This window comes from Neopsephotus bourkii, unplaced genomic scaffold, assembly GCF_033783945.1.
Source record: "Neopsephotus bourkii isolate Nb327-2 ecotype Australia unplaced genomic scaffold, CSIRO-AGI_Nbou_v1 NB_114, whole genome shotgun sequence".
Lineage (NCBI taxonomy): Eukaryota > Metazoa > Chordata > Aves > Psittaciformes > Psittacidae > Neopsephotus > Neopsephotus bourkii.
Window position 1 is genome coordinate 593,552 of NW_026900631.1, and position 144,179 is coordinate 737,730.

Here is a 144,179-nt window from a genome sequence, read left to right on the forward strand (position 1 = left end):
ACAGCACTGGTGCCTCTACACCAAAGCAGAGCTGTTGCAGCTCTATTCACTCCTTCCCAAAACGCAACAACAGTTTGGACCAACCCAGGCATTAAAGCAGATGCTCTAGATTCTAGAGCAGTACTTGACCACAGGCATATGTCTGAAGGAGAGGTTTATCATGCTGAAGTCTTGGCATTGCATTCTTTTTAGTCAATAAATTAGGTTTGTGCCTTGAAAACTGAGCCACGTCTTCAGCAGTAAAAGAAAATAGAAGCTCTTCTTTGCAGGGATTTTACTTTAATCAAAGTTTCTTATAGAATCAATGTTGTTTGTCTCTGTGTGTGTCTGGGGTTTTCTGATGGTTTTACCTATGTAGGGCAATCTGTTTCATCTTTTGGTGTCAGTCTTTGCTAGTGCTCTTCTCCCTTTGACTTTTATAGTATATATATAACATGATAATTTATATCATGGTAAGAAAAGCTAAGGGAAGGGTGTGTCATAATATCTATAGCCTCTGTTTTGCAGTCTTTGGCAATCTACAAAAAGGAGGTTAATTTTTTAGTTGGTTGGTTGGTTTGATTTCTTTCAATCTTTCATATTCAGGTGATGAACAACACCCACCCAAAGCTGAAGTATAGCTCAAATATTGCTATGGTATACAAACACATACACTCAAACTATACCTCTTGCACTCAGCAGGACTTTGTAGACACAGTATACTTTCATTGCTGTTTCCTAGAACATATTAATAGACTTTTAGGCTGCAGTAAACCCTTGTGATTACTTACTCTGACCTATTTTATTACAAAAGCCATAGATTCCATCCAGTGATTCTGGCCTTTAGCCCAATAAATTGTTTTCAAGCTAGGGAATATCTCTTCAGTAATGTATTTGCTTTTTGGTTAGAGAGTCCAGCAAATGGAGAACTTACCACAGCCTGTAGTAATCTGTTCCAACTGACTTATTCACACTTTGTAAAGAATGAGCATCTTCTGTCACTGCTGCAGGCAGGCAAAACTGAAGCTGGACTGCAGAAATCCTCTCCAGGTTTCAAGAGTACCTCTGTTGCTCCTGTAAATCAGGGAGCAGCAGCATTAGGAAGGTGACCTCCTCTGATAAAGGAAGAGGCTGAGGGGGAAGGTGTCCCTGTAGCATCTTTATCATGCTTTGCTGGTGTGTAACCAAGGGTTAAATGCAGAGGAAGTCTCTGGAGTAGCTATACACTGACATTGGGTGTGTGGAGCAAGGAAAATAAAGTAGGACCTTTGTGCCTAGGAGTTGATTAAGAGACTGGTTTCACTTTGAAACATAGCAGTGATGAGGCACAGCATGGGGCAGGAGAGAATTAGACTGATGCAATGAGAAGGAGGAAATCCATTGTCTTGTGCATCCCAGAAAGCAGGTGCAGAGTGTGTATCCAGAGGGCAGGGTGGGAGACTGGGAAGAAAAGTCTTGGGGAAAGGGTGGTAGGTCTTGCGGAAAGGGAATACTAATAGGGAAGAAAAAAAAGCATAGGGAAAGAAAGGGAGGGAAAACCTACACGATTGCTGAGACCACCATGTGGTTCAGCAGATGGTGCTGCAGCCTTTGGAGGTCCTGCAGGGATGAATGCAGGTGAGGGGTGTTGGGGCTCAGCAGTGTGGTGTGTGCTGGTGGGTCTCTGCCCATCCTTAGCAGAATAGGGGTTTAAGCTCCCCCTGCTGTGCTTTCTTTTAATTGAAAGGCTACCTGCCACCATGTCCTGAATTAACAATGACATATTACTACAAAAATAGCCTTTCATAAGGGTTTTTCCCCTCCCAGTTAAGCTGCCACGTGTGTTTGATGCACTAGTAAGCAGGTCTTTCCCCAGAAGCAGGTGATTTTTGGAGAAAGGTGAAGTGATTTTGGTGTAGGACCTAGCCTTCCCTTTACAGTGCTTTGGTAATGTTGAGATAAAAGGCAGCGTGTATGAGTAAAATGAGTATGAAAGCTTGCTTTCTGCATAGGCTATCAGCTAGCTACAGTGTGCATAAAGCAAGCTCACAATTTCTCTTGCTGTCTCTCTCACTTTGACATTAAGCACAAATAGACTCTACTTTAGGACTTAGAGAGAGCTGTTAGGTGATCTGGCATTTTCAATTCATCCTGAGAGCCAAGAACCCTGTCCCAAGTTGCTTAAGATAACCAGATGTTGAAGCGACCTCAACACTTTTATAAGTAGTACTGCAGTCTGTTCAGAGCTGCGCGACGTTCTGGGTGTCCTTTATTCTGCTTTGGCTCATGTCCCTCGTGATTTCCCCCTAACTTCAAAAAAGAGATCTGGCCCATTGCTGCTGTGGAATTGTGGCTTTATTCCTTGCCCTAATAAATGCAAGGCTGATTGACCAATGTGATGGTAATTCATTTTCCAGGCAGCACTTCTAGCTCTTTTGTATGCAACTTGGCAGTGTGCTCTTCTTGATAAAGTGTTTTGGGCAAAGCTAAATAAGAAGGGGGATAAGAAGGAGGGAGGGAAGGCACTTGCAAAGTGCTGGAAGATTTGGAGGAATTCCTCTGCAGGGAAAAACAACAAAAGAAGGTACCAGGAAACCAAGTATTAATTTCCCGCAGCACCATTAGCCTGACACCTGTTAGCCCTGACCATTACCCAGAGCTGAGGGGGGAAAAGGCTAATCTCTACCACATTTATATCAACAAACTCGAACAAAAAAGCTGCCTAATTATCCCATTGAACCTGTGTCAGCTTTAAGGCCGGCTCGGTTTCCCAGGCTGGCTGCCTGCCAGGACCAGCAAGCTGGGGTTCATAAGCTACATGCTAATGACAACGTCCTTTCATTCCAGCAGCGGCATAATTGCCAAAAGCAGTTTACAGGCTCATTATTTTTATGGTCATATTTCAGATGATGAAGTCAAAGGTCAGCCCAGGGTTTAGTTGGCGATGCATTGGAAATAGTTTGTTTAGCAGAGATTGCATCTCGGTGATAACGGCAGGACACCTAAAATAGACACCAGTTTTTCCTGGGCTGGAAGGGAAAGATGACTGAAGAAGGAAGGAACACTGATGAAAATCAAGTGAATATGGCTAAATGTTTAGTGCCTGGTTTGCTTCTGATGCTGCTGGTGTTGTGCTGTTCAGTAGTCAGCCTGGCTTTGTGACCTGACACCCAAAGCCCCGGGATTTGTTTGCTGATTTTAAAGATTTGAAGTCCAGGTCTCACAGCTGATGTAAGATGCAAAGTTAAATTTACAGATTTTGGTCCAGCTACTGATTTCCCCCAAGCATTTCAGCTGAAAAGAGTGAGAGGAATGATTGTTGCAATGTTTCGCTTCCTTAATTACAGGAGCTTGGTATTTGGATTTGAATTTACCTCTGTCCAAAACTCTGAGATGTTTTGCATTCTTTGTTTCCATTTGGTCAATGGCAACACCTGGTTTCTGTGGCAGAGATCTGGTTTGGACTAGAGCTTTCCCACAGCGGCACTGACAATGGCTCAGGTCAATTGTCTTTGTTCAAACCAAAGTTAATCTCCTCTAGCCATCCTTCCACTCACAATAAATCACACTTACCATGTATACAATTTTTCCTTTTAAAATAAGCTCCCAGCAAAGGCAACCAGAAAAAAAAAGAGGAATTTGATGTCTTTGGGGTTTTGGCCAGTGAGAAAATTTGGCAGTGAGACCTTCAGAGAAATGTGGTGAGGAAAAGAGGCAAGTCAACCGTCAGCTTGTCTCCAAATGCCTTTGGAAGAGTGCACAAGGTCTGAATAAAGGGCATGCCTGGATTTCTGCCTGTTTGTACTAGAATTTCCTTGCTGTGTTCTGTGTGAGCAAGAAACTCAAGCAGGCCATCTCTCGTGCTATGAAGGGCATGGACTAGGCCAGCTGTGACTAAGGGTATGTTGTGCCCATAGTGCTCCTGAACCACAAGCAGCCACTGTGAATTGCTGCTGGAGAGCAGGGAGATCCAGCACATTTGCACAATACTAAAGCCTGCAACTTTGGTACACGTGTGCATGTGTACAATAAAAGTGAATCCTTTAAATGCTTATGTTAATACACCGGCCTGAATGAGTGTCCCACGCCTGGGTTTTGCCATAATATCCCTTGGCTGCAGGGGCTGACTACTGAAATGTAAACATGTAAAGCAGTAAGAATACAATTAACAATGACACATGGAGAAAATCACTGTCATTTACCGTTAGTCTGATGAATAATGTGGATTTACTATTTTTTGGTAACTTGCTTTCTCCCTATCCATGCTGGAGCTGTGTCATCCCAACCTCTCGGGGAAGAAAAGCAAGATCTACATACTTTTCTGCTTCTGTGGTTTCTATGGCTCTCAGTCTGGCACCAGCACACAGTTCCCAGAGAACATCACACTGCCACTCTCTGGGTGGGTATGTAAAGGGAAAGGAAGTGATTGAAGAGGGAAAAAGCTAATCTGAGAGTATAAATGTAATACCATAAGGAAAACTAGGCATCCTTTTCCTTACAGCCCATTCTTCTGTACTTCAGCACGGTGATTTCCACATAGACCAAATGACCACTACCCAGCAAGATCTCATATAGAAACTTCAGAATGAATATTGTGCAGAATATTCATATTTCAAATGCAGAAATCTCCATGTCTGCCTGAAATTGGAATCCAAACGTTGCCAGTTGTCTCTGTCTCAAATCCTTGTGCTGCAAAAATCACTGAAGACGGTTTCTGATTCTAAGGAAACCATAAGCAAAATGAATACAGAGATCACACATTCAGACACAGGTGTGTGATGCAAAAGGAAGGGCACCGAAGAAGTGTTACTAAAACACTTCTTTCAGCTTCACTGTGTGTATTATAAAAGCAAAGGAAAGCAGCAACTCTCTTTAAGCTACGGTTGAATTGTATTTATTATAATAAAACTAAAGCAGCTTGGTGCATTATATAATAATAAAGAATGCCAGTTTATAAAGTCAAATAGTAAAACTATAGTCAGTCTCTGCTCTAACACAGGAACATGGCAAACCATGCTGACTGCAGGTTTATAGTTCCTTTAGCATCTGCACTTAGTTACAGCAGTTTTACTATCTACATTTCAATATACTCTTCTGATTAAAACTCCTTATAGTATTTTTTATTAGATTTTCTGTCTACATGTTTGATTTACCAAGACATTGTGAAATAGAGAAAGTTGCTTTGAAAGTTTCCTTGATGTCTTAAGCCGTTGGTGAAATAAAGATATAGGAACAGGACAACAGGAGGAAGTGAAAATCCTCTTGAAACTCCACTGTACCATATCAAATTGTAGGGGCAACTTATGCACAGCAGATACTATATCTGTGATAGAAACCAGTTTTCCTGGGTCAATGACTGAGGTGAAGGAGCCAGAGTAGCCTTGTCTGGGGCCAGTTGGCTAGTTCTCCTACTTTGGTGTTGCAACTCACATAGTCCTGCAAGTGTTGTAAGAAGTTATGGAGCAATTCAGTTGGGATTAATAGCTAGAAACCTCTACTGACTTTTCTGTAGGGACAGTTGACTTATGTTTGAGCTGAGCATGGTATTCTGGCTCAAAAACTGGAGGCACGGGTTAGTCAGGGAAGTAAGGAGCCAAAAATGTCTAGATATTTTCGATCCCCTGGCTATAGAATTGGAGACTCCAGTGAGGATCACTCATCTCTTCCAGAGTCAATATATGGACATCAGTGCTGTATTGTCTATATTTTAGGTAAGGCCTTGAAAAGAAGGAGCCAGTGGATATTAGGAACCTATTACAGTGCTTTTTCTTAAGTTATTATTTTCCTGCATTACATCAAAATTTCCCTTCTCTTGGTTGCTGGCTAGCTGTCCTCATCCATCAACATATTTAGTGTTCTTGTTAAAGTGTCCCACACCAAAGTATCTCTTCTCTGCTTCAAAAAGAAAGCCTTGGCTTCAGAGAAGCAAGTGGAAAATATCCTATTGATGTCAGCGGGCAGGGAAAGAAATAGGACAAATACCAGCTTGTAAAGATGCTGCCTGTGAAATGGCCCTGGTAGTCAGTGAAGCTGCCTGGATTTGCGGAGGTTGGCATGGTTGGAGCATGCAGAAGGGACTGCTAAACCACGTCTCGCATGGATTCATATCTTGGGTTATCATGAAGAGATAGCCCCCCACTTCTAATGATTCCACTTCTCATGGAACAGCACAACCCCCCAGAAGCAGAAGTCAGTCGTCTTTCTCCTTTACTTCCCAAGACACTTCTTGACTGTGTGTAGCTTAGGGCAGATGCAGGTATGCCAAGTTTACAGCCCTCTGCTCGATCCTTATGGGGTGCACACGTTCCTCGCTGCTTAGCAGAGAACAGTAATTATGGGGCCTTCCTCTTTCATATTTCCCTCTTTTTCACCAACACTCCCCCAGAGTGGCAGGAATGAGTGGTGAGACTCCAGTGCTTGTCAGCCCTCCACTGATGGAAAACACAAGTGATGCAGAGAGCTGTTTTGAGGAGCAGGGTATGGACAGTGTATTTCAAAGGACACGAGAACCTGAAGGCCATCTGCCTGAAGGAAAATATAAGAGCTAAACTGAAAACTTATAAGATGCTCTGGCTCTAAGAGGCTATCCGTCCAGCATTAGCAGTTGTACAGTTTAGATACTCACTTGTTTCAAATCATAGAGAGCTATTCCAGGAACCTCTCTGCCTTTCTTTGATACCTTTACCCTGGGGACCTTCTGGTTTTGGCAAAAATAACAAACAAGGGGTTTTATGGGTCATGCTATAGCTTTATAAAAGTCAAGATATGTTTTCTAGCACCAATGTCATGTGATAATTGTGAGGGATCAAAGAAAGTTTCCCTGGTTCTGTGTCAGAAGAACTTAGATGAAGTAAAATATCTCATTTGTATCCTTTCTTTCTGCCTTGCTGCAAAGCTTCTGAAGCCCAGCCAGTCTTCCCATCTGCATTGCTGCTTCAGACTGAAAAACCCAGTATGTGGTGCTTTTGGTCTAGTCCTAACAACGAGGCACAGAGTGCCAGTGGAGGTCCTGTCACGTTTTCTGCAGATAAACAGAAAGGGATGCTACAACAATGTAGGATGCTTCCCTTTACCCGCAGTACAAGCTTTGATAAGTTTTGAGTTTTTTAATCATTTTTCCTATATTTTAGGAGAAATTTGGGTTTTTTTGAAAGTGATTATATTTTAAGCAGCTGTATTTTCATTCTCTTCTGAAAGAACATTTATCATGCAGCTGTATTCAGGTCAAATATTTTCTAGGTTTGGACCCATTTTGTGTTATTGCAGTACAGGTTTTAGTTGGCCTATATGTCAGACCTTAATACAAATAATGAAAATAAAGGGAATTCTAAGTTTAAGAAACCAACTCCATCCTAAGCCTACTTAGAGCGAAAGCTAAGTTTGGTCACAGACATAGGCGCAAACCCCAGTCTGGTTGCTCTCAGACAGCAAGCGACTTTTTTGGGGGGGAGTGATGTTTTCTGCTCCTTGAGTCATCTCATTGACAGGCAAACTGCTACTGGTGATTTTCTATGGATCATCTATGAAAATTTCATTAAACCAGGCTCTTGTGAGATTTCTTACAGGCTGGCCATGTCCCAACTCCTCTTCTGGTTACGGTGGTGGTTTTTGACAATTGCAGTAAACACCCTAAACTAAATTTTCTAGGGATAGATAAGCTGATTTACTATATAGGGGGTTTAAACAGGCAAAGGTGTGAACTAAAACTCATCTTGGTGCTCCAGGTAATGACGATAATGTAAGAAAACCTTGCTGCCAGGTTTTATTTGAAGTGAATGTGCTACATGTCCCTCTTCCTCTCCATCTTTGAGTCATGTTTACAACTGTTTTATGAAAAGCCCAAATCCCAAAGCTTATCTGCAACTGAATCTTTTGTTTGCAACTGCTTTAAAATGGAGGGGGAGTCCTGTGCATTGACACCAGTAAAACCATTAGATAAACAAACCTTTATTTCCTACATTTCCTTAAGACTTCAGATCCTGTCTTATTTTTTTCTTCCTCCTAATGCTCTGCTCATTAACAGGTTCATTTGATTCTTTCCTTGGGAATTCACCAGAGTTTGCCCTCCATCTCAGGGCAAATAGTTTATAAGTGACCTGCCGGATGGTGTTCGTTAACTGCTTCAGTCCCAACGGGACACTGATATACCCTTAATTAGGATGTGAAGGAAAAAACCTCCAAGTGCTCCAAGATGACCTGAGAGAGTTAGATGAGAAAGCCTAGCTGTTCGTCTTCCAAGGTTCAAGGCAAAAGTGGAAAGGGAACAGGAGAAAAAAATCCCACATCAGGATTGAAAAGGAAAAGCAGAAACATTAGAACAACAGATACATGCTCTGATATGTCTTTTCTGTTGGTCATTTATTTTCCTAGTGCACTATAATATGAATTAAGAGTTGAACTCTCCTGAGAATTATATTAAGGCACAGCATGAAAGCACTTTCATGCCTTTTCCATTCCCCTTCAGGTACAGATACCTGATACAGGTGCTGAGCATAGCAGCAACGCTCCTTGCCTCGTGGAGAGTATTTATTCAGACTGGTCCTCTTGAAAGACAAAAGCCACAAAGTGCTTTACGCTGCCAATAGGGCACCAGTCTGCTGAACCAGCTGCAGTTCAGCGATGCACAAGGTTTCAAGCCTTAATACCCCTTTCCTGTGAAAGGCTGGAGAACTGGAGTTGGAGAACTTTACTTTGGAGCTGTAGCTGAAGAAAATGAGCCCATTCAGCAGAGCTGCTGGGAATTTGCTTGCCTTTAAGGACCTTAAGAAGTCCTGCACCTCATAGAAGCACTTTACTGAACCGTGTTTGCTGTTCCAGCCATCGGTGATATTACATGTCTCTCTTGTGCTTGTTACATTTGGTTGAGATTTAACACACTAGCATATATTAATAAGCTTGTAATGTAATAACATCAAGGTTATTCCCCATAACACAGAACAGATGGTAGCACCCTGGAAAATGATGCTTTTTCAAGCAGTTCTGTGAGGGGTTGGTTTTTCTTCTTGCCCTTTCTTCCTAAGAAATTTTCTTCACCTCCCAGTCCTTTTTGAAGAGGGTGATTTGATTTCAAGGGTCTCTCTGCAAGACTGCTCAGTGGTTATGATGGTGGGGTCTCCCAGCCAGTGCTACGTGAACAGCTGAGGAAGCAGGGTGGTCTTGTGGGCACGGGGCTCTGCGGGGTCCATTTCTTACTGGCTTTCTCACTATTCTGCAGATAACATTGCTTTACACCTGAAGTATCTCAGATGCCCACACAGCATGGCTTTAGCACACCTTTAAGCAACACCATTCTGTCCAAGCCCCCTTAAGTGGCCCTGAAATCCTTTTGCAGATCTGAACCACGTAGAGATCAACCACGAAGGTCTCCTAAGCGGGGAGGATGGTTATATTTTAGCTTCATCTGCTCAATTCGCATCAGCATTAAGCTTTGCAGGTGTCATCCTAAATATTAACACTGGGCTGTGGAGAATCATCTTCTATTTAGGGATCTTCATGTGTTTCTTAAAGATTAATTTACCTTCCTATCTACCCTTGTACCCAGCACATTTCCAAAGGCTTGTCCCAATTGCTTGTGTCCTTTACAAGCATGCTAAGACCTGACTGCATGCTATGCATTAGTTTTGAGGATAACTTAACATATATTTGATCTGCTTGTTCTCTATTTTCACTCTTCCAAGTTTCCCAGAGAGGGAGAAGTAGCCCACCCTATAACCTTTGCACCTTCAACCTCTCTTCAGCTATTACTAATGGTCCTCATTCTCCTCCTTCCTCTACTTGAGCCTGGTCTTCCTGGATGGGAATGACCTCCCCTCCACCCCCACCTCTTTTATTATATCCAAGACACACTATGCATGAAACTGCAAACACCTGGCAGACATTCCAGGCAGAGATCTGTAGTGCCTCTCCTGCACTGCACAGGCATCTGAGCTGAGCCTCATTTTAGGGATCCCAGAGGTCCTCTCAATCAATAATCCATGTATTTTTATGAGAGCTAGATTACGGGGATTTGCGAAGGGGGTGATTAAGTAATGCTTCAAAGAGCAGTTACTACTCACACCTGCAGCATTAATAGGGATCTATTAATAGAAGCTGAACGATTTAGTAATAATCCCTTAATCACAGAAATGTCCCTTGATTTATGCGCTTCAAAATAGACAATACTTTCCATATATCCAACCGGATTTAGATAGATGTGACTTCAACATCTGGCTGAGTGATGACATTTCAGCTATGCAGACGTCATGCAGGGGGCCCAGAACAGTTAGCTAGAAAAGGGATAACAATCATGCTCCTTCCACTGCTCACCACCTGCACCTTCACGCCGTGTGGAAACAGTTTCCTGTGCTGATCTATCTCAGGTGGTTATCTGCAGGTGCCCCAGTGAGGCAGTCTGAGCACTGTCAATCACTGCCCGGGCCCTGGGGAAAACAGTATTAACTCTTGCTGATATGATGAGGTTAGACACAGATTCAGTGTCTAAGATGCAGCTTATCCTACCACAGTCCCAGAAATGTAGAGCTAACAGTTTTCTCTGAAAAAAGCCTTTAAACTTCATATAGGATGCACATAAACATCACACAAGCAAGCGCAAGCTGTCTGAAAGGCAGATCTCTCAAACCAATAACACCTTGTACTTAACCTCTGCTTAGCTCTGTGTTGCCATCTGAAGCATGAAGAGCCATCAGAGGGCTGAATTCATCCATTGCTCTTGGGCTATACTGAGGCTTGTCTTTGATGTTTACCTTCCTCATACTGGTTGAATTGGAGGCTGTGTAAAGCTCTTCCTCCCAATAAACTACGTCTTTGTTAAGGTGGCTCTGCTCTGATGCATTGCTCTGTGCTGCACAAGTAATACGGGATGCAAAACCAGACTTGTATAGATGGCTTTCAACTTTTCTGAAGGCAAAATATTAGTACTGAGAACAAATAAATTCAGCCCAGATGAGTCCAAAATGCCCATAACTCTCCATGAGCAAGGTGGTCTGGGTTCCAATGGATTTTGACATAGGGAGTCTTCTCCTAGCTCAAGAAATAGTCTCTCCCATTCCCCTTTGGACCTGCACTTTTCACTTCAGTGGGCTTGCTCTGGATTGATGCCATCGTCCCTGAGAGCAGACCGGTTACTCAGCAGCCCCAGACAGCTTAATTAAGGGCTGGAACTCAGCATAAATCCATGCAAAACTCTTTATTGTTTGCTTTTGTTTTGCTTTCAAGGCAGGGATCATGACGACAGGTCCTCCTGGATATGCTATAAATTATCTGGGGGGAGAAAGTCATTTTTCAGTGACATGTAGCTGTTACACCAAACCAAACTCTGATATACTTCTGGGTAAAGCCTGTGGGGAATGTCCAGGCATTTCTAAACCCTTTTTTCTTATCTGTTTGAGTGGACTCAAACTAATTCTTCTGTCACTAACTAAGCCCCAGTTATATTCAGCTCATGTGGGCAGCCAGCATGAGTAGTCCCTTTCGCCAGAGATCCTGTCCATGTGCAAAGGCAGAGCTTTGCTGGGGGCTTATGGACCTGATGGTCAGATCTCAACCATCACAAGAAAGAAATTACGGTGGTGTGAAAATGATACATAATTTGGGAGCTAAAATGAAATGAAGCTGTCCTGTTCCCAAGGTTGGGAGGTTATTTAATCAAAAAGTGACTTTCTAATGCAGTCAAGTTTAAACAGAAGTTAAATGGGCTTGCTTGTTTTCCGCCACTTACTTTGGCCACAAAGTGAGGAATCTTATCCACTTCTTCCTCCCCCATGCCTCACAGCAATGCATACTTAGACATCTAATGCTATCAGTGGGAGGCTACTCTATCCTTTATTCCACCCATGATTAGTCATTTTGAATGACAGACACCAAAAATGTACTGTTTATTAGCAAGGACTTTCTGACAAACACTGTGGTACATAAAATAATATTGTCAGAGACTTTTGGAAAACATCTAGTCTTCCTCCTGTGCCCAGAAAGATCAAGCATACCTGGACTACTTTTGTCATTTAACCCATTGCTTCTTAGGTAGGACAATCTCAGGCTGTGTAGAAGGGCCATAATGTGCAAGGGAACCTAGAATGGATTAAGCTAGCCTGAAATATACGTAAACATGAGATCAAGATCCTATGCAAGGAAGTAACACTGAAGAAAGGTACTCCTTCTCTTCAATACACATCCTACTTTACTTTCCAAAAAGGAGGGAAGAATTAGAGAGCAAAGAAAAGCTATCCTTACTCTCTGGAATGCAGAACATAGGCTAATAATCTGTATCTTCATCAAACAAAATTGCTGAGATGACTTTTTTTTTTTGGTAAGGTTTCTTAAATATGGGTTGTCTTTCTGTTCCTGCTAGACTGTGCTCTTAGCAAGTCACTTGTCAGTACTCTATGAACATCTGTTATGGGGCTGCAGAGCTGCAGAAATCCAGTTTTTACAAATCAGGCAATTCTGTTGGTCTGGGGTTTTTTGAAATCCTTTAAATGGTTCTACTTGTTTTTTATTTTTCTTATTTAAATGACTTCTGTCCAGACTTTTCATTCCATGTCGGTCATGAGACATGCGCTGTGCTTAGCAGTGATGACTGCTGGAAGAGTTTCCGTCTGCTGCTTGTCATTATAAGTGATGTGCTGCTAGGCAGAAAGCTGCAATTTGGCTGGTTGGCGTTTGTCACTGCCTCCGAGAGGAAACCTCTTATCTAGAAGCTAGGGGGAGAGCTTTCCAAATTCACTGTTTTATGCAAGCCAACTAGAGCTTATCGCTCCCCATGTGTCTTGCTCTGTCTATGGAGCCCATCCATTTCAGGCTGTGAGCTATTTTCATGGAAAACATTAAAAATTCTCTTTTGATAAAGGAAGGAGGGTCCTTTTGCACTCTGTTTTTTAGTAGACCTCTCAGTTTGCAAAAGGCTGAGCAATTACTACTAGGAAAACCCTAGTATAAACAAGATGGTAATTTCCCCTGCAATCTCCTACCCTTCCTTTAGGTGGGACAGAAACACAGCTACACTGAGTTAGAATGCCCAAGAGAGATGAGTCTTGGGTGCAGAGCTTTTAACAAGTCTATTTTTAAACAAGACCCCTCTGGAAGGTGGCAGCGGGTTCCCCTGGGATACAGATGGCATCATACAGGCAGGAGGAAGATCTGCAGCCACACAAACATCCCTTGGACAGCCATGCCCCGAGGGTGATAGGTGGGAGAACAGCAAAGGCAGCAGTCTCAGCCCCTGCATAAGGGAAAGCTGCTTTGTCCTGCACTCCAGTAATCGATTCTCCTTACCTGAGCTTAACCCTCCCCCCAAGAAACACACATAAATGGAGAGGAAACAGGATCCAGCCCTCCCAAGGGGCAGCAAGTATCCTTGTAAAACAGGGCTTTTATGAGATGAAGGGAAAGAAAGTTGTAGGGGCTCCATCTGTGCAATAAAATATTTAAATATGCTCTGAGACCAAATCAATAATTCTTCATTTAAGCCAAGCTTGCTGTTGGTTTTCCTTTTTATTAAAATTACCCCGTATTAAAGAGACAAAAGTTAGTAATCCAGCCAACTTGTCTGGCTTTCAACGCAAGTCAGCCACTGACCACCAAGGCAATTCCAAACCTCCTGCCCCACCAGTTCATGCCTCAGTTTACCTACCCATCATCAGGACAGAAACCTCATCTCACTGAGAAGCAGTGATTGTGCAAAAGGACTTTAGATAGTTGGATATTGTGCATTGGAAGCACACTGGAAAAGGACTTTAAATGCTGAGTCTGTAGAGGTATGGTGGTTAAGGCAAACTGAAGATCTGCCTGTTTTGATTGTTACATCACATCCATTTAGACTGGATTTTCACCTCATCTTTACTGTTATTAATAGACCAGAGCCTTCTCTGCTGTGAAGCAGCACAATTCTGTTGGCTTTTTCTTGTACCAATTGAAGATCCTGACACAGTAAATAAGAAAAAGGCTCCAGCCTCTTGCACTGTAAGGTGAAGGCAAGAGGTACATTACAACTTATAGGATTGTTCTAAGGGAGATGTGTCCATTTCAGAAGTCTCCTGTAATCTTGGAAGCCACCATTGGTAGCTAGAGGCTTATTTCCAGGAGAATATCTCTGATTATATCAGTTTATGCCTTGAAGGCTCCTGAATGTACTTGATTTTGTTCACTTTCTCAAAGCACAAGTGCAGCCTTTCCACTTGTATTTTCTTCTTGTACCTGGTTTGTTTCTTTTTAAAGCCTGTCTTTTCTGGGTGACAAAACAGAAGATCAAATAACGTGGTGTTTCCTATAATACGAAGTTTAAAAGGGAGTTGAAATATTCTGTGGCAGTTACTACAGGAGGACCAGTGCTCACGGCTCAAGTCACATGCATTTAACAAGAGACACCACCAAAGAAGTGCCGTGCTCACTGCTCAGCTCCTTTTTGGATGATTGTGACCTCTCTAAAGGTCCTCCTCAATTAAGGTTTAATCCACTTATTGACTCTAAGAGCCAGCTGACTAAGGTTACAGGGACAACAGTCAAAGTGAGGTTCCTTTTTATGATCCAAGACATTGCTGCATTGCTTAGGACAACATTCGAGTTCGAATTTCAAATATCCTGAAGCTTGAGGGGGGTTCATTTCTGGGGTTTTAGTCATCTCCTTCTCTCTACAGAGCTGCTAACAGATTTTAGGCTCTCTTTTTCTGGTGCATTTGGCTTTTCCTGAAATGAGGACTCCAAGGAATGAGGACTGATGTTATCCTGCACACAGGGTTTCCAAGAACATCATAACATTAGGAGGCCTTTCTGTTAGGGAGCACAGGTTGCCTGAACGAAAGGTACTCTGCCAGCTGTTACTGTTGTGTAGTCTGCCTGACACAAAGGGGGATTCTCATTGCTGAGCCAAGGTACACACTGCTGCCAGCAGCTCCTCTTCCTCCTCACTCTATCCCCTTGATTTAAGTCAAGGTTTCCAAGTCTCATGCTTTCTTATGTATGCATACGTATACTTCTACTTGCAGTTGTGTCTGGAATATGTCAGTCCTGGAATTGTTAAGCCAGATATGGGTGAGATAAATATAGCCATTGTAAAGTTATACCATACTTCTGCCAGCTCCCACAGTGCAGGTGAGGATGTGAATGGTTCAGTTGGACCCTGAAGTTAAAGTAAGAATAAGTTCATTGGTTTCATTCTCACTTTTTATCTGAAGAAGCATTTTCTAAATTAAAATAGTTATATTGCTAAGCTCTTCAGAGTATAAAATAGACTTGGACAATAGAACCCAGTAATACTACATGTTTACATGTTTACTTAACTGTGTACTTATCCTTGTCCCTCCTAAAATAAAAGTGTTACACAGTTGCTTACTAAACCCTAATGCATTTTAATATTAAGCAACCCAACCTATTGCTTTGGCTGCTGCTGTGTAAAATGAGATCACTGTTGGCTGCAGATGCACACAAGAGTAGGACTGTTGAAGAGTGTCTGCTGATAATAAGGATATCTATTCACAGCTGATAATACTAGTTAGCACTTCTGCAGTGCTTTTGTGCACACTCTCAACTCACTTCACATGCAAGTAATACTTTTCAATCCCCTTACCACACCAGGGAATGCTGAAAGAAATCTTATTTGGGTCACCCCTATAATAGGCCACGTAGAAGCCAAGGAGAAAATTCCCTGACGTTGACTGGACAATACTGTCGATTTTAAGCTTTTATTACAATTCATCCAAATCATCTCCAACATTTTCGTGGCATTTCGTTTTAGAACATTTTGCACAGATCTGCCTGCTAGAATAGAAAACACTTAAGAGATTCAGTATGTTGCAAAGTTATGTTCCACCTACAGCACATCAATCAGTGTGTTTGTTTAAGCCTAAATGCTTGAAATGTGCTTGCCTTATCAGAAGTGTGCTGACTACACTAACAAATGCCTTCTTCTGGAAATATAACTCCACAAGGCCCATATGACCTGCCAGCACTGTCCATTCTTTGTACTAATTAGGGGCTCCTCCCTAGAGGTTGGAAGTTGCTTTTGGTTTGCTTCAGGATCCAACCTTTCAGATCCTAAACCAAACCACCTGTGCCTGCAAAACAGATAGAGATCTCAGGCAAACTGGTCATCTTTCATGATCTTTCCATTCCTTCCTCTTTGGCCAGAAATACAAAGCCATTAGTCTCTCCTAGACTGTCCTGGTGCCTCTAGCCCGGAAAGAACAGAGGTATTCAAGCCTTGAAGGATGTACTGAGGGAAAAATGCAACTGAAAACCTGTTTTCTTTTTAACTGGTTTCAGAAATAATTTGAGCTCTGACAAAACTGTGTGGAGTTGTTTAACTTGCTTGCCTGAGCCTGTGGCATATGGGCAAGGGCTGCTACCTTTGCAGCTGATGAAAATAACCTGATGTTGTGTTAATTGCAACATTTCTGTGCCTATGCTGTCAGAAAAGTAGATCTAATCGAGGTCTTGGGGGTTGGTTCAGGGTTTTTTAAATGGTGAATTGCCTAAAGAATTACTTTGCAGAAATACACTTATCGTGATAGAGGTGTACTTGGAAAGGTTTCTTAGGGACATCTTTATCGGAAGTCACTCGCAGATTTATGGAATCTATATCCGTAGTCACTCACAGAACAGGAGACATCTTTATTTCCCATATGCTCAGAGTGAACTCTGACATGTCACCCTCTCTCACCCCTATGCAATGCCTTGCTAGCAGATATTCTACTCCTTGGCTTCTGCTTTGTATGCAAATGTTTGAATGTTTTTGTTCCCTGTTCCACAGCAGGATTAAAACTCCTAGATGGGGAAAAGCACTTGTTACCCAATGCTGCTTCAGTGGGCTGTACAAGACCTTGTAGCCAGTCAGAGAGCTCAAATCCCAGCTCTTTTAGGGCATACCCAATATGCCCAAGGGGTTCAGAAGGCTTGACTTACAGCACCACCATGGCTGCTTCAACACCACAGCATTTGTGTGTGTGCTTTCAGCACCATAGAGCCTTTTCTTTGCACTCCCAGCACATTGTGGCAGCGAAGAATGGGGATTCTGGCCCATAACCAATGTTTTTCTCATGAAAAGTTCTAAGAGATCATTAGGGTCCACCCAGACCAGACAAAACTCTCGTTTTTAAAACTTCTGAAACACCCACCCACTGTGAAGTGAATGGGACTGAATTTATCTTGAGGAAGATAAAGGCTGAGTCAGCCCAGCTGGGACATGGACCTGTGGTTAGAGAAAAGTTAGGCACACCACATTTTAAGGTTAAACCACTAAGACATCCCCATGAGCTAAGGTAAACATACCATCATTTACCCTTCCTATCTTTTGCTTGCCAAGCTATGTATTATGTGCATAGCAAAATATGCATATAACTCAACTGCTGGAACAAACATGGGAGACTTGCAAAAAGCCTAAAAGGACACACTACATGTACAGCAGAAACCCACCCTTATTCTTGTAAAAGGCAAAGCAATGCAGCCTCAGTTTCCTAGAAGGATCTTCTGTCTTTCTATCTCCATGACAGACTGAGTTTGGGCTCCTGCCCCTAACCCACTTTTTCGGTAGAGCTGACTACTTTCACCTCAGCAATGCTGAGCATAACGCAAGCTGTTTCTTTGTCTGAACCACCTGATGGGGGAGAAATATAAGGGCTGGGAAGATTGTTCTGAAGGGAATACAAGTCAGCTACATTTAAGCCTGCAGAAGAGAAGCTGTTCAGGCTTAGTGCCTAATATAACAGGAGAAGAAACCAGGTCGGGAGCCATTGCCCTCCAGAAGCTCAATCCTCCTACTTAAGAAGGAAATAATCACTGACTGCAGTGGGACAGTAACGAAGCCTTGGAGAGAGAAAAGGAGAAGTACCTTTTTCAGGGCTGGCGTAGAAAAGCCTTCTGCTTTCTCCATGTTGTGTCTCCAAGCAGCTCTCTCTGCCAGCAGCTGTGTTTGCTCTGTCGAGACTCACCCATCCAGAGTAATTCACCTCCATCCCGTCACTGAGGAACTGATGGGAAAAAGAGGTCAGGCGGTGAGAGCCATGAAAAGAAACAGTTATCCACAGATGGAACTGCATTCCTGTATTTTCCATCTGCCCTCCAATACCTGGGTCTTTCAGCTTTCATTCAGGAGCCAGTGTTGGTGGTGTTCTTTGAGTGCTCACCTTTACCCCCTGTTTTCTCCTCCCTTCCATCCACTGCACCATGTTGCCTTACCTAAATTAATGTCTGTGCCTCAGATTCTAAACACTTCTGCTCCGGAGTATCAAACATGTGCTGAATAAGTTAATTCTGGTTTACCACTACAAACAAAATGGTCCTTATTTTTAGGCAAATTATCAAGTTCCAGGCTTTGTTTTGTTTTTACAAGACATTAATATACATTAAAACTGAGTACGTTTTCCAAGTGCATGGTTTCCTCTCTGAAAATGATTTCTTCTTTGTATGTTTAAGAAAAGTCTGTAGCTCCAGCTCTGCTCACAGGATCCTTTCTCTTTAAATGTACATGAATATGTTTGCATTGGCTGTAGAGACCAGGCAGTATACAAGACATACTCCATAACCTGTGCTTTGCCAGGTGAACTTGAGCAAGGTCATCCCTTACCCTAGGTTTCACTTTTCTGAAAGTGAAATGGGATAATATGGAAAACAGCAACAGAGCCACCTGAAGGCATTGGGTTAGGGTGTCACAGTGTACATTATTCCCAGTCTTCTACCATGTCAGGAGCTGCAATGTAACACATGAGAGCTTGCCTGTTTTTTCAAGGTATACATATTTGCTTCATGAATCATAGAACAGTTTGGGTTGGAAATGACCTTACAGATCATCTAGTTCCAGCCCTCTACCATGGGCAGGGATGCCTTCCCTGCCACAGGTTCTGTCCAACCTGGTCTTGAACACTGCCATCTTCCCTGGGCAACCCATTCCAGTGCCTCACCACCCTCACAGTAAAGAACTTCCTTATATCCAAGCTAAACTTCCCCTGTTAAAGTTTTAACCCATTACCCCTTGTCCTATCACTACAGTCTGTAATGAAGAGTCCCTCCCCAGCATCCCTGTAGGTCCCCTTCAGATACTGGAAGGCTGCTATGAGGTCTCCACGCAGCCTTCTCTTCTCCAGGCTGAACAGCCCCAACTTTCTCAGCCTGTCTTCATGCAGGAGGTGCTCCAGTCCCCTGATCATCCTCATGGCCTCCTCTGGACTTGCTCCAACAGCTCCATGTCATGTTCATGTGCAGCAAACCTCAGAGGGCTATCAGTGGGAGCAGGTCATCCTGGACAGCCTCTGTGGAGCAAATGTGCTGCCCAGCTGTAGGTTTGGTTTCAAAATCACCTGCTCTGGTTGAAAATACAGGCCAAATATAGTGGCCTTTCAGTCACTGCCCTGTAATTACTCCAGGTCAGCTGCACCTTCCCTGCTGCATTCTAATTGGGGTTTAACAGATTTTATCCTTGGTGTTTGAAAAATAGGCTTCTCTCAGTTAAGAATCAAGCCGATTAGTGTAAAATCTGTGTCAATTAATAATCACAAATGCTTTACCCACTGTTGAGAAGCCTGGCTATGCAGGTTAAATAGCTATGCTCACATGTTCATACACACCTCTGCAGGAGCCTGACACCACCTTGTTCCAGCAGCAGAAGGCTGCAAAGGGCAGCTCTGAGCTTGGTCACCAAACATAGCTGTGAGATATGCTGGCATTCCTTGTGCAGTTCTAAGGTTCAGCCCCCAGTGCTTCCACCCCTCAACAAACCCAAACTGAGCAAAAAGAGCATTGAAGGTTGTCTTGGGCAGATTGCAGATCAGGCTTTAGGCTTTCTCTATTTCTCTTAAAACCCCCACAATTTAGGGCACTTGTACAGTCAGTGGAAAACGGGAGAGGGGTATTCTCCTCCTTGCCTGCTACTAATAAGAAAAAGATTTCCTAAGCATGAAAAGCATTAGTCTCAGCATAATGTTTCTTTTATGCAAGCATCCGTGATTGCAAGGGAACTATGGTGTAATGCTAATGCAGAAGCAATGACCAGAACAAACCTTTAGAGTAATGGTTCCAAAGACTTTTCATGGCTTGCTGTAAAGTATGTATTAATTTGGTTAAGGAGACAGCCTTGTGCCATATCCTGAATATGGATATGTCTAAGAATTTCCCTGGATACTCCCTGGAAAGATTTACCATTTCCATTTCATGGTAACAGGACAACCCACAGATCTAAAGATGGGCATTTTCAAGGGAGAAAATGCTGTGGGAGACTGCTGTCTTCCCTGCTTTAGTCATGGCCACATACAGGAGAATTAACCCTGGCCTTCAAGTTGCATTTGGGACTTTGTTTTTTCTGGAGTCATTTGCAATCTTGAAAAGACATCTAATTTACTAAGCAGAGGCTGTTTGTAACTGTGGGAAGCAAAACTCATTTCTCCATTGAGGCCGATTCTTCTGTGCCTTTGCTCTAACCACTTCTTGGTTTGCTGCTATTTTTAACTGCAATGTAGCTAAAATAAATAAAACGTTTGCCTACAACAGAAAAAAAGGGACATCTTCAGCCTCCAAATCAGAGGTGGCTATTGTCATTGCGATTGTCTGTGGGAAGCTGAGATCACAGTTCTGGCACAGCCCAAATCGCCTTGACTTCTTCTGACCAGAAGATTCCCCCTTTATGCCCACCCATGCCTGCTGATAACTGGACATCTTAAATGCAAGCACACCAGAAAGAGCTGCCTTAAATGCAGTAATTCTGTGAACAAATTTACAGCATCAGACCACTTGGATAACTTAGACCAGGCCCATCAGTTATGAACTATCATCCTCCCAAAAGAGACTGCACAGAAAACATTAAGTATTCAGCAATACATCAGCAAAGCTAAAACTGTTTCAGTCTAATAACATGAATCACTGTTTGGCTGTACGCTCTAGTGTCTGATACTTTCTTAAGAAGCCTGTTGGAATATCATGGTATTTGCAGCACTGGGAGATATAACTGGGTTTGTATTGTGGCTATTACGTGATAAATGGCTAACTATAACGTTGTAGAGCTATGCACTGCAGCAATACTACACATTGACTTCTATGTTGGCAGTTTTTCCAAACAATTACCAAAGGCCCAGTAAAATCCTGCAATAGTAGGCACCAGCAGAGCCTGAATGACAGTAAGCCATTGGAGTTTCTGTACAGAAACACATATCCCTCTCCTAAATCCAGATTTCTACATGCTGGTTTGCTCTAAATCAAAGCTCTGACCACAAAGGGCTGGCAAGCAGTACTGGTGTTTTTCCATACTCCCACTATTCATTGAATCTTTATTTGCTATCTGTTTTGTTTATGGTTTGTTGCCCTAAGAACTAGCCTCTAATACTTGTCTTAGAAGGTGGGAGCATCTCACTTTTATGCATCTGAAGTCAGTAAATGGGGACCTTGGCTGCTTTTTTATTAGTGTTGGTTTTGTCATTACTGATAGCACCACTGAAAAACAAGGCAGAGTTAAATGACCACTGAGAAATGAGTTCTTTTTCTTAATATAACACCATTCCATAGGGACTTGGAAAAGGATTTAGATGAGTCGTGTAAAGTAACACTGAGCACCTTCCAAGTGCAGTGCTTTAGTGAAAGTTGTTCATTACTTGTTTAATAAAGATCATGTGCCCTGTTATAAGCATCAGAACTGCAGTCCATTAATCTTGGGAGAAATTTTCCCTCCAGTTCAGATCCTGACTTGAGGTGGAGGGAAGGGGGGGGCAGGGAATGGCCATTGAGGGTTTTTTTCCACTTTCAGGAGAATGGCATGTTCCTCAGGGAGACAGTAAATTGAAATTAAGGCTGTTTCAGTTGGCCTACAGGATATGCCTGCAAATGTAGACATATCGGAATGGTGAAAAAGTCTGTCTGTGCCCATTCATATAAAGTGAATAGGTTGTAATGTTCTCCAGCCCTTGGGAACGGTGGCTAGATTGAGGAAAGAAGGCAGGAAGAATGAGATGGATTTGACATAAGTATATTTAAGTGCACTGAAGGCTTTCTCTCCTCCCTGTGGTTTAATGGTATATTCCACTGGGGTCTACAAGGAAGAAAGAGAGTGAATCCCTACAGCTTTCCTTTTTAAGGATAACAAATCTTAAAACAGGTGTGAGCACAGAAAGATCCTCTTACTTGTTGTTTTTAAGCCCTTCTCAGCCAGCCGGCACTCCGTGTGTATTATTATCATTCCACAGAGTGAGCGCTGGGGAGAGGGGACCAGGAGGGGAAGAGGAGCTGGAAAAAATAAATGACTGCAAATGAATAATATGAACTAAGTATGCCGGTCATGCTCTATGAAATTTATTATACTGTGGTTACCAAGAAGACATATTAGCCAGAGTAAAAAGAACAGAAAATAAAAGGTTGCAGTGTAGGGAAATACCTTCTTGCCTCTTGGCAACGTGTGAAACACGGGAATGAGCATGACGGGAAGCTCAGGCTGCTGAACAGCTTCCCTAGCTGAGGGGGCAGGCTTAGGCTGTCTGAGCACAGAAAAGCCTTCTCTGAAGTTGCTTTCAGTAAAGTATCAAGTGTGTGTGAATGGGCAGGGGGGGACCGCTTTGATGTTTTGTCTGTGCCAGTGAAGCAGTGGCTTTCCTCATGGGCAGTGGTGCTGGCACTGCCACCTCCAGGTTGGGCACAAGCAGAGGCAGCAGCACTATCTCAACTTGCGTTTTCACAAGGAAGACCCAAAACGGGATGCTCATTGCCAAGGGCCTGCTTTCCAGGATTCCCACTTGCTCTGCACCCTGCTGGGGATTTCAGAGCAGACCCCTGAATGAGGATTCCTGCTTAGAAAGAGGAGCTGAGCACCGGCTGGCATCTCCGATGTCTGCCCACCTCCTCCAAGGAAGAGTTAGGCAGACAGAGCAAGCTCCAGTTGTTGCTTTGAGAGCCCTAGCAAGGTTTATGAGTCTTTCTCACCTGTGGGAGGGTGTCATCTGAAGTTAGGGCACAAACATTAAGGGGTATTAAAAGCATAGTAGGTCTCACCGAGTCTGTGGGTGTTTGGAAATGTTTACTGGGAGACTTTGCCAGGGGTCTCATAATCCAGGTGAGGACTAAACAGTGATTTTAAGGAGAGCAATCAGCCGAGCTGCAGGGTTTCACAATATGTAACTCTTAATAAACAGGAAATAAAACTTTCTTATTCCCATTCTGAAATGTTTACTGAAAAGAGGAGAAAATAAACCCCAAACTCCAGAGCAGGCTGCCCCAAGTGGTTGGACCTTTGAAACTTGGAAGGGAACTTTACAACCTTTGCCCATATGTTTCTTCCCCCCCCTTCATAAGTCTGGCAACTTTGCAGAGGTTTCCCCTTATAGCTGTGAATTTCACATGGAAATGTAATGGTTTCTTCAGGAGTTTTGCATTTCAGCTGTAATAAAAGAAGAGATAGGAATCAAAGACAGTTGTTCCAAGGGAGTGGAGTCTGTAGTGTATAATTACGAGTCCCTCGGCCAAGGGCAAATGCTTGAACTATTTCAATTCTTTTATTACTCTCTAGAACACAGCCAGTGAAATGTTGCTAACGTACAAGGCTGCAATTGCCTCTCTTGTGTTCCCTTCTCCTTTTCCCTTTTGTTCGTCTCTTGGACAGGCAGGGAGAAAGCAATGCTCTTTCCCTGGATATAGCCCAGCAACACTATTTTTCAGTGAAAGGACTTTTCACCTCTAGAAAGTTAACACCATTTTAATCCCAGGTAAGATTTCATGGGTTTACCATGAGCTACCTGAGAAGATTTTTGGCCATGAGCATGGAGGACCACCATGATTACCTTGCCTGCAAACCTGAGGAAATGTGTCACAGAAGCTAAAAACATCAGTTTTGTTGGATGCAACCCTATTTTATTACACATCATCTTTGCTAATTAATTGGTCTTTGTGCTACCGTTGACACAAATATAAAACAGCCCACCCGTTTAAATTTCATTGTTGTTGACACAAGTGGGAAGACTATTCTGAGGCCGGGTTTCTAATGAGGATTTGTCTTAGGCCAGCTAAAGCGGACCTGGATTTCATTGCTCTGGTTTGTTTCAACAGTTGTCTCCATTACATGCTGTAATTCCTGCATGTAGCTTTTTCAACCTGGCATAAGGACAATAGGTAATTCAAATATCTATGTTGTCCCTGCACCCTATAATGGTATTACAATGACAATTTTATTACTCTCATAAAATTTTTGCAACTTCCCCACAGCACATTGTAATTTCACCGATGGTTATAAAAGGTCTTAAATTATATTTGTACAAAATTGAGATGAATGGGGTTTAGTATTAATGCATTTCTCATTGTGCAGTAAGAATTTTTGTCCCTTTCCTTTTGCCAAGTGAGGAGAAAAAGCAACTCAGTTCAAGTATTTGTCAACTCCCATTAGAAATATTTAATACTAATAAAATTTATGGATTTAGTTTCCAAAGGATACTGCCAGCGAAGTTCATGATTACTAAATCAGTACTTAAATACAATCATTGTTCACCTTATAAATTTATATATGTTTTTTGACATATATAAAGTGCAGCTCTGGAGGCTGAGTCAGCAGTGGAGGAGCTTTTTTCTTAATTCAAGGTTATAAAATAAAAGAGCCTTATTATGAACAAAGCAGCAATGACATGTAAAATGTTCCATAAATGTTTTCTAGGAACGGTGGGCAAAATACATTCAAATTAAAGAGCAGGTGGAGCTTGCTCTGTTCCTCCAAACAAGGCATTGTAAATTAAGCCACACGTAATGAGAATGATTGTGTTTTTATAAAGTTTGCTGTGCTGATTTTAGAGAAATCAGCCTTATTAATGATAAAGAAGTGAAGTGTGAAGTGCTGGTGTTACCAGTTTGAAGTTTCAGTCTGCCTGATCAGTTACCTACGTTAAGAAGTCTTGTTGAATTGAAAGTGCAGCAAAGTCCTAAGCAGTGAAGTGCGAAGGTACAGTTTGAGTTGGCTGGAGTCCATGCAGCTGTGATGAAACAGGAGGGGAAAAAAAAGATGGCATCAAGGGAAGGGTAAACTCTGCTCTTGACATCTTCAGCACTGAAAAAATATTGCAGAGGAGGAGAGGAAGAAAGATGAACATCTTGATTTTTATTACGCATAAATGCAGCACCATTTCAGAGGCAAGAGTATGAAAACAAGTTTCTGTTCATGATCTATTTTTGCTTGTCATTTTAGTCCTTTCTGGAGGCTCTGAATTCAGGCAAATCCACCTGCAAGGCACTACTGAATTTATCATTCGATACATAGTCAAAGAAAATTGACTCCGGCAGACAGGCTTTAACAGAAAAAGAATTGGCTCAGGCAGGACAGAAGATTACTTAAAAATACAGAGAGCAGAGCCCATCTTATTTGCAAGAGAATCTTTTGCAGACTTTTAGTGTTTTCAATTTTGACTACATTTGTTCAGCTGGCTGCAGCTTTTGATTTCTGGATGTTTTGATATTCTTTTATTATTATTTTGGGTAATAACTCCAGCTTCTCTGGCTGGGATGCTCCTTTAACTTTTTGTTCCACATATGAGGAGAAAAATAATTGGTGCTGTAACTCCCTGAGGCTCGCTGAGCGCCTGGGAGAAAACCGGCAACAGCATTTCATCTGCAGAAACGTTGCTTGAATGAAAAACAAAAAGCTGAAGCCACATGTTTGCAGCAAATGTGCTTTAACTAATGGATCCCAGCGTATTATTAACTCACAGTAACTCATAAATATGACAAGTGTTTTTTTCACTTTACACCAGCGTCCAATTAGAGCCAAATGACGAACAGTCATTCGCGGCTGAGCCGGTATCCCCGGGCGGTACTTATGTCCTGAAGGATTGTCTGCAGGCATGAGGGAGGTGAGCAGGGAAGAGGGTGGCAGGAGCAAGCTGCGAACACGAGGAGACATTACAGCAGAGCTCTTGTGCACGAGGTGAAGAGCAGAGTGTCGTCCATCATGGTTCCTGGAGCTGGGACCTGCAGCCATAAAGCTGACAAGGAGGGGGAGAAACTAAGGCTTTTGGGGCTGTGTTGGGAGCTGGAGGGAAGGGCTGAAGAAGGAATTATAGAAGGAAAATTTCCTGACAAATTAGCTTGTATTTTCTGGTTTCATTTCTGACACGCGGAAGGAAATGCTCTGTGTTTTCTTAAGGAAGTGCAAATTTCTCCACTTCATCCATTTTAAATCCTCGCCCTTAGGCCTTTTGTACCGAAGCATAAAGTTTGGAGGCCTTAAATGGTCATAACGTTTCCCTGTAGAATTTGGCCTGAGAAACCTACTAACAATTCTGAAAGGCTAAAAAGGAAAATCGTTTTACAGCAATTTGGCAACACCCATTTATAGGGGGGTTCATATGGAGCATCAATTTATTCTCATGGTTTCTTTACCATATTTGATGAAATATAAGATGCAATTGGAACAAGCGGCTAAAGAAAAAAGGCCATAAACTTTGAAATGGTGTTGTAAAACACACAGTGTGTTAACGTGAAATAAGTTACAGACTTAAAAGAATTTACAATGGCTTGCTCATATAATGGTAATACAATGGGCTTGCAAGTTGCAGATGTTTTCTGGTAAATCTGGTATTTTAATACACGTTCTCCTTCAGTGAAACTGAGATTTGGATCTGGATAATAATAACTCAGTGACACTGGAAAGCAGAGTTAAAGGAAAACTAGTAAAAGGGGGAGGGGGAGAAATCAAACTAAAACAGAAAGCTTAGCAATTGTCCACCTAAGTGATACTCCAACTTATTTCTCTGCGAAAAAAGTGTTCAGTTCACAGGTCAGTCAAAAAGTCAAGTTTCTTCTGCTCTCCTCATCTCACTCAGTGGCCCTTGTCCTGTGAGCAGGATGTGTGTTTCCCTGGACTCTCCACCCCTAGGATGGGGTGGGAAGTTTGGTATGAATACAGTGGGAAAGAGAGAGTAGCTGGTAGAGGAGATGGACACTCAGCCCCTGTGCTAACATATATTCCTCCCCTGCACAGGTCCCATTGCCGCTCTGGAATTCCACAGCAACCAAACCCTGTTGCCAGGGGCCACCTCTGTTTCCAGAGGGGCAAGTTCTGAGGCCACAGAATTCTTTTTGCTGCGGTTTTTATTCATATTCAGGGTCTTGGATGAAAGCATGGCCACGACCTTATAGCAATATGTAGTAACAATGACTTAAATATGCAGAGCTGTGGTGTGGAGAAAAAATAGCTGCACCTCATCTGCATCTGTCTGTATACTTCTCTGGAATGAGAACCAGTTACCCTTAAAAAGGTACAGGGTATTTCCTTAGAGATTTAGCAAAAGATAGAAGATCTATACTTGTGTTGCCTTCCTAGAGAAATCTATTTGGGAATGAGCCATTGCTACTTGTTGTAGGGGAGAAGTATTAGTGCCTTGTGACTTGCATAAACGGGTCTTTACAAATTGCACAGAGAGGTTGTAGCTGCAGATATTCACAGTCAAGTTTGATGGGGCTCTGAGCAATCTGATCTAGTTGAAGGTGGCCCTGCTTATTGCAGAGGTTTTGGACTAGGTGATCTTTAAAGGTCCCTTCCAACCCAAATCATTCTGTGATTCTATGATTATATCCTACAAGGATCAAAGTGCTTGAGCTTGTTTGCATCCTGACAGTGGACGCATGAATTTGCAATTGGCAGGGACTGCAAGATGGCTTACATGTGCTGTGTTTACACATCATCATTTCCCAACAGTGCTGGTTTAGAGCAGAAAGGTAAGATTTATCTGTTTCATTCCTTAGAAACCTGGGCTCAGCCCAGTGTTTGTGTACTATAAGTTGGCAGAGAGAATGATGTGGAGCAAAGCCACTGGCCCTCGGTAACCACCGGATTCTCTCTGAAGGCTGTATCTGCAGGGCACATGGTGGAAACTTTGTTCTCCTGGGTGGATCTCTTCCACATGGGAGCAGATACCATTCCCCCGTGCTGCCAGTATGCAGGTAGCCAAAGGCCATGACTACAGCACCGTGTCTATGGTAAAGGTCGGCAGCAGAAGCCATGTGCAGCTTTCAGCCCAAGTACAATCAGTCTTCTTTATGTAGGCTCCAGGCTCATGCAAAGATTTTCAGTTTCAGTGCTCTCCCTTCTGCCTTTATCAGTGTAGGTCCTGCACGCTGGAGCTTCAGTTCCTTGAAATGGGGAGTATTCCATTTCTGGGCATATTTGCAATTTTCGCTAGCAAAATGGGGATGTTCTGCTATAAGAAAAATATAATTTGTGCTTAGTTCTTTGCTGACACTTCAGAATTTGTCATTGGTTCTTCTCTCTAGCTTAGTCTGGGTATAGTACAGATGTAACACACATTGTGCAATGTGGATGCATCAAAGCAGGAGAGAAGGGTCATATTCTTCAGAGAGGGAGCAGACAGGCTCCTTCCACACTAACTCTAGTGGTTGCAGATCACCTTGCCCATATTTCCTCTGCCCTCAGTGGAGGCACTTTGAGAATATGATTTCCCTCACTCCATCTTCCTTTGGCAACACCATGAGGTTTCCAATGTGACTGGGACAGCTCTTAGCCAGCAATATGATATCTGCCCCAAGAACTTTCCTGTTACATAAAGACCAGGAGAAGCAGCTATAAGGAAACCCAGGGCAGATCCCTGTCTTCTACCTTGAGGACAAAGCAACCTTTTGATGGAGAAAAGGAAAATCTGTGCAGTTGATTCAGGCCACTATAGGGTACATGACTGAATGTTGTCAGGCTTCTGTTAATGACTGCAGTCTGGGCTTTCAGGTAGCTGTGGATGGCATCTTTTCTCTGGTCCATATTAGGTGAATAATTCCTGCAAAGAAGACAGTGCAAGAAGGCTTAGTGCACTCTTTTACATAATAGCTCTATTGAGTCTGTTTTATTATGAAAGGAAACCCTTACATTCTGGAGCAAAACTACTTTTTGAAGTTGAAAGAAAATACCGGAAGCTGCTGAAATTAAACTGAGGAGAAAAACATCCCACATTATTTTCTTTGACCACATTGTTTTGCTTTTTAATAGATGTTTGGAAATGTTCTGTTTCTAGACTTAACATTCATATGAATCTGCTACTGGAAACAAATGTCACAGAAAATCTACCACAGCATTAGGGAAGTCAGGAAAAGGGAAATCAGTCAAGTCAATATTGATAGGGACAAATCTCTGTTTAGTTTAGTTTTATGTCCCACAAAGAAGGGGAAGGGAGGAGGGAGTGTCAGGGAGGCACTGCAGCCTTTCTGCATGTAGTGTTTGCCCTTATGGGAAAGGATTTCCAGGATTAGCATTCCCGTCCTGGTTCCTGAAAGGGGGATAAGGAAAAAAAGAAATGTGATCCATAAGCGCCTTCTCACAAACACTCTGAAAGGCAACCACATACTGGAGTCATGTGCTGTGTGTATATGGACATGTTAAGTAATCTCAGCCATCTAATTTTTTCCCAAATGCTCTTTTGCATAGCTTAGGGAGAGGGGTACGGAGAGGAAACTCATACACCAGAGCAAAGTGAGCCTTAATGCCACAAGACTGCTCCTTGTTTACACCCGTGGGATGAGATGAAAACTAGGCATTGCATTTCATTGTAAATGGGTATTATATGAATCATGTGTATGCTCTGCTTTTCACACCCTCTCTACAATCTGATTCAAGCACATGTGCGCTCTATTCAACAGAGACCTATTTTTTACCCTTGTACAGTTCACGCCTGAGGTCACCTACGAGACAATATGAGACAATGCCAGTACAATATTTTTTTGCATCAGATTTGCCAAAACACCACAACTCTCCTCTGTGTTTAAAAAAGAAAAAAATAAATAAAGAAACCACAAGGAATTTTTATTTTGTATAACCCCAATCAGAAGGCAGAAGAGGCTGCCAAATTATATGATAGAAACTCCTACGCACAGAACCCAGTAGAGCTGTAAACTAAACTTCTGTAGTTTTCAATTGTAAATCCAGATGCTTTTATCCGCAATTCTTCTCAATGACCTTTCACTTGAAAGTCAATTTGTCAGTCTACTCGCAGCGTCTGAAGAAACCATCAGAGCCACAACACCAAGTTGTTCTGAGGATGTTCCCTGCGCAATGGCAAAGATGCTACACTTGTTTCCTGAGCCCACATCTTGCTCCTGCTGCAGAACTTGAATGGATTCCTCGGTCCAGACAGCAGCAGCACAGAGCCTTGCCCTTTGCAATCTACATGGAAGAAGAAGGGAAGGAAAATTACTAGGAAGCACAAAATCAAAGGTATTTCTAGTTTTTATGCCTGATCTTCATCAAAGTTGTCTCCTTAGGTAAATCTGTCCCGTTGTGCAGTTGAACGACATTGGTTACTCTGAAGGTAAACACCACTTGAATGCAATGGAAATAGCTGAATAACTTCCATACTGCTATAACACAGATGAATTTAGGCTCTGGTTTCAGTACAGTGCTGGGCTTGGTTCCCGAAGCTGAGCACTGACTCTGAAATCCCCACCCAGGCAAGGGATACTCATGTCAGCATGCAGACCCAGTCACTGCAGCACCCGCTGACAGAGAATGCACAGAATCATCCATTTGGAAAAAGAATCCAAGACCTCAGTCAGATGTTTCCTATGCCTCTTGGGCCTGAAAAACAGGCCCAAGTATTTCCAAAGTTCAGGCTCAATTGTATTTCTGGTGCTTTTTAAGTTTGCATGAGCCAGGAATATGGGAAAGCAATATTTGGTGAGGGTTGGATGCTCTTGTTTGTTTTTGTGGCCAACACAGGACCTGCCAAACTGTGAGGATACAGAAAAGAGCAAGGAAAGTTGTGCGCTGTGGGAGGGAGTTTCAATGTGTGTTTTCTAACATGGAGGAAATTTACATATAAGTTTTAAGAATAGGCTTCTGGCTGATTCTAATTATCACCTACCAGCTGATTCCATCAATCCTAAGGCTGGTTTCGCTCCCAAGTGTCGGTTATTTTTACTGCTACTAATTCCTATTTGAGTGCTGACAATGTAATCAGCCCAATGAAGAAAACAGAACTGAAACTCCTACACTGCTGAGGTCATGGGCTACAAGACAGGAATCAGCAGATGATCTGAGTGGGCTTGAAGAAAGTGCTGATATTTTCAGAAGATATTTCCCTCTTCCCCTTTTTAGATAGCCCTTGAGAGGGAAAACACATATAATGGGTGGGAGGTGCTGTTCATGTGTCATGAGAAGAGAGGACTCAGGGGCACAGAGAAAGGAGCAGAAGGCACAAAGTGCCTCCAAATGAAGAAAATTGGAGAGATAGAATCAGAAGTGTCAGCTACTGCAGAGCTGCCCAGGGTGAGGGCATTTCTGGTAAGGAGGAGAGCAACAGTTAATGTTTGGAAAGCACGATCGTCAGACTGACTAATTCTTCAGTTATTGATGAAAATATTTAACATTGGATGGGGAAAAGGTCAGCAAATATGACAGTTACCCCCGGAGATGCAAAAATCAGTCAGGATAGAGCCAAACCTGCCCTCAGCTGTCATCCAAATCTTATATGGAACAGAATGAAAAACTTTTCAGGTTTGGAAAAGGAAAAAAAAACTGGGTGAGTCTGGATGCAGAAGTACGGGAGTATCGTGAGGAAATCTGTTGCTGGCTCAGTCAAAAACAAGCAGTACTGGAAAGCTCATGAGAGAGTCTGTGTTTGTATGATTCTAGTCTGACTCCTACAAGGAAAAGGGGTCAAAAGTTTATCCAAAGTTTAGCCAGTACCTGAACTTTCCAATGCTGAGCTGAACTGAACCTCTAACCCAAATCACTCCTCCAAATGCGATACTATTTAGATCACTTTTTCAGTTAACCCACTTCATGCTCAGCTATTAGACTGCCTTCATCCTGTCTGCGCTTGCTTACTAACATGCCTCTTTGGAGTTAAGATTCCTACTGTGGGGATGCAGAAATTGAGGCCAGGGGCACTGTGAAAGACATTAAACCTTGCCCTCCTCCTGCTTGCTTTCATTGTACTCTTTCTATGTAGTGCCTTGGCATGCACATTAAACCATTTTATATATCCTTTACACTCAGGTACGTGACTCAGCAGGGGAGATATGAGCTGGACGGCTGCTATCACCCAGGCTGCTGCTTTCCCTGCCAGACCATTGATCTCACTGCTACATGGTGCTCTCCTGGATTGCCAATGAGTCTTACCCAGTGCCTTTGTCTTTAAACTGTCCAGCCTTGGTGATGGGGCAAGGGGGTCTCTGTGTGTGCCTCCGCTGCAAGAAGAGTCCAGCATGAGAAAGCTATGGTGTCACTGCGGTATTAGCGCACAGTCACGGTGCCTAGTAAATAAGCCATGGTCTAAATATGGGAGGAAGTGTGGGGTCCCAAGGGAAGACTGGGATGGGGACATTGCTACTTTTACCTCAGAGTGGCTCCACTGGCACTCACAGGCCCCGGCTAGGGATTTTAACCATTAGCTGTACACCACCAGTGTAAGGAGAGCAATAAATTCCACCTCTTGCATGTCTCAGTGCAGATACAGGTTGAAATAGCAGAACTGTGTTGCAAACCAGCCAGGCCAGCCTAAGAGGAAAAATAAGTTCTTGTAAAGCAATCCCCATACAGCTTTGTCAGCTGTAGGGACTTTAGGGAGCAGTTATATGTGCTGAGGTGATGCTTCTTTATGGAAGCTACATACTCCACAGCAAAAAACTGGTGGGGTTCCACATAGCCATGAGATTTAAATAAAATCCTCAAAATTATTTAAGCTGTGAGGGATTAAAACCCAAAAAGTGAACTCTGAGGCTGTGTAAATTCAGGATCCCAAAGTCACCTCAGAATTTAATCCTTAGGCTTAATCTGTAGATTGACACTTGTTATATTGAAAGCAGAGAGGCTCTGAGATTTATTCCAGCAGATACTGGAAAGCTATCTATTTGTAAGAGAAACTTCTCGGGTTCCCCCAGGCATTTGTATTTTCCCAGCTGACTTTTCTGTTTCAATAGCAAGAAGAGATGCAACCTATAGAGAGAGATGCCACTACTCTTCTGTCAAATACTGCACATTCCAGAGTGCTTGCTCATGCTACATCCTTCCCTACGGAGCTGCTGCCTAACTTTCCCAAAGTCGATATTAATATCACAGACCATTATAATACAGTTATTTTCATGGAAGCCTGGGAGGAAGTCACATGGCATTAATTGGTCCCTGGTGCCCATGAGGGCTCCATTTAGTTTGTTGGTTTTGCTCGCACAAGCAACGATGAAGTGAAAAGCTGAGGAAGTAACAGTGATTGTCCTAAATGAGTATTTTTTTAGTACCTGTTTTGTTAATGAATCATTGTTCCACTTAATTGGGTGAACATATTTATTAGGCAGTACGAGGACACATGCACACACATTCTCCGCCAGCCAAACTGAGTTTTCATACCTCCTCTGTGCCTGCAAGGGCTGGACTGCCCTAGGTACTGGTGGCAGTGTATTCTGTCTAATACCCTTGAACCAGACATCATCCCAGGAATGATGCCTGGAATTCTGTGTCAGGAAGGAGCACATTGTGATGGCTATAGAGTCATCTTCCTCTGTCTATGTGCTTTGTTGGGAAGCTCAAAACAGTAGCAACACACATACACACAGGACCACTAGAAGGGTCTTTCTTGACAGCTACTTCTGCTCCTGTTACCTTTCAGTTCAAAGCAAATAGAGCTCTTCCACTGGTGCTGCCTCATATGAACTGTATGTGCCTGATTTTGAGACAGTTAGAGCCAAGAATGTAAAACTGTTCTGGTTATACAGCTGTTATATACAGCGCAGGTGCAAGTGTGTACACTGGAAAGCAGGGCTCTCTGTCCCTGACTATGTGCAGCAGAAAGGAGAGCATGATCCTGCAGGCAAAGGACAACTCTGAGAGCCCAAGAGCTGTAGTCCCATTGGTGACCCGTAACTTCTACAAGAGTTAGTTAACTCCCTTACTTCTGATGTCTTGTGGTGCTGTTAAGATGTGTTTATAGCTATTTTGCTAGAGATGGTTAAAAAAGCTGATTCCTGTCAAACATTTATTTCAATAGAAGTTATGTATGCTAACAGTTTTTTTTGTCACAATGTGTGCTTTTTGTCAGATATTTTTACCTTTCATCGAAGAGTTGAAAACCCTCTAAACCAAAACATTAAATTCAATTTAGAAATGCTGTTGTAGTACCTCACAGGAATAGTAATTTGGCTGCCCCATTCTTCTTCAGGATTTAGAATCCACAGCTAAATACCACCTCCAGTATGCATCTCAGGGAGGACAGTCACTGTGAACCATTCGCACATATGGATACCTGAGGCAACTAATCCCCAAAATGTGTCACAGCAGCATTTCCTAATTGAAAGTTTCCTCTTTTCCCCTCCCTCCCCTCAGAAGTTTTCACCTTTGAAGGTATTTTGGATGAAAATCCAGGTTTTCAAGTATCTATGAGAAAGAAAATATTTTTCCACCATTTTTAATGGAAAAAACATAATTTTTGGTATTTACATATTTTTGTGCCCATATTTCTTAGCCAACAATCAGTGTGAAAGAAAACCTCTGGCAGAGAGAGTAAAAGACTGCATCCCTCTAATCCACTGAATTTAGAAACTATCCTGATGTTTTCGACCAATGACATTCTGAGGCATACAATGGTGGATGTTTTAGGAATAGCACACAGCTTTTGCCATGCTCACTTCATGTGCTTGCAAAGCTCTCCTGTTGCCAAAATCTTCAGCTTCCCTTTTCCCATCAGAAAAAGGCTCCAGTCTCATCCTTGACACAGCTTGTACACTACAGTCATGCCCAATCAATACAAAAAGCCTTAATAGTATTAAGAACCATATAGTAGTGCTGAGGGAAATGTTTTCAGTAGGTTGACACTTCATTAAGCGTCAATATTCATTATTCATTAAGCATATTGAATAGGCCTCTGAAAAGTTTCAGATTATCCATGGCCCAGTCTTCCTGCCTTCTCCCAAAGCCCTGCCCTTTAGCATATAAAATTGTTTTAAAAAGGAACTTAAACATCATTGAGCCTAACCATTAACGGAGCACTGCCAAGTACATCCCTAAACCATGTCCCTTTGACACATCTACATGTCTTTTAAATACTTCCAGGGATGGTGATGCAGCCAAGGCCCTGGGCAGCCTGTTCCAATGCTTGACCACCCTTCTGGGGAACAAACTTTTCTTAACATCCAGTCTAAACGTTCCCTGGCACAACTTGAGCTCATTTGCTCTTGACTTCTTTTGGGTGACCAAGGAACCCATTAGAAGTTAAAAGGCCTCACAAAAGGAAAGTGATTTTTTTTATCTGAAATCAGCCATTTCAGTCCAATTCTATTCCATAAAGAACTGAAAGGCTTTTTTGTTTTTATTCCAAAGCCAAATGAAAACAATTTTTGAACTTCAACAGTTGTTGGAAAGTGGAATTGTCATTTTGTGGACAGCACCACTGAGCATATGGTGTTACTGTCAAATAAATCTCGTTTAATATCAAAATGAATAACGTTGCACTGATTATGTTCTTTGGTGTATTTTTAACTCACTTAAATCCTATCTCTTCTCATCTAAACAGACCTTTCAGAGAATCAAGGAGTTTTGTTGCAGAATTAAGTCCATTATGCTATGCAACACATTTTGCTATGCAAGCTATCCATTTTATTATGGCCTTTGCTTTGCAAGGACCACCACAACAGGAAAAAGTCTGTTTGTTTCCTCTTCCTGGGAGCATTGGAGGTGTTGCAAGAAAGCCTGTTCATCAAACAAGTTATAGTTCAGTTTTGCCGTTCCAAGTAATATGGATAATCTGGAGAAGTACTCTTAATTTTTTCCTAAGGGAAAATATTCCCTCTAGGTCTCAAATATAGGGTACAAAAAAGTATTTTAATATATTTGAACTCATGACATGTCTGTGAGGTACAGCGGTGTAACCACATCCGTTACACCTAAGGGGAGCTGGGGTGTGAAAAACTCACATCCTTGAGTATTTTGGTGCAAAAACCCTTGACATTAAGGGTCTTTGCACCCTTTCATTTCTTTATTTTTAAAAGAGGTATAATTGTTCTGCAGTTTGCTTGCATTCAGTTTTATTTTGAAACTTCTGTCTGAAGTAGGAGCTGCACACATATGGATCAGGCTGAACAAGTCATTTCACCCCACTCTGTCTCAATTTCCCTGTCTATACGGTGAGAATGATGAAACTTCTATAGAAGTATTGAGTACCTATGGGCAGAAAGAGTGGTTCAGTTAAATTTCACCTGACACAGAACAGACTGAATGTTTTTTTCTCTGTGTCCATGTTCCTGTCAAAAGATATAGGACAGTTAGTACTCATAAACTAGCATCATACTTTGATGTGCTACATCTTTGTCTGGTATTAACAGGCATAGCTCCATCCACAAAGCTGCACCCAGTAACCAGCAGAAGACATACAGCTGTAGCAAGGAGCAAAGGCAGGCACAGCACTTCCCAGGATTTTATGCTGACTTGAGCTCCTTTTGTCCAGTACTTGACAAGGGGCCCAGGCTAAATAGGAGGCCACAGGGCAAAGGGCAAAAGAATGATACTAATTCACAAACAGCCTCATAAAACTACTCTTATTGGCTCTTTAAAAAGTTGTAACTGTCTGCCAAAAGAACTACACATGGATGAGGTCACCACGAGCAGTCAGCAAGCCCTGCTATGCAAGAGAAAGATCTGGTCATGTTTTGCTTAAACCAATAGAGAGGTAGGTACAACAGAGGGAATCCTAGCCTGGCTAGCTGGCCACGGTCCACCTACTTTCTTGTCAGGCAGTCACCAGAAGTGGACAAATTTGTGCTTCAGTCTTAACTTAATGGTGTCCATAGGTTAAAAAAATATATGTGATCCAGCGAGTGTTTCTGTAAGATGCTGATTCCCAATCCAGCAAACCACTTCAGGATGTGAAAGTATCATTGTTTTCATTTGTCATTACCTGCTGTTTCATACAGAAAGGACCTACCTTGCACACCCACTACTACTGTGGGTCAGGGTGCTCTCTGTGTTTCTTTTTCTTCACATGAACTATCTCATTAAGTAAATAAAAAAGATTGCTGAAGAACACCACCTGCTTTTCTGGTTTCAGTGGGGGAAAAAAAATCACTTTTCTCCCCACAGCTTTTTAAATCTCATAAATACATCATTAGAATACCGGATTACTGCTCGGTTCCAGATCATATTTTATTCAAGTATATCTTAGGCTTTCATTTTTGTCTTTTGTCATAACTTCCTTGTCCCATATTTATCAAACAAAGCTTAACTTACAGCTCGTTTTTGTTTGTTTAGTGTGGTGTGGGTTTTTGCCAACCACAAACATAATTTATTTATTTATTTGGTTTGGCAAATGGTAAAGCTTTTTTCTCACATAATTTTCCTTGCAGTTCTCTTTCACTCTTGCTAAACAAATCACTCCATTAAGCAATGAAGCCTGCTACCTCTATATACCCACCTCCCCCACAAGGATCACCTCATTTATCACAAAGATTCAACAGTGAAACAGTCATCATTTTATTTTGCTGCTTTCTTCACGGGACTATGAAGGATAGTTTTATGAGGTTGTTTGTGAATTAGCATCTATAATTTTCCCTTTGCCCTCTGATCTCTCTGTTTGAGACCCTTGGCAAGAACAGAACAAATGAGTGGAACTGAATACAAAACCATGGGAAATGCTGTGCCTGAATTTGTTTGGCTCAACAGCTGGAAGAAAACAACTTAAGTGATGTTAAGCTTATTAATACCACGTGAGAATTAAGGATTTCAACCAATGAGATAATTAGATTTTGTATGCTCTGAAGCAAATAGAGAAAACCAGGCTAACCTAGCTCTTCAGAAAAACTGGTCCAGTTTATCAGGGTTAATCCAAGCTTTGGATGCACAAGTTCTGATGCAGTAAACAGTTGAGCAAGTGGATCCACGAGGACCAGAACCAATCAAGTCAGGTCCAAGCAATCTCTACCAGTGCAAATTTTCTGAAGGCTGGAAGAAATCAGCTTTTTAGCCTTTTTCTCAGTAAGAACACTAGCATGGTGTCTGCAGGAGTTTCCTCTCTTTTAAACCTCCTGCTTTACAGTCTTATTGCGATAACTGTCACATTCAAAACTATTTAAGGGAAAGGGAAAACAAATACTCATACACTCATGCACACAGACACTCACACGTACACACACCCAGAACAGGATTGCATAAACTCCATTTCCTTAGGAAGCAGGACTAAAACTGAAGTGTTTACATGAAATAGCAAAGCAAAGAAGCCAAGGCTTTGGAAGGCTTTCAGCCAGATTCTTGTCTTCTGTAAATCAGTGCGGAGAGCAATAGAGCAGTACCAATTTGCACCAATTTGGGGCATCTGGCCCTTATTCTTGACTAGTCCATTGTATATCCAGTCTTTGCAAAATGAAAATGTCAGGTTTTTGAGACCAGGATCAAAGATGTGTTGGAAAGGACATTTACTAGGGAATTGAAAACCCACAAGGGATAGTGCATGAAGGCTAAATAATATTGTTTTAAAGTAATGGCTACAACATTTTCAGGAAGCTTGCTTTCCCTGGATACATCCCATTTTAAGGCATCACTGTTCAGTCTCATAAAGAACACTATTGCTGACAAAATAGCCTCCAGTTCTTGCTGTTTCAACTACTGCATTGATCAATTTGAAATGTCTGTTTGCCTGACATGACGGGGAGCACAAATGATCTGAAATGTGATATGGCGTTGCAAGATGATTTGAACTACTCTTTACATCTTTCTTCCTTTTTTCAGAAGAATGACAGTAAGCCAAAAGAGTAAATGAAACCTGATTTAGGGAAGCACCTACCACAGTTATGGCCTGCTTTGATTCATTGTCGTAAGTAAAGTTACTATGTTCTGTTTCATTCATTAACAAAACTAAGCAAAATAAAGAAAAGGAACTACCAACTAAGTTCCTCTGACTACAGTTCATTGGGCCACCTTTGTTCCCAAGAGATTTGTCTACCTTTGCAAGCTGCTGAATGTATGTATAGTGTTTCTGTCCTAGAGCAAACTATTGTCAGGCAGGAGCCTGAGACAGTGGTCCAAGTTACACTTATTTCTACATTTCATGTGCTTCCAGGAAACTGGAAGCTTCAGCTAGTCTTCATAATGAAAGGTAGAGTCTTCAGAAAGAAAGAGAGAATGAGGCCCTAGGTGAATTAAGATTCATGCCCTTTATGGTACAAAACCTAGCTGTTTAGAAAAATCATATCTTCTAAGATGTCAAGGAAATGTCTTTATAACATGTCCACTGTACACTCCAGAAGAAGAAGATTTAAAAGTAAAAGACCTGACCTTTAGGTCACTCCTAAAGAGTGTTGAGATGGGTCCCTAACTATTTCTTTCTAAGTTGGCTGTTGGTATTGACATACCATACTATTATCTTAAAAAGTATTTTGATTCACTACTTGAAAGCAATTATGTTGTGTGGAAAACAAGGCACCTTTCCTCCAGTCAATGAAAAAAAGACACCCTAAATACAGAACCAAAGCCAACTGTTTTGGTGTCATCTTTGTCATTGTCTGATGAGCTGATTTGAGCCATAGCTCCCAGAACCTGCCCACTGTAGGTGAGACTTTGAACAAGAAATCAGGTAATGTTATGCATGTGTTTTCAGAGAGGCCAGGCACCAGATTTAGCAAAAGTCAGTCATCTGGATAGCAAGGAGATTGTCTGAGCAGGTATTAATTGCTCTGCACAGGTCAAACATATCTCTTGTAATGCCAGATAGAAACATAATTCATAGTCAAAGCATATATGAAAATAGTAACTCACTTTCACATGAGTTTTCGTTGACCAACAGGCTATAGACTTTTCTCAGCTCATTCTTTGTTTCTTCATGGTTACAGGAACCACAGCAGATAAATTAAGATCGTACCCACTTGGCCAGATTCTGGCCCAAGAAATCATACTTCCATATCCTAAAATCTGCAACCAGTTGATTGTTTATTATAGTAAAACATGAATGCATCTAATTCCTTGCCCCAATCCCATGACAGATTCAAAGTACTTCAAGTCCCTGCACCCTGTTGGTTTTGCTGCTCACTAGATGTGTATTGGAATCTGGCTGACCAAGAAGTGACGAGAATGTCTTCTTCCGAGAAGATATTTCATATGCTACAAAATAGTTTAGATTCAGCCAAGCTTCAGGAAAACATAAAATAGTGCTGAGATTAGCTCGAAATCCACCTTTAAACTTCTGGAGAAGTTCAGGCATGGAGCCTAATTTGGGCATTTTCTCAGCTACTTCATAACAGCAAATTCATGCTGAAAGTGCCTCTAAGGAGCTTTATGATGTGACTGATGGGCATCTTTTGAACTGTTCCTCCTCCTGCATGTGATGCCACCAGCCTGATAGAGCATGAAACAGCCCTACTGTTGTTCAACCCTCCCTTTGCTGCTATTTCCTCATGAATCCAAGTGCTACTTCCACAAGAGCATCTTGTTTTCCACAGCAATTAAAAGGTATGTATGTAAGTGTGATACTGAGGAACCACTTGTGCAGACTGTTTCCTATCTTTCAGAACATTTTCAAAATCTCTGTCCCAGTTATTAGAAGAAAATGAAGCTTTACATTTAGAAAAACTGTCTGAAAAGATGCAATGTTTGGCTTCTTTCCTCAGATCCAGAATGTACTATGTGTTCCTTGGATAGTGGACAACATGCTGGATAGTTCCAGATAAGGTATCCAATAACTTTATTTTGTGTCCCCACTTTTCTTGCCCTTGTTCCAGAGAAAATTGGAGAAGTGCCTGTGAAATAATTTTATTGTGAGGAGAGTTCTTATGAAAACGTCCTGTGCTATTTTTCATTGACCTCTAAAATGAACTCCCTAATTAAGTGCAAATGGGAAACGGACTTGGAGCAGGTTGTCTCTAATCTTGGACAAGACAGACGCAGTAAAGTTTATGAACTTGATATACTGAACCTGCCAAAAGTCAATTTTGCTTTTCTTCCACACACTGCACATAGAGTATCTATAACATGTTGCTGAAAATTATGAAAAAAGGGGATTCCTGAGACATCTGTTTGCACTGAAAGTTAAAAAAAAAGGAAAAGCAGATGATATCCCAGATGATACACATTTGTGCAGGTTGATCTTTTATGCAGTAGCTTTTATCTTCTTAAAGAATCTTTTCTTCTTCCTGAGTTGCGACATAATTTAAGAAATTGTGCTCATATTAAAAAAAAAATTATATTCCTATGTACCATGGAACTTATTTCTACTGAACTTACATGTAGGTTAATGGAGAAGAAGAGACTAATCTTAGTTTGGTAAACTGCAGTATGCAGTTATAGGAAAATATGATTGCATTAGAAATGAGTATTTGTATGAATGCAGATACAGCTACCAGACATCTGCCATTTTAAAAACGATGGACAAAAATTTATGACACTGATGTGCCAAGCCAAAAGGGAAGTGATATAATAATCAAGAACCCACCATATGGGCTCAGACTTTCTGTATGGGTCTGAACAATGACACTCCAATATTAGAGAACTTGAAGTGCAAGGTTGCAAGTTAGACTTGAGAACACCCTAAGAGGTAGGGTAGGTATATATGCCATAAGGCTCCCCTGGCTGCCCTCTACCCATGGCAGACACCACTGCAGTGGCCAGAGCTGGAGCCCCTGCAGCTCAGTCTCAGACTGTACGGCATTAAAAGTAATGTAAAACAAGAAGACTTCAAATACAACTGTGAATGCTAATATAATTGAATATAAATATTCTATGGCCTGTAGGCCATAGAATGAATTCAGATACTGTATGAGAATTTCCATGATTTTTTTTCCCAGACCTCTGGCTACTGCTATATGACTGCGTTTCCGTTATTTCCCACAGCAGTGAAAACTAGTAGTAGCTCTTTCAGTACTGGTGTAAACCTGATGGAAGATCAGACTCAGACACAAGAGATTTATTCATCTGTTTTATCCAAAAGTATATAACCATCATAATCTGAAACGTGTTTTGTACCTATTCACATACATCCAAATGCTGTTAAGCAATACACATAGGAAGCCTCTTCACCATCCTTTGTAACACATCTGCTGGAAAGATCACCTTTCATAAGAAAGGAACTCTTTCCTTATGAGTGACTAAGCTCCTTTGAAATCCTTTTTTATTTCCCAGGGATGTATTTTTCCCTAGAAAGAAATATACTCCACCCTACAGGTCTCTCTTCATAAGATCTTCATTTGGCTCCTTGACTTTGCCCTTCATTAGTAACTTGTCAGGTTTCTAGGTAATAAGAACGCAGGGCCATTTTCCTCTTTGGGGTCTGCAAGCAAAGACAAGCTAGAAAGTAGAATTACAAATGTGTGAGGAAACTGATGCTCCTACCATTACAAGAAGCTGTTGTGGTAAATAACTGATTGACGTGTCATGTCACCAATGCAAGTGACATGAAAAAGAAGATCTGCAGTGTTTTAAGATAAAGAAATAGGGCAAGAAATGTCAAGTGATGGGGTCATTAGAGTACATTCTGGGGTTTGAATTTGCTCACACTTCTGCAGCGCATATAAATGGTTGTATCTTTCTTTGATAGAAGCATCCAAACATGAATGCATATTTTATGTAGCATATCTAAGGACTATGTGGGTGATTTCAGAGTGTTCTGAGCACAAGGGAAGCAGGACTTCTTCTCTAACACAGATTTACTACCTGCCACTTGGCAAAAAAAAAGTAACTTTCCATTTTTAGCACTCTCTCTTGCAAAATACTGAATGGCCTCAATTCTCCTGATGCCTAGAACTTTGCACCACATGGCCCTAGCTAAGGTAATATGATGTGCATAAACCAAATGGTACCTCACAAGTATACAGATGGTACTTTCACTGAAAGTCAGTGGTGGCCACACACGTGCAGGCATGAGAAGATATTGCTGTAGAAGCTGCATATAGAAACTACATCTAAATTTTACTGTTCTACAAAACTGCTCCTTAAAGCTACTTTAAATAACAAACGTCATCATTTAGTCTAGCAGATCAAAACACAGCATGGAAGTCCATCTGTGCTATTCAAAGCCCTCATGCTGCCAAACATCTTAAATCTAATCTAATTTGGTTTATGTGTACTTATTAGCACCTACATCTGGGTTACATCACTAAAATCTTTCTTAGGACATTGGCATTTCACCAGTAAGTCTATTTTAGCTTGATTTGTCTTGACTTTGTCTTTCTTTTGATTCTATCATGATCTTTCCCTCCAGATTTAATATAAAGGGGTCCCTGACATTTATGGAACAAATACCTGCTGAAGTCCCTTGGGATTTTGAGTCCAAGAGGAACAATAAAAAAGGCTTATCTTGAATGTAAGACTTGGTAAACTGATTTCTCGTAATAGACATGAGTGCATCATGATTCTGAATTTGGGTTGTTTCCTGGAGACAGCCCTGAATGTCAGGTGTCATGAAAGCATAAAAACACTTACTTAATAAACAGAGATCCCTGTGACAGTCTCTCCATTGATTTTTTCACCTCATAAATATGTCACTTTAGCTCCATGCTCTTCTTGAGAAACTTTCCACCTACTCTGATGGAATGGAACTATCCTGGAAGTATTTAAAGACAAAGTTAGGCTTCCATTTAGGCTTTTTCTGGAGAGAAGAAATATTAATTTAAAAAAGGAAAAAAATAAAACCAAACCAAAAAGCCCCCCAGAAAACAACAATACAGGTTCCATTTTGGGCTCAGATATATTGGATCATCATGTCCCATCGTTATTTTGTCCCAAAGAGGCCAGCCCATGGTCAAGTGTTGCCATGTGGGAGAATTCAAACACAGTTTGTCTCTGGGCTTTCAGAGCTGCATATGCTTTGGCAAAAGAGTAAGAAGTGGAATAGAAGAGACTGGGAATGTCTTGCGGGCTCTGTTACAGATTTTCTGTGTCATTCTGTAGGCAGTCTTTTAGGTCCAGATTTTCAAAAGTAATCAATTAGATATTTGGCAAATTGATTCTGAAAAAGTGTTGGCTTGTACAACATCCAAATGCAAAAGTTGCACACCCTTAGTTCATGGCTGTTATGGAATTCTGCAACATTCCCTATAAATGCTGACTTTGAATACCAAATAAATATGTTCTTAATCATTTTTTATTAATATGATCTTTCCTTCACATCATAGTAAAGATAAACTTGATGCTGAATATGCAGACATTCTTCAGAGCAGGGATTACTGAAAGACTTCCAAATAGGAAGGGCTGAACGTGTGAAACTGTTCGGTTTGGATGAGAATGCTAATACAAAAGAAACACAATGAAGAATTTAAAAAACTAATATAAGGAATAAAGAATGTTGCTGCTTTTTGCACTTTGTACTTCAAAAGGGCCTGTGGATCATGTTCTGGCAATGAGATGTGCTACTGGGCTAAATGAACTTCTTGAATCCCACTGGGCAATTCCCACAGGCAGACACGGAAATGTGATGTGTGATGCAGGCCAAACTAAGGTCCTGCAAATGTGTTCTCAGTCATTACTCATCTTATGGGAGTGCAATGCACTCTTCAAGATTTGTAAAGTGCTTGAGATTCTCTTATACAGGGTGTGAAAAATCATAAGTGTGTGTGAGTGCATGTGTGTCTGCACATGCTTCTTGGAGAGGGCTTTAATTTATGGACAGAGACCTTTGCACACAAATAAACACAGTCATACATAGTTTCATGTCCCCTTGAATTAACCCATCTGGCCAGACTTCACTGGCATGGACTGGATTCATGCAGATAATGAGAGAGAAAAATAGAAGGATTAGAGAAGCAAAATAGGAAGAACAAATGATCTTAGGGAAGACGAAGGAGTCTAGACCTAGTCTGTAGAAAATGTATTTTAAATGTCAGATTTTGCTCCAGTATCTACCTAGCACAACTCTTGACACAGTTCTTATCACAGCGGTATCTATGGACTCAGTACCATGTGATGTGGAAACTTGCACACCCTAGCAAGTGGTCCCCTGGGAACTTATTTTCTCTTTTCTTTGCTTTTTCAGTACTGTCAGAATAGCAGCAGTTATGCTCAAGATTATGTGTCATGTTGAGCTACAGCTTGATCATGTCACATTTCTGTCATACATTGACATTGGGTTCAAATTCAGTGATCTTCTATGGAAAATCAAAGTTATAAAGTGAGGTCATTCCCAGTGAGCAAACACAATAAATAGAGGATATTGATTAAAAAAATGGGAATGTAAAGTTACTTTAAATATTGCCATTATGGGAGTTTCGCCCTGTGTTTAAAGAGCACTTGACAAAGGCGTTTCTATACTTAAAACAAGCTCTTAGCAAATGAGGCAATATTTCATCAGGGTTTATTTATCATCATATTCAGTCTGATTGAGTTTAGTAAAGGAGATAAATACAGAGTCTAATTGTTCAAATATAACCAGCTGGTACACAGGCGACCTTTTCATTGTTGCTTCAATAGCAAAAATGTGACTCCTTTTGCACACAGAATATCAGAGCAGCTCACAGATACTGTGTCACCAAAGCCAGTTTACTGACTACTTGCCAAGAGAATTCACCCTAACCCCTAGGAGTTTTTGGTCCCCATGCTGCTGTTGTCAGCAAGCTGTGGAAAAGGATCAAAAGGAAGATGTGCATCTAGAAATCGGAAATCGACTTAAAAATCCTCAGTTTGTAGCTGGTGAAGACCAGACCTGCCATCAGATATATGCCGATATGAAAGCTGTCTCACCTTAGTTTTCACTTGAAGCTTTTCTTTTATATGAATTAAATGCACGGATTCAAGCGATAAAAAAAAAAAACAAAACAGAGTTGAAAAGCAATGCTTGAACCTTACTCAGAAACTTAAAGAATTTCTTCTGTGTTCTTTCCCCCAGATTTAATAAATTTTCTGACTCCTAAGCCCAGGGAAGTTCAACTTTGCTGATCCTGACTTTAACACTGTAATCTTCAGCCCATTCAGTTGGGCTCCTGCTAGCTTCAGCAGCTCTAGTGATGTTTTCTTAAAAGCCATCTTTGATATGTGCTAATCCGTTAACCCCTTCTTTCTCCTCCTCATGGCTGTTACAGCAAGAGAAGTTAAGAATAAGGACAGTAATTTTTAAGGGAAACTGTATTCTTGGTTTCACTTGTTGGTGCATGAAGTCTTGGGAGTGTGGGAGTGTGACCAGCTTGATTTCCAAGTACACAAACCATCTGCCAAGATCTGAGTAGACTTTATCAGGGAGAAGGCTCAGTTGCTGCCTGTGTCTGACTAGTCCAAAGGGCTTTTCTGTAGCCCAGATCAGGATCTGCAATCATTTATAGAGCTGTTCAGGAAATTTAATTTCTTTTTCTTTGGGAAAAACAAAACAAAACAAAACAAAACAAAACAAAACAACAAAACAGACGTTATTTTATTTCAGTAAAATCATTCACAATCAAAGAACAGAAAACACAGCCTATTAAATCCTGCTGTTTGAATTACTGAAAACAAAACAAAAAACTCCAGAAAAGTAAACCCATATTTCACTTACTAGGGACCTCAAGTACTGTTCCTGGGACTGAGTTTCTTTGCCTTAAAGTTCCTTTTTACCAAAAATTTTCAACTAACTCTCAATGACCAGGGCCGTGGACCTACTGTTGAAAGCAACAGGAGATCTGGAACAGAATCAGCCCTGCCGTGATCAAAATTAGGATTTCTCTAGATTATCTTTTGTGTAGGAATACTCTACACTAAAGCTACAGAAGAGAACTGCGATAGAGCATAATAGAGAAATCATCCAGAAGACTCTGAATAGCAGGCAGGAGATTGTCTCAATGTAGGCATCTGCACATTAACAGTGATCCAGCTAAAACAAAGCTCACAAGAAAACCCCTTTCCTGTTACATACTCTTTGGTTTCAGACAATGCAGATGAAGGTGTGATACCCATTCCTTTTCAGAGAACTCAGGACAAACAGTACTCACCTTCCCCCAAGGTCTCATGCATCACTATTGACCTGCTCCTCTTAAACCACTAATCCATGACTACCTCTGAATGAAACAGAATATTAAAAGATATTTCCTCCTGAGCCCAGTAAAGAGCTTGAAATTCTTCCAACTCTGCTAGCCTGCTAATCCTTAAATTATAGATGTTTTTTTAATCTGGTCTAAGTGGGTGTCTCTGCTCTTAGTCACTGACAGACATGCCTTAATTTTGGTGTCTGTTATCCTGGAATTCCCTCAGCTGTACAGTGAAGGATAAGCTACATTGCTGAGCTCATCATATGGCCACCATAAAGAGGAAAAAGAAAACTGACTTAGATTGTAAAAAATGGGTTCTTAGAAACAGTTCTCCAGGTTGGCTCTGCAAAAAGACGTTCCAAAAGCTTAGCCTTCAAGTGGCAATAGTTCTTTGAGTCTTTTAGAAGCTATTGGCCCTGGAGCTTTATTTGCACTCAAACTTAGTGCCTGGATTTTGCAAGCTTAATGATCTGCCTGTGGCTTGCAGGGCCAATACTGGGAGCCAGCAGGCGTTCAGTCCATTGGAAAATTGGGCCCGTTATCTAAATCCGGCCCACAGAAATCTAATCTTAGCCAGGAGTTTGTACCATTTGTCAGCACACAACTCTTCCTTCTCCCCTCAGAGGTTTTCCAGATTGCTTGTATCGCATTTCATTGGGTACTCCTCTTATTTTCTGAGTAGCCTTATGCCTTTTTTTTGGTTGGTTGTTTTTGTTTTTGGACAGCTCTGTCAAGAGATTTCATAAGGTAACTTCATTAAACTTAAGGAAGTTACCACACTGACAGTTTGCAGTGTGTTGTGAAAGGTGTAGTGACTTGGAAAGTCTGACTCGTTGTCAAAATGAAATGTGCTAGTGCTGTGTGTAAAAACCCACTGGCCCCTCAGGGAAAACAATGAAAATATTCAGCAAAGACACAAGCCTGCCTTTGTGTTGTGTGTTTTCTGTTTCTCCTCTTCTATCTTTTTGCTGCAGAGCCCCTCTGATAGAAAATTTAGGCTTTGGGTTTTTATTTCCTTGGTAAAGCAGAGCACAGAACTTGTTGTGGTAGCAAATCAGCCAAACATGGGAGTGTAACGACTAATAGCAGTTAAACTGCCATTTGCAAGGTATCTGAAGTGTCTAAAGGAGTTGTGTTGCACAGCAGCCTTCTATGCAGAGTCCAAACATTGGTCTCACACTGACTCACAGCAGGGCCATAATGTGCTCCTAGCAATTCCCAGGATGTTTGGAACTAAAGAACTTATGTGCTAGACCAAGTTCTCCAAGTACCTATACCTATGAAAATGTTCACTGTCACTGAACCTGTTGTAAGTGGTTTCTGTATCAAGTGCTTGCTTGATCTACAAGTGATTATATTAGTTCCTACAGCTTCCAAGCATGTTGCAAGGGAACAAAAATAACCTTTTACAAGCCAGTGAAACTGACAAGGAAGAGAGGCAGTGGAATCATCTTGCCTGCCCCATGCTTATCACCACCACTGTGGAACAGGAGTAGTTGTTGGTGTACCGTTTGCTCTTCAGTGCTCCTGATGCCAAGATGAAAGCTGTTTTTTCTAAAGGGCTTGCCTTTTCCTGTACACGATCCCCTGAATCTGAACAATGCATAAGTCCTTGTGTAAGACTGAACTCCATCTGTGTGCCTGGAAGGTATAAACACCGCCAAGCTCCAGGTGTTCCCCAAGGAGGTAGTTACTTCCTCTCTTCCAGTTTCATGGTAGATTTCCCCATACAAGATCCATGGCGTTGATCTTTGTGATAAGTGGTTTAGGAGGGACCATACACAGTTCTTCAGAGGACCATGTCTCACCTTTACTTATACATTAAGCCTTTAAGAACAAACTGAGAGACCTCCTGGCCAAAGAAAGGAGATGCTGCATAAGCTTATTTTTCTCTCTTCCTGTCACATTGCTATTTTGTAAGAAGATTGATCCATGCCTTCAAAGAGCAGGAAAATCCAGACTTCACTGAAGCTAATGGTAAAGAATTCATTTTTCACAAATCCAGGGTTTCTCTGTCCTGTTTCTACCTAAGTGTATCGGGTACACTGGAATTTCATACTGCACTTTGAGGGGAGAAAATCCTTCCTACCTGCAGTAGGTTGGATCCTGAAGAAGAAGGGTTTGCTCACTTGACTCTTTCTGAAAAGCTGCCATCCTTTCCCCTGACTTATATTAGACAAGACCTCATTTATTTACATCCAGTCTCATTTACTGTCATGGCAGCTCTCTGGAGGTGGGAATGGTGCTGACTGCACCATGAGTGAAGTATCCATCCATGCATTTTAGCCCACGTATGCCTGTGATGGATGATCCACCATTAAATAAGGAGTCCATGCCGACTCTTGAGAAAGAGATTAACAGGTAAAAGTTCAAGATGTCTGTGTCTGGCAACGCTTTCACTGCTGTGCCATTAGCAGTAACACAGACAAATAGCAGCACAAAATCTTCAGCAATAAGGCAGTGTATTTTATGAAGGAGGAAGAATAAATTACACAAACATAACATCAGACCTTTAAAAGGCTGCATTGTGCAAGCCATTTTCTGTACTCAAAATGCTTTCTCCTTTCAATTTTTCATTGTCTCTTCAATTTGTACTCATTGTTCTTAACAAGTAAAGAAGCAATACCAACAAGGTTACGTTAGCTGAAGTTAAAACCAGTACGAGGTCAAAGCCAAATAAGCTTGTTTGTTAGAAATGAATTCGTCCTTTTGTTCTTTTATAATGAAACCAGTTATCCTATATTGATACAGCAAGAGGCTAACGCTATAACCATCTGGTAGCAGATCGTATGTACCCCCTGGGGGTGCATCAGGCCCTGCAGCCATGCCAAGCCCCAGGGGGAAGATGGAGCTTTCTGTCAGTTGCTGCTAATCCACTAGAGGCCATTGTGACACAGAGTAAAGGGTGCCTGGCAGAGCATTTCACACCAGTGCTGCTCAACCATCCTTTTCGTCCCATTCAAAATGATGAGCTAAGGGCTTTAGGTAGTAAATATTCAAGGGGCAGCGAAGTGGAGAAGTGATTCCTCTGGATGTTGCGAAATTTCCCATGTATTACAGAGGAAATTCTGCTAGGCAGAAGCACGGATTTGTGCATGCAGTTCGTGTTTCAGCAATACAGAGTGTATCTTGTCGTGGCATTTTGAACAGGACGTGCAGTGCTGTGCAATTATTTGCAATCTAGAAGAAGCATCCTAATGATTTCTTTTCTTATTTACAGCATTTTCAAAAAGCAGCTGCCCAAGGGTTGTTGAGGAAATACTGTGATGGCAGTTAGAAGTTAATTAGCTTGCACTCATCCATGAAAATGGGAGCAGAAAAGGGTGATTTTTGAAGGAAAATTGTGTTTCTGCTGGGGTGGAAGATGAGCTATCAGGAAGCTTCAATTTGCCAGTGATGCAACTGGGGAAAGGGAGAAAAAGAATCAAATAAGGGCAAATACAACTGTCAGGAGGATAACACAACAGTGAGAAAGGAAGGAAGAGATACCCAAAGGGGCAAGACTCCTGGCCACACAAGCCTGTACATCTGAAGGCAGTGTGATCATTTCTAGCAACTCCTAGGCTTGCCTTCAGAGAAAAGATCTGATTTCATTTGTCACTTGTCATTTCCATTTACCTCTGCAGCTACCTGAAGGTACATCAATAGTATTTGATGAAATGATGTAAAGAGGTCAGCCAAGTCTGGTCTTCATTTGAAGAGAAACCCTGCAAAACTGGCTAATTAGTATTAGTGAGATAATTCTTCATCTCTTTCTTTTTATGTACTATACAACATACATCACACAAAAAAAAATAAATATATATATACATATATGAAGATACTATTTCAGAACTCAGTATAGGAACATGTAACATCTGCATGGAAAAGAAACACCAAAAGGTCTGAGATAATGCAGTGTCATCATGTCAAACAGATTGTTTCTTGTGGGTGCAATATCATAACCTTTCTTGTTTTGGGATTTAGGGATCGGTAAACTAATGAGCCTTTCTCTGATCTTCCTGATACTGGGATAGATCAGGAAAAATTCCACTGACGCCAACCAACTTGACAGTTACCCAAGTTGTGGTATATGCAGGGTCAGGCTCCCCATCTCAGGGGAAACATGAACATCGCCTCTCTTACCTTTTACCTGAAGCACCTGGAAACACATTCATGTGTGGCAAATACTTCTCTGGAAAACAGGACAGCTTCTTCCATGTCTGAAGGGACTGATCCCACCTGTTTTTAAGGCAGTGGCTGCTCATTTTGTGAGGGTGTTGGGGAACTTGGTCAGAGAGTGGCTGTCAGCATCGAGTCTAAAATTAAGGAAAGGAGGAAACACTGATTTATTGCCCAAAAAGCAGATCTTTTATTTAAGAAACAGAAAGTTTGCACACACATGTTTTCAGACAAGATTTTTTTCAAGGAGAATGTGAGAGACAGAGAGTAGAAAAGCAGTGCTTGTGAGGTAGGCAGGATTTTTTAAACAGAAATACATTCACTTAATGAATAAAGCATCAAACCTGCACTGCAAACCCTGTGTTTTTAAAGGTTTAGAAAGCTAATATAATGTGAATCCAGCCATATAATCCTGTGTTCAAAAAATGTGAAATAATAATAACAATGTAACCTCATCCTCTGTATTTCCTCATTTCCTTAGGGCCACGGTTTCAAAAGGTCTTAAAAAACATAGCAACAATACATTCCAACACTTCCCTCTGATTATGGGAAAGCACCCTGCCCTCCAAGCCTAGGTAAGTGTTGACGTGCTCAGTACCTCCAACCTTTTCCTCTACGAGCAGTTAGAGGGATGGGTCACACGTGTGTGTGGTAGGGGTCAGGTCTTTATTTCAGTTTTTGGGCCTGGCCCAGCAAGCATTTAAAATTAGGCTTGGGGTTTTGTTATCTGAAGAAGTTTCATGGGTTTTCACTGAAATACTGTGTCATGCGTAGCACTGCTACCAATGAGATTCTGGGGAATTGAGCTCCCTCTGCAAACATAGATACTAATCTGCATTTACAAGAGGGCGCATTTCCTTTCAGACTAAAAATGCATCCCCCCCAAGTTGGTCTTTTAAATGACCTGTGAGGCCCTCATCCTGCGATAACACCACCCTGCCTTCCCCAGGCAGATTCCTCTATCTGCACGGCAGCCTCGGACTCTTTCTGGGGTTGTGCACGACCTCAGGGACCTATCAGCATGGAGCCTCCTGGAAGATGGATGGCTCCAAAAAAAGTGAGGGAATAGTCAGACTTGGTTGGAAATGGTTAGCAACTTCTCTAGGGAAAGCCTGAATAACTGACAGGAACAGGAGCAGGCATGGATAGATCTCTCATGCAAACCCTGGCTAAATGTGAATAGTACAGTGGACGTCAGTAAACCACAAAGAAAATGCTTCTTTTAATAGTGATCGTGAGCATTTCTACTTGTGCTGAATATTTAATTTGAGATTCTTGGGTAAATTTATAGGTATTTACTTTTTTCGTTGCATGGGTAAACTATGGTATCATGGAGGATTTGGCAGCTGGTTCTCTGCAGATAACAGCTGCAGATCTGGATCCATAACTTAGGAATCCTGATCACTAGATAATTGCTCCACAATGCATCCAGAGCATAAAAAAACCAAACCAATAAATCATCTCTCTTTAAACAATATAAACTAAATTGTGGTTGTTGTTTTGCTGTTTTGCTTTTTTTGAAGGTATTTGGATCTGTTTTTCTCTTGATTTTGAATCTTCTACGACAAAATGAGCTCTTCTCTAGTGCTACCGTACTCTAATTCATCCAATTTATTTGGATCCATTCCTTAATTTTAAAATAAGGGATGCGAAATTGTTTTGAACTGTTTTTTTCACCAACTGACTTTAGTTCAGGTAAACCCTCTGAGGGATTTGGCTATGTTTGTAGTTTTGGTGATTTTGTAATAAATATGCAATTACTATCAGAACAGCCTTTCCTCAGCTGGGAGAAAGCCACACCATCACCATATTCTGGTGACTGCAGCAGCACATGTTATGACAGAAATGCTTCAGTCTTGAGCATAGCTACTTCCCTATTTTTTTTTTAATTGTCTATTCGTGCCAAGAATATTTGCCTTTCTTCTTCTTCTTCTTCTTTTATACACATGAAACAGAGTTCTCCATTACATTGAGCTTCAAATCTGCATTTTCCAGTGCCTGGAGAAGATTTGTTCTCAGCCCACGCTGTAGCTCTCTTGGGTAAAGTTTTTAGTACACAGTGAGGAGTGCATCACGCTTCAGCCATAACTGGAATGTGCACAGCTTTGTGAAGTTTCTCAGAATGACTCAAAGAGTGGAAGCAAATAAAAAACCACAGAGATATTTGTATCTTAAATGTGCTTCAAGTAACTGCATTATTACCACAGCACCTCCTAGGCTTCCCGTTTTTGCAGATTGCACATTGTCACCACTTCCTAAATAGCTGTGTTTATTTATTGAAACTCAAGGGGTTTATTTAACACCTCACATAAAAAACACTTCTCCTTATACAAGTCATTTAAGCCAACATCTCCAAAGTTTGGTGCCTATAACAACCCACCTTAATCCTTATTTAGACATGCATGCAAGTAGCTTTATTTTTAAGCAATATGAAGCATTTCTGGAAACCATACTTCTAATTTCTTTGATTGCCTTTCTTTGAAATTAGGACCCAGCTCACCAGTGCATTAAAAGCCCAGTTGATATAAGAGTCCTGAGTTATGGCAGGGGCTGCAATCAGAGCACTCATATAACTTTATAAGTGAAACATAATCTTGAGTGAAGTGCTGGACTTGAGACTATTGCCTATGACTGGCACACATGGAGTTGAGGTGAGATTGCAGTAGAAATGAAAGCTATGCGGTCATGTCTCACTGTGGATGGGGGTCCAGTGTATAATTCCCATAACCCTTTTCCAGAATCCCAGCACTGTCACTTAGATTTGGAAATGTTAAAGTGAACATCATCGTGTGCTCAGTCATTAAATTCTACAGCCAGTGGAAGGAAACGTTTTGGGAGAAGCTAGGAGTTTGTTGGAAACATTCTGTAAGAAATACCAGAGATCTCTTCCCTTACAAAAGGAGAATGCGTTAAAATTACTTTTTGTTTGTGACAGACCACACACTTGCTCCCATCATATTGGATGTGGTGTAACTGAGTTGGAGGCTGTAAGGGTAGGTCCAGCGGAGCTAAAAATGTGCCTCAGGAGGCTGATGGCTGCTGTGTCAGAGAACCACAGCAGCACTTCTGGTATGGGCAATGAACAGCAGTGAGCTGGGGAAGTGGCAAGTTTTAGATTGTAATTTTGCAGGTTTAAGCCTCTGCCAAGCCCATAGTGTCAGCCAAAACCACAGCATTGCAAAATGTGCCTTAACAGCAAGCCGAAAAATCAATATGCCTTCCTTATTTTCCTGGAGCATGACAGAAAGCCCTTATAGTCAATAGCTGTCTTACTGTCAGTCTAAGTGGGCACTGTATAAAATCCTGGTGGACAAAAAGTAACAGAGGGAAAATAAGGGACCCACTTGCACACAGAGGACACCTTTATTATAGGAGCTTTTCTGTGAAGGAAGCAGATGGGGTTTGTGCCATATAAATAGATAAAGCAGTCTTGCATGTAAGGCATCAGTAGCAGTGCATGTTAAGGACTACCTATTTAAGTTCATTTCTGCATAGTAGATCAAGTAAGGAAATGCTGAACTGTAAACCTCTGCTAATTTACAAAAGGGCACAACAGTAGGTAAAAGCATAGCAAATTAGGAGATTGGATTGACAGCACTGTATAAATCTTGGTTGGTAACACTACTTAGATGGCCAAGATCCTAAGAGCACTTATATAATAAAAATGTGCTCAAGGAAATATTTGCAGATTGAAGGGAAATGATAAGAGAGCAAATTATTTGCACAATTGTACTCAGCTATCTATAATTGTGGTTTATAATGAAAATAGGAGGCCAAATTTGATCTCTAAATGAGCGCAGCTCCACAGGTCTGGCTTGTAATTTACTAATAATTTATCTGAAGATAAATGACAGCATGTAAGGTTACTCATTGTTTGCATGGATTGACATTAATTCATATATAAACACTTTCTTGCACTTTCAAGCATACAATGATGGAAGTTCTGCAGACAAAACCAAAAATACAGTCTCTTGAGTCAGACTCTTTCTACCACTGTGTTACTGAAATTTCCAATCATCATCTCATGACAATAGTTTCAAGGGATTTATGAAAAAGTAGCAAAGAATACACTTTTCTGTAATTTACTATTTCCTGTAATTCATCATACCATTTTTCCCCCAAATCGCTTTGACTTTTTTTCAGGAGTATCATATATCACAGTCCTACTGCTGGTGACCCTTTTTCAACTGATATTCTCCTGCTTTTGTGCATTGTTTATTAATTGCTGTTTCATTGAAAAGACAACTGTGAAACTAAAAGGCAAAGTAAGAGACAATGGGATAGGGTAAGACGGTTGACTAGAAAGCTACCCCCGCAGGGCTTTCTTGGTTACCAAAACAAACCAAAGAGATTTAGATAACTTAAAACTTCAGTATTACTCATCAAGTACATGAAGTTCTGTAGTCTGGGCTTCACAGAAGGTCAAACTAGATGCATTCTGTTTGTTTGGTATCTACTCAAATCGATTGAAACCACTGGCAAATGTTAAGGGTAGCCACACCAAGTACATTAGGAATGGATTCATCTTTGAGAACCATAACTAATGATGTTAAAGTAAAATGAAAATAATAGTGGCAACATCAAGGAGGAAATGCAAAGTAACATATAAGGGCTGGCTAAGATTGGAGTCTGCAGTAATTGCTTCACCTATGAAGCTGAGAGAAGTGCCACAAGCTCTCACTTTTTGAGTGGTTTATTTAGTAAGCTAGAAGATGAGAAATAATCATTTATTTGGATAGGGTTCCTAGACATAAATAAAAAGCATACCACAATTTTATAAGCACAGGAATTACTGTCCTACAGAGGAAAATATGAACATATTAAAGGCAGTATTCCAGAGTTTTTGTATGCTCACCCATGGGTTTTGATATGCATTAATAACTTTACAACTAAACCACTTGAATCCAAGGATGAGAAAAGATAGATTAAGGTGCATGTCTTTTTAAAAGCTACACTTTTGTAATCTAGTTATGTACACTCGGAATGATCTTTCAGGATTCCCAGCAACTATGTGAGGAATGGCTGTAATTTTTTTATTGTGGCAGAAGATGATCAAATAATGAAGGAGCTGGCTGGGAGATGGAAATTTTTCACTCAGCTTCCAGCACTGACACACTCTTCCTGTATGACCCTGGCTAAGTCACGCAATCTCTTTGTCACCCAGTTCCTCATCTGAGCCTTAAGTATGTGAAGAAATGAAGGATTTTTGATTATCTATCTCTCTGAAAAAGCATCTCTAATGTCACACCTCCCCAGGGCATCCTGATCCACAGCACAGACATTAACATCTCTTTGTGAACTGCACATTAAATTGCAGTCTGATTAACCAGATTCACCCACAAAAGTTTCTAGCAATTTCTATGCACCAACAAGGAACTGATGTAGTCCCGATCTCCCATTCAATAGGCTCATGTTCCCCTGGTCGGCGGTAGCAACCTAATGAAAGTTTTACTGGTTATATTCCTCGTTTTATGAAAAGAAAATTACTCTTAATTCAAGCAGTTCTAGGAAATGGGAAGTGTTGCCAGGCGTGTTGTAATTACACAGCTAGTCAGAGATAAGTGTTGGGGCACGGTATTTTGCTGGGTGAGAAAATACTGTTACAGAAATTACAGCAGAAGCCCTTACCCACCTTTACAGCTCCTCACGAGTATATTTACAAAGCGTGTTGGAGCTATGCCACACAAGGTCTTCTCTTTGCCCATGTTAAAATGTGGAGAATAAAACCAACAGCTGGAGGAGCAATACAAACCTTCCTTGGAGTCACCTTGCTTTAAGTGTGACTCCACATTTTAAGGAACAGCTGGAATAGAACCAAAAATAGCAAAAGCCTCAACCAAAGATGTTGCTTGGAAGTACTAGCACAGTTTCTGAGACAGGCAGACTTTTGTCCTTTATTGTCACAGTTTTCCTTTTAGATGTCTTAATGCCTCAGCGATAGTAGACACATAGACTGACACTTCAGGTTTGATAAGAACCATGAAACAGGCATCAAAAGTAAACCACTGCATTTCAAGTGCTGTTCTAGCCCTTTTTCTGTATTAAAAGTCATGAACTGATTTTTCTGTATTTCTCATGTCTTCACAGGTATCCAGGCTGCACTGGTTCGAAAGCAACTCTTCTCCAGGATTATGTGACCAATGCACAGAGAGCATTTTTGCTTTTCTTTGTTGTTTAATTTGTGAAATTGCCTGAAATAATATCACAGTTTCCTCACAATTACTTTGTGTTTTGTTTAGGGAGCTGAATCTGACTCAGTGTACCAGAAGACAGACAATTGTTGGCACCCCTAAATGACTCATGAAGGCCTTGAAGAGGCATCTGGCTAAGTTGTGAAGGGCAGTTGATATTCTGTCAACATGTAAGAGCTTCCAACTAAAAGTACTAGTTTTGTAAGCTTTTTCCATGTCCTTGGGACTTCAAGGGGTGAACACATTCATTTCCTTTCATTTTGCATCTGTGTGATAGCTTTTAAACATAGATAAGATCAAATCTTTCCAACACTGATACCTATGGCAAAACTCCCTCCGACTTCCATGAGACACGGATTTGGTCCATAAGAATCAGTGTCTAGGGAGGATGCATTGGAATAAATGGTGATTGTCAAAGCACATTGGAATTTAGAGCACATTTGTTGCAAAGATAGAAGCTCAATGGGTATGTGATTGTCAGAGTCAATTTTATTTTCCTTTGCTACACATATGCACATATTTGAACCTTGTCATCCTGCAAAGGGAAATACCTCATTAGATTTCACTAGGGTATCTTCAGAGATGTTTATACACTACAGTCAATAAAGATATTTTTTGTTTAATGAATGAAATTCTGGAATAGTCTGTTCTATCAGGAAATCGAAGGAAGTGCATTTATCCCTGGTAAAGATGAGGCTCTACTTTAGAGGGTGCAGAAAGCCTGCAATGTATATTATTTTTCAAATAGTTGAAAGATTTATAGTGGTAAATGAATCCTTTTTCAGTCTCTTGATCATATTTTCTGCAACAAAGCAAATGTTACAAATAAAAACAAGAGTAAACCCAGAGCTTTCCTACATTCTGTATTTTCAATTATGATTTTAACATAAATGAATCACTTGTTCTTTCTTCATTTGGAAACAGTTTTACTTCCCTTTTCCCCACTGGACATATAATTTTGATTTATAAACACAGCAATCTGGAGCAAAGGGAAGTTTTAAGCACAGTACATACTCTTGCTGAGGCCTAGTTTTATTTTGCTTAGAATTTTTATCTTTATTTCTTAACATTTTCAGATCGATTTTAGATTTCTACTTTGGAGATGAAAAACATGGTTGAAGATGACATATTTTGCCCCTTTCAAATTCACACAGGCCTAAGGTTTCATCTTGCACCCAAGGCCTCATTTTATAAACATAGTGAAGAGTTCTTCCAGTTAAAATGTGCTTTTAACTGGGATAAACCCATCTCCCCATGTTAAGACTTATAAATCTTCTCCACAGTGCTATTTACAATCCAGCTACTGCATGCTTACTTTGTTGACTATGAATGAATAAGTCAGTTTTCCACATCACCCCATTTTCTTTGCTGATGTTTTGATTTGGTGTCTATCCAAAAGTCTCTGATCATAGACACATGATTATAAAACCATCTCTTGCACTGAAAACTATTTAAGAAGCAAGCAATGGAATTAACTTATTTTAGATATTGTTTTACACTGCACATTTGAACTTGGGGATATACATTTTTCACAGGGCTCAGTTCTGCTGTGCAGAACAGTCTGATAAGACTGCAGAAGCCAAGAAATTAAATGAAAAGCTTTTCTTTCATCATTCACGACTTGACTTGAGTTTCCGCAACACAGAATCTATGTCTTTTACTCAACTGGGGCTCTTTGAGTGGATACAGGTGTCTCTACCAGTTAAATATTTTTAAATCCTTGAAGAGAGCTTCATAGGTTTGTTTGGATAAAATTGGGATTCTTTTGGTTGTTTGGTTGGTTTGGTTTGATTTTGTATTCCTGGTTTGGTTTGATTTTGTATTGCACTACTCAGATGGAATCTTGATGAAGTGCGAGAGGGGAAAGGCTTAGCTATCAAAGATTTACATGAGGATTTTTTTCCATTCTCTAAGAATCTAGGATATCCAGAAAAGTGTTTTCATTCACAACTTATGCTTGAATTCTGAAAACACCATGTATAAAGCCTGTGGGAGATCCCTAGAACTACTGGCACACGTTTTATATATTAGGATTAGAGACAGGCTGTGTTCTCAACAATAGCATCTGTAATTCTTTCCTTCCCATTACTCCAGACATAAAGGAACTGACATGAGAACTTCTAGATCTGGATCTACTCCTTTCCTTTGAATCCTGAGTGAAATTCAAAACTAGAGAGAGCTGGCAGAGTGCAGGAATCTTCTAGTGACGGAAATAACACAAAGACCAGCCTTGGAAGGCAACTGATCTCAAAGGAAAAGAGCCACTGAGACTTGAGCATAATAGAATTCAAACTCCATTGAAGCCTTTGCTCATTGTCAAAGCTAAAATCCAAATCTTATCCCACATCTCATCCCGAGGTGAAAGTCCACTGCAGTAAGACACTTGACAAGTCCCCTTGTAGGACAGGTATAACACAGTTTGTAAATTGAGCCTTATAGAAACACCTTTTAATCAGAAGAGGACAAGTGTCCTTTTTTATTTTAGAGAACAGGAGATAGCTAAAGGGAATTTGGCATATGGAGAGACCAGCAGATGAGCTGTCTTGGAAGATCTTGCTTTCATTACCTTTGATCTTGCAAAGATCTATGGTATCAGTATTGCCTATTCCAAACATGTCTTTTTGTTTATACTAAGTCCTGGGCATCCAAAAAGGTTGCCTTACATCTCCTGAAACCAACTCCTATATTTTATTATCTGGAATAGAAGAGTACCATGCCTGCCCACATTATTCTTCAATCATATTCCATAGGAATCAGATTTTTTGTCATACACTGACATGTGTGCCTGGCAATTGTAGCTTAATTATATTAAGCCCTTCATAACATACTTGGAAAAGAAATCAGTGTCTTTGTCAGTCACTGACACCCAGGCAATATTTCAGTGTGCACAGCTTTTTCAGGTCTCAGTGGTAGCAGTTAAGATGTCAAGGAATTGGACTGAATTCACAATTTAACTTCAAGAAAAGAGACATTTAAAGGCAACATAGGACTGACTCAAGCTGGTGACACTGGTGATTTTGTGTTCTTTTGTCTTTGCCATTTCCCTTCTTTTCCTTTACTGGAATAAAACATGGAAGAGATAATCTTTTGGTAAACTGTGCTGATCAGCCCCTCAATGGCACCCTTGTTAAGGCTTATATCTTCCCTCTGTGGTTTGACTTCTACTCATCTAACTCTAACCCTTTTCCTGAATTGCCTCAGTTAGGAGCACAGTTGTGCTATGTATGGTCGCACTATGTAATCTGGAGGTGGTTTAGCGAAAGAGAAGTGAGGACAATTTCACTCACTTAAGATCTCTGTTGTCCTCTTTCCATAGGCTTTACGAAAGTGACAAGACACTTAGAGAAGCAGCATATGTCAGATTAATATGGGCCTCTGTTTTGTATTCAGTATTTTCCTACAGCAGCCATCAACAAACAGCATCAAGACACCAACAATACAGGTAAAAAAAACCTAAAAACCAAACCAGAGAAAGTTCAGCAATTGTCCATTGTAGAAAAAATAAATAGAAGATTCAATTTTGAGGCAGGTCATCTCTCTAGGACGATTTCAGATGGGAAAAATGACTCTGGAACAAGAGAATAGAACATCGGAATCCCAAAGAGCAGTAATAGACATTAGCTTAAACACCTCCTAAAAATAAAGAATGAGACTTTGTCATGGAAAATACTGACACCAGCATGTGATCTATTACAGAGACAGGGAGATACAGTACAGAAAGATAGTGGGGATGCAAAAAGAACTATGATATCACAAGTAAAACAACAGTTACAAGGAAAACTGAAGACACATGGTAAGGGAGCAACAGCAACAGATGTTTTCCCTTTAGGTCATAAATGAAAACAGAAATCCTGATGCACAGGAGCTTTTCCAGAGAAATACATCTATATCAGGGCATGAAACACTAGTGAAACAAAAAGAGAACAAAAACCACAAAGAATTAAAGCAAAACAGTCTCCTTTTTGCAAAGAGAATTAGGGCAAACACCAGGTAGCTGGTGATCGGCTGTTGTTTCAAGGAGAGCAATCACATCTCTTCCTACCAAGATGTGCTGTGCTCTTGTGAAGTCTACATGACTTGCTTGCTTAAGGGCATAGTAAATGGCACAAAGTTTGTCCTGAAGTGGTTGTGCCATGCTCTAGTCAGCAATGATAAGCAGAGGGACGGTAAGGACAGCAGCACTGATTGCATGCCCTGAGGCAGACAGCAGGGTTAATGTACAAAGGGTAGGAAGTTGAGTCTCCTCACCAGGGTGCTGCCAGAGCCTGTGAAGTTAGAAATACCCTGGCCGAGCTCAACCAGACCTTACTAGTGAACAACTATCATGTGCTGGTACACTCCCTTAGGGATCTGTAACTGGCCGTCATGAAAGAGCCGAAGGGGCTCTGGCTCTCAACCGCACTGACTGTTTATGTAACCCCGTGATGCAGTTTTCTTGAGCACATCATGATGCTCACAATACATTGTGTCATGGTTTATGTGCAGACAAGTTAATGCATTCACAGACCAGAGATGACTAAAATTTCAGATCCCTACAATTATCATTTTTATTGTGGATTTTCTTGTCAAGCACAACACAATGCTTTTTAGACAACGAGGGCCAAAAAACACCCTCCCTGAAATCAGCCACCTTTAGTCCTCTAATTAGAGAAAAGCTAAAGCATTCTCCAACCATTCTACCACTGCTTGATCAGGCTAACTCTTCCCTATCTCCCCTTACCCACAGCTACTCCCAGTCCATCCTCTCCAAGGAACATGGTCTGCTGGGGTACTGCTGGACCCCTGTATTCTCCATCCTGGGCCATGAGGTGCCCCTTGGAAGTCATAACAAGTTGTCTATGAAATGCCAGGGCAAACATGGCAAGCAGCTATGGGGTGAGTGCATCCACAACCGTGACTTTCCACATAGATCTCTGCTCTTTATTTTTCCCCTAGAATGTCCGTATTTGATCTCTGTTCAGGAAAATGCAGTGAAAAGTGTTTTTCTCAGACCACCTCCCTTTCAAGGCTGACATTATCAGTTTGGAATATTCACAGGGCTATTGGGTGTCCGGAAGAGGGAATGGCTGGGATCTGAATGTACCATTCAATCTTAATCCAAACACCTCCCCAGATTTAGTTCAGCCTATCAGGAAAGGTAATTTAGCACCTGGGGAAGATAGGTTTTGGAGCTTGCATTTGGCACACCATCCAGCCACCTCTGAATAGACCTTCCAGATGAGACATTCTGTCACAAAAAAAGTTCATGGAGGTGTTAAGTGCAAAAGCACTCCTGAACCAATAGCAAATAATACTATATAAAAAAGAAATCCTGCTTTTGCCAGGAAAGAATAGCTTTCTGTGTATTATTCAGAATGTTGTTTGCATAAATAGCTGGGAAAGAAGGAAAACAGGGAAAAAAAATAGAAGCACCACTGTGATTTTCACAGTTCTAATAAACGTGGTGCATATGCAGAATTGCTCTGGAAACCATCTGGTTGTGCAGTCAGTGTAGTGCGTGCTTTGCTGGGCTATAGACATACCTGTTGAATACAAGAGGCTAATAGAGGCTTATGCTATACAGCCTGAGTGTCAGTGGAAACAAGGGTATGTGCATATGTGTGCATATATGGCTGTGCGTGTGTCTGGATCATTGAAAGAGACAGTAGATACAATTTCAATGGACCTAAGGGAATTAGAAGCCAGTGTCTCATTTTTATAAGTAAGTGACTCCTTGTTGAGGATTCAACACAATGTCATGGCAACACATGGAGAAGTAGCCACTCCTCAGCCAAACCACTATAACTACCTTTGAATGCTTGAGCTGAGAGCTCATCCTACTCATGTGGTGAAACCCTAACCTCAGGATAGACCCATCACAGTCACAACTAACAGATATCAAGCACAGACAGCTTGTCAAGGGGTAGGTGGTAAATTGTTATACTGCCATAACTCAGCTCTGCATGTCAGCACACAGGGTCTTGTTTTACTTCCACATGCATTTCTTACCAGGACTCCTAAATTACTTGGATAACTTAAATGTTTTATGCCTAATTGGTGGAAAAAAAAAATAAAGAAGAGAAAAAAAGTTAGAAAAGCTGAATGAACACAGCTTGAATCAACAAGAGAGCTGACCATGAGCAGATTTGTGAAATGTTATAGCACTGTTATTGTGGGGTTCCAATTGCAGAACAAGGAATAAAACTGACACAAGATATAATCAAAAAAGAAATAAAGGACTGGAAAAGAAATAATGCTAGTCAACATTGTTTTATTAACAATCAGTCTCCTTGGGCAGATCTGATTTCATCCTCTGGTGAGATTATAAACTTACTAGATAAAAGTGACTGCATAAATGTAACAGACGTTTTAAGGCTTTTGACTACTACTAGACGACATTCAGACTTTCAAATATTACACATTATTATAGTGCATGCAATGTGCTAAATGGTGTAAAGAACCAACTAAGCATCAGGGACCAAAACCCAATCATCATCATATAGGTATGGACAGGGAGGCAAGGTGCTCTAAACTCTTTTGATTGACTATTGTATGATTCTATTATTAATCAGGAGTAATGGCTAACTTCAGGAAAAAGACTTAGCCAGATGTGTATACAGTCTATTACATATCTGCAGACAACATTAGTTATCCAGCCCTACACTCATTAGCCCACAATGGCAAATAAACTCTCCTTTGCCTGTTTCCAAATCAACTATTTTGGGAAGATATTGAAAAAACACTGGGATTCAGTTTCCCAGATAAAAAATGGAAAAAATCTGCTAGTTTGAAGAATAAACATTAAAGAACGCAAATTGGTTTGGGTTTGACCTTAGACCTGTTCTTCCTTAAATCTGAACTTCCCAAAATCAAATGTTAATAGCATTTGAAAACCATTCTGCAAAGCTGTCTCCCTTGCCATTCTAATACCATTGCACTGATGCTCCCTAGTTTTTCTCCAATGTTTGACAGTAAGCAGACTTCCCTATTTAACACACTTCTTTCACAAAACACCTTGATGTAGATCTTTGTTTAACAGTTTTCATAACCTGTGAGCTTCTTTCATTATTTTCATTGTTAATTACAGTGCAAACAAAACGAAAAGCTTCTTTTGGGGGAGAAGAGCAAGAGGCCCCTTGTGATTTTAAGATTATGAAAGGTTCCTCCCATAGGAGAACTGCATCAATATTGTGGGAATTATAAGTATAAACTAAAGTGAAAGAGAGCTGAGTATTTCTATCAGAAACAGAATAGCAACCTAAAGAAAAAAACCCAATTTCAAAAATAAAAACAATTTTTACCAAGAAAGCTATTTATTTGTCTGATACTATTTCTGTTCATTATTTCTGTTGCAGAAATGCTGGCTTTGTAATCTATGATGTTAGTTTAATATAGATAAAATTTAATTGATTATTTAATACACCTTGGTGTTGCATGTTTCAGTGCATCAGTTTCCCTTACATGTCTGAATGACATACCAACATTTGTCATCAACCACACAGTCTCTTTCACTGAGCATTAAACTGATCAAGACCCTTTCTTTCAAAACAGCTCTCCTATGTCCTACTTTACAACATGGACAGTTTCAGGTGCCATGCTTGAGCCCCATCACACAATACCTCAAAGAAGAATTGAGCAAACCCATTTGGTTCCACAGCGCCACCTCACATCCCCTTGCCAATGCCTGTGGCACAGCCGTGACACCCTCACCCCAGCTAACATTCAATATTAGAGCCAAATCTTCCTCTGTGTAACTCCTGATGGAGTTTTAAAATGTTTCTGCTTTTCCTCTCACATCCCTATGTGCTAACAGAATGGCCTTCTAACTGTCTTGTAAAGAAAACAAGAGAAAAAAAAGAAGGATCAGAAATCCCCTAACTAATTTTATCAGCTAGCGAGCTGACAAGCAGAAGTGTACGTGCTGTAGAACCGAAACAGGTGTGGTTTGAGCATTTTCCACATTTGGTCTTTGTGAAAACATGAACAGAGTGTATTAATTCCACCACACTGATAATGGGAGCTTGGAATCCGTTATCTGAAATAAAGATTCTGGGCAGAATTCCTCACGTACTCAAATGGGCAAGAAAACTAATAATGATGTTTTTCTTCCTTTTTTTTTTTTTATTAGGAATCTTTTCTAAGTGCACCAATCCTGTGAAGGATTTTTTGCTTAGCATGCTTTACATGTGAAAACATTACTGCCCCTCTCTTAAACAGTGAGACGCATTCCATGACTCCATCTCATACAAATACTACACTGACAGGTTTGCATCTCTGTATGTATGTGTGTGTGCCTCTGTGCTTACATACTTGCCCATAACGTGTGCAACACAACCAGGTTTGGTGCACTTGCGCAATAAGAATAACCTATTATCACCACTATCTCTCTGCACATGTAAGAAACCACATATAAACTCCCTGGAGTCAGAGGGGACTGATAAGTTTTGGTAGGTAAACCAGACAACATGGTATCTTTGCCTGGTTGCTTGGTCAGGTCATTTTCTCTGCCATCTTTTTTGATGCTACATAATGCTGAACATGCACAGTTTGGCACCCCTAATTTTGGGAGTCTGCAGCTGGCAGGGCACAGACAGTACAAAATTTAAGACAGACAAAGTGAATGAAGGGCTTGTTTGGCATTTTACTGGCCTGATTCCACCTTTCTCTTATTCTTCACTCCCTCTCCTTTGTGTAGCCTTCCATAATCATTCCAACCCTGGGAAGACACAAAATCCCTGCTAGGAAAATTCTGTAGCATCTATGCTGCCTATGGATGGCACAGATAATGTACTATAGTTTGATGACAGTATTACACGTTTCTGCTCATCAGAGAACACAAGTTACCCCTTTTCTCCAGCTCTTCCAAAGACCTTCTCAAGACTCATTGCTTCCATGATGCAGAGAGTAGTTTGGCCAACTAATAAAGGACTGATAATGATCACAAGCATGCCTTCAGCAGTGAAGTATAAGTGAAACCGCCACTGAAAGCCAGCTCTCAGAGCAGGGGTTAGACTTTCCCTTTACATGCCCTAGCTCTTCCGCCAGCCGAACTCCCACACTCTCACTATCACAACAACCCTCAGCATCTTTCTTGAAGGTGCTCTCATGGTATATAGGAGGCAAAGGTTTGTGTCTTACACAGGTGAGGAAAGCTCTCAGTTGGAGGTTTCTTCTTAGTCTGAGCGCCAGACATTGGCTATTGGAGCAGTACACTTCTTTTGACTGTTTTAGAAGCAGAAAAGATGGCCCGTTTCCTTTATGAAACACCCGGTAGGCTGCTGAGCCTTAGCTACTATCTCCCAAACAGATGGCCTCTGTGTCATGCCAAGTGAGAGATCAAGGTTTCTCCTATAAGGTCTGTGATCTGTGTGTGGCCTTTCACCAAAGCTGAAGCTTTAGTGCTCACAGAAACCAGGCAAAGCAGCAGGATGTTCATAGATTTACAGATACTCAAGAAACATCATTCTTCAGACCTAAACTATGTTTCAGTGGTTTCTTCCTGTTACATTTTTCTGTAAGGAGATATAATACAACAGTAGTAAATTATCTTTGGAGTTTGGGGTTTAGCTATTTTTCCCTATTTCACCAGTTATTCTTTGGTAAATAGGACCATATAATTTAAATAGTCAAATTGAAGTTTATACTCAATATGATGTTTATCCCAACCTGAAGTCTGAATATTTGAGACATGGATTTTGTACCCAAAACGTATCATGACTCTAAGTGCTTTATAAACATTATATTTCCATCCTATTTGAGATCAAACTCCTCAAACTCATTTCTGGAGTTCCCCAAATCCCTGCATTTTAGCTTTCATTTTCAGCAGCATCATTTGTTATCCTTTAAGACTGAGGGCTGGGATCAGTTCCTTTTAGGTCTTCAACATTTTAGCATTGTCTGCATAGTTTGGTTAATTTAATACTCTTTAGTTTTGCCTTCAGACTTGCATTGATTTCACTGTGCTTGCTTTGCTTACATTTTCCAGCGGCAGTATTCTCCTCGCTGGCTGAATTCACTTGTGTCAACACAACAATGCATGTCAATCAATCACTTATACCCAAACTCGGCTTCTTGGTAGCAAGTCCCATAGGAAAAGCCAATGGTAAATGAGGGGAATTCTCAATGAAAAGCTCAGACTACTTTTATTTCTGCATGTACAGGCTTCATTAACCTTTTTCATTTGTTGGCCAAACAGAATGCACTGGAAAGCCCGTTATCCATAGATGGCCGAAGGATACGGGCTTATTCAAAGGCAGCGCTCAGGAAGGGTGGGGTAATGCCAAAGGCCTAACGTAGTGCTTTACAGCTCTGAAATCCCAGCAGTTTTTGCCAGCTGTAGCAGGACTCCACTGTGTGCGCGCCAAGCCGCGGGGCCACACACAGCCTCCGTGGCTCAGCACCCACACAGCCAGCGTTTCCCTAAAAATAAGTGAAAAAAAGGAGAAATGCTGAATCAGACTCTCGGTGCTTAACCAAAAAACATGCATATAAACTATAATTTTTATTATAAAAACTCTGGTTGGGAACAGAGATATTGTAGGAAAGCTGGAGAAGAGGGGAAATATTCCTAGTGTTAAAAGCAAGCTAGAGTTCATGGCGTTTGACCACAATAGTTTTCTTGGCTGCTATGGTTCTATGACTGATTTAAGAGGGTTTAAGGTTAGTAAACCATAGTTGCATGTTATTATCTGTGCAGTTCTTGCGCTTTTGCGAGCAACGCCGTTAATTCATAGATTTATGATGATCACTGTAGTAGTATGGAGGTTATGTGTTTTTTAGGAACATTTGCTGGTGGAGGGAAAAAATGCGAGGGGCAGAGAGAGAGACTTGATCTTCTAATCTATAGTACTGCTGCATCCATAAAAGGCACTGGTCCGTAGCCTGGCCCAAAACCTAGAATGCACAAAAGAAACCCCAAAACTCCTCCTTACCTAACCAGCTTGACCATAAATCATAAACTATATCACAAAGCATTGCTGGCCTCAACATGATTGACTGATGGGTCACAAAAAGTACTGTTAAACAGAAGAAAAAATAGCAAAACTAAGATGTTGTCCTTTGACAAAAAGGGTAGACTTTGATTTTAATAGATTTCACAAATATTTTCTTTATTTTTAAGAGAAAAAGCCAAGGAGGTGTTTTTCAATTTCTTTTTCTTTTAGTCTTTCATTGCTTCACACATTGCAAGACTTTAAAACCATACTATAAAAGTTGAAGGATATTAATCTGTCATAAAAAGCTTAACACACGATGATATAAATGACAAGAAAATGATCTACAACGGTGTTAAACCACAGAATAATTATTAATTATTAAAGCCTCAGCTCCAAAACGTTCTAAAGCAGCTTTCCTGCTTTCTGTTAGGTCAGGAAGAGAGAAAGTAAGAAAGAAAGAAAAGCCTATAGTCCGTTTCCAGTCTCTCAAGCTTTCTGAGCTGAACTCTGCATACAAATCTATATTTGTAAGACACCCTCATCTACCAGTTAATCAAAGCCCTGGAAATTCAAGGAAACCTGTGTTTATGGAAATCTGGCATTTCTGTAAAGTTTTGAATGAAAGCTAAATAGAGCAGTTCATCTCATTGAAACTAATGGCTTCTGCCAAGTGGTTTTGCAGTGCTGGGTCTTCTGGCACAGTCAGCATTTAGGAATTCATTTATGAGCTGGGTTAGCTGGAGACTCTGGAATTCAAATTTATGTCTAAGACTTAGTGGTTTATTCCTGATAGTTCTCTGTAAAGAAATTGTAATCAATTTACCAAACTCGGACTTTGTAATATGCAGAAGAGAAAGGTGGCCTTTTTTTCATGATTTAGGGTTTCGGATTTTTTTCCCCCCTTTCCCCAGTGGACAATTGCAAACCGTACACATGTACATTGTGTAGCTGAAGGGGGCTTTTTAATCACCCATTCATACTTGCTTTTGAAAAAGCTTTGTCCTTGTGCTCTTGACTTGACTTCCTATGGGCCTGATCCTGCTCCTGCTGAGAGTGCTCACATTTTCCTTTGGGGAAAGAGAATTTCACTTCAGATGAAGTCACAGTTGCACATAAAAAGCAGAGAAAAGTGTGGCTTGTCACACGAGCTGATTTTATTTCAATCAGTATTTGCATGAACATGCAGTCAGGCTCCATTAAGTACTTGTTTGATTTGCTTAAAAAATATACGTCTCCAGGAGCTGACCAGCATAATTGAATATTGGCTTTTTTTCTGAGTCATAAAAACCTAGACATTTTTAGCAAGCAATGAGCAAGAATTGCTCTACCCTTTCAATGCAACTATAAATTTGCTCCTTTTTTCCCCTTTTAGAACTCCTTTGAAGAACTCATTGAATAAATTAACAACTTGGAAAGCTGCCTGCCGTTTTTGTTGGCTTTGGGTTTCAGGGAGTTGCTTGGTAAACAAAAGTCAATGGATTCAAACAGTAACAAAGTAATTTAAATGATTAATCAAGTGTTAAAACTAGCTTAACCTCTCCTGTTTTACAAACTCTATATCACCCTCACTAAACTAATAGAGGAACAAGACACCCGTCTGGAAATCTCATCTGAAATATTAGATTGAGAATCAAAAATTCAGCCAAGCAGTGTGGTTTGTAGGGATATCCTGGCGGATAATAAATTGCATTAATCTTACTTAAATTTTCCATCTAAATCATGTCTTGAGACTGTATTGCACTAAGGAGAATGTGCCTAGCTTTGAATGCATTGTGCTACTGAAAAGGTTATTAAAAAGGGAAAAAAAAAAAACAACAGATAATGACTTTTCTTGGGTTTCTTCTGACTACTTTTTCCAATATTGAGGAACCTATGCTAAATATTCTGGCACCTAATGAAGAAAGTCTGCTTACTCCTGCCAGTGCTTACATTTTCTAATAGAAGATAAGAAACTCGCATACTCAGAACACTTGAGGCATATACTTTTTTTTTTCTTTTCTGGCCAGAAATTATACGTGTAGACAAAAATAACCCCAGAGTTTTCCCAGCATCGTCAGAGCTAAGTATTTTCATCATCTTGCTCATTCAGAAGAATTCCACTTTTCCAGCTACACAGAGTATGAAAATAATACAGAAAAACTCCCCTGGGGTTTTCGTCAACTTGGAAACCTGAAAGAACTCCAAAGGTTATGAAGTTCTACCCGTCTTTTCTGCTTCACTCCACCACCTACCACAACAGTATCATTAGTCTAAAATGAAATGAAAGATGTTACAAGGAAAGGAAGAGTTTCTTAAAAGCACAACTCCTTGGAAATTGTGAGTGGTGTTGTTAGCAGGAGCATCATTCTACATGGTGGGCCTGTCCTCAAAGCTGATGCAGAGGACCATGCTGATGTCCTGAGTATTCATAGGCACTGCCTGGATTGGGGGTGCGATGGGCAGGAGCAACCACGGGGCTCCCATGCAACTCAAGCTTGCAACAAGGGGTGATGACAGTGTCATGATGAGGAGATCGGGTCCACTGGTGACCAAGGAAGGTTGCTTCCACCAGGTTTCAATGTTGACCTGAGGTCTTTTTTCAGCTAAAGGAGGAGTAAGTAAATCGAGGAGGAAACTGCTGCTAGTTCGCACCAGAAAAACTGTAGATGTGAGATGTGTTGTAGGCATGGGACACAGTCATGGTGGTGTTTCTATCTGGCAAGGCAGGAGGGAAAAGAGAGATGATGGAAGCAGTAAGTCCACAGAAATCAGCAGGATGGAGCCTGACCTGCTGGTTAAAAGAAGCAGCAGTGTGACTGTTGCCAGAGCTGTCTACAGACTATCACCAAACACATCAGCAACCACATCATTCAGAGCCGAGAGGAGGATTATTTCCAAGCAGTATTATGCAATATTATGCAGTGTCATGCTGATGAACAATTATATTCTCTTCCTATGAAAATTTGGCCTTGGAAACCCTGAGAAGTTTTCAGCAGCTTCTGTCAGTATTTCATCCCCAGTCCCAAGACTTAGAGCACTGTCAGGACAGAAATGCACCAGGCTGATCTTAAATGAGAGAGAGAAATGGTCCCTTCGATGTCTCAGGACCCGCCCGGCTTCATGTCTGATTTGTGTGGTCAAGCAGAGGCAGAGGTGGATGGAAACATGTTTTGGCTCTTCCTATCCATGCCCAGCTCCTCCCAGTTGTGATCCTGCAGCCTCAGGCTATCCAACTGTGTGAGAAATGGGCAGGGTTGTCTCCTCCTGAAAACATGAGTCCTACTGTGTGTCCCACAGTGCTGCCTGACAAACTTGCTTGCATTTGCACATGCTGTCAACTCTGCGAATGCTGCAGTCATCACAGCAAAGGACTATTGACTTTTCCAAGCCATGCAACAAGGGCTGTCCCAAAAATATGTTTTTCATTCTTTCTGCAGCATCAAAAGCCCAAGTAAGTCCAATCTGTTTTCCGTGCAAATTGGTTTTGCACAACTAGGAAAATACTGGACCAGCAAATTCTTCTTGGGAAACAAGTTCCCATTAAAATCAATGAAGCAAGCTTCCCACTTGTTTCCATTGCATTTTGTTAGATATTAAACAACCTTATGAAAAGAAAATATTTCAGTTCTATTTAGAAGCATCAACACTTTAATATGCTGCTGCTAAATCACAAATCAAGCATAAAAATGAGTCATCAGAGCTCAAAGTTTGTACATTTCCTTACGCAGTTGTTGCAATCATCCCTAAACTGATGTTTAAAAGTCTGGTAAATCAAAACTAAAGCTATGCTTCAGAGGTAGTAAATACTTTCAGGGCACCTGAAGAGTCTTAATTCATCCCTGAAGTCCAGGCACACAGAAAGGGAAAAGGGGGTGGAATTTAAAAAAGCAATGAGGGTTTTAAAAGTCAATTCATTCTTATTTAAGGTCATAAACTCTGAAATAGCAGTCTGGGTTGTTTTCAGGAGAGGATTAATGTTGCCTGGGTAGTTTTGCCCTTCCTTTTTTCCCTTGGTGCATTTGGATTTGTCATGAGTGCAGCCTTGGCTGGGGTTTACAATGCTTGGGTTAGACTAATTATATGACCATGTTGGGTTCTTTTATTCTTTGAATATTGATGGATACATGTTCTCAGTCTTGGCTTCATTTTGATGTAAGGTTTTGTTCTCTTTCCTATCTAGGAAAGTATCATAGATATATGCTTAAAAAGGAACAGTTCTGAACGTCTCAAAAAATTCAGCAAATTCCAATTCAGAATTTGAATCTATCCCCTTATGAATAATGCCGTGAGTTGGACCCCATAGCCAAGCCACCTCCAAGCTTGCATCCTGTGCTTGGGATTACCTTTTCTTTGGCAGGCCCAGGAAGAGTAGCAGGAATGCTTTCCACGCCTGGATGTACTGCCCATTGAGTTTAAGAGTGAGGCATCAATGTGCAGACAAAATCATCATCTGGATGGGGAGTTCCTCCTCCTTCCTGGCTGGCAGTTTTGTCAATGGTGCTCCCAGCCCCATTCCCTGGGTGTGACACATGGATTGGGATGAGCACCGGGAGCTCAGCTCCCGCATCTCCCACAGCACAGGGCTGCTTTCACATCTAGTGGTGGAGATAGCAAAGCTCCCACTGATCTCCAGGCCACAGGATCAGTCTCATGCAGGCCTAAATTGCTCATCTGTTTTTAATGTTAAGAGCAATTTGTTTTCTTTATGGACAGCGTGGTTGCAAAACAATGTTGTTTAAGATTAAACTTTTCTCATCTGGACAATGACAGCAACAACAACAACAAAGAATTAAATGCTTTTGAAATAATGACAAAATCAAGTAACTTTTTTTTTGTCTAAAAGAAAGTAATTGCATCCAGGCATCCAGGCTGACCACAAATGCCAAGTTTGTGCTTGATGCAGTTTTAACTGGTTGAAATATTATTTCTAAACAAACAGAGTTGAAAATGGAAATTCTGACGAAGCTTTGACTATATTGTTATTACTATCATGTTAAATCATTGTTATTGTCCTAGTGGTGTCAGTGCACAGCTACAATTGCTTGTGGAATGATGAAAGCTCAAACCCAAAAAACTCAGCTTCCCTATATAAACTTCAGAGTATCCAGCTAGAGAAGAATTACACTCACACAACTTTTTAGCATGAAGTCATACTGAATTTGTTATAATAAACACATTATTAAATGTAGCTTCTCTCCTAAGTCATTTACACGCTATTCAAGAAGATCTGATTTATTTTTAGTACCCACCCCTTATCTAGGGTGTTCAACAGTAATGGTACAGTGATTTAAAGGGCTGCTGTCTACACTGGCCTTTATTTCTTGTTTTGCTGCATTTTTTTACTGGAATCTTTCAGTGGGGATTTTTTGGGGGTGTCAGCTGCTGCAAGAAAGCTTCAACAAGGTATAAGTGGTTTGATTTGGTTTAGATTATTTATTCGGGTATTAGCACATTTCAGAAACCACAGAATTAACTCAAAGTGTGATTATAGTAATAAAACTGGACCATGCAGAGCTGGACTGTCCTAACTGAAAAGGCTTTTTCTTTCTCACATGGACTCACAGATTGTTATTTACAAAATTAATTAAGTTCACACTCTTCTCATACTGTCATAGTGCAGAATCTATCACTAATATCTATGATGGTGTCCTCCACCTCTTCCTTATAGTATTCATGCAAGCAGCTCAGAGAAATGCCTTCTAGTTTTTGCTGAGAGGCCATTTAACTGGCCTAGTCATTGAGAAGCACCACGCTTAAAGGGAAAAGAAAGCAAAGTTTCTGCCCCAGAGTGCTCCCAGCGAAGGGATTTTAAAACTGCCTGTAGGTTTAGGCACTTCTTTACCATTAACAGCCAAATCACACTGTCTACCCAGCTCCTTGCAGACACCTTTTAAAATCCACCAGGACCAGATGGTGCCTATTGGCATGGTTGTTCTGGGAAGAGCAAAAAGACAAGAGACAAACCAGGCCCAGAGTGAATGCATGCTGTAATCCATCCTGCAGCAACACATGTGTAAGCTAGCTATCCTACTCTGCACAGTTGTGAGTTAAGGTGCGTGTTGTGCAAACTCGTCATTTTAAGTGGAATGCTGACAGGGGCTTACTTATGGAAACCTGTATCTGAGGAGTATGTGTGTATATACTTAGTGCAGCACACAGAACAATACGTACACCACTGTCAGTGTGTGAAATCACCCAGCAGGCTTCTTGCAAAGCTGCTCTTTTTGTCTTGGAGGAACAACGGTATGAAAGATACTTGGCAGTAGCTTGAAAGCTCACTTTCTCATCTAATCACTGGTGAAAATTACTGTGGTGTCCAGGTGTTACAGCTGGACAGTTTGTCTTGTTCTATGCATTGCTACTTCCTTCCTGAGATAATAACAAAACCATATTGGCCTACTGCGATGACCACTAGGAGGAATTTTTCTTCCCCTTCTCTGTCAGCCAGTTCTTACTTTTTGCCAGGTTCGTTCCCTTGTATTTACTACGTTACATCCCTCCTTTTGTCTAAAATAAACACTCTGTGCGAGGGCAAGAGAAATGCTCTGGTGCTTGGTTGCCCCGACTGTGTAGATTACAGGGCAAGCCAGAGCACGGATAGGGTGGGCTCCTAGACCCCTTGCATACCATAACCTAGTTTTAGCAAGCTGTCTGTCAGTCTGTGTATTGACTGTTTAAAATCTCTGAACTCTCTGGTTTCTTTAGCCACGGATCTTAAAAAAGAGCTTACTTCCAAAGGTGCTGGCACCTGTGGTTTTCTCAGAACTAATTTCTTCTTATGTTCTTTTTCCCCTAACTGAATGTTTTCTTGATTAATCAGTTCCATTTTCCAGCATTCATTCTTCTAATTCTGTTAGAAGGAAAAAGGCGGTGTTCTGAATAAGACAGAGATAGAAAGCAAAACCCAAAGAAGGGGGAAAAGGAGTTGAGTTTCCAATAACTCTATTTCAGCTTATTTTAGTGAAATAATACAGAAGTTGGGTTTCCATTTATGTCTGAGAAAATGGGCCTGAGTTCTCATTAGCATGGTCCTATTCATGAGGTGCCTGGTTCTTACCGAGTTTGCTAGAGCCTAAATAAGAAGTGCAGTGAAGGTGCCAAACTGAGAGAAGACATGCTTTTCTGAGCAACAATGCAGTTAGGACTACATGTAGAAGAGCTGGAGGGCTGTACTACCTGTTACGAAACAGTTGTCCCTTGTTCCAGAGCAGTGATATCCTCTATCGAATTCTTCCCTGAGCTTCCTATCTTTTGGGTGAAGTAGACTTTGTTTTAATCCTGACTGCAACATCACAGGGCTGAACTAAAACCTAGAAACACTTCTGAACTCAGACAGTCTAAATATAAATCTGGACCTAGCTTTACAGTTAGGATATGTCTGTGGTCCTCATCATAGAACCACAGAGTCACAGAATGGTTTGGGTTAGAAAGGACCTTAAGGTCATCTAGTTCCAACCCATAATACCGTAATTAATAATAGCTAGGGGAGGGGTTTCACCCCTAGGTCCAAAGACAGTTGTAGGAATGGACATGCTGTTTCTCCTATTCTGCAAACAAGGAAACCGAGGCACAAGGTGACTTGTTTTAAACTACTTATCTTGTAATCCATAGCTCAACAGTCATTTTGGTGGGACACACTCATCCCTCGTAGCAGTCCTGTGCTGGCAGTAAAGCCACAGCACTTTATGTGAATTAGCACCGCAATGGCAGCCTGATTTACAGACTCCTCTGCTGCTGGGGTCAAAAATTAAGTCACTTTTCAGCCATGGGGGCAGACCTGCCAACTGTAATTAAAGGCTTTCCTTTGAAATATGTGTCAGACTTTACACATGGTGAAAAGTGCTTCTCACAATATGAGCTTTCAGGCTGCTGCGCTGAACAACATACATGCAGCTAACCACTTCTCTGTTGGGTCCCAACAGCATCTGTTCCTTTGCCAACATTTTACTGGCATTCCACCAAAGTCAGTGTAGTGTGTAGTCCTGCCAGGTAGGGCCAGAAGCAGTTAAGAGGTTAAGAGACTCCATCCGACTTCAAACAACAATGCAAACCTCAGAAGTGAACCGAACAGACTGCTATCAAATGAGGAAAACAGATAGGCTTTGTGATGATTTGACTAATTGCAGGAGAGGTTGTCTCATGCAGATGGTACTCTTCCCACCCCTTCTCCAAAAGCATGCTGGCTGGAAGGGAGTCATTGATCACAGCTTTCATGAGAATCTTAAACCCCCTAATTCAGCGAATCAATCAAAGGTAACTGTGCCCCTAAATCATCTAGACCCTTTTGAAACCCTAGTGTCATCTTCCTGTTCTGGAAAGAGCTATCTCCAGCATTTCAGCTCCTGCTGGGCAAGGATAACACCATCCTGTCTGCCCCTCAGCAGCACGCTCTGACTTCAGCAGGGGCTTTTCCTGCAGTCTCTTTTCAGGTGGATTAAGCTGTCTGTGGAAAGTCACACAGGAGCCTTTCTTGTGTTCCAGAGCGCCTTGTCTCCAGCCAAGTCAGAAATACTGCTAGCACAGCCACCTTGTGGCATTGGAGTATCTGCGTTTTCAGTCCCTGGAGACAACAGGAAGTTCAGAGTCAAGCCAGAATTTAAAATAAATACATAAAAGTTAAGCAAATATTTTTTAACCTCTCGAGCAGGTTTGGGTTTTGTTTGATTCAAAGTAATAATAATACTTAGCACTTACAGTGTACTTTATAGCTTGAAAGCACTATGCAGACTTTAACTACTTGGGTTTTAGGCAACGGTCTGGAACAGCGAATTTGATCTGCATTGGTTCTCCCATGCCTGGAGAGTGTATTTGGGAAGTCAGAAGAGAGAAGCAGGAATATCCTTTTTGTCTTTTGGGTTCTTCTTTCAGTTTTTGCCACTGAGCCCATTTGTAGGAAATCATTCTGCCTTGTTCTATCTTAGCTTACCCGACACAGAACATGTTCTCCAGCCTCACTTGCCTGCCTGTTGTGAAATTTAACTTCAGGGATGCGTCTAAAGTACTCTGACTGTTGCATAGATGCAGATGTTTCTCATTCTTCCCCTCTTGCCTGGTAAAAATTAAAGCCTAAATTGTGGATGAAATATATACTGGCAGCTAAAACAGCTCAAACCATCCCCGATTACCTATGTTACTCTAATAGTAATCTCATCCACTGCCCGAGGCACAAGGCTTTTGAAAAGGTTACAGTAAAATATGTAAATAGATGAACCATATGCATGTGAAAAATTCTCTCAGGTCCTAGTGTATGTCTATTGTGGCTTGAGCTCTCCTTCCAAGCCTTGTTTTTCCAAGAGTCAGCTTTAAAGCTCGGCATAGCTACTGGACCAGTTTATGATCTAAAGACATATTTACAAGTTCAAACCACTTCAGGAGCTAATTATATTCTGGACATGCTACAATATTTGGATGCCAAAACGTCCGCATTCTGTGAAGTTAATGTTTGGTATCTTTCTCAGGAAGACCTTGTTTCACAAACTCCAGTTACAACAAATGAACACGTTCCTCTTTTTGTTTCCTCTTTTTTGCTGAATTTGAGAAAAAAAGGAGAGTAATCATACTGCAATGGAAAACACTTCATTTTCTCATTAAAAAGTACATTTCAGCAGCTTTTCATCACACCGTCCTGCCACCCTCAGCTTTCTGTGAAAGGAGCAGCTGGGAAAGACCTCTAGCCGCACAGAGTAGGGACACAAATGGCTGTGATAAAGCAAGCAGAACTCTTCCCCACTGGCTTAAGTGGGTGCAAGGAGAGACTCAGTTTAAGGGGAGCAGCAGCCATTAACCAAAGATTCTTGTTCCTCAGCTAAGTTGTTTATTTTCTCAGTTTGACAGCTCTCATGGAGCCAGCAAGTGGACAGCCCGAATGGAGGTGGATGGGATTGGTTTCCCTGGCCTTGGTCCTTGTTCCTAACACTATATAGGGCTAAGCCAAGTGCTGCTGCCTTGATTTCCAGTATCGTGCCAGCTGGAGAGTCTGCTGGTCTCTGTGGACATGAAGGTTGCTGGATGCTTTGCTGGACACTCTCAGGCCACAGCAGAACAAGCACAAAACCATCAGAGAAAGGAATCAAGGCCCAGAGGAAATTTCTCACCAACTTCAGCATGCATTTGGTCAGGTTCAAAGCGTGAGACAGCAAGACAGGACAACAGCAAAAGTGGGAGCTCAGGGAAGAGACTGTACAGCTGGTCATGCTCCTGTGACAGAAGGCTAAAGCTGATCTTGAAAAGGATTCCAGGCCTGGCATGCAGGAATGTGACTTGTCTCTGCATGGTGCTGCAGGCAGCAGCTGGTGGAAAAGCAGGAAGATGCTGGTAGGAAAAAGCTGGAAGCCAAGCTGCTTTGTGTCCCCAGGACCTAACACCGTGTTACTCGGTAATGAGAGGCTACAATGGGAGGCGCCAAGCAGTGGGTGACGCACCAGCCCAGTGTGTACATGTCAGAGCCATGTCTGAGTGCAACCTATTTGCTGTATCTAGAATTAAGTTTTTCAAGTTTTCCTTCTCACAACTGATCATTTACCATCTCTATGATTTTTCTTGCTGCTTATTCTCTATGGACATTGCCACCTCTTTGATCTCTACATAAATACATGCAGCTCTTGAGCGCACTGTTTACATAGATTAAAAGGAATGCTAAACCTTACATGTACACACTGATAACCCCAAATCTGATTTGTGATTGAGTACCTGAAAATGGCTTTTACTCCCTGGAATTTTAAGGTTTACAACAACAATCCAGATGTCTTAAGCCCTAGACAGCACGGACTTTCCCCTTTGAATACAGCAAGCACTGGCTTCCATGGTAAGGTCGGATCTCCAGCAGCGGTGCCTCTGAATACCAGAATGGCATTCAAGCCTGTGAATTTTACTGTGATCCACAAAGCTAGTTTTATCTTCTATGAGCAGGATCAGTTTATGTATCATCCTGACAGTGCAAGTATCTTGAGAGAGGTGTGCTGTGCTCTTAAACTCTTCACTGAACCAGAGAAACCTGACCTTAAAACTTAATGTGGTGTGGCATGTGAAGTGACTTGAATCCTATTAAATCACTGTTGAATTTGTACAATTTCTGCTTATGTTCAAAACCTGATGAATTATATTGCCCACAATCCTTCTCAGAAAGATGGCCTCATCTTTGCAAAAGAAAGTCATGAGAAATATTAGTACAAAGCTCAGGATTATGAAACTAGAAAACACCGCATAGAGATAACATATACATTAAGGCCAGCAACTTTCCCAGCTTCTTGAATTCCTTGATTCATTACTTACTCCAGTTGAATCTTCATAGGCATCATCACTGATTACTTTAATTATAGTTTAAATTTTTTTCTCTGAACAGTAGAGCTGCATACCAATATAGACTGCAGTAAAATGAGGAAACAGTTTGTGTGTCTACACCAACACCAATACCAAAACCACTCCAACTTACTAGACAACCTCACAAACATTCATAGGTCCTTTAATTATACGCTGTAGTCATTAGAGGCTATTTTTCTCGTGTACACTGACCACAGGACTTCCCTTAATTAAATCTTGCTTGAGTTAAGGTAGAGCCTTCAGGGAAAAGAAAAGCACTGTAAGATGAAGACACAAAGATTTTTCTGTAGTACCTGTACTGGGACTTGGGCTTTTAGAGCAGAACTACCCGACAGTGCCAGTATTGACCCAAAGTTACAGGAGCCTTTGATGTGCAGGGCATGGAGACTCTTAGGTGAAGAGGAATCTGTTACCTCATTGATGAGGTTAATCCTGTACTACCACACCTATGCTGAGCACTGCTCTGCTTAGCTTAGCTCAGCTCATCTAAGGCAACATTAGCCTCAGGGAGCCTGTGGTTATTTTTAAAAAGCCACAAAAGCTGCAAAGAGGCTTTCTTGTACACATTTGTAGAAAAATCATGTCAATGCAGGCACAGGAAAGGTCTTATCTGCTGCATAATTATTTTCAGGTATGAGATGCCACAATGCTCTGATTGAAACAATGCAGAGATCATTCCTGAAGCTGACAGTGTTTGGGGAAGATCATATGTACACTGAATAAAGATAGGCTGTTTATGGTCTGAATCAGCACATGAAGTTGCCATACAGTGTGTCACAAGTGCATGGAAATGTACCTCTCCAAGAAGAGATACTGTGATAACATTTAGCAGATATTTTTTTCCACCTGGCACTTGACACTTTAGTCCTTTTCAAGTGTCTGACCACCTCCATGTGCTTCGGAAACCTCTCTGCCAATCCCAACAAGGCCTGAGAAGATCACAGGAGTTTTCACATACTTGGCTGCCCCAACTTATTAAACAGTCTCCTTATAGGATGTTTTTATTTTTCAGCCTATATCCCAAAAACCTGATGTTCTTGGACAAGGAAATGTGATTGCGGGTGGGCTCAGGAGTTTCTGCCCTCACTGCTTTCCTACCTGATCTAAGGAAAGTTCTTTAAGCTGGAAAGAGGCTTCTCCCAGACTTCTCTGGGAGGTGATTTCACAGCTCTAACCCACACGGAATGGCTCTTAACCATACATACAGACAGTTCTTCGGGTGATAAAAATGGGTAGAGTGCCAGGGTTTTGCCCCTCCATGCTGTGTAGGACGACTCATGCCATCAAAGGCTGAAAAATCAAGCTCTGAATTTTACAGCTGTAATGTATGGATCACCCACTAAACTCTCCAAGTGGGATCTGTAGATCTTTAAAAGCACACTTTTTTAGTGAAAATATCTACATGGATCCAATGCTGACTTTGAAAAACTCACACCTTCCTTGTTCCTCCTTATTTTCAAGGGAAGCCAAGGCAAAGAGAGAAGCTTTGTAATATGTTGAAGGTCAGAAAAGCCAGACATTCGTTCCTGGTAATGCCTTGCCCCAGAAGATGCCCCCTCCACCTCTTCTGATGATGTTTCCTACTGATGTCTTCAATTCACACTCCTTCTGCTCTCTTAGAGTCAACTATGGATAAATGAAAGTAATTCTGAGGACTGATGTCTGGTGAATCTCTGCAAGTATGGGGCAGTCTAGGGAGCACAATTTGGTTTTTATAGCTGTCCATTTTCACAAAGCTGAATGAATTTCTTCACCACCTGCCTTACCTTCTTGTGCCACCTTATGCCTTCTTGACTCCACTAGCCAGCATGTTTGAAGCACAAAGCCAATATCTGAACTAGCCCTACCCAGCCGATTAGTCTCTGTTCATCTGTTTAGGAGGCTTAATGGTCTAGACCATGGTGGTTTCTCTTCTAGCTAGCTTGCTCTCTTACCTCCAAACAGCAACAAGGTACAGGAGTGAGAGGTAGCTCTGTCTTGCTACAGCCTTATATCCATATGTACCAAGGTCTGAACTCTACAGCACTTTGTAGCATGGGTCTGAATGTCACAGAAGAAGAAAAATACACAGTTCAGTCTTTCTGTTTGGTAGATAAAGAAATACTAGTGATGCTGCTGTACAGCCTTGTGCTCCTGGTCAGTCTGCCACTGCCACCTGTCCTGGCCAATACTAAGTTGTCATCTTTGTTCACTCCTGCTGAATCCTTACCAGGAAGATACCAAGTCTGAAGAATATATAGTCTTCTAGAAGTCATAGATTTCTCCTAAATAATACCAAATATTTGAGCCTGGAAGAATCTGGTGGGCCCTTACAGAAAATCTCCAAGGCTGGTGAACACCTCTGTATGATTTGATCTTGTTTTGCCATTGCTAGTCCACCAGTGAGAATTGTTACTGATCAAGAGAGCTTGAAGGTTCTGTCCCCATCAGAGAACAAGTGTCACCAACTCCACTAACTCATCTATATCAGCCCTATTTGATGTTAATGGGCAAACAGGCCAACTCTTCACCATTTGCCTTCCTGCAAAGGTTAAGGACTCTTTCTGTCATGGAGAACTTGGCCCTTTAATGTAGGACCAAAGTCCCTGCTGAACATATGCTTTCCAGATGGACCTAATTAAGAATATGTGGCAGTATTTGGGGGTGAATAAATAGAGAAAGAGGAAACTTGCTTAGCAGGAGGTCTATGGAAAAAGTTGCAGAGGACTAAGAACTGGAAGACTGGCTGGTGTCTTCTCACTGAGAGGCACAAATAGAGAAGGGCCCATGAACTGAGTCCTTCATATTACAGAGCCAAGCTTGAAGGCCAAAGGACACAGGGAACAACAGAAGCAATGCAAAAAATAAACCTCATGGTGTATTTGGAGAGAAACAACTCTGAATCATAGCAAGTCAGATATTATCTCAGGGAAGGACAAGCGAGGGCTGCAGCTCAAGGGACTGGGAGGGCAGGTTAAGAGCTGTGGGAATTGCAGAAGATGACATAATTGCAGCCTTTGTCATGTTTGTGATGCCTCTGTTTGGGCTAGAGCTGGTTCTTTTTCAGCTATTGGTATAGCTGATGAATGTTACTTCTGTTTCCCCAGAAAGCCATATCTTCTTAAAGAGTAATATTGTAAGATTCTCAAAGAAATATTCTGGTATTTTCCTTACCTGCTGCAAGGCAGTTGCTCCAAGTCTCTCTCCCCAGGTAAGCATCTGACCAGCTCTCATTGCTTGGACTCACACCAAGACCCATCTTTTGACATTCAGGAATTGAGGACATGCAGTTTTGGAAGGCAGTACTGGAAGGCATTGGTTAGGAGGAGAGGTAGGTTTACAATCAACAGAACATCATTTCATATTACTAATGTGACATGAATCAGAAAAATGGCCGCATCACCATGGTTGTAAGTTCTTTGGACCAGTGACTGCTCTTGGCCATGGATAGAGCACCTGAAAGAATAGGGCCACATTAGGGTTTCTGGAAACTCCTGTCCTGCTACTACTGAACAAATGTGGACTTCTCCAGACAACTGGTTGGCCATAATCTCCCAAAGGAGGCCTGTAATTCAGCTCCTGCATGCACATTCAGTTCTGACCTTCAGACCTGCTGAAATCCAGGGGGACAAGTGACATCATGATTATGAAATTAGGACTGGTTTTCATACAAGAATAGTTTTGCATACCAGGATTTTTGTAAGGTCTTGTTACTGATGCAGTTTCATAGTCATTGCTATGTTCTGTAATCTGCCACAGCAAGGTGCATTGATCCCCCTACGGACAACGATCACTTGGTCTCTTTACATCCAGCCTGGATTGAGAGACAAAAACTGAAGACCTCGGGTTGACCAAAAGGAAAGTGATTTGTGCATTCATCTCATGCTTCAAAAGATCAGTCAGCACAGCAGAAGGAGAACCACTGTAGCTCTGGCAACCTGGTAAGTGTGCACAAAGAAACCTGAAAACTCTGGAAGTTAATCTGTTCTCCTTTGCTGAGGAATGAGTCATCCAGAGACTGTTCAGGTAGTTTACTGGGCCTCTGAGCAGAAATATGGGATGCAGGTGTGTCTCCACCAGGCCAGGGAATAAATTCAGGGTAAAGTATTGAGAGAGAAAAACAAGTGCAAACATGGGAAATGCAGTCACTAAACAACCACAGCATTTCAGGCAAAACAAACAGTAAATTGGAGGGGGAGAGAAGCTGTAAAATGTACCTAGTTCTTCCAAACAAGAGGAACTTCAAACTATTTTAAGTGCCTTGCTTCCTATCCAGTCATCCCATTTACCATTTACCTACAGTCATTTTGTGAGACAAGCAAAGGAGATAACAGGAAACAAACTTTTTACACACTGTGTAAAAGCTCTAACACCACATCCTTCCCATTTCTCTCCCTCTCCCCAGTGCTCTCCTCCCCCAGTTCTAAGTCCTTTCCAGAGTCCAACTCCAGCCCCCAGGTCCAAGGATGGGATATTTTTTAATCAGGGAACACTCCCGTAGACCTCTGGGCTGCAACAGTTCCAGGCATGTGGCTATGGGAGAGCAAAATTCCAGAAGAAATATGAAGTTCATTTTTTAACTAAAATTATGATTTATGAGGAACAGCTGAGCAGACTACGAGAGGCTTCATTTAAATAGATTTGAAGGCCACAGTGATTTAGTAGAACTGTATATGTTTGCTCTTTTGTGAGACTTACACGTCACATATGCAAGTACCAGGCTGCTACTCCTACTGTCTCTGTGTTTAGTCTTACACATGATAACCATGTGCTTTCAGCACTTCACATACACTAATGGCTTTTTTCATCAGAATTTAAGGGATGAAAAAACAAAATAAACAGACTAAGCATCCCCAGGATCGCTGGGATCAGGACCCAGTTTTCTCACACCTCCATACCAGTGCCTCAGTTGCTCCCTTTCCTTATCATAGAATCATAGAATCACAGAATACTTAGGGTTGGAAAGGACCTTAAGATCATCTAGTCCCAACTCCCTTGCAATGGGCAAGGACACCTCACACTAAACCATGTCACCCAAGACTATGTCCAACCTGGCCTTGAACCAGGGATGGAGCATTCACAACTTCCCTGGGCAACCCATTCCAGTGCCTCACCAACCTTACAGTAAAGAACTTCATCCTTACATCCAATCTAAACTTCCCCTGTTTAAGTTTTAACCCATTACCCCTTGTCCTGCCACCACAGTCCCTAATAAAGAATCCCTCCCCAGCATCCCTGTAGCTCTCCTTCAGATACTGGAAGGCTGCTATGAGGTCTCCACGCAGCCTTCTCTTCTCCAGGATGAACAGCCCCAACTTTCTCAGCCTATCTTCATACAGGAGGTGCTCCAGTCCCCTGATCATCCTCATGGCCCTCCTCTGGACTTGTTCCAACAGTTCCATGTCCTTTTTATGTTGAGGACACCAGAACTGCACACAATACTCCAAGTGAGGTCTCACGAGAGCAGAATAAAGGGGCAGGATTACCTCCTTCGACCTGCTGGTCACACTCCTTTTGATGCAGCCCAGGATACAGTTGGCTTTCTGGGCTGCCAGCGCACACTGAAGCCAGCTCATGTTCATTTTCTCATCAACCAGCACCCCCAAGTCCTTCTCTGCAGGGCTGCTCTGAACCAACCTGTAGCTGTGTCTGGGATTGCTCTGACCCAGGTGTAGAACCTTGACCTTGGCATGGTTAGACTTCATGAGGATCAGCCCACCTCACAAGCGTGTCAAGGTCCCTCTGGATGGCATTCCTTCCCTCCAGCGTATCAACTGAACCACACAGCTTGGTGTCATCGGCAAACTTGCTGAGGGCGCACTCAATCCCACTGTCCATGTCACCGACAAAGATGTTGAACAAGACCGGTCCCAACACCGATCCCTGAGGGACACCACTCGTTATTGATCTCCAGCCGGACATTGAGCCATTGACCACAACTCTTTGTGTGTGCCCATCCAGCCAGTTCTTTATCCACTGAGTGGTCCATCCATCAAATTGATGTCTCTCCAATTTAGAGACAAGAATGTCGTGTGGGACAGTGTTGAACGCTTTGCACAAGTCCAGGTAGATGACATCAACTGCTCTACCCCTGTCCATCAGTTCTGTAGCCCCATCATAGAAGGCCACCAAATTGGTCAGGCAGGATTTCCCCTTAGTGAAGCCATGCTGGCTGTCACCAAGCACCTTGTTGATTTTCATGTGCCTTAGCATGCCTTCCAGGAGAATCTGCTCCAAGATTTTGCCAGACACAGAGGTGAGACTGACTGGTCTGTAATTCCCTGGGTCATCCATTTTCCCCTTCTTGAAAATGGGGGTTATATTTCCCTTTTTCCAGTCATTGGGAACTTCACCTGACTGCCATGATTTTCAAATATGATGGTCAGTGGCTTAGTAACTTCATTCGCCAGCTCCTTCAGGACCCGCAGATGGATTTCATCAGGTCCCATGGACTTGCATACGTTCAGGTTCTTAAGATGGTCTCGAACCAGATCCTAGGGTCTTAATTCTCACAGTCCCTGTGTCTGCCTTCCAAGACTTGGTTGGTGTGGTCAGAGCATTTGCCAGTGAAGACCAAGGCAAAGAAGTAATTAAGAACCTCAGCCTTCTCCAATCCAGGGTAGCCAATTCTCCCAATAGCTTCCAAAGGGGGCCTACATTGTCCCTAGTCTGTCTTTTATTCACTACATACTTATAGAATCCCTTCCTGTTATCCTTAACGTCCCTAGCCAAGTTTTAATTCTAACTGGGCCTTAGCTTTCCTAACCTGGCCCCTAGCTTCCTGGACAACATCCCTGTACTCTTCCCAGGCCGCCTGTCCTTGCTTCCACCTTTTATAAGCCTCTTTTTTCCTTCTAATTTTCCTCAGCAGCTCCTTATCTATCCAAAGAGGTCTCCTGGCCCTCCTGCTGCACTTCCTTCTAGTTGGGATGCAACACTCCTGAGCTTGCAGTAGTGATCCTTGAATATCAACCAACAGTCTTGGGCCCCCCTTCCCTCTAGGGCTATAACCCATGGAACCTTACTAAGCAGGTTCCTGAAGAGGCCAAAGTCTACTCTCTTGAAGTCCAGGGCAGTGAGCTTGCTGCACGCTCTTCTCACTGTCCTGAGGATCTCAAATTCGAACACCGCATGATCACTGCATCCAAGGCTGCCCTGGAGTGTCACATTTCCAATGAGCCCTTCCCTGTTGGTGAGCACAAGGTCAAGCATGACACCTTGTCGGCTCCTCTATTACTTGCGGAAGGAAGTTGTCTTCTACACAATCGAGGAAACTCCTGGATTGTTTGTGCCAGACTGTACCATCACTCCAACAGATATCAGGGTGGTTGAAGTCCCCCATGAGAACAAGGGACTGCGAGCGTGAGGCTTTTCCTATCTGCCTATGGAGTGCTTCATCCGCAGATTCCTCTTGGTCAGGCAGTCTGTAACAGATCCCCACAGTAATGTCTCCCATCGCTGTTCTCCCTTTAACCCTGGCCCACAAACTCTCCTTTGACTACTCACCAGTCCCCAGACAGAGTTCCGTACTCTCCAGTCTATCCTTAACATAAATAGCAACTCCCCCTCCCCACCTGCCAGGCCTGTCTTTTCTAAAGAGCCTGTAACCTTCCATTCCAACACTCCAGTCATAGGAGCCATCCCACCATGTTTCTGTGATGCCTGTTATATCATACCCCCGTAGATGTACACACATCTCTAATTCCTCTTGTTTGTTCCCCATGCTACAGGGATTTGTATAGAGGCATCTGAGCCGAGATCCAAATGAAGCCGGCTCATTGGCTGGAGCATCCGGAATATCTCTACATTGCTCCAAGCATTTATTATAGGTGCTGCAACTGACTGGGTGTGTTGGGATGGAAGGATACCCCCCTTCCCAACACATCTAGTTTAAAGCACCTTGACCAGTCTGGCAAGCCTCCTATCAAAACCACTGCTCAGACCAGCTCCGTCAGCCCCCAGTAGACCTCGCCTACAAACTTGGGTCCCATGTTCAAGACACCCAAGCCCCTGACTATGACACCACCCTTCTAACCATTTATTAACCTGGCCAATCCTCCTAGCCTTTTGGAGGTCCTCCCCTTTATCCTGGAGTATTGACAAAAGGCAATCTGAGCTCCAGAGCCCCTAACCACCTCTCCCAGGGCTACTGCTATCTATATCACTGCTATCTCTATCACTTCTCACCCAGAGCTTCCCTACCCACAGCAGAAGGATTGGAACTAGATGAACTTTAAGGTCTTTTCCAACCCAAACCATGGGTCTATGGCACATCACGCATAGAAGCATAGAATAGTTAGGGTTGGAAAGGACCTTAAGGTCATCTATGTTGTTGTCACAAGTGACAGTTCATCTTCTGGAGTCCTCTGGCTGCATTATAGGATGGTAAGGAGTTGGGGACATGCCTGGGCCACTGGAAAGCTCACCCTGGGGGCTGCTGGCTCCTGTCAACAGGAGGCCCTTTGCCATTACTGCCTTCATTACAACTTAGCCAAAGAACCCAGCTGAACTATAGACATAGAAACAAGTATTAACACACAGAGAAGAGTTGACACTCTTCAGAGGAACAGATAAAAAAACCACACTAACTTAAAAAGTCACAGAATAATCTATTAGTCCACTCAAACTAACTGGTAGGCTCTATCTATTTAGTCTACTGCTCTGCTACAGACAACACTGCCAAAAAGCATGTGAACACACTTGGACCTGCCTTTATTTCAATAAAGCAACATGGAGCTTCCCTTCCTATGCCAGGTCTAAGACAGGGACAACTATTTAAACTTTTAGTAATGAGCTTACCAAACCTCAGCAGTGAGCTGAATACTGTTTTCTTGTATCTCAGCAAAAGGCACTGAAAACCAATTTGTTTTTCTACTAAACAATTTCTCTGTGAGTTGCATATGGCAGACTGTCTTCAGTGGTGCAATAATAAATATGTCTACTTCTGCATTCCTCCTCACTCTCAAATTTAATTGCATGGTGCTTATAGCGTTCCATAATGTAGAAGCCCAACGTATATGAGAAAGTATGTCTGATTGCTTTTCTTGCACATAACAGTTGTTTAATATCCTCTGGGACTGACATTGGTGGAAGCTAAGCATCCAACATTTTTTAAATAACTCTATATAATAGATAATTATAACATAAAATTATATAATAGATAATCTGTGTCTTATCTATATCCAGATAGCTAATAGCTAATATCCCTTGTTTGTAAGGATTCTACTCTTCTCATAATGGCAACCTGAAACAAGGTTAATGTCTCAGTGCTAACTGTGTATCAACAGACAGTAAGGTTCAACATCATATGGAAGTGGTGTTTATACCATCTCATGTAGCAGCCAGACAAGACTAGCAGAGCTTTATTGGCCCTCTCACCTCAGACAAGTTGTAGAATAGGATCCGAATACATTTCCTCCTGCTCCACCATCTATGTCGTTTCTTCTGAAAGAGATAAACAAAACCTCTTCAGGGTATTGCTTGTGTTCTATTAGTGTTTGGTCAGACCATGGAGGTCAGCTCCATATCCTAAGTACTTCAAATCTGGCAGTATTTGGATGTAGAGTTGGTCTCATGTCAAAGAAATATATCACCTGGAAAAACTGTGTTTACATATTAATCTGTTTGCCACTACATGCTGATATACTTGATCTTAAACAAAAAACTCCATAGATGTGTAGGCCTAGAAAACGCTGTTGCTAATGAGTTCTACATATAACCTGTAGGTAGAAAGTGGCTCAGTTCCCAAAGTCTAGAAAAAAGTCACAGTAAATCCCTGTGATTTGAAAATGTGATGCATTCGGAGGCACATGTGCACACTGAGGTGCAGGAATCCTGCTTCACACATGGCAAAATAAAAGCTTGGGGGAAATCTTTAGTGCTGAGGTGGGTTGCATATGTGTTTTTGCAAGTGTGTTTATGTAGAGCTTTTAGATCCCAAAACTAGAGGCCTTGCTCAGGCAAAAATCCAACTGGCTGAAATAGAGATGTTGCCTTATGCAGTCTGCAAAACTGGTCTGGGAGTCCGTGTTTGTGCATTCTCTGTGCATGCTAAAGGTCAAGGAAAAGGTTGCCAGGATTTCTTATTTGTGTCTCCCTCCCCAGTACATAGCCAAGATGCAGGTAAAGGTCCCATGACTTTTAAAGAGCCTGTAGAATTTGGCTCACTGGGTATCAAAACAGCTCAGAACAGTGGAGTACAGCTGAATTATCCCAACACCAGACAAATGGGTCTGCCTAACCTAAGCCATAACATTTGAATTATTAATGTTCTCTAATAAAGGGGATAAAGTGTCTGTAGAACAGAGCGGTTTAGAGCTCTGTTAAAGATCATGCCTATTTTAATTTAAAAGTTCAGCTTGAGGAGAGACAATGCTGGCATTGTGTTACAGAGATTTAAAACTAGTCTGTCTTGAGGATTTTCCTCCGTCCTTATCTGTAATAATAGAATTTTAAAGAGTCAGAGCAAGAGCAGCGGCACTGGAAAATATCTTTCTCAGAAACTATAGCAGACAGGTCACAACATTTTTAAACAATGATAGTAACATTTATTCTATCAAAGCCATTTTATGTTTTATTTGGAACTCTGGCGCCTTTATTTTTTTAAGCTCTCATAACATGACACTAATTACAGACATCAAGATGCTCTATAGAAGATACCAGTCAAAATCCAGATGCTGCTTCTTTTCCTTGCTCTGCACTCCCACCCCAGCCATTTTGTGTGCATTACATCATTGCATAGTTTATTTTAAAAGTGCTTCAAAAATGCAATGATAGTAATCGTAGACAGCAGGAAATTGATGGTGAGCACCTCTGGTCTGCAAATTCCTTTACAGCGCACTCCTGCTGCTCATCAGAAGACCTTCTTTTTAGCAGAGACTTGAAAATAGAGAGGCTTGAGAACTGAGTTTGGGTGATGTGTTAAAAAGATATTGGGTTAAAGTAATTTTTGTCTTAGTACTGTACATACATGTTTCCCCTTCTCTGTCTCTGTCACCAAACGGGAATGACCAGATCAGTCTGCACTGCTTGGCACCCACAGGCACAGGTTTGGGTTGAAACTTCTTGAGAGAGACCCACATCTCAGGGGTATCAGCTAGCCCAGAGAAACACAAGACAACATGGAGGCTGCAAGAAGTCATTGCCATTTCTTAAGTAGCTGATGTAGCCTTTAGCTCTTCAGACAGTGGTGGTCCTCCATGAAACACCCATAACCAAGGGCCTTTAGCTACCAGTGGCAGCAGTAAAACTGAACTATCCTATGGCTTTTAGAAATGTTGATCAGCTGCACATACCAGGTGGTAAAATTGCCACCAAAACTCTTGAGTTTCACCTTGAGTTGACCACAAGAACATCTGCAGGCTACATGTGACATTTTAGCCAGGGTAGCATCATACAGAGGAACATCTGAACCATGAGCTGCCCATCTCTTTGCCCCCACAGCATCACAGGGCTTCCCCATAGCTCATACCATGTTTCCTGGCTGGCATCACCTAAATGGCCAGCTTTTGTCAGGATAACAAGAGCTCAGCTCTGCTGAATGTCACCGACCACTTAGCACATCCTGGAACCTTCATGGTGACACATACACACAGCCTTTGTGCTGTGGGGCTGAGTGACAGTCATCTCCCTCATATTTTCCCACAGGCAGACAGCTCACAGGATGGAATCCCAGCCTCACTGTAAGTGTGAATCAGGATTTCAGCCAAAACATTGCAACAAACACATTTGTCCTGCAGAGTAAGCAAATAAAGTGGCAACACTGCACCAGTAAAGAACAGGAAGCTTTTGATGACACTGGCTCCAATTTTTTAGCCTATTAAGATTCCCATTGCCCTCAGGCTCATTATTCAGCAATAAATAAACACCAATAAATCTGAAATAACAAGTGAAACACATGCACTTAAGCAAAAAAATAATCCTTAGAAATGTTCTTTCCTTTACCACATTAGAAACAGTCAACACAGCACTATCAGGGTGACTATGAAGCTCTGAAATACATCTCATTCTCCAAAACAAGCTCCCCACAAGCCTGCTGAGATGCAAGACTTAGGTCTTGGGAGGGTCTTAGGACGTTTGGATCTCAGGGAGGAATGGTGTATCAATGGTGGGAATGCTGTCACTGATTACCTTCATACTTGTATTTAAAAGGCTCCTTTCTGGCAGTACACTGAACTAAAATAAGTAAGGACTGAAATAAGCACGGCGATTTCCCTTCCCCACTCCAGTGCTGTCAGGAGTGGTGCAATCTGCACACACCTTTATGTCTACGTTACGCTGTCAAGCACTTATGCTCTATTTCATGTCTATGAAAATCATGTGGGTTTAAGTACTACAAAAGTCATTTTCCAAGCAGAAACAAGATTATCTTTTTTTTGCCACTGTCTGTATTCAAATCCCTTATGGACCTGCAAGCAGATCCAAATTCTTCCTTTTTCGTTAAACTGTGGAAGGTTTATTCTACATTTCCATAAGTAGCCATTTTAATTTTTCCATTTTCCTTTTTTAAACAGGAAACCTCTCCACTGCTTCTCCACTTTCTCTAAGCTCTTTGTTTATATTCTACTTCCATTACCAGAATTATTCTTACATTTTTCCATGCCCTTTTCTGAACAAACATTTACACTGACTCTGAATGACTTGTATTATATATAAAGGGAAACAACAAAGCAAGAGAGAACAAAAGTAACATCTCTGTGAGAGGATGAAATGTGGCTGCTACCTCCTGATAGCAGCCTTGAAAGGAAATTGTTTGCCAGCCTCAAGCATCCCTGGCCACAGAATCATGCTAAAAGTGCAGAGATGCATCAGAGAGTGGAGCCATGTGAATCACACAGCATAAATACTGTGGTTCAGAAAAGTAAATTATCTTTTCACTCCTAAGTTTTTATCTAGTTATACAGTGATTAATACATGTCTGGCACCTGGGCAAAGGATCCAGCCAATGCAAGGGATGTCTCTTTCAGGTAAGCAACACTACCTAAAAGGGGTAGATGGGCAGGCAGGAGCAGGTTGGCCAGGAGAGTTATCTTGGGTGTCTTGAAAGAAGCAGCAGTGAAGCAACACTGCACTGCAGAGCAGGAAAAGAGGGCACATCTGGACACTTCTGGTCACCAGGAAGGTGTCCACAGCTCCAGGGGCAAACGGTACCTTGATATGGGGGCTTACATGGGCTCTCTAGGAGAGTCTGCTGTTAAGAGTGCAATAGCTTGTGGTTACTGAGACTCACGCTTAAGGTATCAGGAGCCCTTTTGCCATCTTTCCAAGATGCATCAGAGCCCAAGCCTAGCTGTTAAGCTCCGATCAGCCTTTGATTCTGCACTAGCAGTGCACATTGCCTGCCAGTTGTGCCGCTGCAGCAAGGACTTGTCTGTCCAAGCAGCTTTGTTCATTCCAGGAGAGAACAAGGAAGGCTGTTTTCAAACAGCTTCACTCCACAGCATCCTTCCATTTGTAGCAGGTAGGAGCTGTGCACTAGCAATACATCTTCCAGTCTCCCAGTGACCAGCAGCATGTCATGATACATGGAAACCCCAGCAAACAACAGAGTGGAAGAGCTGCAACTCTTCCCTCTCCTCGACTCTCCTTAAAACAAACATACCACTGCGCATTTACCAGGTAACATGTCCTAATGCATTGAGCAGGAGACCAGACAACATCTCCCTTTTTTTTCTTCTGCTGCTGGTTTGCTATTTTTCCAGTAAATATTCTCTTAACATCTTATTAGTTAGGGATAATGGATAATCTATAAAAAGAAGGGAAATTTCCATGTCTATATATATGTTCTCCACCTTTTTCCAAAATCTGAATACTCATCTTGCCCAGTCTTTAGACATGTCAGGCCTTTTCCACAGATGGTCTTTAGAAACTTTATTACTATCCATGAGAAGCAAGAAAAGAATCTGCTTGGAGGTCCCAAGATGGATTTGCAGGCCTGGTGTTTGAAAAAATGAAATGTTTTTACTTTAAATCTGAATATATTCATTCTGTAAATCATTGCCTGACTATAAACCCACTCTATTTTCAGAATTGTTTTTTACTCTAAGCATTTACAACCTAATTTCCAGAGAGATCTTCGAGTAAAAGATCATTTCTTGACATAGTTTATGCTTTCTATGTGTTATTTTCAGTTTTGTCCCAAAATAAAAACAGTGCTAAAATTGTGACAGTTCTATATCTTCTAGATCTGGTTTTAATTGCATCTTCATTCTTTTTGTGTTCGTAAAATATGGTTTACAAATGTCTAGATATTAATTCTGCAGAAGCTGTCTTACAATGCAGCCCTTTTAACTGAACAGCCAATGTTAATCCCACCCACACATCCTAGTAAAGGAGCACAACGGGTTTTTAAACTCTGGCTCAGTGTCTCATCTCTTCTTTAGTGATGAAAATGAATATTGCATCTATGGCAAGGCATGTCAAGCTCTCAGTGGAATTTATTGTGCTCTCTGCACCAAATGTTCTACCAGCAGGTCTGCCCTGTGCTATTCAGAACATGTATAATTAGAAAAGAATTCAGCTAATGCTGGAAAGAATGACTGTCCGTAACTCATCAGGTTAGAAAGCTGGAAGCCCTAGAGAAGAAAGAAATTAGCGGAATATTCAGCTGAAGAAGAAAAATGCATTTTTTTTGCTTTCCTATTATGAGAATAGCTCTTTCATATGTAAGATGCAGCTCATTATCTCCTCTTCTAATAGGCAACCACATTCACAGTCAGAAAAGTCAGCAGACACAGGACACTAGCAATGGTCCCGTATGGCCCACAGCACAACATTTGGATACCTGGAGGGGCAGTTCTTGCTTAGGAATGCACTCTCTGATCCTGGGCCGACTGACTGCAGTTTAAGTCCATGGAAAAAGCTCTACCTTGCTTGAGTCCCCAGGATCTCAGAGGACCATTCCAAATGTGCAAAGCTTGTCCCCTTCAACAATGCCCCACACTGCTGATAGCAGAGAGCTTCAGTGATAGCTTATACACAGTAATTTCAGGAGTCTTTTCCTTTCTTACATGAGATCAATGAAAAGAGACTAATAGCTGAAGTCCACAGAGATGCCTCTGTGGTCAACTTGAGCTATGAAGGAACCCAAATTTACTCCTAAGCAATGAACACCAGGATCTTTATTCTGAGGCAATTAAATCCGTGTTCATGATCTCAGAATATTGGACTCTGCTTATGCAATATCACAATGTCTAATTTAACTACTCTCCACATCTGACAGGCTTCTCTAACAATGAGGATCATATTTGTGCATCCTTCTTTTATCCTCATTGTAAAGCCTTTCCCAAGTTTCCCAGCTGCATCAAATCCCTTCCTCATTATCAGAACCTAAGCTGATCTCTTCTTATTCTTAACCCTCCTGGACTCTGATTTCTCCCTGCAAACTGGAGACCAACTCCTTTGCTATAAAAAGAAGGAAGAGCTGGCTCTTCATGGACTTTGCCTTCAGACAAAACTCAGTCTTCATCTTCAAATTGGAAACATCTGCTCTGACATAACTGACATACAAGACAAGGCTTAGGGTTCATTTTAAAAAATAACTGGAAGATTTTCCCAAGGAATCATTTTTCTTTCCTCGTAAGTAAAAGTTGTGTTTGCTGGTTTAGATATCGGAAGTTCCCAGGGAAGGAGGAGTTACTTTATGTATGTTTAAAAGTTGATAAAAGCTCTAAGATATCTTTTGCCACATTTGGAAATAAATATTAATGATTGTTTTTTGAGTGTGAGTAAACTTCTGCCTGTCTTGTTAGGGCTTGCTTCGTTTTGCTTAATATTATCCTCATCTGTAATTTTACTGCTAGAAGGCAGCACTCATCATGTAAGTCAAAGGGAAAGGACTTTCCATGGTAACATCACTAATAGAAACTGGTCAGTATAGGAGATGTGGACTCTGACCTCTTAGTTTATCATGGAGAGTCCAGTGTTCTGAGTATGTGACTAAGAATTGTCCTACTAGCCAGGAACAGATGTTTAGGGAAAGCACAGAAGAACTAGGGCACATATCACAGAGTGATTCATCCCCATTACACTCAGCCAGTTTCTGAGAAGCAATAGTTTTGGATTTCCTGAGGTAGAGGTTACACATGGACCATCACTTTGAAGAGTCACTGGTTGACCTATCCTTAATAAATTTGTCTCATCCCTTGCAGAATTCACTAGTACTTTTGGTTTCTATGAGGTCCAGCAGCCAGGAATCTGGGTCTTTCACTCCATCTTTCAGCTGATCAATCTCTCTTGATGCTTTTTTGGCCATTTTGTCTCATTTCCATTTTCCATGGAGACACATCCCCTACATTTTCTTTCTCATTTTTTTTGTGATGGGAGAGGGGGAGACAAAAAACACTGTTTCTTCAGGTCTGCAATTGAAACGACACCCTAGAATACCAGTAAAGGTATAGCACAACCAAAGATTTAGAAGGCTTACCTAATGAATTATCATTAAAAATAACTTCATTTAAACAATGATTACATATGATGCCTCCCCTCATTCCTTGCATGGTGAATAGGACCATTTCTGTGTACTTAATCAGAACACATTTTAAATCACACTGTATAGTATACTTTGTGGCAATGCATGATGGCCAAGGTATATAAAATATGATGAAGTTAAGAAGTTGCAGCTGAACTAACAATATATTCTGCTGGAAGGAGACATTGAATAAATTGTGGATGGTTTTTGATAGCCAATTGAAGTTCTTATAAGAGCTGATTCTGCTGCATTTCTCTGCATTCTTCAATTGTAGCCATTTAAACAAGCATTTGCAATTGTAAATATTCCCCTAAACTTCCCAGGTATTAGCAACTCAGTATGTCTCATGCAACAATGAGCAGCAGGGTTAATCCCACCCATCATAGCATAGTGAATAGAAAGTTAAGAGAAGATTTCTCACCAGGAAGTAATAATTTTATCTAGTTTTTTGGTGGCAATAGCAGTGACTGTTCTGGGAGCAGTCATGTACATATGTTCACATGTATTTCTTCAAAGACTGGCAAAGATGATTTAGAGTCAGACACGTATTTTCCCAACAGAAAGGACACTGGTTTCCATAGTGGGAAAAAAGAGGGTTTTTTCCCTCTCAACTTTGTCTAAGGCAAAAATGCAAGATATGAGCAAAACGGTTTCCAACTTCAATACTGTATAATGAGCACTAACGAATGAATACACAGGTCATGGTCTTGCAAACCATTCACAGAGAAGATTAAGCAGCAGATCAGACTTTTACCTTAGAGTCTGTCATTGGGTCCTTCAGAAATCAAGCTAATCACTCTGGGCCAGATTTCATAAAGTACCAGATTATTTCACTTGTCTCTATTTTTTCATGTGTGCACCACCAGAAAGGACCAAGATTTGATATCTAAAAATGCAGCTAAAGTGTGTGATTGCTGTTTTCCAATGACTTACTCAAATTGGTCCACACTACACAAGCCACAGTTATTCTGCTCCAAGGCCTAGAGTAGAGACGGATTGACTTGGAAACAATTTTCCACCTGCCTTTTACCTCTCTCTTCCTGTCCTGAGCCTTTCCAAACATGCAGATAATGTCTTGTAGTTCTCACCCAACTGGAACATGTTTGGGTACTGTCTGGGATTTGGGTAACTCTTGCCTGAAATCTTTACTTGTCCACTTCCTTTAACATTATCTGTAGAAAATTTGTGCTTCACTTCCCCTAGAAGGGATTGTAACATTGCCCAGCCTCACATCCTATGCAAAGCTCTGTGCTTGGGCAGCTTTCTGAGGTCCAGAGATGAAAATACACAACAATGCAAAGGCTTATCGGATGGTTGCAGCACCAGAATATAATTATTCAACTTGAAATTCAACTATAACGAAGCATGTTGATAGAGAGAGGGTAAACACACTTCCATGAAATACGAACCCATCCAACTTTTCTAGTTAGGATTATATAAACCACTTCCCTTTCCTGAGTCCTCCTTCCTCCCATGCATTAACTGCAAGCCAGATTTGTTGTTCACTTATGCCCATGCAAAAGGTTTCTCTAATGCTGCCTTGCCAGTTAAGACTGATCTCATTTGTTCTCTTATTCTTTACTTGTTTGTGAAAAGTATTTCCTCCTTCCCTCTGAGGGCACTTTAAAACATGATGCAGCAATCTATTCCTTTATTTTCTCGGATCAAAACCCATCTCTCATTGAAAAAACATATTTGCAGTCTCTCATCACCATGGAGATTAATTGCTGCAAGCATGACAAAGACTCACACAAAGTTTTAGCCGTATCCATGATAATCCTGCTTTTCATCACCCCTGGCTTCATTGAATTTCCTGCAGTTCGATTCACAAACAATATTCTGCAAAAGTGATAAGTCGCCTACTTTCTACTGCAATAATTACACCTCTTCTAACATCTTCAGCCATTTCTGAGCCCCTTTTGCAGTAAGAACAGAAGGATTAAACTTGAAGGAAAAGCACTCTCCCTAGCTGACTCTAGTCCTGGAAGTCTAAGAGCTGATGCTTGTTCTCAGTGTGTCTTTCCTTATGCATATTTTGTAATGAATAAAGATCTAATAATTGGGATACTCATCCAGATCAGCAGTGAATCACAAACTACAGCTGGTGAAAGTTTTTCTGTTCCAGGTACAAACATAAATGGAAAGTGGCAACAGTCTTTCAAGGTCTTATCATAGGGCTCATACTCTTCCACGAGCTCTATGGCTGGCTATTGTGTGTGTGCACACATGGTTTTATATACATATATATATAAAACCACTCTTTTAAACAAAATTATTTTCTTTCCATTTAGTCTAGACCCATGGAAACTGGCTAAGCTGCTAATGGACAGCTCTTGGTACAGCTCAAAATGAGGAGGCCTCTGATGGCCTCCCAGACAGCAGTGAGATAACTGAAGTTAAAAAGAAAAGCTCTGTCTTGTGGACGGGATCCAGAGTATAGGAGCTTATTTTGCCTCCCACCTTCCAGCTCTCACAGCCTGAGCTCCTGGCCCATCCTGCATCTCCTGCTGAGAGCAGTAGCTTGTGGTCTCCTATCCCCAGAGCATCCCCTGAGAGATCTGGTCAGACCAACAGTGATTTTTAGCAAGCCTCTGCCTTGTCTGCTGGCAGCTCCCATCCTTACCCTGTCCCTACCACATCACACCTTCCAGGGACAGCCGCAGTGCTCTGCCTGCCTCCCTCTTGACCTGGCAGCCCCACAGCAGGTCAGAGAACCTGCAGCAGAACCCAGCTGCAGTTCCCATCACCTCCCTCAGGTAGGTCACCTCCTCAGCACCCATACCCTCCAGACACAACCTATGACATGAGCATTGCAAGAGCAAGAACCAGGTTTTTCCACACCAAAATTAAAAAGCACATAAGACTGACTTAGAAGCTGTGAGATTGCTATAACTGGAAATATATTAGGGGTGTTTTCATTTGCTTTCTGGGTTTTCAGCATTCCTGGTTGTCTTTCCAAGCTTTCTGTTGCAAGAACAAGGATTAGAAACCATTTATTTCCCCTCTGCAGCTGAGGTTTGTCATATAAATGTGGTTCCAGGAGCTAGAGCTTTAGGGGAAAAAACGGCAAGCATCTCCATTAAAATTATGAATGTCAGCAACTCTCTTTGTATTTATGAAAACCTTAGTAAAGCCCAGCAATGAATTAAGATGGAGCTAAGAGTGCAATGAGTCCTGATAAATCCAGGCTTGACCCTTCAATTTGCCACTGAATTTCTGTATCACCTCAGGGAAGTAGGTCCTGCTTAGCTTCAATGAAGATGTTGAGTCTACTTACTTTGTCAAGGACAAGCAGAGAGTGCTCAGCATCTTGCAGATGGAGTCTTTTATTCTTCAGTGTTCTACATATAAGCCTCGGATGAAGCTACTTCTGTCTTGCTCTTGATTGAGCAGGGATTTTCCTTGACAACTTGACACACATTCAAAAACCACTTGGTGACTATTAACCACAATTAATCCTCTGCAATAATTTCTGCACCATCATTATTCTGAAGGCATAATGTTTGGTGCATGTTAAAATTACAGACATTGAATAAGCACTGAATATTGGCATTGCTTGATGAGTCTGCCACCAGTATATGTTGCAGGGACTGCATGGGGACTGTACCTGGAGGATCCCACATGCAGCAAAGCAGGCAGTGATACGAAACTGAAAAAAACCCCATGATTTGCTAATTTACAACTAATAATTAAAAGGGCCTGTCAAGGAGCCAAGCTTCCTCAGCATGTGTTTATCATTACTTCTGAGAAGGTCATTGCTGGCTTCTCCAGGAAAGGAGTTCCAGAGAGGGTACAGTAAGTGCACAGAGTTTAAATGAGCAGCCCCGGTGCAGACATTTCACAGTCTTCAGGGATGCACAAACAATTCTGCCTCAGCAGCACAGAAACAATGCCCTGTATTCACAAAGACTACAGGAACTTCAATATTGTGTGGAAGGGAGGTGGGGGTGAGGGAAGTCTTGAAATGCGGATAAATTGGTATTCACCAAGTGCCATTCCTTAATTTACAACAGTCTTTAACTTCGGAGGCAATTGCCAAGGTGCTCATAAAAAGAGAGATGATGAATATTCAGGATGTCTTCTGAATCCATTAGGCAACTGAGGATGAGGTCTCCATATGTATAACTCCGGCTGTTTTCACATGCTGGTAGAGAGAGTGCCAAGGTGGCGTCAGGAAGAAAAATGGCTCCTTAAGTTGCCAATGGGGAGAGGAGAAAGGGGGGAAAAAAGTGTATATCAAGTGCATGGAAATGAGAATTTGTTTAAGTACAGTAATTCAACCTAAATGTGCACTGCATGGCACGGCATGAACCTGGTTTTCAGAGCGATCTGGCACAGCCAGCTCCATGGACAGGTGTGTGTAGGATCACTGTCAAGCTGAAAGAAATCACTGAATGGTTTTCTTTTTCCACACCATCCCCTCCAAGGGTCTCAGAGAGCCTGAGCTAATTCAGCCTCAGGACAAGGCTCAGGATAGACCAAGAAGAGGAAAAGCTCAGTTTACAGAGGCTGAGGGAAGCACTGATTGTTTGGCCCTGGGTAAAGAGCAACTTAGTGATGGAACAAGCTTTCTCCATCTGCTCCCCCATCTTCCTGTTTGCCTGCTTGACAACCTTTACCAACAGACTAGATAAGGTAGATGAGGCACTTACAATCGCAGTCAGTAACTGATGAGGAAAACATGCTGTCCAGCTCTTACATCCCAGAAAATAATGTCTCCTGGATGCCATGAATCACAGAGGATCACAGGCCATTAATCACCAAAGGGTGGAAGGGACAAATTCAAAGTCATGTGTGCCAAACACAGACGTTTCTCGGGGGAAACTCAGACCTGGCATGATTCATTTTGCTTTCTCAGGGAGGATTCACAAGGGTTAGAAGAATAAATAAGGCTACAGCCTCCTGAATTCACCTGATAGCAAGGCCAAGCCTCCCATTTAGGAGAGGAGGCTTTGGTCACAGGAGGTGCGTATTGCCACAGCAGGCATGGGGGCTATGTAAGAGCGATACACCTGGCTTCCCAGAGTCACTGTAATACTATTCAGTCCACCTGGTTTTCCCCAGTGGACTCTAGGGAGTCACTGGAATTTGCAGGGAAAGCAGAAGGGTGGCAGCCTTCATTGTCCCTGTCTCTTGGGGTTGTTGGTATCCTTATTTATTAACAACTCAAGCTCACAGCCTGTTGCTGGAACCTCCCTGGGCTGCAGCTTTCTAGAAGGAAGAGGCTATTCCCTGCTGCCCTGGGTTCAGCAGTAGCAGTTAAGCACTCTGACCAAGGACTTTCTGAGTCTCATGCTCTGCCAGCGAGGAGGGGAAGCCAGGAGGAAGCAGAGACAGGACACCTGACCCAAACTGACCAAAGGGCTTTTCCATACCACAGAACATCATGACCAGTATATAAACTGGGGGCAGTTACCCCGCAGGGATAGATTGCTGCTCAGGAAGGGCTGGGTATCAGTGGTGAGCAGCTGTATTCTCTTCCCTTGTTATTTCCCTTATCACTATTATTATTGGTGGTAGCAGCAGTGGTTTTGTGCTATACCTTAGTTACTGGACTGCTCCTATCTCAACCCATGTGAGTTACATTCTTTCAGTTCTCCTCCCCATCCCTCCAGGAGCAGGGGGAGGAAGGGAGGGGAGTGAGCGAGTAGCTGCGTGTCTCTGAGTTACCGGCTGGGCTTAAACCATGACACCTGCAAACTTGTATTGCCTCCAAGTGAGCAGCAGATGTTCGTTACCTGCCTTTCCAGCCATGACCATAAAAGGTGGTGGGCATGGTGGGAACACACAGAGAGGTCTTGCTGGGGAAGTACTCAATGAATCTTAGTAGTCTTTGTTGCTGCCCTTTAGGCAAATTAAGAGCCAGCAGCTGATGACCAGGTAGTGCATGAGGCTCTACTGCAGATGCCAGGTCATCACAGATCCATATACCCAGCTCAGGGACCTTCGAGTGTGCAGCTTACCCCTCCTAAGTGTGGATGTGGGAAGAAGGATGTTCCTCACACCTGAAAGATGCATTACCTGCCTATCACAAATTATTATAGTCATGGCTACTTTAGTTGCTTGTGTAGCTGTTTGTATTGTTTCTTATTTTTTCCACATCAGTATCCCATCCACTTTAAACAAAACAGGCAAACACACCTGGAGCAGAACAAGCAGTTGACTTAGTAAAGACGAATACAGTTCTTCAGACTCACAGATTATCTAGCTGCAGAGCCTGAGTTCAGTTCAGAGCTGAGATTTTCACTCTTCGCAGTGATTTACAGAACACTTTGTGTTCACACCACTCAGCTTTCTAGGGTGGGCTTCTTTTCTTTTTAGAACTCTTTTTGTCTGACCCATCACTCATTATTTCGCATATGGGACTGGTCACCAGTTCTGTGATGAAATGAATGAAACGTGATACATGAGAGAGGGTACTTCCATCGTTAATCCCCAGCATCTACATTCACAAACGAGTATCTTGCCCACATGCATGGGTATTTGCAAGAAGAACAATGAAAACGTGGCAATAGGCTGAGCAGCCCCCCATTTGAGTGTTTGCAGGAAGCTGTCAAAAAGCAGGAGAGCGGTAGAAGCATGCTGAGTCCAGAGCATTCCATAGAACTGTTCCATGGACATGTTCCACAATTGTCTTTCCTCCCTGTGCTCTCAGCTGCAATCACCAGGAGCACACAGGGGCATGGGCAACATGAGCACATGCTTTTCCCACTGCTTCTAAGGTTAATATAAATAATGTTCCACAGTCTGTTATTGTGGAAATACCAGCCATCATCCTACTAAAATAAGACCAAGAATTATAGCTAGACATTAATAAGAAGGGACCAAACAAAGCATCTCGAAGATGGCAGAATAACACCACCATAGTGACTAACAAGATGAAATAGCTCTAGACAAGTTTTCCCTCATCTACTGTCAGCAGTCATCCCTTATGCAGCACTCTGAGGATTTCAGCAATGTTCTGGGCTCACAGCAGCAGAGGCTGCACTGAGGCATTACAGTTCAGCCGGTGAGCTCCAGTCTGTCAGTGGTGTGATTAGCCATGGTCTGAGAAGGTAGCCAGCAGTGTCTGCATTCCAGACCACAACTAAGAGTCTCTTTCACAGTTCATTGCATTGCAATGAAAATTAATTTTCCTTCATCATTTTAGTCTCATGAAAAGAGAAAAAAAAAGGGGGGGTGGGGGGGAAAGGAGTGACATAATAGGAGGGAAAACCCACAGGGCACTTAACTGAAGGAGCTCTCTGAAAGAGGCTCTAAAGATGGAAGTCTTGTCTGTCATCTCAGCTGCTAAGTAATACTAGCGGTTGGACTCTAGGAAAAATTAGTACAAATTGCATTGCAAAAAGGACTGCTGCAGAGATGTTCCTGTGTAGTTTTATGGTTGCGGTGAAGACCAGTGGGCGTTAAACTTGCCTTCAGGGGTATAATTTGGGTAAATCTCAACTTTCAAGTCTTCAGCCCCTGAACTGAAAAGGCGAATTCCCCATTAACCACGGCCCTGCTTCCAGATCTTTCACTTACAGCATTGTGTGCAGGTATTTGTGCCATCAAAAATCATGGCAGCTTTTCTAGAAGTGTCTGCACCCAGAATGGTTGGGTACATATTTTGGAAGCTATGATGACTTTCCCAGGCCTTTCTGAGGCAAAATGAAAAGCATCAGTTGGAAACAGAACCTCTGTATGCTTTTCCCTTGCTCTGAATACAAGCTTCATCTATTTTTTTTTCATTTTTTTCCATCGAGAAAAGTAGTGTTTCATGTAAGTTACTGCACAGGTTGGATGTTGCCAGTTAGGTCCAGACTATTATCCTCTTGCCTGTGTTTCCTTTAGTTTCTATTGCCGTAGTTCAGAATATTTCAGCTCCAGTTCTATGAAGTCATTTCTTATAGTTACCAAGTGCAATGAAAGGCCCAGGTCATTGACAGATTATCAGTGGTGATGCTGGTATCCGTCATTTTCATTCCTCTATCATGGGAGATTCAGGCCTGGATATTTGTAGGAAGATGAGTGCCAGACTTCAAAACAAACAGAATGAGAGGACTGAAGTTCTTTGTGTTACTGCTCAACACCACCAGCAGCAGTACAGACATTCCACATTGTTGTCAAAGGGCTTCAGCACTGACCACCTCTCAGGAAGAGTAAGTGGTTTATGTCTCATGATCCTCCATGCCCCTTCCCAATTCCATGCCGCCTCAGTCCTTTTTACACCTAAATAAAGAAACATTATAGAGTCAACTGTAGAGAACCACCTGAGCTGCTTTGCGTGGATGAAGGACTGACTGTGACACTGCTGGTGTGTGAATCTCTAGATTTAGAGGGTTCTGTTTAGAACAAACTCAGCTTATTAAATGACAAAGTCATCTATTCAAATGCAATGAACTTAAGCTTTTTCTTTCTTCTAACAGCATAACTTCATTCACTTCAATGGAATTGCATTTGGTTTACACAGGTGTGAGAGGGAAATCAAGTAGCATATAGAAATGTTTTCTTTTGAAATATTTTTGGAGAAAAGGGGTAAAAAGCCTGCTTTAAGACCAATGCAAACATATTCATGGAAATTTTCATTAAGGTTGAAATTTTCTGGACAAAAACTGGAAATTATTCCCCCCCCCCAATAGTTTGATTTTCAAAAATCCCACAAACATTTAAATGGAAATCTAAATATTTTCACAAAAACTTTAATTGTATTTTTAAAGCTTTGAGTTTCCTTTTTGTTTTTTTGTTAATCAAAAATTGAAGTCTTTTGTCAAAAACCCTTAGGAAACTAACTTCTTTTTTTAACGTTTCCCATAACAGATTTCTTTAAGCAACTTTAATAGAATGATTAAAAGGACTATGAATATGAAACCAATAAAAACCTGTCACGCCAAGACTGACAAATTAAACGGAGGTTTACATATGTGAAACCAGGGATGCACATGAGTTGTTTAATCTATAGGTTTAAGATGTTTCTGCTAACATATTTCATACAGGGGCAAGTGAAGGGCAACGGGAAGGTTTTCCTTGAATTTAGATTTTATACAGGTTACATAAAACTAAGAAGGAAATTAAAGGAGAACAGAGGGAGATTGAGTAAAAACAAAAAGTGATCCCAAGCAAAAGCCATCTCTCTACATTTTGAGCCTCCTCAAGTTATTGATGTCCCTTGTATGATATACTCAACAATTATCTAGAGCATGGGTTCCAAAATTGGTGTTCATTTTGTCCAAAGCAATTGGAAACCTCTGATCTAGCTACTCTGCATGTTTAAGCACTGCAACAGAGATACTCTAGAGCAGACTATCTGCAGGCAGTAATTAAGGTCTCTTCCTCATTTTTCTCAGCAACGAACAATCTGAATAGGTGCCTTCCCTTAAACAGTCATTCAACACAACAGAGTGCTGAAGTTTCATTCACGTAATGGTAGTGCCACTGCCTCATAATATAGAAGAATAGAGCGAAATTCAAAAAATAAAGAACAAAGCCCTGAGCTGAGGTCTGAAGACATGGCTTTCAAAACCAACTTTTCCAAATGTGAGAAGGAAGTTGTGACTTTTGTTTATGAAACATTTCTCTTAGAAAGACCATAAGAGCTAATTACGAGAAAACAAGAAAGCACTCTTTCACATGGACAACAGAGATCCCAGTCCAAAGAGGGATCAACTTTACAGAGCTTAAAGAGTATGGTTCATGAAGAAAAAAGAGTAAAAGAACATCTGTACACTTTCAACCTAAGACTGAATGGTTCCATCACAATCCTGTTTGCACTTGGCATTGCTACCCAGCATTGGCCAGGATATGCAGGCACACAGCCAGCTATCAGCAAGTAATGCTGGCTGTCTGTGGTGGGAACCAAAACCACCCCAAACTTCCTGGACATACCTGGCAGGAACAAGAGGTGATTGAATTCGTTACACAACCTCTTTCCCTAGTCATACCAGCTTGGGGATAACTAGAATTTGAGTGGTCTCAAAAACTACAGGCTGAGTGAATGTGAGAGGAACAAAAGCAGGGAGAAAACATTTGGACAAGAGTTGAAAATAAGCTGGAGAAGGTGCGTTTGCTGTGTTGTATGCCCAACAAATAGTATTTAGTAATATAAGTTTTATAAGATGCTGTAATATTCCTGAAACTTTTGTAATATCATCCCAAGATGCAGACCATTACTTCTTTATTAGCCATAGCAAAAAGCACTGAAATCATCATTTGTGTTTAAAAGAAAAGAGAAGGTATGGGGAAGAAATTGAAAAGAGAAGAGAGGAAATGAGAGTCATCACACCGTATCTCTCCCAGAAGAACGAAAATCCAGAAGCTGCTTTCTTTCAGGGAAAAGAACCAGGAAGGAAGTTTTCAGCAAAATAAGGACAGCAAAAGGGAGGTCAGGCTTCCTCCTGAGCAAAGAGGGAGAATTTCTTTCATGGGGTTGCTGTCTGAGTCTAACAGGAAGAGACTTAAGAGGTTACATCTGCTAGGGTTCCCCAAGAGATCACTGAGAGTTGACTTGACTGCCCTTCAGCCATCTACACGGGGAGACACGTTTCCCCTCTCAGACAAGAGTATAACAAGGTCTAGTGACTACAAGATGAAACCGGCAGAATTAAGGCACACTGGTTATAACAGAGAGTATTTTCAGTAACCTCCCTAGATGTGTGGCAGATTCTCCCATGATGTGAGGCTTCTGAATCAAGGCAACATATTTCAAAAGGTAGGTTTTAATTAAATCTAAGGGTACAATTTTTTATGCATAGCTTATGGCTTTTTTTTTAATAGGAATTTAAATTAGATAAACGTAATATATCTATTTCTTCTGCCTTAAAATCCATAAAAGTGCAAAGAAACAAATCTTATGTTGTTGTCCTTTAGTGAAAATTATTAAAATAATCCATCTTTCACAAGACAGTTTTGAAGCAGTTTATGAAACATTAATAACCCCCAAAAAGTATCTTCAAATCAGGTAGTAAAAGTCCAAATCTCTCAAAGAAATGTCTTCTGCTGTGAACTACTGATGCGATTCAGGAGCACTTAGTCTCCAGGAACACAAATACATTTTAACCTAACAACCAGGCACAGCCACCAAAGTGTTCTGTTTTATTCCAGTCTCCTGAAGTAAGTAGAAAAGAAACAAAGAGATTCAAAGACTGTAATAGAAATAACTAGGAACAAGGGAAAATAAATTAAAAGATTCAGCCTTTTTGGTAGAAAGGACATGGCTAAGAGTCAAGTTCTTCTCTCTTGTAATCCAAGAACCCGAAGGCTTGCAATGGACAGGAGACATAATGAATTCAAAATGAATGAAGGAAAATGTTCTTTCACTGCAAATTCATTGCCAGTCCACAGCTGGCAGATTCTCAGGGTTCAGTGGAAGAATCAGCTAATTCCTACTTCTCCTCCAAACGCTACATACGTGAAGTCTCAAGTCAATATGTACACACCTTGGCCATGCAATTCTATAATCCTACAGATGGCAATAGCTGGTGAAACAAGGTGTGCACATTCAATGTGTTTGTGACCTCCTCAATCACACAGAAGTGATTGCATTGGTCTCCCTTCTACAAGCCACACCAGCTCCATATTTCAGTGATCCACTCACAAAGCTTTAGACTCAACAAAATGTGTATTTCCTGTTCTCTAAGTCATACTATTTACTGAGTGTAACATGACTTTAGACTGATCGCTACTCCAGTCATCCTACTTGGCCCAAAGGCCAGCTGCAGAGAACTCTTCCTTCAAAGTCAAATGCCACCAACTTAACAGAAAAGAATGATCTGAGCGTCCCTTCCCAGAAGACTATGAGAACTATGAAACAAGCTTCAAACAGAAAACCGAAAGTCCTTAAAGCATAGCCAAAATCTTTGAAGGCTAAGGAACATAAGAGTGAGCCAGGATGCAAACCCAGTCCTAACCTTGCAGGCAGTAGCATAGCTTCCTACGTTTCTGGGCACAAATTATCCACTGACTAAAGGGCATTGGGAACAGTATTCCTATGTAATGGCATTTCTATAATTATCCAGTATGAATTTCTTTGCACCTTTTTCCTAGGTCGTCAGCTCTTGGCTTCAGCCAGTGACAGGACACATGCGACAGGATGAATCTGATTTTCCCATTCATTTCTTCTGCTCTTTGACTCTTCTTTAGCTTTAGGCTTGGAGAGGAACTGTGTCTGCCTGGGTGTTTTGAAAGAGCCTGTTGAATGCAGAAGCTACTGCACGTGTCATCATTATTTTTGCAATTAGAGTCATCATTCTGTGCTTAGATGCCGTGCAAGAAAATGAGATATAACTGCCGAGATAGTTGGCAGAGAGCCTAATAGATTATAGAGTACACAGTGTCAGAGACACAAGCAGTACTCATCTTAAGTAAGATTTTAATACCCTTAAAAGCTGTGATAAATTATAGAGAAAGGCAATATAAAATGTAGGGTAAAGTGTGGGCTCATTTTATTTCAGGCTCTCTACCACGCGGGGACGAAAGGAGAGGGGGAAAGGGGATGGATCATGGGTTTTATTGCTTGGCTGCAATGTCAAAATTGGGTTGGTTTAAAATATTTATGACATGAGAGAAAGAAAATCTGTGAATTACTCAGAACTTAATGTATGTACTCTCAATGTGTTTCACATTTTCTTTAGTTGGGGACAGCAGAGTGGGGAATTGAGGATAACTTGTTTACTGCCAAACAGCTCTCCGTAGTACCTAGTTTTGCTATGTATTAAAAATTGTGGCTGGGGCCAAGAATGCTGGGGCTAGAATTAAAGACGAGAACACACAATAACTTTAAGTAATGGCAGAGAGATTTAAATAGCACACATCAGCAGAAAAGAATGGGGAAACCTACAGTACACTGACTTCATTGATACCCCATTTATCAGCAATTACTGACTCCATTAAAGGCAGAGTTTACAGCAGACAGAGAAACAGAGCCTAAAATATGTCCCAACAGATGGACGGAGAGTGTCAGTGATGCCGTATTTCAAAGGCATCTGCAACTTTGTTATCATTGTACATGGAGTCAGAAAGACAGCAAAAAACACTGGAGTAAGGGCCAGCAAATGATTTACTTGACCCTGCATGGGCAGAACTGACAGCGAAAACCTCATTAATTCCTCAGGTCATTCTGGAAGACATTAATTTGGTTTGGACTCGGGACGAGGGGAGATTTTCCAGACATACACTAGGAATTATGAAATCTCTATAGCCAGAGGAAAGTATGTCCAAATCACTTTCTGCATAAATCAAGCTGGCTTTCTGAAGAAGGATAATATGCCTAATCAGGGGAGTTATGGAACTTCTTGTACTTATTAGACAGAAAATAAAACAGTATTTTATTTGATAATCAGCTTTGGGAAGATTTTTTTTTTCCCCTCTTTCTTTTACTGCTGTCTTCTCTTGCCAAAGATGAGTTAAAAAAAGATCCTGATTCATGAGTATTTGCAAGTGTTATAATATTATTTGCTGGTGTGGCGATATGTGGGTATGTACTTAAAGAGAGAGTTATTTCCATAGATATAGGTAATAGATACGTATAATGTTAGTATGCCTGCTGTATTTACACATCTTTTGGCCTTTTACCTCTGTGCTGCAGAATACCAAGTACCATCACCTTCCCTCTCTTATTCTGTTTAACTCTTACTTATCCTCAGCCAAAAGCATCTGCGTGAACAGGGCAAGCAGAGTGGAGCTTCTCCCGAGGAGGCAGATACTGTGCCATATTTCTGCTGCCACATGGTCCCTCCTCCAGCCCAACTTTTCCCAGCATTGATGGACCCTGTTTTCCTCCTCTGAGACAAGGTCAGTTTGGCTCCAAGAGCAGCCCAAAAAGCCCACAGAGCTTCTGCAAATAGACAGGAGCTGCAAGTTACCCCACCAACCCCCCTGCAATACATGCTTTCCAGTACTTATACATAAGCCCCTGCCACACAGGGTATCTTCCTCCGTAAAAGATGCATTCATCATGTTTAGAGAAGGGTTATCTCCCCCTGGAAAGAACATGCATTAGTACTTTTTACTCATTCAACACTGGACACTCCCTATCAACAACAGCCTGCCGAAAGGGGAGAAAGAGGTGAATTAATCATGGAAAGAGACAATTTAAAGGAGCTTGGTTATAAAATGGAGTTCATTAGGAGGCCATAATGTATTTGGGACTAACAAGGTGCAATCTCCCCACCTCTGCTGTCCCAGTCAACAATAAGCAGCACTAATTGCATTGACACCATGTCGCAGGATGGCCACCTATAACCTCTTTTAACTCCTTCCATAGAGCAGTTGCACAAAAAGTTATTATTGCACCTACTGCAAATGCAAGTTCTCTTTCAAGATGCTTAGCTCCTTATCTCCTTGGATTGAGAGAAAACAGTGTTAAGTGGTCTGCAGTTTTCACTCAGGAGCTAAGGTTGTAATAATAAGCATGTCACTTGGCTCCAAGATTGCATTTAGAGAGATCTCAAAGCACATTACAAATGCATATGGCACAGACAGCATATCACTATAGGCACAGAACCAAGTAACCCCAGTTGGGAACACAGCACAAAGAACTTTTTTCCATCCATCCTCCAGGACATGACAGTGTCCATTTCTCCCTGCTTTTCTGGTTTGGCTTGTTAAAAAAAATATATTATGTTGGCTAATAATTCTTTTTTTTTTCTGTGCTTTAGATTTCTCTCTATTTCTGTTTCATGTTAGTATTATGCAAAACGGCCTATACAAAGCACTATTGAAAACACTGCCTCTTTAGAGGATTGGGTCCAGGACAAAGAGAGAGGTCAACCACAGACTGAAATACACAAGTGACCCAAGTTTGTACAGTGCTGCACGTCTGGACTTCTTTTGATTAAGTCAAAACAAGCCAATTTTTTCTAAGGCTAAATTACATTTCAGTTATTGTTGCGATGTTAGCTGATGACCTGAGCTCTATGCCACACACTAGAATCTAATACAAACCAAATATTTCATTTGGGAAGCTTTTGTTGCTCATCAGCTGCAGAAATACCACAGGAGGCAACTCTGCCATGGGGAACTATGTGCTCTGCCATCACCTAAGTGCTCTCTCCAGAGAGGGTCGTGTTCTTGCTATTACAAGGGTGAAAAGAAAGGCATTGCCAGCCAGTTTGCAGGTTTAGGAGTAGGCAACCTCAAGAAGGAAGACAAGTAACTGGGAAACATTTTGCTACGAGTAAGATAAATGATGGAAACAACTTGCAGTGTACAAATAGCATTTCTTGATTCCACTGACACTATCAGTTTAAAAGTGCAAATAAAAAAAATCTGGGGATTCATTTTCATGCTCAGATTATCTCTGTGTAAAGGAACTGAAAACAAAAGTGAATTGTATGTATGACCAGTTTGGCTGATAGAGTGATAGAAATCGATCTCAGCATAAATGAAAATCAGACCACAGGAAGGTCTCTGTTCAGTCGTGGTGACTAGATGCCTGAATCCAGAAAAATATGCATTTTTAAAGAAAATGGCCACATTTCAAATAACATTTGAGGTTATTCAAATATTAAGAGATGTTTTTTATTCCTTGCACCCTCTGTAAGTCTTTTCTTTTTTCTTATTCTCTTTTTCTCCCTCTTCTCTCCTTCCATTTCTCCTTCACCTTCCTTTCCTCACTTCTGTCAGCATAAAGACCAAACTGTAGCTAACTACATTCAGTTTGGTTTCTAGTCATCTCCTGCTGAATTTTACTTTCAGATTCTCATGCTCAACACAATCCTAGAAAATCTAAGTTAAAAATATGGTCATAATAAGTTTGCTTGCTGGTCTTGTTTTTAAATATTTCTCCAGGGATTAGTAACAAATCATAGAAATATTTTCTACTGGTCTTAAATATTGTAAAAGATTATTTAATTTAATCAAAACTTAAATATTAAGCCAAACTTCATTGCACAATGTGTTCCTTTAAAGGAAAGAGCTAATGAAAAACACACTAGGCCAAATTCACTCTATTTTCTTCACCAGGAAGATATTTGCTCCTTTATTACTGAGGATCATTTGTTTTGCTTCATTTTGCTGGGAACAGCCTGCAAATTTGTATAATCAGACCATGTTCTGTACATATTTTTCATGGCTATTCTGAAACAGTTCTGTCCTCATTTCTACCCCTGGAATGGCTCCTTTTTGAAATGTGAATCTTGGCTGGATGACTCACTGGGACACTAACTTTATCCTCATCTGTTTTACAGTAATTGGACTGGAGCAATTTCTGTAGCTGTATCTGGGATTGTTTCCTGCTTTGAACTCAGCAGTCATACTGTCATGTGTTAATTTTAGTGATTACACAAACTAGACTCTAGCCAATAAAGTTATTGTAGTCAAAAACATGGCTCTGATCCAAATCCTAACCCTATCTGCGGCAGAGTAACTGCTGCTTCACACTATGAATGGACTAAAATCAAACAGAAGTATTCACCACAATAACGTGCCAGCAGAACAATGTGCAGGATCGCTTCTTTTACTATGGAGCTGGGAATTCTGCACAGCTACATTCTGCACTGGGAAGCTTGAAAGTCTCCTATCTCAGTTATAAAAGGACATTTATTCTGTAATGAAAGGTGAAAAAAACCCAAAACCTTGTTGAATGTTTTAGCTTTCATTCAGGTAAAATCCCAGTTCAGAAAGGGCATAGAAGCATGTGCTGGAAATGAAGTGTGTGCTCAAGTCCCACTGAAGCCAGGTAGATTGTAAGCATATGCTGAAATGCTTATTTAAATTGGGCCCTTAATTATTACGTGCTATGAGATTGAACTAAGTTTCATATTATTTTCATACATCTATATTTATCTATGTGTGGGTGGGTGGGTGTGCAAGGATATATGTAAGCTGTTCCCTAAAGAACATTAAATATAAGGGGAAAAAAAAGAATCCCCCGCACCCTTCCTGCTAAAGTGGCAGATTATTTGATGGTTTTGACAAGCAAGATTTTAATGTTTTGCTGAAATGGCCATTTGTTCAACGAAAGGAAAGGAAAAAAGGATCAGAACTTGTTTTTATTAATCTTCCAGTACTGCACTCCAGATATGCTGTGTGTGCACACAGGGCTGCAGGGACTCCAGCCCATCCCTGCAGATTTCTGCATAGTGATCAAACACTTCTCATCCAAGCAGAGGGCATCTCTAAATGCGTCTGGGGTTTTGCAATTCAATTAATCAGCTATCAGTAACTTACATCTGTTCTCTAATTCTGTCAATTATTTCTACCAATTACATTATTCTATCATTATTTCTACCGTATCAAGTTTAAAGTTATGTGTACCTACTGGTAACCTACCTACCTGAGGATTTTCCCCATGTTAATCTCTGTCCCATCGGTTTACTAAGGGAATAGATTCACAAAGCTTTACCTGGTATCACTGCCCTGTGCCTTACCAAGACGAGCTGGTGTTTCTGATACTGTGCAAATGCAGGAAGCTAATAAAATTGAAGGGGGGGGAGTAATAAAAGATCTTAAATACACAGGTTAAAAAATGTTTTATAGACCGCCAAATGTAAGCTAGGGAGAAAATGAAAGCTTTGAGGAAGGATTTGATTTAGAGGGGCAAGATGTTTGGCTCCAAGCAGAGAGAATGAGCAGGCGCAAGTGAAACAGCATGGCCTATCCCAAGGAAGGGACAAAAATCTGGTCCAGGAGGAGAGCAGCCCACTGGTAGGAAATGAGGGAAGGTAAAGTAGAGTCCTGAGGGGTTTTACAAGGCAGGAAAGTGGTTTTGAATGGAATTCAGCAGTGGATAAGAAGGTGACAGTGGATGGGAACAATGTGATCCCATTTCTTAGAATGAGAAATAATCCAGCTATGAAAGTCTGTATCCACTAAACTTATGAAAGAAGGAATTTTTTTCATCTTTTTAAAATAAAAAGAGGATTTGCAGTTGCTGAGGTGTAAAGTCAGGTCTGGGTATGGAGGAATTGCCATACTGCTTGTAAGATAGTGACAGACCTGCCAGTGAGGAGATGCAGCCAGATCAGGAAAGCTTGGGCTTATTACAAGTGATGAAATGATATACTACATACCATCAAGTAGCAAATAAGAAGCCACTAACAAAGAACAAGGCAGAAAGGAGGCTTTCTCTGCTTGTCTAAAGACAGACCTGGAGCAAAGGCTATGATGCCCATGACTCCTGGGTTCTGCAACTACCCTCAGCAGATTTCTTCTAACTTTGTCCCGATTCAGCTTTAGCAGTTGCTGCCAGCTCCCATAAAAACATCTCCCATATGAGACATGGCACTCAAAGCCCAACTCCTGCCCTATTACTCAATAAGCTAAAAAATATGTGTTGTCATAAGGTTTTATCACAGCTGGGCTCAACCACAATGCTCAGAAAAAAACCCCAAGCCCGTCAGTACAACACTGTCTCTCTTAGCATGCAGAAGGCAAAAGGCTGCAGAAATGTTTTATGTTTCTGTTCCATCCCTGAAGTTTCCTGTTGTTTAGAAACCTCCTGGATACAAGGGAGATGAATTATTGATATGCCAGCCTTGGGAAGGAAAAGCAAGGCAAGATTAGAAAAAGGGAAGGGACCTTTGTCTGAAGTAAACTGTATAAAAAAGCAGGACATTCGGTTCCCAAGGAGTCCTGCACAATAAAGAGGAATCAGAGTACCGTGGTCTAGTTTATAAACTACTAATCATGGGTGGTTTAGTGCATGCTGCTGGCTTCAGTGTGTGCACAGGGATTTGCCTTCCCTTAAGGACTCCTCATCCACCCAAGTTTCCCCATCTAGAGGGGGTGAGAAAGGCAGGCCCCATGCATCAAGCTCATGAGACAAACAGCCATCCGACCACACAAAAAAACCCATCTGGTGCAGAGCTGGCCTGGAAAAGGTCCCTTTCAACTGAAAGCACCCTCCAGCAGGTTCTCTCCTTTAAGGCAATACTACTGTGCCCTCACCAGGGGCTCTGGGGTTAGGACACAGGATCTGAGGAATTAACCCACTTTGCTAGCACCTTGTCCTGCAGACTGCTATTTACAGTTTGATTAGCCCCATCAACTGGGACAGAGCACTTCTGCATGATTAACACGTGTGCGGCATTACACCACTGATATCCCTCTACTTCTCTAAAGATCCTATATACGGCTCACCACCAGCCACTTCCCCCTCAGCTGTGCATGCTGAAGGCAGGCAGGAAAGTTGCAAAAGCATTTACTTGCTCTTCCGTGTAATTATGTCCACACTGTTCTTAGAAAGTAGAGTCACGAGCTAAAACTGCAGTGTGTAAAGACCTGCACTGGTGTCCCTGCATTGCGCCTTCGAAATCAAAGCACAGAGGCAGCAGTCAAAGCACAGGAAGCAGCAGAAGGACCCTCTGTGGGTGCTGAGCTGCACAGGGGTCACCTGGAAGGCTGAAACAAAAGTTAGTCAGGCTGAGACACCTGTGGGTGATGGTTGTAGCTGGAGAGTAACTGAAAGACTCTGTTTGCCCAGAGGGAGAAGCAAAAACTGGTCTTTCAGCTCACTGACAAAACCAAACAACACAAAAGGCACACCAGGAGGAAAGACTGCCTGAAGTGGCCCTGAAATTGGGGCTTGGGGTTGGTTTGCTTTTTGCATAGCTGAAACGTAAGTGAGTTGAAGGCTGTATTTTGGTTCCTTCATAAACATTTAATGTCATTCTCAAGCCATTTCAATGAAACTGAAGTAAATCTGAAATAAACATTGGTTTTGAACAATGCTACTGAAAGGCTGTCTTTAAAATGTCAACATTAAATGTCTCAATGTTTTTAGACTTGTTTTAACTGCAACAATTACTCATTTCCCTTCACAGCAATTTTGTAGTTATCTTAAATACATGTTCACCAGTGGGGAAAAAAAAATGTGGCTGAAAATTGTTACCCTGCGTTATTTACCAGTACGAATTTTCACATGAAAAGTATCATACCAAAAATAAATGTCATCCAGCAAATAATTTATTTGATTGGATGCTGCTTATAAGGATGGACAGGAGTAAAAAGTACCGTGACATCCCTAAGTTCACTTGGCAAGAGTGAATGGAAATGTCCTCCTGTAGTAAGATAAAGGATGTTTTAGGTTTGCATTGGCCTCCAAGTCTATGAGTAAGATAACCATGACAACACAGAACCAGGGTAGCCATCACAGCCAGTTAAAAAAATAGCAATTGTTGGCCAAGAGGTTTTAACATTTCCAGCTGAATTTTTCACTAATCATTTCTTTTCCTTCTCAATTAAACATGAGGAGGAGCGACACGGATAATGAGTTTTGCCACCTTCTGCACGTGTGACTTGGTAACTCTAAGAGCTACCTTTGAATATGTCTATCTATGTAAAACATGCACTGTGGAAGTCTTTCATCGAATAGTTTGCTTCCAAGTTGCTTTCCCCCCGCCCCATAGTGCTGATGCTCCTTGTCACCACGTGCTGCCTCATGGTATGACCTTTTCCCCCCAGGGAGAGCACATCTCCTCTGGGCTGGAAGAAGCAGCCAGCAATGCCAGCAGCCAGCCCAAATGCCTAACCATCCTCCAGCAGCTTCATCTGCAAGCCCTCCAAGAGCCTGACCACAGGGACAAGTGTCCATGAGCCCAGCACCGACAGAGCAGGATACAACAGGACCAACAAGCGCAGCACCTCTACTGTTCAGTCTGCCTCTGCCACTCTCATCACTGCCCCAACCCATGGGGTTTGACCCTCTGCATCCCTAACCCCCAGCAGCCAGGGCTGCTCCTGGCCTCCCAGAGAGGCCTCCCACTGAGCAGCCAGTGCTGGGCATTTGCCTGCAGCCCCGGGAGGGACAGGCTGGGACCAGCCGCTCCGCCTGATGAAGATAAATGGGACTGTGCAGACTATCTGGGGTGTTCATCACTTGCCACTCGATTAGCTGGAACAAGCTCTGGGTGAGCCTGCATGGAGGAGTTATGCTGCTTAATTTGTTGAGCTGGTCATGCTAGAAGACCACAGAGGAGGCAGCAGCAGCATACCTAGCAAATCTGAGGAGATAGCGGCTGTTCATTAACTCTGTGTGTTTATTTGGAAGGAGAGCCATGCAGAGGAAGGGTTTTAGCCCCTGCCATCCCACCTCACCCTCACAAAATGACTTTTCAGACACATTTCTAGAGTGTCTGCTATCATTCCTGCATTTCCATTTCAATCCTGCCCCCCACCCCACTTTCTGGTGAGCAATTGGGCTCTGCTTCATTTCTCCAGCCTAAGCTTGCTGTACACTCGGCAGAGATTTCCAGCCTGACTCTGAGGCACAGCAGCCCATACAGAACAGCAGTCCTCAGATACTTTCTGAAGCAACTCAGTAGCAGCAGTAAACCCCAAACCATCTCAAACATGCCCAGAGCAGACCAGCATGTTATGGGGATATGCCGAGAATTAGATCCCAGAGAAATTCCAGCACACAGATACACAGAAGAGAGCAAGTAAGTCCAACCACATCTGGCATGTGGATAGCACAAGCGAGCTTATCTCTTGCATTTTATAATGAGAAAGTGATGGGCCAGATCTCCAAAGGCATTTGGGTGCTTTGACATTTAACCTCCCACAAGGAAATTAGGTGTCTAATTATGCTTGGAGGTCTGGCCCTAGAGCTGTTTTCCCACACTGTTTATTTCTGTGTCATTTATTGCTGCCCATGAAGGCAGTAGACACCTTCTTCTCCACTTCTTGGCCGTCTAGTGTGAGTTAGTGCTGTGAGACATTGATCCTGGTCTCTCAACCCACCTTCAGCTCAAGTCTGTCTGCATGGCCACATTTGTTTCTTCATGGAGCCCCCTGGCACTGCTTTATTACAGACGTGGGAGTGGGAGGGAAGAACAGGGACAGCAAAACAAGAGAAGATGGCTCAGCAAAGGCTGTGTGTTGCTACAGTAGAAAATGCTGGGCTTCAGCATAAGCTACAAGAACTGCAAATGCTGAAGATGTCTGAGACACATCACGCTAACCCCCCTTTTTTACGAGGCACCAGTGTTCACGGCAAAGGTGTGCAGCACTGGCTATGAACAACTGGGACAGTAACTCCAGAGCCCCTATATTCAGGGGAGAGGCATAATGCAGAAAATCTCTCCAACCAGCTGGAAAAAGCATATGGACATAAGGAGATGCCAGAAGGCATCTTCTGCCCTGATGCCTTTCTACCCACTGAAGAACCAAAGATGGACTCAAAGTCCTTCCACCACACATAATGTGTGAAGAAAAATACAAACATCTCCTCTCTCCCTCTAATACCACCATCCTTTCCCAGTTACAACCTCTGTAATGTAAGTGCTCCTCCACTGGTTAACCTGGCTGGGTGACTGGTAAAAGTGCATTGCCACCACTCTATCTGAATGACCACAGTGCAATCCCCTTGTGCTTCTACCACCTGGCTTGGCCTCTGTGGGTGCTCAGCATCCTAGACAGAGCATAGCTGGCACAGGAAAGGGGTTGTGCCCTCAAGTGATGATGACCACCCCTCCAAACTCTCCATTTTAGAGGTCAGACAGGCAAAATAGACTGCCCTCCTGCAGGGGTATAGATAAGTCTCCCAGCACCACATAGGAATTGGCTTCAAATTGCTGCCGAATCCTTCACAACTACACCAAAATGAGCAAAGTCTGGCAGCAGACTTTGTGCCCTGTGTGGTGTGGGCACATTTGTGATTTCAGAGAGTGGACTAAGGGACAGGCTTAACTCTAAAAAGGTCTAAGTATTTCCTACAGCAGAGTTTGTGGCTGAGGCCTGTTTCTGATCACATCATTGGTCCATACGGTTGGATGCTTTCCTGCAACCAGCAGTGGCCAAGAAGTGTTCATGTCTACCAAAAAGGGGGGGAAAAAAGAGCCTTAGTTAGAGAATAAATTTACTCCTTGTGAAACAGAGGTCAGTGGAGTTACACCAGGGAGGAATTTGGACAGAGATACCTGGACTTTGGTACTACGTTTTAAATAGTAAAAATATTTTCAGTGGACAGGGAACTGTAAGAGGTTTATAAATGCAAAAGAGAAGAAAAAAAAATGGTGCTGCTCCCCCGCAGCCTCCTAAAAATAGCAAATTACACACCTAATAAATGTATCAGCAGCCCATGAAATTGACAGCCTGAAATTGAAGAACAGACCTGTTTTGTTTGGAGAAATAGTCTTTAAGAGTGTGGAGGTGAATTAGAAAAATAGCAACTGACATTAAGAGTGCAAGATTAATTTGACCAAGCTTTAATTGAGACAGCCTGAATGAGCCAGAAACAGAGAAAAAGGGAGAGGATCCCAGCTCTGTCTGGCTCCATAGAAACTCCACCTACCATGTCCTTTCAGCTGGAGCTCAAGTTACAGCATTACATCATCCCCAAAACGTCCCTTTGGCTGATAATTCCCTGGGAGCAGGGCACTGATGCTGCTCGCGGGGTTATGGATGTGGCCGCCGGGTGCAAATTCACCCTTTTGGGTTCATCAGTGTTGGGGACAACTCAAGGGCCACCCTTGGATGCCTTCAAAACCCCTCCTTCTTCTGAGGTCAGGGACCACCGACAGATGGCCAATTCCTTTCCATTTCCAGCTTTTGGGGAGATGTCCCCAGCATCCCATCTTCAGCATCCCATCATTGCGCCCCACAGGACCACTGCAGAGCTACCCCAGGTGCAGCAGGTCCTCGTGGATGGAGGAGCTGGGATTTGTTGGTGCTGGCAGGACTGGGGCGGGGGGGGAAGATGTTATTTATATTGCAGAACAGATCCACGTAGTCGGCAAACCCTAAAATCCTGAAGCCTGTAAAAGCATTAAGCAGGCCATCCTGACCGAGAGTCTCTCTCAGGTTTCCTGGCTTGAACAAGGAAGTCCTTCTCACAAGCAAGGAATAAGCTTTTGCACAGGCAATATTTCAAAAGCCTTGCTACTACTGAGTAAATAAATGTGCGTAGCAGATACAATAAACATTTTCTTCTGTTCTGAAATCAGATCTGCAGATCCCAAATCCCCCTGCGCTGTGCAGACTGTAATTACAGGATATGTTAAATTTTCTTTATAGCCAGCCCTGATGGTTGTTAAGTGACCGCACCGCCCAGTACAGCACCCCTCTCTGGTCTGCTACCATTCATAATGAAAACCAGATGTTTGTTTAAAGTTAATAATCAATACAGCACTCATCCCGAGTCAAGTAGGGCTAAACATTTGCTTAGAGAAGCCATGTCAGAGCAGCGATAAGCAGGGGCTTGGTGCAGCATGCTGCTGAGGAGCCTGCTGGGGCATGAGATAAACCATTCGAATTCCAGACAGCGAATGCTGGGGCCGGGGGGTTGATCTGAGCTTCTCTGAGTAACCAAAGCAACTAAACTAAATGCAGCCCCAGCTGGAACAACCCCAGCAAGGCCAGAGCTTCTCTCGTAAGCATATCTGAATTGAATAGGAATATAGGCAAGGGAAGAGTATGATGCTCTTGAAAACCACAGCAGTAATAGTTGGTGAGTGTCCCCAAATCATTGTAAAAGCAGCAGGAGCAGTCAGAGAAGAGGGTGCCCATCACAGTCAATTGAGGTGAAGGCTGAAGTGTTCTGCCCTTAAACCTCAGGATTAGGCAGCCAATTGAACAGTATACTGTTGAGCTGGGCAGTGAGATGAAGGAACAGTTAGGGCAAACTTGATGTGGCCCATACACCTTATCACAGCTGGCAATATTTGAGCCTCCGTCTCAGTGAATGGATGAGGAGCAGCAGCACTGGGAATTCTGGTGGGAACTCCAGATGGAGGTAACTCCAGCTGCTCTGCTCTGCTCTGCTCTGCCCAGATCTTTCCTAACTGGGTCTGAGCTGACTTATTCCAATACGATTTGAAAATTAATACTGGGAGAGTGATTTGCTGTCACTCCAATACTGCTCATTGTTTGCAAACAGCTAGGTGACCAAATCCTTGCTGTTTCTTGTGCTGTAGGTATAAACATCTCAAAGCAGACCAAGGTACTTTGCCGTTTGCTATTCAGCAGTCTCCTTGTCAAATGGCCTCCACCATCCAGGCCAAAAGCTGAAACAATACTGTGTGATTCAGATGCCCAGCCTGCACTCTGCCCTCTTCTATCTCCACTCCCTTGCTCAGTGTGACTAGACACCATCATATAAGCTAAACTGGAATACCCACCATATCTCACTTCTGTATAGCAATACCATGGTAAATACCAGTGAATTTGAGAGTCCTGAGACCTAGCATTTTGCCTGATAGTGGTAAAAGAGAATTCTATTGATTGATTTAACATGTCCTTCATACCTATTTAGCAGCAGAAGCTGAATGCTTACCTATAGCCTAACCCAGTGTCCGAAGCCACTGCTCAAATATTCAGGTGTAAAAGAGACTGAAGTTTTAAACTGGAGGATTTCCCTAGGAAAAGTAACAGGTAAAATGACAAGAAGAAAATATGAAGAAATGTATATGACTCACAGAATCCCAGAACTTTTGGTTAAAAGGGACCTCTAGAGGTCATCTAGTCCGACTTCCCATTCAAAGCAGGACTATCACCAGCAGTGTTTCACTAAGGATGTATTTCAAGGTATGACACATATGTTTGCTCCATTCTTTTTTCTTTTCTTTCTTCCCTCCAATCTTCCATTGTAAGTCTTTTAAAAACCTTTTATTTTAGTTGCATGCAATGTCTACACCCTTAAATTTATCTCAACTCACATGATTAGGCCTGATATTTTCCATGAATGCATTTCTGCAAAATGAGCAATCCCTAAATTCTTTCTTGCTTTTCCACCCTTGATAAAGGCTTCTCTCCCTTGTGTAGGACATGTCCTGAGCTGAGGTGCCGTCTCCACTGCCTCTGGGAATAGTGACCTGAAATCCAGTTAATAACAACAGGATCACAATTCATAAGGTACATGGTTACCCACACCAGCTTCACTTTTTACTGTGCAAGTACAGAAAGGGAGACACAAGACATCAGAAACACTCACATGCCACTCCTGTGCTGAGCTGCTAACTTCCCTTCTTCCTCAGCACAGAAATCCCCAAGTTAAAGTACTCATTTAGAGTTACCCAGAAAAGCTGAAGATAGATTTGGATCCTGTTGAAAGCCGCTGTTTTGTAACAAGCCAGAACCAACCCTCTTGGCTTGAAAAAAAAACCACCCTCCATTCCACTTAAAACAGGTTCAGTAAATGATCTGTGACCAAAAACAAAACCAAGTACTAAAAGCTGGATAAAACTGCCTACCTCACCTCCAAATTAAATGAATCTGACCTGCACACCATGCACACCAAAGCATTCCTAGAGCTCCACAGCTCATGAACGTATCAAAAAAGGCATTTATTGAAAAACAGCCCATTTGAAATCATAATGATGGTGAGTTTTTCTGAAGAGGATTCATCTGCATTCCCAGGTCATACCTTGCCTATGGAGCTGCAGCATCCTTCTAATACACTTCATCACCCCTCCTTCCCTATAGGACCAGACTCCATCATGGAAAAAAACTCATTATCAGAGTTCTGAGTAATGCTATATGGAAAGCAACAGTCCCAGAAGCAGTAGCCATGGGTCCATCTCCTCAGGGCTAGTTTGCATGGCACAGTTTCCACACAGCAAGCCCCTGGTCTCTGTGTTGGCTCAGAGTCCCTCAGTAGAGTGGCATGGGTCTGGAGAGGGCAGGACAGGGACGGCCTTTCCCATTAGGTGGCCCAGCTGCTGCATGGCCCCAGCTTTCTCCACATGTTGTCTACAGATGCCTTACAGCTCTGTTTTGTGATGCCTAATTCCCAAGCCTTGCCTCGAGCAGCCAAGTCAGCCACACCGTAACACTTTCAAAATAGCAGTCTGGTGGCAGCCTTTGTGCTGGAAAAAAACACCTTTTCCTGGGACAAAAAGCCTCCAGTTTAGGTATTCCTGGGAGCTGGATGGGCACAGTGCTCCCATCACCAGCAGGAAAAGCTGGTCCCCAGTGTGACTGGATCCCACAGCATATCCTCATCTAAAATCTTCTTTTCCTAGAAAAGATACTGCCTTTTTCTTCTTTTCCTTTTCCTTCCCCCTGGTTTTGTAAGCAATCCTGTTCTTCACTCTCCGCTGTCTTGGCACCTTCCAAGCAAAATCTGACACTGAGGAATAGATCCTCTTTTTTCTTTGAATAATAAATGGAAATACATTTTTGCTGCAGCTTTCCAATCCACACAGGCGACACTGTCAAAATGCTCTGTACTTTTTTTGGAAGCAGCAGATGACTACAGCTGGTTAGCACAATTATAGCCGTTGTGTAATGCTTGGATCCTCCGCCGTTTCATTCATTCTATTCATCAAATTCTGCATTATGCTGCGGGGGAAGATGTGCCTGATGGTAAATTTTCATTTTTTCCTATGTTGCTGTTATTTTTCGTAGTTAAAGGGACACTGGCAAGTGACACATCGCTTTTTCAATGTCGTTTCAAAAGTTGTTTACCCTGTAATTTACAGTATCCTCTTAGAAGTCAGAAGAATGGAGAGCTTGAGCAATTTGGCATTTCCTCACTCTTGTATATTGACTTTGTTTTTTTCACTGTGGGCTGGAGGAAGCTCAGGCACTTTCTACTTAAAGTCGTTCACAGTGGACTTAAGGACAGAGGCTACAGATTCACAGCATGCACAGAGGTAGGTAAGCATTATCTGAGAGATATCTCCTGTTTACAGGCAGGATGCAAACAGCCTTGCAGAGATGGGGCCAGAGCTCTGCCAAGTTTTGTACAGAAGTGTCTGTGTCCCAAGCAGGGGATCTGGGGAGAAAAGAAGGACCTTCCCTTAAAAATCATCCTCCAAAGCACCTGTCCACCTTGGACCATTAGCAACATCCTCATCCTATCACCATAGACACAGCCACCCTACTACCCTTGGCAGAGGAACGCCTCGGTTGGCCCCAGACACCCCATGTGGTGCCCTAGTCCCACCAGGAATGGGATGGGGGAAAAAGGGTCACAGAGCTGACCCCTCTCCTTCACGTTATCCATGACCACAGCAGGCCAGGGTGCTGAGTTTTCATTCTTGCACATATCATTGTTTTAATAGTCTGCAAATCACCCACACGATACCAGCATGGGATCACAATAATAAAATGGGCACTGATGCTGATATTAATTCTTAATTCTGTAAAATCACCAAAGTATTTCAGCTTTGATTGTTGGGGGTTTTTTTTCCAAGGTATTAAAACCAAATCATGTTCAGTTTTTTTAAATAGACTTGTATTTGCTGTTCTCAAGATGGGCATTTTGGGAAACCTTTGTACATTATTGACTTTTTGTGTCTCGAGGCTTTCACTGGAAAAGTGAAGGAATGTAGGAGAAACAGTACATTTCCAGAAGGATTTTGATATTGTTATAACAAAAAGTATTAAAAAGTAAATAATGGGATGGCATTGAAAGGAGAAAAGGGGAAGGAATATAGTTTACAGATGCTGTTCCTTATTTTTCTTCCTCTTTCTGGTCTTCCTGTATTAAAAATAAACAAATGAACCACAAATAAGACAGAAACGTTTGAGTTATGTAGCTCCCCTCTATGCAAAAATTCTTTATTGTTGGTTTTTTTTTCTTCCTCGCCATTGTTCAGCCCTCAATACTGTATCCTTTAAATTCATTGGGGTAATTAAGTTAGCAAGAGCAGCAGAGTTTCATTAGGCTGGAATAGAAAGTGGCTACAGCGAGTGCCAGTGTTTTCACACATCCCAGGAGGGTGTGGAAGCATGGTGTCACCCAGCATCAGCCCTTGAGGATCAGGCGACTGAGGAGCCCGAGGTGAACCCTCCAGACCCGAGATACACCTTGCTGTGCCGCCTGGAGCAGCATCCTGCACAGTGACAAGTAGTCGCCAGCAGCATTCCTGTGTTCCACTGCAATAAAGATTATTTATGCACCATGACTGCTAAGTGCTACTAAACACAAAAACAAATGACACTATAGTCTCAGACCACTAAATTTGTCTCTCTGCTGTACATATCCTTTGCTTTCCCTTTGGCTGCCTTCTTGCTGCTAGCTGTAAATTGCATAATTCATTCTCTCCGGTTGTTTTATGGTTTTGTGGAGAAATTCAGATTTATCATCATTAAATATTGTTATCACTGTTTACACAATGACGCAAACTGTCTGAAATGTGTCTCAGACTCAACGCTGACATCTAACCTCAGGAGAAGATGGGACTCTCCAGACCAACCCAGATCCAGCCTACAAGCCAAGTAATTGGGATGAAATTGGAGCAAACCATTGTAATCCTTGAAGCTGGGAGGGAAGGTCATTACATGTTTAATTCTACTTCTGAAAGGCAAAGGTGCAATGCCCAGTTTCTCAAGAAATGGGTCGGTCATTTAGGACTATTAGTATCAGTTAGGAAGGTTTACTTCCCTTTAAACATAAAGAAACCAGTGACAATGTAGAAGACTGGACTGTGCCTACTGGGGGGAAAATTGACCCATTTCTCTGCTTTCCATCATCTTCCCAGTCATCAGTACAATTGAGAACTAGAAACTTTCCCATTTTGCATGGTTATTGCATGGCCTGGATCTAGGGACCTGCTCTCTGTGTTCCAGGACCTGCCATCCTCCTGATGACCCAAGGAAGCCACTGATGGGGCCGCATGTTGGTAACCTCCAAAACAGAGCTACAATACCCTGTGGTGAGGGGGCCACTAGCTTGGGTCAGGAGGAAACACATTGCTCCCCCAGAACTCACGCCATGTCTGTGAATGGGATGGGGTGACCTGTGAAACATTTCAGTTAGCTCTGCTTAAGTCACATCAAGGATTAGCAGGTCTCAAGGAAATCTCTGGAACACTGAGCCGTCAGTCTCTCAGGGCTGTCTCTGCTTTGGCTGGTTCATAATAATGTCATCATGAAAGATTAAGATGTTACAGCTTGGCAAAGAGGAGTGATAGTGCAATAAATCCCTCTGCTGGGGCATTTCCTCTGGCTGGTGTCTGTGCGGCCATTTCGGCTGCTCCAAAATTAATTTCAACATTCTTGTAGGCACTTATCTCCCCAAAGTGAGATTTCCTGGGAATCGTCGGGAAAGGAATGAAGACAGAAGAAATACGGCTAAACCCCAGCACTTAAGACCTGAGCCCTCTCTCCTTAATGCTCTTGGTGTAAATCAGCAGGAATTCCACTTTCATCAGGGGAATTATACCAGTGATATACTGTTAACAAGAGGAGACTCAGGTGTGAGTTCTTCTAGTTGAGTTCCCTTTGTTTGCTTTTACAAAAGGAGATCCCAAGCCTGCAGATAGCTGTACTCAACTTTTGGCTATAGGTGATTGCAGAGCAGAAAGATGGAAGAAGTAGCACAACCACTCACATACTTAGACTTTACCGTGTATATACAAGTCTCAGAATCAAGGCTTAGTCACTTCAGAGGGGAATTAGTCACAGTCATAAGCAAATACTAACTCAAAAGTACTTGGAAATTGCATGTTCTTTGATGCAAATAACTGTAAATTGGACTCCCTTTCTCTTCAGGGAAGTTATGTATTTTCTCACTTTTAAACAAGCCAAATTCAGTCCTGAGGTTTAAAATATCTAAGAAAAAAAAAAAAAAGGATCATTATTTGCTGTATCTACTAAGAAGTAAGTGATGGAGACTGAAAGCAGGGGAGGGAGTAGCGCAGGGCAACAGATCCAGGACAAAATGCCATGGTGAAGAAAGCCATCCTAGTGAATACAACCAGCTGGGTTTCTGGATGCTTTGTAAAGTTTTATTGTGAAATGCACAGATGATGAACACAGCTGCAGAACATCAGGAGTGTTTATCATGATCTCCCAGAGTGTTCTGGGTGTGTTCCCCTTTGACACTATTTATGTAGGCTTAACCTAAGCTTATTTCAATGGAGACATCAAAATTGTTTCAAGGTGCATGCTATTATATGCAGGATAAGCTCATGGCTTAAGGTTTCTCTCCCCTGTCTTATGTGGTGGTTATCAGCATGCAAAAGACAACTGAATGAAGAAGTAGCTGATAGCATCTAACTGGTGCTGTTGCTGAAACAAATAAAAGACTCTTCTGGCACCCACACAAGTATTAAACAGATTTTGGGGATGGAATTTAGGCCAGAAAAATCTGTAATCCATCCTTCTGTGCCTAAACAGTACAACAATCTTCAAGCAACAGACCTGAGGCTTCCCAGCACTACTGATTTTACCTGAGTTTGGGTCCCTCCCAGTCCATTGCTGGTGCAATGTGAGAATCAGCTTCCCCACACAGTGGGCTTCTCCTGCTTGTCATCCCAAAGGGGATCACCTGCATCCCATAACACAGCATCATGCTCTAATTAATCAGACTGTTTACAGGCATAAATGTTCTCATGGCTATGGCAGGAGATTGTTATACCATAGAGAAGGAGACATCATAAGAGTCTGTTCCCGATTTTCTCAGCTTGCTGTGATAAAGAAATAACAATTAAAAGAAAAAAAGGGTTTGTGTGTGTTTTACACTTCCTGATTTTGTCAGGCAGTGAAAGCATCAAAATACTCCTAAGGAGTTTTGTAGGCTCCAGCTGGTGATAGGGGGATAGAAAGGGACTGAGAACATCAGACAAAGATACTAACAACTACCTTCCCAAAGACAGGGTTTACATTAAGAATTCATAAGTAACTTTGGAAATATTGCTGCTGTAAAATTAAATTACACAATTATTAAAAACCTAAAAATCTCTGTTATGATTAAACTACATTTCTAGAGAGAAAACATTAAACCGCAGTACTAATCTTAAAGGCAACCTCCCTTTCCCACACAAAGACCTTGTGACAGCTTTACTTAGTCTTCATTAAGCATTTTCAAACAGCTCATTGCAAGCAGCATCTGATATAACAGTGAAATCCCTATAATGCTGTCACAGCTGCAGTGTCAGATTTTAAAAGCAAGGGACTACAGGAGAAGACACTGTTTGTAATCACTAATCCAGGTCTCAAAGCTGTTCAGATTGAGCTGTTTACATTGTACTTAGGTGAATTTTTTTCTCCTCACTGAGATTCACAAATGCTTAACAAAAGTCACAACACCTATTTCTTCCCACACCAGGAGCTGAAATGCAGAATGTAAACATTTGCTGAAAACAGTTTGTTGCAAAACTGGGACTAGAAATCAGATCTAAAGGCAATTTCTCACCTAATCTGCAGAGACAACAGCTCCCTGGACCTAAATAAGTGAAACTTCTCCCTGTTGTTCCAGGGTTGCACAGAGAAGGGATCTTGATTCTTCTAGGCCTGAAACTGGCCCCTTCCAAAGGAAAAAGCCACATTCCCTTTAAAGCAGCTCATTCCACCTCTCTGCCATTGCTACAATAGGTATCATTACAGGGCAGCCCTTTTCAAGGCAGGTGCTGGAGGTGGGCTATGCACAAATTCAATTGATGACAACAGGCTGCAGACGAGATCTTTGGGTCTCTCCGCTCGCAGTGGTACAGCTGATCACAGAGCGGTAAAAAGCTAAAGGCAGGCCCTGGTTTTGTTTCAAAACCTCTTAATAGAGAGCTGTAAGATTTTGAGTACAGGAGGTGTACTTCTGTGCCCTCATAACTAATGTTTTATATTTCTGTCTTTGCAAAGTTGTTTTTTTATAAAGCCAGATATTGGCTGGACCCCAGCAGCTCTTATCGCAAATCAAATTCTGCACTTATTTGCACTTCTGTCATTGGAAAGGAGGAGGCTCTATTAATAGTAGTACTCATGTTTGTATCTGGAATTCACTTCTGGATTGAGAAACTCCTGTGCCAATGTTCAGCCAGGAGTGAACTTTATGATCATGTTATCGACTCTGAAAAAAAGGAGATTAAGCAACAGCCACTGAAGTGGTAACAGGTTTTTAACTCTATCAGAGTCAGTTGCCCACCCCTCTGCATTGTTTCCCTACAATATCAATCTCTCATATTTGAAGGCTTTCCCAATGAAAGAGAACCACCGTGTAACGTTATTTGTAAAACAGCTCTGTCCTGAAACACGATAGTGCATGAACCCGACCTGATAATTTATGAACTCACAGCTAAGCAAGAAACAGTTCCCCTGCAGACCAGGGAAAATGTACTGTAACATGCTAAATCTCTTTTTTAAATGTAAAATCATATTGGCATTCAGGTTTGTGGCTTTCTTAAATGTGGTTGTGCTCGGAGAAGTGACTGTAAAAATGACACGCTTTTAATCAATGGATCTGCTGTCTTCTGCAGGAAATTTGAGTCAGATATGTTTCATTTACTGACAAAAATACTACCTTGTTTTTGTATTTTCTACTCTGCTAGCAGCATAGAAACTATACAGCCCTGGGAAATGTAGCCAGCTCTCCTCTGGTTCACGCACCATCAACAGGACTGGTAATGAGTTTTAACCACAGAGTTTTGATTGCCTGTGCAGAGATTAGGTTGACTTTCATATCCGGGCTGGACCTGCTGAGCTACTGGCTAGAAAAACTGGGCCACTTTTTCCACTGATACACAGCTGAAAATCTGACCCTCCATCATCTCACTGCCTGCCCTACTCAAGCAGGGATCTCTGCTTGATGCTGACCATGCCACACAGAACATGTATTTGGACCTGGCACACACCTCTGCATGCAAAGATGAATTATGCCCTGGGACTGGTGATGCAGCCACCCGGCCGTCTGGCTGGCTAAGAAAATGCCGTGCTTGGGAACTTGGGTACCCAGCATGGTACATGCCTCTGGTTTGACCCAGCTGCAGAACAGAACATGTGCCCACGAACAACTGGGCAGCTGGCTAGTAGATCATCTAGGTGGCAAATGTTGGGGTAAAATGAGTCTCCAGCTACCAGCAGCTACACTAAATGACCATCATCAGTCTAGTCCAAAAGGAACTGTGCAGCAGTACAGGCACACAGTTGGTATTAAATGTGGCTGGATAACCCCTTTGAGCTATGCCATCCCTCCTGCTGACACAGCCCTGTGGCTCTCCCACATCTGCCATGCACTTGGCTATTTTCAGAAGGATTTAGCTGACAGGTGGATTGCACTGCCAGTGCATTTCATCTGGTCCTGGGTCACTTTGTTTGCAGTGCCAAAGCAGTTCAAAATGAAATTATCGCTTCAAACAGTTTCCAGATTACATGATCTTGTGCAAATGAAAGCCATGCTGCCACCCAACAGTCCAGCTCTTTGCTTGCAGCCCTGGGAATAACCATGCTGAAAGCAGGCAAGAAAGCTTTCAAGTCATCCTGTTGTTCTCTATGAAAGATGATGAAGCTGCAATTGCCTCATATTTTCCAGCTAAACCAAAGCAGGAAGCTTGCATCCTGATGGCCTGACTTGCAGAAAGGGCAGTTCTGCATGAAAAATGTGCATTTGTCACAACCAAACGCACTTTACACGTGGTGTTTTGCGTGGAGAACATGGTGAGCTGAGTCTGCAAAGCTGAACGTCAGTAACTCTCCCATAAGGCTGAGGAATGGTATCCGTGCTTGCCAAACACCTCTGCCAGCTATAAGAGGTTTTGCAATTTCTGTGTAAGGTGTATGCCTGTGTGGATACTCTCTCATGGACTGTGATTGATTACTAAATTAAGATCCCCTACAAAACATTCAATGTGTAACTGAGTTTTCCCTTTCTGGTGATTTCATGCTGTTTGACATTAAACACAGCTGTCCTAGGTAGCTAACTCCACTTGTCCCTGATATTTCATTATGACAAATGGGATGTATTTCCATCACTTATCAAAAGATCAACACTGCAGCCAAGCAAGTGCTAGCTTATTTATTGTCAGCCAGGGGATGGATGGTCTGAAGTGCCTCCCTTAATAGGGACAATTCCTTAACAAAGACTCTACTGAGATTGAAGTGCCGATCTTCAGTTTATGTCCATCAGTCCATCCAATTTTGTCGGTCACAGTGATTGAGGGCATATGCAAAATGAGTTTTTTCTGTCTGATCTGAAAGCCCCAAGCATGATTTGGTGCTCCTTCCTCTGATTGAGTGGCATTCACACCACCAACATGAGTCTTCCTCATTTATGCACTGTATTTGAGGGGAGAAGGTGGGCTGAGCAGGACAATTGCACATGAGAACGCTGTTTGGCCTGAGTCACCAGGGCCAGGCTAATCTGGTGGAACTGAGTCTGTGTGCTGGGTAGCACCCACTCTCATCCCCATGCACACCGGCATAGCAGGACTAGCTCTGAAATGGCCACGATGTTACAGCCTCATATACAACATTTTTGCCAAAGTATTGGCTTAAGGAAGAGACTTCTCTTATAAAGGGCTCTACCTATATTTACTGTAGTAATTAGCAGCACATAGCCCTGGCTCTCCAGGAGAGCTTACATTAGCAGCACTGCCACCATCACCCCGATAAGCCCCAACCTGGTGTTGTTTGTACTTCTCAGTCACCTTTGTTTGTTTAAGAGGCCAGACAAGACAAACACTTGTGATGCCTTGTTTATTCTGCGGCTTTCACTGGAGCGTATTAAACTCATCGTTACTTCATATAAGCTTGAGATAGGCCTTTTTTTGCAGGCAAGTGTTGACAGTAAGTAACAGACACTGGCACAAGGTAACATGTTTATATACTGGTGCAAATGCCTGGTGGATTTTATTCCTGTAAAACTATCACAGATAAAGAAGCTACTATCAGATAAGTGACTATAATAAATGGCCACAATTAGTGCTCTGCTGATGAGACTACTCGGTGGTCTCTCTGCTCTGTTTTAGACAAACCCCAGGCTCAGCTTGCTTAGTATAAATGGAGACAAGGACCATTTAAAATAACATCAGCCTCTCCTGATTTCTGGGGGTGTTTTACCAAAATACTACTGTTAACTGAATTGAAATCTCCCTGTGTTTATCTTCAGAGAGCACACAAATGGGAAAATCAAATCAGGCACTAATAAAAGATACACATTTGCACACACACACAGAGGCTACCTGCAGGTTTCTCTCATTTATGATAAAATAATAAAAGAGGCAAGGCCAGCCCCTGGTCTGTACGGAGCAGACAAGCCCCAACCAGAACAGAGGTCTGCATCTTCCTAGTACCTCACTGGTAAAAATAACTACTCTTGAGTCATGCTTGAGGGCTGCAATTGTGAGAAGAGGCTGTTATCTAACCCAGTTTCTCTTTATTAGTAGCCCTTGTTTGTAAAGTAAGCTCACATTGCTTCATAAACTGATCTTACAGTCACTGATTCAAAGGCACCTATATTGACATCCATCCAGATCTCTTTAAAGCCAGGACTCAAAACTGAGAAAGCCTACAATTTGAGCACTTTTAATGAGAAGGTCTTTAAAAGACATTTATACCCTTGCATTGTCCAGGCATTTATAGAATGACATGTATTTGCAATGGACTGCTTTTATATATAAATACGCATTTATGTGTGTATGTGTATATGTGTATACTCAAATACATATCTATATATACACATATGAATGCGCTGAAAGAGATTTCCAACATACTTCTACTGCCATTAAAATAATGATAATATAAAAAGCTCAGAGGGATTGATTGTAAAACACAGGCTGTAACCCTGAGTCATTTTTCATCTGTAACTACATACTTTGTTTATGTAGTGTCAAAATGGTACCACGCAGCATGGCTGAAGATGTCTCCTGATCTATCTTCTACCCCCTCTTGAGATGCAGTGACTTCTTCAGAACTAGCCTGTAGAAAAAGCTCTTGTGTTAAAGCATGCTCCTAATGCTTCTACTTGATTTAATATTTCACAGTAATAGTTTCAGGGGAAATTGCATTGAACGGCAGAAGAACCCCTCCACAGACATACTGCACCCCAGGAATTAGGTACACGTGCACAGTAGGATTTAAGATGGTTCTTTGTATTTCCATTGCCAGAATATCTCATAAACCCAGAAAAGTTATGCAGGCATTCAGTGTGTTTACCTTTTCATGAGCTTAAGGCTCATTCATTTGACCTGTGAAAAATAGCGTAATACTTCTTGAAAACTCCATGGAGTCCACTTTAAAGGAAGACTGTCAAGTAGTTTAATCCCCAAATCTAAGCTGCCTTTAACTATTATAATCTGAGGACAGCGTTCACTTAATTCAAGTGAAAGCCAGTGTATATCTGCCCATCAATGCAATTTATACATGTGCCTTTGTGTAGACCTTTGCACGTATTAAGCCCTGGGGCTCCCCAGTGGAAAAGTGAGATATCACATTGTAGGAAGTTACCCCAGTGCAAACACTGCTTTAAGACAATGCAAAAAATGCACGTGGGGCTTTGCACCAGAAAGGGAATGATAATTATTTCAACATAATTACACAGCTAAGAATTTCCTTAGAGAAATCAGGGTGTTAGAACAGAGCAAGTCATTTCTCCCCAGTAATTTGTCCATGCAGATCACCATCTGCTGTCAGTATGCATTTGTGAATGGGTTGTGCACATGAGGTGGAAATCTCTGCATTAGCTATTTACAAATGTCCTTAAGTGCCCCTTGAACTGCCAAGCATTTGCAAGCCGCTGCATTGTGCAAGGTGTGTCGATGGCATTTACAGCAAGCCCGTTGCATTGTTTCTGCTCAGGAAGGATGCAATTAGTCGGTACAGTACAAATCACAAATCTGGTTCCTCTGCCAGGAATTTCCAAGTAGCCCAGTTTAAAATCAGTGGTTTTAGTGAATGCCTTGAGGCAGTCTTGGTTGTTGTGTGCCTATATGGAGTATTGTTAAGGTTATGAGTTCACAACAGGAGTTTCATATGTACATGTTGTGTCATACCAAGCCCTCCTGTTTCCATGAATAAAGAAGATGACTTCTGTGGTCAGAAGATCTCACTCTTAGATGAGATCAGAGAAGAAAAAAAGGTTTACCTGGCCTGTTTACACCCTGCAGATCGTCAGCCACAGAAAGGAAATGGTTTAGCTTAATCATAGAGGTGCCTGCTATTTTCTACTCACTATTTTACCAGCATTATTATTACACACTGTTTCATTGGATTGATGGGGTATACAAATCCTTTCAAAAACATCTGAAACTACTGGAAAATTGATATTTGTATAGAAACAAGTAGGACAGACATGCGAGATGTTGAGGGGAGATGGTTTTTCAAATAATAGAAAGAAAAAGCTTTACTTTTCACACCTCCTTTCACTGTTCTGGTCACCCTGCATTTTTTATCTGGTATATAAGTATTTCTGAGTCAGATTTCTGCAAACCCATGTTTTACTAAATTAAACAGCTATTAAATATAGCTACAGAAATTAAAATAGCTCCTGCATTCCTCCAAAATACCTCCTTAAATCACCATTCAGGAAAACATCATTCACCTTAATGGAGACCCACTGTAATGGAGCAAGAAGCAACTTGGAAGCAGGAGTAGCACAGACGGGAAGACATGGTTCAAGTTCCCCCTCATATTTTCTTAGGAAGCAAAACTATCTTTGCATAAGTAACTCACGCAGTTCCAGCCAGGTACACATAGGTTTAAACAGGACTTAGTTCAGCCTCTCCTCAATTCTCTTCTCTTGTTTTTATATTTAAAAAAAGCCCTAGGAAAAAGTGTGCTTGGCAAAGGTGCATAAATATATCTTAAGACACAGAGAACTGTATTAATGCTGGTGGCTGCATTAATTTGTTCTCATGGGACCTGAGAAAGGGTCCCTACACTCAGATCTGTTTCCTAGAGTTTATTGGTCCTCATTACAACCTACTCCAGATTACAGCCTGGTTTGAACTTGAGGCTAATTCACAGTACACCACAAAACGCTATGATATATCCCATTGCATGAGTACAATAGTGCACTGTTTAATAGCTTGCCATAATTTCATGCTTTAAAAATGGTTGCCAGAGAGGTGAAAGAGGGGTGTCCTTTTCATGCACAAGCTAGACTAACCAGGGTAAGTGAAGTGCCTGTTTCTCAGTGGCTGGGTTAATCTATTGGCTTTGATTCTCAGCCTGGTTTTATACCAAGAAGTGTTTAAAGTCAGACAAATGTCTAAACAGATTGCAAATATGGCCGGGTTTAAACAACAAATATGTGTCTGCAGTATTTGTTTGTGCCCCAGAAGCCTCCTACATTAAAAAGGATAAACCCAAAGACTGGCTTTCCCAGTCTGGCTTTTTGTGGCTGATTTATTAGCTTTCCTGTTTTCATCCACATGTTCAAGCTGGTAAAACCCACCCTGCTAAACCTAATGTGTCTGGCATTCATCTTCACCTCAGTGCCATCTGCAGTAACAAGCAACAGATCCATGGTCAGTGGCTGTAATGCCTCCAAAAAAAAATAGATGAGCAGGATGATCCTGCCCCCATCTTGGGGCAATCTTTCAGTCCCATTTTCCTTGATAATCACAGTGAGTTCTTGCATCGCCTGCTCCTTCATTTTTTAATGGGAAGGGTGAAAGGCCTTCAAGTTTCAATGAGTTCACAACACGGCAAGGAACGGAGGCTTTTCCTTTTCCTGTGAGAAGTATCTGTTCTCTTTATTTCTGCAATAGTGAAATTAAGCTGTGAGCACTGGGCAAACACTTAGACAAGTGTCCCACAGACCTTTGCCCCAGTGAAGTTCTGTGTGTTCAATGGCATTTGCTTCCCATAGCTGTTTCTCCACTTCACCATTCTCAGTGGAAGTACCTCTTCGCTGGCAATCATGTGAATGAAAGGGGCGATTTTGATTGGCATGCCTGAGAATGAGCATCTGAAGTAAAATTCGCCTCTTAACATTTGCAATCAGAGCCTTCCTAAGAGGACCAAATACCCTGACCTGGAGTCGTGTCTTCAAGCAGGGCTGCTGGAAACTGCATAGGGTGAATGTAAAAGCAGGAAGGGTGCATTAAATGCTCCCTCCCTCACACTCTCCTGCCTCTACCCACTTCTAAGACTTCCGACATTTACGTGTTCACATACTCAGGGACCCTGCATGCATTTCTGGCACAAATTAGTTGTATCCTTTCAAGTTTTGTTATCTTCTAGCACCCACCACACCCTTAGAAAGGCATTGTCCAGTTCATCTTCCTCTGTGTTGGGCCTTCATCTTTACTCCCATTAGTTTCATTTGATGCTGCTTGGTTGTGTTCAGGAATATGCCTCTGTGAGTCCTTTCGTATTTCTGTACTAAAGTGGGAACACTAAAACGTAGCTTCAGTCAGACCTAGGTGAACTTCAGCCCTTTAAGAGGTATTAATGACAGGGAAGAGAATGGCAGCTGCACCATGCAAGATAAGCAAGCACTATGCATATGCTCTGCAAGTGATGAGCTTGGCAACTAGCTAAAGAATAGCTTCTAAATAACAAAATTACAGGCATTCAGCCCTGTGCACAGATATTCTGCAAACAGAAAAGAGAACTCTGATCTCCAGAAGTATTATATTGTAAGTAGTTCTGTATTGCAGGTCTAATAGCAATAAACATGTTGAGGGAAGTAATTATTGTGGTAAATTTATTGACAGAGCTGGAAAACCCCTTCGTATCACTTCTCTCATTCTCTTCACTTTTTGCTTTGTTCTGTATACGCACAGTATTACCTCTGCTAATTTGGGCTTTCCAGGCTAAGACAAGCCACATAAGAACTGCAGTGACAATCCTGAAGTGAGGTACAAAAGCTGGCAATGAAAAGAAACCTCCAGAGTAGTTGCTTTAATACCTTTACTTACTAAATAGAGTAATTAAAATAAAATACTAGACAAGCATTCTGAGAAAGGTGTGACAAATATTTAGTATGTGGCTAGAGAGTTGTGACATCAAGAGTTTACCTCAGGGAGCTTGACTCTTGCTAAGATCTTAAAGGACATTATTGCATGGGAAAGAAAGAGAAGGAATTCAGCTTAGCCAAATTTGAAAGGGAGCATCAGTATTATTTACACCCATTTCTGACTTCATCAGCATGAAAGTTACGTGCTAAGATGTTGTTAGATTTGTAGGAAATATGAGTCTAAATACATGAAAGTGATTGGCATAATCTGTAACCAAGTACCTTGACCTATCGCTGAGGGTGTCGCTCGTGGCCTATTGACAGGAGGATTTGCCATACAGAAAAACCAACAGAAGGCAAGACAAGAGTTAGGATTGAGGTGGAGAGTTCTGGAACTAAATAGGTAGAAACCTGCTTTACAAAATCAAAAAGATTCATTTGGGATAGGAGAATTTCATACAAAAAGTACCAGGGGCCTCTGGTCTGAAACTGGATAGCTGAACTCAGACTGCAGCATTTATGGATAAAGTTGGTGACGATGAGTTTTGTAACAGGATTCAGAGCAATTTGGATTTCTGAGTGCTTTAAGATCTGATGAAAAGCACGAGAAGGAAGCCAAGCGTATAATTATTGTTATTATTATTATTAAAAGCAATATGGCAACACCAATATTGTTATGAGTGAATCAGCAGATGGCAAATGCCTTTCAGTATTTTGCAAAGGCAAAATAACATGTCTGGTAGCAATGAGTGCAACTAATGATTATGTGCTAAATGAAACAGCCATTCAGCATGCTGATCAGGAAAAAACATTTGGGAGTCATTGTGGAAAAAAACATGGAAACCATTAGCCTGGTTCAGAGTAGCAGGAAAGGTAAAAAGCAAACGAGATTGTGTTGGTTTTGCACGATGCTCTAGTTGAGTGCCTTATTTCTGAGGTCTAGTTGTTTTTATTGCTGTGGTGGCATTCACATTGACAACTAACAGTGAGGGTTCCATTCAGATAGATAAGGTGTCCCCATACCCAAAACGTCCAAAGCATTTAGGGCAGAAATCTCAACAATGCCAGAGAAGGCATTCACAGCAGGTCACCCATAGTCCCCACCAAGTGCAGAGGGCCCTGTTGGCTTGCCAAGCCAGAGGAGGTGAGCCCCTCTGACACCAACTGCATGGGAAAAGTAAACCAGCCAAAGCAGCGAGCAGGACCAAGGGAAGATCACAGTTCAGCACCTCCAAGCTCCCCCTATCTATGGCATGGGACCACATCCTCAGGTCTCACACCACCACAGCCAAAATATGGATGTTGAAATCACCAGGACCTAAGCTGACACCCACCAGAAGCCGCACGTACCTGCTTTGCTGGGGGGAGATGCTTCATTTTGAAGCCAAACTCCTTCATGAGAACCATCCTCAGGGAAAAGCAGGACACGGGCTGAAGCCAGAAGGGAAAGACGTAACGATAAGGGAATCCAAATTCTAACTGCACGGCATTCAAACAGGACAAACCAGGGCTTCATTTATTATAGTATAACACAACTGCTCCAGCCCTAGCTGCCCATAGCTTCCCCCGCCTCAGCAGCATTTTCTGACTGTTGGGGCTAGACCCAAACCATTAGCACAGAGGTGGATGGCTTTTGTTTGCTTTTCTCCTGATCCCTTCTTTTTTTCAAGTGGGCTCTACTGCTGAAGTGTAAGAGTGCTTCACTCCTTTTAAAACACAAAGGTCTGAGTCCACTCATCTTTTAGTGACTCCCTTGCAGCCAGTTAGCCCACAAAAATAAGCAAACTGAAGAAAGGAGTCAGAGCCTAAGCCCTTTACGGGAGATTGATTGTAAAGCTGGTGGCAACATGACAAGCTGATTTGTGGTGGCTCCTCATAGCTTGTTTGAACTGTAAACCTCAGTCACGTGTATTTATTGTATCAGTGCAGATTGGTATCTCTTGTCCTGACCAAGGAATACCAGGCACAAGGAGAGCACAGGTATGCGCTTGTGCATGGACATGTGTGCAGGCACGCATGTGAGACAACCCATGCATCCCCTTTCGAAGCCCCCAGCAAACTCATCCTCTGCTTCAGGGCATGCCAGATGAGGAGCTCAGTTTGGTGACACCACTGCTTTGCATGATAGCACCAGACCAAGGCTCCCTGGCTCCCTCAGAGAGACATGGACCCCTTTGCAGGCTTAATTCCCTTCATTGTCATCTTTTCCAGTGATAGCTGGAGCAGCTGTTTCTTCTTCCTCCATAGCATGTGGGCTGCCAGAAAGCCTGAGAGGCCCACCAGCTAATTTCCATACTTGGATCTAGGTCTGTATCTGCATCATATTTTCTTGAAACAGTAGTCATGTAGCGGGTCCCTCTACCTTCTACACAAATGTGATTTAATGTCTTCCTCAGGAGCAGTGAGCTCATCTGCTATAACATGAAATCGTAAGAAGGATTTGCTCTTCTCTTATTAATGTAATCACTTTAGACTAGTTGATGTGTCCTGTATACAGCTTATGGTGTAGAGTTTTATAGCATATTACTGCACCTCCATATAAGTCTAAACTGGTCATAAAACATGATCTCTTACTGAAGAAAAATATATTAACGCTGCTGAAACTAGGACACAAAGTGATTTTCATAGCAACGGATAAATAGAGGCCTTGGCAGAAGTCCTATTCTTTTGCATACAAAAATGCAGATAAAAAGGGAAGCATTATGCGCTTCCTCCATCTCTGTCTCATCTTTTACTTTTTCCCTTTTCCTTCAAAGTATCCCATCAGCCATAAGCAGAACTGTGATATTAATAGTGCTAAAGGGCTGCGAACATCTCTCTCTGTCCAGCAACTCTTGCTGTTACCGAGCACCCATGGATGCACAGGGAAAACATTCTGAGACTCCAGTGGCAGTCTTGGAAGTGGTTTTGCCTTTTTTCTTAGAGGCATCAGCCCACTAAGAAAATTAATAGCACTGGGAAACAAGACTATGCTGTGCCTACCAGAACTGTATTCTCTCCAAGTACCAGTAAGCAGCATCGAAGCAGACTGGTGCTAAGTAAAGCTTGTCTAGACACCAAATTAGATCAAGTTAAAAAGACTACCGTATTTCTGCTCTCTTCTGTTTATATGGCTCATATCAACACAGTATTTTAGTACATGATGTCTATTTACGTATTTAACAGTTGTTAAACAAGTGTGGAAAGCACTGTCTGGGTTTTTTTATTTAAAAGCAAGTTAAAATACAGTTATATGCAGAGTGTGATGTAAGACTGACAGAGGTTTCAAGTGCAGAAGGCAAAACCCAAAACTACTCTTTGAAAAGTTATGAATGCCCCATCCCTGGCAGTGTTCAAGGCCAGGTTGGAAGGGCTTGGAGCAACCTGGTCTATTGGAAGGTGTCCCTGACTGTGGCAGGGGGTTGGAACTGGATGATCTTTAAGATTCCTCCCAATCCAAACTATTCTATGATTCTATGATTCTCATGTAGACCCACCTTGCTTATAGCCATGAGGTCCTCCCTCCATCTGAACAGTACATCCTACGTGGAGTCCTTCACAGTAAGATGGTAGTATAAACACTTGCAGGGTAATTTCCAGCAGGCTACAGTAGAAACAAATTTGCCAGAGCTGGAAAAATGAATCTGTCATCACAAGATCAGTATTTGCAAGTAAAGTATTCAAGTTTAACTTATGAAACTGTTTGCCTTGGCTTCAAGTCTGTCGCTTTTAATGGATATTTTGTATTTCAGAAGCATAGAAGTGAAGGAGTGTGTTCTTCCATCAAGATTTCAACAACCCTTGGCTTTGGAAATCTCAGACAGCCCATCTTTTCAGTTTTTTACTGTGCACATGTTAAAAATGGCATGATCTCTACTATTTCAACAGGTGGCTTTTCAATGTGCTGTGAAAGGCTTTGTTGTGGTCTTGCAGTAGGGCACCTCCACCAGCAGAGTAAGCTCAATCCTTATACATTAACGTTGACAGTGCAATTCAAAAGTCAAAGTTTTGTAAAAATGATACCAAGCAAATGGATCTGCACTGGAAACAGAAGAATAAATACAGCAGGTGAAAGCTGGATTCATTTCACATGCCTGAGTGAGAACAAACTGAATCCGTCAGTCAGCAAAAGGGAGTTAGACAAGGAATTGTCTCTCAGGAGCCACTCTGCTGTGGATGGGAATGTTTTATCTCTGTCAAGCATTGGATACCTATGCATTTTCATGTCATGTTTACAGCTATTAAAAGAAAATTCAATCAATCCTAAGATTCATAATAAAAAGTATGTATCAATTCATCATCACTCCCTCTCTCAGCTAACAGTGTCTTATCAAGGATCATCACATCATTACCTGAGATGAACCTTCTCCAACATCCTCTTAGGCACTTTGGATTGATCTCACATTTCAAGGATAAAATAAATCTGAAAGAGAAAAAAAAATATTCCCAGAAATATTCATTCATAGAAGTTGTATCCTGACTTTTAGCAAGACTGGTTTGGAGAGGAACAGTTCGGCTTCACTTCTGAACTCTTCTGTCAGAAGGGGTATCCAATTCACAGTTGGCAGCTTTGGGCACCAAACCATGATGAAACAGTTCTTGCACACAGCTAGTTAGTACCAAGGCAAAAACTTTCACTACACTAGAGACAGGATTAGGAAAGCCAAAGCTGAAAATAATTCAACATTTCAGTGCAACAGCAGATTAAATAGTTGCTCAAGAAGACGTGTGCGAGGCCCACTATTGGTATCACAGGAATACTTTAGGAAACTGCTTTAAAATGAAAAAAGACAACTATGGATGAAAAATACCCACTTGGCATTTCTTTCCTACAGGGAGGAACCTGGGCTCTTATTTGACTCATTTTTCTGATTACTATTCCACACCAGCCTTTTTAAACAATGTCAGTCAAACAATCTTACCTGCTGTGCTTTGTGTGAAGTGCCTTTAAAATACTTCATCATGGAAAAAAAATAAAAAGGTCAAAAATTGATTAAACAAACACAATCTGTTTTCCCCAGCAGGCTTCGTGCTATTGCTTTTCCTTTTTGCCCTATTTATTCTTCTGCCTCATTCATGGTTATAGTAGAACTAGCAAACAATCTGGGACAAAGTGAAGCCTAAGTAAGCCTTTCTCATGCCCAGTGAAACTTAGGCCCAGTATTAAAGCTTCCCCAGCAGAAAACTCCTACCTTCAGTTACTACCTTTAGCAGGATGGATCTTAATGTGTGTTGTCATCACTTCAGGTTCCTGCGTTGTTGACTTCAGTGGGTTTCATCACACAGAGGTCCACACAAAAGCACACATCTATATGGTGGATTTGCCTCAACCTTTAGCAAAAGTGAAGGATGGATGGAAAGAGTGTTCTTTGTTTCTCAGGACAAGTCTTGATGTGTCTGGTTTTAACAACAGGGCTTTCATGAGGTTGCACTGCTGCACAGGCCAATTCCCACACATCATGTTGTAACCCATCACCAGTCTTAGACTAAAATGACGAAGAGCTGGGGCCCTGCTGAAATTTGGCCCAGAAGGGACACTGAAGGTTGTGTTTGGAGCATTCCATGGGGCACTTAGTGAAGGAGAGCTGGGCAGGGATCAAGGCTTCAGCAGCACAGCTGCTCCTGGCACAGGGAGCTCATTAGCTTACACCCCACTGTTTGTGGGGATGGATTTCCACCATTGCCATCCATGCACTGCCAGTTCCTCTGCCACAGGGGGTCCTCTGACCTGCATCTGCATCAACATCAGCCAGGGAGAACCCTAAAACAGCGCCCTGCAACCTGGAATGGGAAGAGGGATGAAGAGAGTCTCATTACCTTCAAGGCAGATGTCCCTTCAAGATCAAATTCCCAACCTTCCAGCAGCCTGATGATCTCTGAGGTTCATTGTGACTCCAGAGGGGGTGAGGAGCAAGTCACTAAATGGTGCGTAGAGACCTAGCATGTGGAAGGACTGGAGTGCTTCTTTCTAACAGCAAGGCTGTGGGCCAGGTCTGGGCCTCATCCATGGCAGTGTAGAGCGCTCCAGCAACATGGGCCAGCTTAGGAGCTCATGCATTTCAGAAACACACTAAATAAACAAGCAGACGAGGGATCGGTAACCACTGCTCCTGTAGGAAATCTATGCAATGAAAAAGTCATCAGCCTTGCCTTTTTTTATCCATTCCTCTCATTCCTCAGATTGAATTTCTTTCCATGCCATGCTTTCCCAGCTTTCAGCCTGCCTCACCCCCCCCCCCCCCCCCCCATGTCTGTTTCCTTCAGAGCTGCAATACTGGCCACCAGCAAGGAAGAAAAAGCTGATAAAAGATGATACACGACTCATTATTCCATATTTTTCTCTTGATGGATTTCAAAACGTCCCGAATGCAAAGAGAAATTAAATCAGCAGGTAGGAAGACAGATGTAAAGTGAAATTCAAGATGCTGGAAAGCTGCTTTTCTCCGGAAGTCCTATTCTTCTCTCCAGCCGGAAGACAGGAAAGAGCAGACTGCTCATGACAGAGAAGAGAAAACTTATGGGGGTCTTTAGGGGGAACTCAATCAAAGAGAGTATTTTCCCACAGACTAGAGCTGAACAAATCTTAGTGGCCTTTTCCTGATTGAAGAATCCACCAACAATTAATTCATTACCTGAACCATATAAAACAATCCTCCAAATGTTTTCCAGTTCTGCCAGTAGCAATGCTTGCATCCTTTCTGTTTGGGCTCGGTTCTCAATGGCTAATTCAGCTAATGAGCTAAGTATGCCTCACAAAACTGCAGAAAACAAAAACAAAAAAAAACCAAACAAACAAACAAAAAACCAAAAACAAAACAAAAAAAACTTTTTTTTTTTTTTTAAGGCAAAAAAAGGCCAGCCATGTGTTCCCAGCATAATATTCTATGTGTATGCACAGATATCCACATGCGTTAGAGATAAAGTTAAGTGTAAGCACATGGCAGGCTGGAGTTTGCATGGGGAAGCCAAGGGCCCATGTGCAGGTTATTAGCAGGGGGGAATCCTGTACGGTGGGAACAGAGGGTCTGCTGGGGGTGTAAGCACACAGCAGCGCTGCCGGGACATCCTGTTAACTGGACCTCTGCGGAATTGATAAATGGCTCTGGATCCCTTTGTTTATTTAAATGGAAGCCAACGTTTTAACAGCAATAAAGGGCAGGCTAAATAATTCGCCGGGCCAGCTATCAAGGCTAGTATGATCTCTGAAATATATGGGCTGCATTTAAGAAACTGAACCCCACTGAGCCTTCGTTTGTATACACACACGGCTCGGGCAGCCGGTATAAATTGTAAAGTAAGATGACAATATTAGCATCTTCCCTTGGCTTCCCCTTGCTGAAAGAGAGCTGCAGAGGGAACTATTCAAGCGTTTCCTTTATGCTCCTAAGTTAATCAAGAAACGTCAGGGAATACGACAGTTTTATAGCTTTCCAGTAAAATGCGATACAACTCGCAGACACCGAGTGATTTTACAGTTACCTTTCTAAAGCGTGGTAAAAAGAACAAGAATTAAAACCAACTAAACACCGTTTGCCGCTTGCTCTCGAAGGCTGGCAGTGAGGTTGCAGGAGAAAATAATGTGTATGTGACTTCCAAACCGGCCGCCTATGGAGAGAAATAACACCAGCAATGAAGCCACGGAACATCTTGAGCAAAAATTCATCCTTCTTCCAGGTGGAAACTCTTAACACCCTTCACACCTTTGAGGCTGTAAAGACGATGGTCGGAATAAAACATACCCCTAAAACCAGCCTCTCCCCAGGCCCATAGAAACATGGGGAAGGAGGATGAACCTCCCGGGATCATCCACCCTAAAACACGACTGGGGTCTCGCCTCATCCTCCCTCTCCCCTGCCCGGCACCTCCGCTGTTGCTGCTTCCCGGATCGATGCCTTTACCAAGGGAGGAGGAAGAGGGACGAGGAGGGAACC

General features: G+C 41.9%; 2 long non-coding RNA genes across 4 annotated transcripts; both read left to right on the forward strand.

The window, feature by feature from the left end:
- Positions 1-35,866: 35,866 nt before the first annotated feature.
- Positions 35,867-51,524, forward strand: LOC133218562 (uncharacterized). The gene is made up of 5 exons (XR_009727194.1): positions 35,867-38,684; positions 39,900-40,315; positions 40,474-40,534; positions 41,693-41,788; positions 51,428-51,524. It is a non-coding gene; the product is annotated as an uncharacterized LOC133218562 (long non-coding RNA).
- Positions 51,525-60,464: 8,940 nt separating this feature from the next.
- LOC133218563 (uncharacterized) lies at positions 60,465-111,352 on the forward strand. 3 transcript variants are annotated; one of them, XR_009727197.1, is made up of 3 exons: positions 60,465-60,579; positions 103,776-110,050; positions 110,100-111,352. It is a non-coding gene; the product is annotated as an uncharacterized LOC133218563 (long non-coding RNA). The 3 variants fall into 3 exon arrangements; XR_009727196.1 differs by lacking the exon at positions 60,465-60,579 and having other exon boundaries at positions 102,358-103,940; positions 109,415-110,050; XR_009727195.1 differs by lacking the exon at positions 60,465-60,579 and having other exon boundaries at positions 102,359-103,936; positions 109,415-110,050.
- The last annotated feature ends 32,827 nt before the right edge of the window (positions 111,353-144,179 follow it).